The sequence below is a fragment of the Nuphar pumila genome, chromosome 9 (genome assembly GCF_984573655.1).
Source record: "Nuphar pumila chromosome 9, dmNupPumi1.hap1.1, whole genome shotgun sequence".
Classification (NCBI taxonomy): domain Eukaryota; kingdom Viridiplantae; phylum Streptophyta; class Magnoliopsida; order Nymphaeales; family Nymphaeaceae; genus Nuphar; species Nuphar pumila.
The window spans coordinates 109945452-110089630 of NC_143257.1; the positions used below are offsets into that span (position 1 = coordinate 109945452).

General features: G+C 37.3%; 1 protein-coding gene across 1 annotated transcript; it reads right to left on the reverse strand.

Moving 5' to 3' along the window:
* Positions 1–2230: 2230 nt before the first annotated feature.
* On the reverse strand, positions 2231–120010 carry LOC149828849 (Calcineurin-like metallo-phosphoesterase superfamily protein). Its single transcript, XM_090016990.1, has 10 exons — positions 119875–120010; positions 119557–119784; positions 119089–119210; positions 117855–117915; positions 117441–117581; positions 4025–4132; positions 3571–3799; positions 3070–3318; positions 2537–2704; positions 2231–2443 (listed from the first exon to the last, which is right to left on the reverse strand). Exons 1-9 carry the CDS (start codon positions 120004–120006, stop codon positions 2622–2624), a joined length of 1353 nt encoding a protein of 450 aa, XP_089873116.1. The 5' UTR covers positions 120007–120010; the 3' UTR covers positions 2231–2443; positions 2537–2621.
* Between the last annotated feature and the right edge of the window lie 24169 nt (positions 120011–144179).

Below are 144179 nucleotides of genomic sequence, written 5' to 3' on the forward strand. Positions count from 1 at the left end.
GAAAGATCGGCCCGGGACAATGTCAATCTTTTTTTTAAAGTATTTTAGTGGTGCTTGAAAAGCGTCGCTATAGTAAAAAAATGCTGTTTTCAGGGTTTTTTCATGTTTTTTGTGTTCTCGGAATTGAAGACCAACAAACTTGCGCTGGTTGCTGTGCAACCATGCAGCCTAAGAGAGAGAGAGAGAGAGAGAGAGAGAGAGAGAGAGAGAGAGAGAGAGAGTAAAATGATAAGGTGCTTCAGGAGTACCTATTCCCACCTAATAGAAGCTTCAATTTTTCTAAAATTTTGAGCTTTTATGTTGATAAGACCTTATAGATTTACAATTATTATTTAGTGGAAAACAATTTTGGATCACATATAGGTTTCTTAAGATCTTCAAAATGGTCGGCTCACAATGTACCAAAATTTTTTGACTGAAAATTGTTAAATGCCTTTCACTGCATTTCAAAAAGGTTGTGTGACTTTGTCCCATATACTCTCTTGGAAAGTAACAAGTTTTTGAAAATGGCATTTCCAAGGAGATTTTTGGTAACTTTTATTGAAGACTGCTCGTTAGATTATTCAAACAGATTTCTCTCTCTATATAGAGAGAATGCCCTCATTCTGCCCACCTTCTCGTTCTGCCCAGTCCTGCCCCCCTCAAAAATCATCATTTTGGCATTTTTTCTTAGATCTTACACCATGGACGTGACCTGTAGGTTTTGTTTGATGGGAACCAGCCTTTAGATCATCAGAATCTGACCTGTATACAGGTTTTTCCAGTGATCCAAAATCAATAGCTATAAAGGTACCAGTTTTTCCTGGCTCATAAAAACATGTGTTTTCATCGAAAAAACTTGATCCAAGAGTCTATTCCCAATAAATCAAGCATGCTAAACACATCTAACGGTTCAGATCTATCATAAAACCTTTCAAAACTATGGGGCAGAACAAGAAATGAAACCTAATATGTTCAGTTATATATATATATATATATATATAGTGACATTCAACTTATGAAAATTACCAAAACACTTCCACAAAGTTGTGGCGTTTTCAAAAACAAAATTTACAGTTACTTCCTAAGATAAAAAGAATAGAATTCAATTTTAATGTAAAATTGTGAAATGCCTTTCACTGCATTTCAAAAATGTTGTTTGACTTTGTCCAAAGTAAACTACAAGTTTTTGAAAATGGCACTTTCAAGGAGATATTGGTACTTTTATCTGTTGAAGACTGCTCGTAAGATTATTAAAACCGATTCCTATTACTATCAGGAATCATGTTGGGTACCATGTGTGTATCTATTAATCCATTATGCCACTTTAGCTACAAGCCCTTCAATTGGCCATGAAACTTTAAACGGCAAACAATTGTTTTTATTTTTTGATAAAAAGCAGACCCTAGCAGTGTATTCCTCAAAAAAACATTGTACAAAATTATCAATGATTCACATTTCCTTTACGAAAGGCCACCCGTCTGGTGGTTTGTCCTTCCAGTTAGCGTCTAGTGAGATTGATGTCGATTTGGCAAATTCACAGGCAAGTATGTTACAAAACTAGGGAATGTGACTAATTACAAAATATCGGAATTTGAATATCACCTCTATAATCTGGTTGGGCACTGCTCCTGGTCGACCCAAATAGGAAACAACTAAAGCATTGTACAGGGAGCGATAACATTGTTGGACTCAAATGCAACAACTAGATTAACAACATTTCCTTGAATGAAAGGGGTTCATAGCAGACAACAAAGAACAACTTGCATTTACTTCCCCCACCAGGATTCCAATTTTTAATCATCATTTATCCTTAACTTAAAGATTATATCTGTAGCGTAGTCAAAATCTTGCTTTTTGGGATCTTCTTAGAAAGAAAAATCATGCAAGATCTTTAAAAAAAAATTCTTTGTAAAATATTTCAGAATATTCTAAGTAAATTCAGAATAACAAGAATAATACGCATATAAATAATAAAAAATATCAAAATAAACGATAAAATTGAAAATTTTTACTAAAATATGTTGAAATTAGACAAATTTTGTCATGATGTGAACCATTGAATATAACAAATAGTAATCGTTACTGGAGACATGCTTTAACAGCATTTTTTCAACATCTTACACCATAGATGTGATCATTCACTAACAAAATTCATTGTTGGTGTAACAATTTTTTCGACAGATTTTTATTCAACAAACTAATAGAGATCATCTCTTCCTTTTCAAATAACAATCTCTCTCTCTCTCTCTCTCTCTCTCTCTCTCTGGCATATAGTGGCAATGATTTCTTAACATGCACATTGTGTATAAAGTCATTCGCAAATGCATATGCACGCATGCAAATGTACAAGACCATAACTGGAATCTGCAACAGAAAGGCTTTGCTCAGCTGCCAAGGAAATAACTCAAAAGACATACAGAAGAACCTCTCTAGCTCTGCTGCTCTAATATAACAACTTTAACTGCAAAGGGGAAATAAAGATACTCAATTATTGAAGAGGAAGATCTGAAAACAAAAGATGTCCCTTCAGCTTAGCTTTCAAGTTCACATATACCTTCACTCTGCTGACACTCATTTTATGAGGGTCCACCTGGTTCAGGACGACTTCCTACCCCATTTTCATTAACAGAATGACACACTTAGTCTCGCTTGACCTTGACACAGATTAGTTTGCTTATTGATACTGTCATATGGATGAGTAATCCAAACAAGAGAGAAAGTCCTGAAAAACATGTAGGATAAAAAGAGAAAAGGAAAATATTAAGGTACAGTTGAATAGTGGATGCATAAACTTGTGCGAATTTCTGTGCATAGATGGGGTTTCTCGGGTTTTTGCAGCAGAGAGAGAGAGAGAGAAGCAACAAAAGCCACAAAGAGGAAGATTAAATGTTGGTTACTTTGAACTTTCTTTTCACACATCAGTTTTTTTTTTCTGCCTTGTAATATCTTTTTAAAAGGAGAAGAAAAGTTTGTTTTATTGCATTCTATAGCATTATGTTCAATGTGTTCATAAAAATTCAGTCATAACAGGAAAATGCAATTCAGTTAAGAAATTTGAAACCAAATCATCTAAGAAAAGCTGATTACCTAATAAAGATCCATAGAACGCAATAGCTAACTGATGTCTAGCAATCCAAGGAAGATCAACTTCAAGAGAACAGTGGTGCTTGTAACCTCCTGATCTGGCTTGAATTTGGTACCTTCCTTCAGTTTGCAACTCTGAGAGCAGTACCTTTACATTGTTAACAGGATCTCCATTCACATCTCTCAGCTCAAATTTTAAAGATACAGGAGCAGCATTCCAATATATTTCAATGGCACCAAAGTTGGGTTTGGCTGCACAAAGTAAATCAAAATGACAATAATTTCAGCTAGCCTCTTAGAACCTAAAATGGTAAGAACGCTCAAATAAAGATATTAATCAGAATGAGAGTCAATGTGTATATAACCAAAGTTTTATACAACATTTACTCAGAGCTTCACGTACATCAATAATGCACTCAATATGTTGCACTAGAGAAACGAATGAATAGTCAGAATGGGCAAAACATCCACAAAGAATTCGAGTCTTTATTAGAAATTACATACCATATGTGCATGATCTATAACGACAATTTTCTCCATAAACCCTCATGGTACTAGGCACTAACCATGCTGCAATTCTCACCAGAAATGAAAGTGACTGAGGGATTGCCTGCTCAACGGATTGTGTAAGCCCACTTGAAGTTATATCATAAAGCGGGTATCCAGTACCACAGTCATATCGTGTAATTTCTCCAAAATGAACATCCCCACTAATGAAGAAGACTCCACTTCTCTGTTCAAGCACAGGACCTTAGTCATACAGAAGAGTAAGACTTTACAAATCAAAACTATTTGAGAAACAAAGCTGAAAATCATCAATAACTTTTTAAATTTTTTTCATGGGGTGAAATCATAAAGAGAACCCAAGAAAAGAGGTAGAGAGCACAATCTGATAGAAATTTCAGTTTATTAAAAATTAGCATGCCCTCTTCAAAGAAAAATGTTCAGTATAACTTACATTGCTATCTGTAATAAGCTTCATAAGTCTTGCTCTCTCCTTGGGGAAACGTGCCCATGCTTCCAGATCAAATAAGGGACTTGCAACAGCAGTCATGTTTGATATAACCTTGTGTTACACAAGTGAGATAAGAAACTGAACCCACAAATCAAGTGAAGCAATAAAAGCCAAGGTTGTAAGTAGTGTATCGTTACCTGTATTCGTCGGGCCCAAAGTTAGATTCGTAACGTAAAAAATCATAACTTTTTTAATAAAAAAATTCAAAAATTCTAAAAAAATCAGGAAAATCAGAAAAAATTAGAAAAAAAAACAAAAAAAAAACTGTAACACATGAAACAATGATGAATAGCACAAAATACAACCATAAAATCACATATGAAGCATTTATGTCTCCATGAGCCGCATAAGACATCATCAAACATCAACTAATATAGATAATATTGCATGCATATCTCACAAGAACAATGCAAAATATTAAATATCTTGCAATTAAGAACATGCCACAAGACTCATACTTTCATATTATATAAACAAAAACAAAATAACCAAGTTTATGAATATGTAAGTGTTAAATAACCAAGTTTTTTGAAAATATAACCTTAATCATCATCATCATCATTACTTTTTCTCCTTCTCCTTCAACATCCACATCGTCTCCAATATACGTGAGCTCTCCATCATCTACCTCTTGTGCTCCTTTTACGTTGATCCACTGAATGTCTTATTGATTCAAAATGCATGTTTCTTCTTCAACCCATTCAACTCTTACGTGACAAATCCGAAAAAGCCCTCTTAAATTGCTCACGCCTCTTAGGGTGTGTGGGTTCTCATCTAAAGGCCTCTACACAAATGAGAGAATCGGACCTAGGGAGGTCTTTGAAATCCAAAATTAAAAAAAGTTGAATTTCAGACCTTTTAAAGTGCATCAGACAGGTATCGTATGATACACTGTGTATCATAAAATACAGGGTTGTACCGTATCGAATTAGGCCAAACTTATGATATGTATCGTACCATACGGTACGATGCAACATTGATAAAAGCCACATGAGTTCAACATATGAAATCTTGTCTACGTGCACACACACACACACACACACACATATATATATATATATATATATATATGTGTGTGTGTGTGTGTGTGTGTGTGTTTGCTACACATGTGGGTACCAAACCGCCAATTGAAAAAACTCTTTATTTATTTATTTATTTTTTACATCTGACCCACCAGATGTGATCAACATGTTTGGCTTAGTACAAACTGGCTCTTGGATCATGTTTTCCCTACATGTATGTCATATTTTCTAAGGGTTGAAACATCAACAGCTTGCAATGTACCGACATTTCAGCCCTCAGAAAATTGCATTTCGATGTTGCAAAATATGATCCAAGTGTCCATTCCAACCATTTCGCCCATGTTGAATACATCCATGGGGTCAGATTCGGTCAAAATGACCTCCTCCTATGAGTTTCAACTAGGTGGTTTGGAACCCATGAGGGTAGACAATACTTTCCCATATATATTTGTGTGTGCACGTGAATGCACCTCCACATAGGGGCAGAACCACATTGTGGGAAGGGTGGGCCACCCTGACCCACAAAAATTCCCCAAGGGGATATGGGTCAAGGTGGGGAGTGCCCTCCCTGAGCCGCATGACACGTGGGTAGTGCCCGACCCAAAGGGAGCCGACGGGCGACAACCCTGACCCTCCCCTTTCATTCCCAAATTCCAATCCCCCCTTGATACTCTCTCTCTCTCTCTCTCTCTCTCTCTCTCTCTCTCTTCGACCCTCCGACCTCCCCGCGACCCCACATGTGGCCCCCTCCCTCTCTCGCCCTCTACGGGTCCGCCCATGCTAGTGAACCTACAGGCCACAGCAGCAAGCCAACAACACCTTGAGCCTCTGTGTGTGTGTGTGTGTGTGTGTGTGTGTGCCCCTCCCCCTGACATCCCCGACCCCACAGTAGTACAATCACCCATCACCATCAACCACCGTCCGGAGGCACCGAGACAGCCTCAGCCCGTCCAGCACACCGTGCATGCCACTGGCACTGTGCGCACGGGAAGAGGTTCACTCTCTCTCTCTTGTGTTTAGGGCATAAATGCATAATTGATTATATAAGAATTAGGGTTTTGATTAACATTTAGGTTTAGAGCTTTTGTGTTTTTTTCACAATTAGCATTTAGGTTTTTAATGAGATGGATATTAATTAGTTATTTCTATACTTTTTTAATCAACATTATACATTATCCACATGCTTGATTTTAGTTAGAAATTTGGTGGGTTTTGTTAGTTTTTGTTTCAATTAACTTATGTATAAAAACTATGAACGATGTTTGCTAGGATTGAGGTATTCATTTAGTTTTTTTTAATATATGAATATTTAATTAGGTTTTAGAGTTTTTTTATGTTTTTTTCGAATAGCATTTAGATTTTTTTAAAATAAAATAAATATTTAATTTAGGTATTTTTGTGTTTTTTAATTAACATTAAACATGATTCTACATGCTTGAATAACATAAATGCATAATTGATGATATAAGAATTAGGGTTTTGACTTTGTATTTGTTTAAATGACAAGAAATTTGGATTATGCCTTTAAGGTGTCATGTATTTTTCCTTTTTAATACTTACTTTGGTTAGAACTTAGAATTTAGGGTTTTTTTTTCAACTAGCATAGATGAGAATTTTAAGTTTTTTTTCCAATTAGCATGTATTTGTTTGTTTGTTTCAATTAGCATGTATTTGTTTCAATTAGTTCAGTTCTTATTCACTTATTAAATATTTGTAATTTGTTAGTAATCATTAGTATACGATTATTTTAGAAGTTATTTGAAAAACTTTGGTTGGTTAGTGATTTGATTAGAGAAATAATTAAATAGGTTTCATTTAATTATGTTAATATAAAAATGCACATTAGTATTTTTTTATCAGAAAGTGAGTGTGTAATAAATGATAAATGATAAATGATTCTTACTTTTATTCTTATGTAAAAGGTATTCCTTAGAGTAACTATTTGATTTTTTTTAAACATGTTAGTATATTCCAGTTTCTTATTAGTTTTATTATCTTTTGTTCATTGTATTGGTGCTTTCATTTATTGACCTTATGATAAAGATAAATTGGTGAAAGACAATTTATTAAATATGTTTGATGTTCCTCTTTGTTTTGAGTGACTTGTAGTTTTTCTAATTATTTATAAAACATTTGCGATGTCCTTTATAAATTTTTTGAAAGATTAACTAATTAATTGGTTATTTATTTGTAGAATGTTTGTGTTCATTTGTCACGTCTTGCTGAATGCATTTCAAGATCGAACCTTAAGCTTAGTCACATTGCATTATTCATGGAGGGTACTTTCTTTGGTCTTTATATCAAACAAAACTAAATTTTAGAGTATACAGACATGTTATTATGGTACTTTGCAGTTCTTAAATAATTTTCTTTATTATTGAAAACATGTTTAGTTTCAACCATTTTGTTTTGCACTTCCTAGTATAGTTTATTGTCATAGATTTTTTTTTTCTTTTTACTGTGCATTTGTGCCCACCCTAGCTTAAATTCCTGGCTCTGCCCCTGCCTCCACACCCTTTTTTTGAAAAGTGTACATGTCGTAACAGCCATATCACACCTATACCCATATGACAAGACATGATTGCTCTCACAATCAAAAATCTTATATAACTACTGACAGAAACACCAGATGAAATTAACAGGAGTCTCATTTTGGAAAAGGTGGACCATTTTTTTGTGTCATGCAGTGTGAACTACTTTGTCATATCCTCTGTTTGCAAGATAATCTGTTGTAGCGAACCTTATTAAAATTCTCTGGTTATGACAATTCAAATGCATAGAGCACCTGAGGTATTATGTATTATGAACAATTTTTGCCATATTTCATGTCTGTGAGATTACTTTATTTTTAATTTGAGTGACAAGAAATTTACTAAGAGAGAAAGAGGGTGATAAGCAGTCACCCAAGGGGAATGAAATAAATTACAAAGAACCAAGGAAAAAAGGTGGGCCATGAGTGAGGTAAGAAACCACTTCTAGCAAGAGCGAAACCAATTTGTGTCTGGTCTGGGCCATTTCATCTCAGCCCAGGTCATCATTTCATGTCAGAGGAGTGGGCAGAATTTATCTTCCGAAGAAATTACTTTCTAAATCAAACTCTATTAAGTAAAGTCTAATTATGGCACTTCACAAGCACAGTAGCAACTGTGAAAAACATCATGTCATAAAAGGATACCTATTTGACCTAGCAAATCTAATACCTTGTTTCAATCCATAGCATACTGTTCTCAACAAATAGATATTTTTGGCTCATAAGCAGATTTGTGAAAACTCACAGATAAATGCAAATACCCAAACAACATAGGTTCTGCTTAGGATTGCAAAACATCAGGTATGTGTCTATCATATTTGACCAACTACTTTTTGTAAGAAAACGAGTTCCTCTTAAGATGTTCACCAAATCATCAAAGTGGACACTCAAGAGAACACACAAAAGCCTCAAAATGGGCTCGCACACTAAATCCATCAAAGGTGGCCAAGTCAAGATTAAAAAAATAATATTTTATTGAGATTAAACATATACAAGAACCATTACAAGAGGGAGGGGGTCTCACCCCTTTATATATACAAGAAGGGCCTCCAAAGAGACGTTGGGAGAGACCCCAACAGCTCTAAATAGAGCCGTTGGGCCTTCCCAACATCTCTTTGACTAGTCAACTCTTGTTGACTTCTAACCAAAAAGAAAAAGAAAAAATAAACTAACCTAGTTAAGAACTAACCGAGTTACTAATTCTAGTTATATATATATATATATATATATATATATATATAACACTTCCCATCAAACTTACGGTTGGATAACCGAAAGTTTGTCTAAGAGAAAGTGAAATCCAAGAGCAGCGAGAGGTTTGGTGAAGAAATCCGCCAATTGATATTTCTAAGTGACAAATGAAAGATCGATGGTCATATAGATACTTCTCTCATACATAGTGACAATCCATCTCTATATGCTTGGTACGTTCATGAAAGGTCTAGTTGGCAATGTAAATGAAACTTTTGTTATCATAGTACATCTGTGATGCTACGGTAATCTGGACTCCCATGTCAACCAACAATTTGTCAGACCACTTTCATAGTGGTTGTATCCATGACTCAATATTCTTCTTCAATCGAAGAAAGAGAGACTTTTTTGTTGCTTCTTACAACTCCATGAGGTCAATGAGTCACCTAAAAACACATAAAAACTAGTGGTTGAATGTCGGTTATTGAGATCACCTTCCCAATCAGCATCAATATAAGCAGTTAAATCTAATGATGAAGATGCAAAAAAAAAAAGTATTCGAAGAAAAGAAGTTTTAATATATCTAATAACACATAAAACTGCTCCCATATGAACAGATGTGGGAGCATGCTGAAACTGGCTTGTGTGAACTGCTAATTGAGAGATAAAATAGTGCCTCGATAAATTGTCTGTACGGTGTTGGATTTTCAAGTGGTCCTCTATCATCAATCTTTATTTTGGTATTTACAACTTCGAGAGTGTCAACCTTCTTATCATCTGAAATACTTGACTTGACGATAAATTTAGATTCAGTCAGTAAATAACCTCTAGAGGAATAAGCAACTTCTATACCAAAAAAATATTTTAAAAACCCCAAATCAGTCATTTCAAAATGTGTTTTGAGAAGCTTCTTAATGTGTTCAACTCCCTGTTTGTCATCTCCTGTGATGATCATGTCATCCACGTAGAGGAGAATAATAATACCTGCATCAGAAATCTTAACAAACAAAATTGTCTCAGTCAAACAAGATTGAAATTCAGCATCAAGCATAACTTGACTAAACCGATTATAACAAGCCTTTGGTGCATGTTTAAAACCATAGAGGGCTTTATCTAAATGAAAAGCCTTATCTTTAGGAATGGTTATACCAGGTGGTGTTTCCATATAAACTTCTTTAGCCAAATTTCTATTAAGAAATGCATTTTTAACATCCATTTGATATATATAGGTCATCTCTTCGTAGAGGCAAAGGCTACTAAGGTCCTAACTGCGGTCATCCTAGCAACTGGGGCAAATGTTTCTTCATAATCTATTACATACTCTTGGAAATATCACTTGGCAACTAATCTGGTTTTGTATCTTTTAAGAGTTCTATCACTCTGTTTTTACCTTATATACCCATCAACAATTTATAGGTTTTTTTTCTTGGAGAATATCTTGGACAATCCAAATATTTGCTTTTTCTAAGGCATCTAATTCTACCCTCATGGCTTCTACCCATTCAAGATGTTATTTTGCTTCAACATAGTTCGAGGTATCTATATAGGAATGTATTAACGCAATGTAGGCTTGATACTTAGGTGAAAAATACTCATAAGACAATTTTTTCTAGGAGTTTTGATACTCTAGATGACCTTCTAGTTTGTATTTCTATATCGTTTTCATTATTGGTATGTTTTTCAAGGGCACATAGATGCTCAGAATTATTATGCCTGGAATATTGGATACAACTTTGATCCTTACGAGGTTGTTCTTCACTCAGCTCATTATCATGAGATTCCTCTTCACTTACTATATCATTCATGTCTTCCTGATCTTCATCAAGGTCAATATCACAATCACCAAACTTTAGAATTAGATCCAACAAGAAATAATACTCAATTATTTTCTTAAGATTTTCAAATTAAAAAAACCTTTCTTTTTCTAAGAAAGACATTTCTTGAAACATACAACTCTTTATTTTTAAAATCAAAGCATCTATAGCCTTTTTTATTATTTGCATATCCCAAAAAGACACAAGGAATAGCACGGGGAGAAACTTTATCATTTTCTCAGTGAAAACAAAATATTTACACCCAAAAGCTCTTAATATAGATTAATCAAGGATAAGTTTAAAAAGTTTTTCAACTGGTGATACATTTTTCAAGGAGGTGGATGGCATTCTGTTGATGAGATAAACGACAGTTAATGTAGCTTCAACTCAAAAATCTTTAGGTAGTTGGTTTGCAATAAGCAAAATTTCTTGTGGTTTCCATGATATGCCTATGTTTTCTTTGAGCTAAACCATTTTGTTATGAAGTACAAGGACAAAATTTTTGATGTATGATATCATTTAATCTTTATATTCTTTTGATAAAAATTCTCCCCTTGATTCAGTGTGAAAGATAGAGATATCATTTTTAAACTTATTTTTGACAAAATTGTGAAATATATGAAAATGTGAAAAAAAAACTCCAGATTCGTATTTAAGAAAATAAATCCATGTCTAGTAAAATCATCAACAAAGATTACATAATATGCAAACCCACCCTTAGATACCACCGAAGTGGTATCGCATGTGGTAAGCAGGGTCCTGTGTCAAGCTGAAAGCCCAGGATCAAATCCCTCTGCCACATGGGGTGGCCGTTGTTTTGATAGGGGTCTGCCTAAACCCAGCTTGCCCTTAAAAAAAAACTCACCCTTAGATATAATAGGTCTTGGGACCCAAACATCTAAATGTATTATTAGCAAGGTTGCCAAACTAGGAAGCGAAAGCGGGAAACGATATGGAAAGCGGAAGCGAGACATTTTAAAATGTATACGAAGTGGGAAGCGAATTTTCAATTTAAAACCGAAATATGAATAGAAAATGAAGCAATATGGAATCAAACAAGAAACAAATACAAACTAAAATAAAATTGATCATTCTTATATTTCATGATTTTTCTATAAAAGAGTTAAATTTTTGTTAAAATCTAACAATGATGGTTACCAATTTAAAGAAAGTACGTGGAAAGTGAGTGAAAGCATGAGAGAAAATACATGAAAAAGATGAAAAGAAACATGAGAAAAGCATATAGTATGCATAGACCATGTGTATGGAAAGCATAGAAGAAGCGTGGGGGAATCAAGCATCCCATGAAGTTTCGGAAGCGAGTATCGCGCTTCTGAAGCGAGTTTCCGGGAAGCGAGCTTCCCACCTACCTAAGAAGCTTCTGGTAACTCTGATTATTAGAGTGTGAGGTTTGAGGTGGTCGGATCTGGATCTTGTTTATGATGTTACTGTTCATGCCACTATTCACGTCATTGTTCACGACGTTATTGTTCACATCACTGCTCACATCTCCTAGTTTCCTATTGTATTTTATTATATAGTGTTCCTAAAATAGCCTTTATTAATCTTCTTGTATTTTGTGTTAATGTGAATATAAATAGTTATAATACGGCATGATTTTTCCATATGGGGAATCGTGAGAGTTCAGCCCAAACCTTTCTCTTGTCTTCTTTCTCCCTACAAGAACCTTAGAAAATCTAAATCTAACATGGTATCAGAGCCATGATCCTGAGTGGGGCTAGAAAATCTTGGTGAGCTTCAAGATTCGATCTTTCTTTCTCCAGGTAACAGTTGAGTCTTCTATTTTTTTCTCTCTTCCTCTCTTTTCTTTCATTTTCTCTCAAATTTGTGTTTCTTCTCTTGGTTCTTGATTCCTTAATCTCTCTTATCTTTGTTTTCTCGTTATTTCTTTTCCTTCAAATCAGATCTGCGTATTTCTTGACCCTTTCTTTTCTCCTTAAGATCTTGGATTTGAAATCTCTTTTATAAATTTTGGCTCGTTTGTGTTTTGGGTCACATCGGCCAAACCAGATTTATCAGATTTGAAAAACATATTGACGTCACCTAAGGCCAGCGATTCCTGTTTTGTGTCATTCAACGAAAAAAAGAGATTCCAAGTTGACTTTGACGCGTGATTTCATTAAGATATTCTATTTGCAACGACATATCTAATTTATTGTTCACGTTCCTTTCTGCAAAAAAAAAAGGATGTGACTGTTATTGCTGCCAATTACTGTTGCTAATTTTCTGCATCTTGGTTACTAATTATCTCATTTTCTTCTTTAATTATTTGTTGCCTTGTTTTGTTCCTTTTGCATTGATTCTTTATTCACATATCATGGATTCAAGTTTCTCTTCAAGATCCATCTCTGCTAACTTTCTTGGCCAATTAATTTCTGAAAAACTGAATAACTCCAACTACCTTACCTGAAAAAGACAGATTATTCCTTTTATTAGGAGTCAGGGTCACTTCTAAAAAACTGAATAACTCCAACTATCTTATCAGTTGTTGCTCCATCTGAGTTTCTTATACAGGAAGATAAAGATGACAAAGGGGTTGTAATTGTAACGAGGACTGTTAGGAATCCAGATTTTGTCAATTGGATGAAGAAGGATCAAGCCTTAGTGGCCTACATCACTTTGACCCTATCTCAAGAGGTATTGGTGGGAATTCCAGATGATTGCACTGCGATGACATTATGGAATATATTATAGTAGACCTACTCACAGATTTCAAAGGCCAAGATCATTTATTTGAAAAGAGAATTTCAAATGTTGAAGAAGGCAGTCATGTCTATTATGGAATATTTCAATAAGATCAAGTCCATTACAAATCAGCTAGCATTAATTGGATGTCAAGTGTCAGAGAGGACAAAATTCAGCAAGCTCTAGTTGGCTTGGGACCTGAATTTCATGTGTTGTCTACTACTTTGCAGTATACTGGGATCATTTGTACTTTTAATGATCTGAAAGTCAAACTACTCAATTATGAGATATCGTTGAAAGAGATTTGAGATACAGAAAAGACTGAAGCAAATTCTCATGATGTGTTGTTTACGGGATCCTTTTCAGATCGTGGACGTAGAGGAGGACATGATAGAGGCAGAAGTTACAATGAAGGAGGCCGAGGAATTCTTTCTACTCCCAATATCCCTCCAGGAGGAAGAGGTGCATTCAATAATAGCATTCCTACATGCTATATTTGCAAGAAAAAAGGACATGTAAAAGCAAAGTGTTGGTTCAAAGATGATTCGAGGTACAATCCTAAAGCTAAAGGCAAATATTTACCTAAGGATCAAGGGCAAAACAATGGGAAAACTGGCCCTGACAAGGAGCTTTTGTTGGCTGCCCTTTCCGGATTCAGTTTCAAGCAAAACGAACAGGGTGTTTGGTACTGTTAAGACGTTATATCTATTTATTGCATTATCCTGGGTTTGGGTTTGGGTCTGATGTGGATCTGAGATCCAAACATGCTGAGTCAAGGGTTGTTTAGACCTTTGTATGATAGCCTTAATTAGAGGCCGCAATATATATTGAACAGATTCACTCTTGGGCAGTGGCTGCAGCCTTGGAGATTAGAGCCACTCAGCGTGTCGTCCTCCGTCATCACCACTTCTGTAGATCAAACCAGACTCGATTCAGGTACGCACACACACCTTGCTGTTCTAACATGGTATTAGAGCAAGGTTCGTGATTGGGCATTGTTGAGAATAGGTGGTTTTAAGTTAAGTCTTTTTATATTAGAGGCTATTTGAAATTATTTTTTCATAAAGGGCTTAGATGTAATTAGTCTTTTTAGCCTCTCTCTATTTAACATAGAGAGAAGGCCTAATGAAAGTAAGAAGTGTTTTCTCTGTGCAGCCGTCTCTCCCTCTCACTCTCTCTCTCTCTTCTATCTTTCCCTCTATCTCTCTCTCTACCTAGGGTTTGGTGCTTCTTTCAACATGGTATCAGAGCCACGTGCGATCTTGGGTGCCTGAGCTCCAATCTTAGTTTCCTTCAAGCAATATCAGCATCTGCATAAAACCTCTTGGTAGATATCGCTCCTCTGTTGATCATCAATCAGCGGCTCTTGGTGAAGATCAGATCTGGCGACAGATTTGTAGTCAGACCTAGTCACGACAATGAAGATCTGACTGGAGGTCATGACTCACATCTGAAGCCAGATCTAGAAGGTGGATGAAGACCCAATGGTCGTGGGTGCTAGAACTCGTCGTGTATAGGGTGAAGATTAAAAAAAAAACAGGGGGAGGAATCAGATCTTACTCAAATCTGGGTATGTTTGTTGTGATCAAGGAAGGCTTGGGAAAGAAAATCAAGTCTTCGATTTTCTGTCATGGTTGAAGTCGCCAGTTGCTACCCATCAAGTGGAGATCGGGTCTGCTGAAGATTGACGTGGAAGTTGACTGTGGCGTGTGGATAGTGGTTTTCTGCCCTGATTTTTTGTTGTGATGCCGTGAGTCCTTGCTGTGTTTATCTCTGTCGTGATGTTGTAATTTCCTGCACTGTATTGTTGCCGAGTTCTTTGAAGGCCTATGTTTCTGCGTGCTCAAGTTATTGCTAGTTGTGAATCTGGATGGTGAGTTTATCTCAGATTCTATTTTGTTGTTAGATTTCAGAAGATGAATATTAGCAGCCGTGTTCCCTGTTGTGTCGTGATCTGTTTGGCTGGAAAGTGTGCGGTGAAAGCAGCATGTTAACTTATTGCAGATTTTTTTTTAAGCAGCAGGCGTGATTCCCTGCAGTGTGGGAAAATATTTTGTTTGTGGGAATTGTTTTTTGTCGAGGGATTCTGTGTTGAGTTCTGCTACTGGTTGTCTTAGTGGCTGATGCGTGATGATAACATACGCTATTCCTTGTGTCACTTGAAGCCTGTCCAGATTTTATCTCTGGTGGGGAAAACTGTGTAGTCGTGGAAAACTGATGTGTGATAGTCTGAAAACCAGACACATCTTTATCGTGTTGGATGTGTGATCTTGATTTGCAACCAATAGCCATCCGCGGTTGAGGTGGAAGGTGTTGGTCAAGTTTCTTTAAAAAAAAATTTAAGTTTGGATCTGAATAGTAGCAAGTCGCTTTTCTCAGATTTCATTGGTGAAATCAAAACTTGATATAGTCGGGTTCGTAGTTGATAGTGGGTGTGCGCGTGTGGTTGCTCCTTGATTTTTTGAATCTAGCCAATTAGTTTATATTATGGCTCAAGTGGTTAAATCAGATGCAGATTCCTCCAATGATTATGTAACACTTAGCAGGGCTGAATATGACGAGCTCCTTGCTTTACGATCATCCACTTCGAAGTCTTCTGTTGCGGAGGTTGTGTGCTCAAGGTGATAGGTGGATCATTGATTCTGGAGCCTCTGGTCACTTGTGCGAAAATTCGAGTAATTTTTTGGGTTTAAAACCTGTGACTAGTCAAAAAGGGGTACGTCTTGCTGATGGTAGTTCTTCCCCAATTGTAGGGCAGGGAAGCATGTCTATTACTCCTACTCTTCAATTGTCGCATGTTCTTCATGCTCCTTCGTTTCCACAGAATTTACTATCCGTCAGTCGAATGACAAAAGATTTGAATTGTAGAGTGATTTTTGATCCTATGGGGTGCACCTTTCAGGACTTGCTGACGGGGAGAAAGATTGGTGGCGGCTATGAGGAAGGTGGTCTGTATTACCTACACCAACCCGAAGTTTCAGCCTATTCAGCTGGTACATCATCCTCAAGTCCTCTATTGTGGCATCATCGTTTGGGTCACCTTCCAGTGACAAAACTTCGTCGTGTCATTCCTCATATACCTCCCTCAGTTTCTTTTCAGTGTGAAACATGTCAATTGGGAAAACATTGTCGAAGCTCTTTCCCCACTAGTCAGAGTCCGTCAAGTCAAGGATTGTTTGATCTTCTTCATGTCGATGTGTGGGGTCCGAGTAGGATTCCGAATAGGTCTCAGTGTCGTTATTATCTAGTTATTGTTGATGACTTCTCAAGGTTATCGTGGGTGTTCCTGTTAAAAGACCGGTCTCAAGGTCCTGTCATTCTTAAATCTTTAATTGCCGAGATAAAAACTCAATTTGATGTATGTGTTAAAATTGTTCGCACTGATAATGCTCTTGAGTTCAAATCCAAAGACTTACTTCAATTCTATTCTGGTAATGGGATTCAACCTCAATTTACATGCCCCCATACCTCCCAGCAAAATGGAGTAGCTGAGAGGAAACATAGACAAATCCTTAATGTTGCTCGGTGCCTTATGATTCAATCCAATATGCCTGCTTCATACTGGGGCGATGCGGTTCTGACAACTGGTTTTCTGATAAATCGCATGCTGTCAAGCTCTGTAGAAGACCAAATCCCTATTCAAATTCTCCATCCAGAGGCTCCTCTCTTCCCTATCCCCCCTAAAGTTTTTGGATGTGTGTGTTTTGTGCATAAGCTAGGTCCGGATCGAGATAAACTTGTTGCGAAGTCTATTAAATGTGTTTTCCTTGGGTATCCTAAGAACCAAAAAGGATATCGTTGCTACGACCCTATATCTCATAAAGAGTATGTTAGTGCGGACGTTACCTTCTTTGAGTCTATTCCTTATTTTTCAAGTACTACTCCCAGACTACAGGAGAGCCTTGGTGATATCCTTCCTCTGTCGATTCCTCCCTTTCCGTTAGAGTCGCTTCCTCCTCAGTCCTTGGTTCCAGTGTCAGGTGTGTCTCGCTTCCGAAACCCTCCCATAGTATACACGCTCAGGGTGCCTCCTACCTCCATGCCGCCATCACCTCCTTCTCCTCAGGTAAGTATTTCTGAGCAAATTGTTGCCCTTACATCTGATGTTGATCTTCCCATTGCTCTGCGCAAGGAAAAGAGACAGTGCACTCTTTATCCCATCACGCAATTTGTATCAGAAGCTAATCTTGGGGCATCTATGAAGAATTTTATTTCTGCTCTGTCTGCCTCTTTTGTTCCACTTCATCAAAGTCAAGCTCTAGTAGACTCCAACTGAATACAGGCTATGCGTGATGAGATGGATGCCTATGGTCTCGAGACACTTGGGACTTGGTTGATCCTCCCACAAATGCAGATATTGTAGGCTGCAAATGGGTATATAGCATTAAGTATAACTCGGATGGGTCGATTGAATGATACAAAGCCCGGTTGGTTGCAAAAGGCTACACTCAGACTTATGGGGTTGACTTTTTTGAAACTTTCTCCCCAGTTGCTCGTCTTGACACTATTCGTCTCGTTCTTTCTGTTGTTGTGCACCATGAATGGCCCTTGTTTCAGTTGGATGTCAAGAATGTCTTTTTGTATGGGGATTTGCATGAAACTGTCTACATGCAACAACCTCCAGGGTTCGAGGTTCAGGGGGAGTGTCAGAAGGTGTGCAAGTTGAAGAAGGCTATTTATGGCCTAAAGCAGAGTCCGCGGGCATGGTTTCACAAATTATTTGAGGTAATGTCGAGCTTTGGATTTGTCAGGTCAGCTTCAAATCGTTCCTTATTTATCAAAAAAACCAGTACTGGAATTATTGTTATGGTGGTATACGTCGATGACATCATATTAACAGGGAGCAGTGCCCAAGATATTTCTGCAACAAAAGATCATCTTCAGAAGCACTTTGTTACTAAAGATCTTGGTCACCTTCGATATTTTCTGGGTATCGAGGTTGCAAGAAACAAAGAGGGCTTAGTGTTGTCTCAAAGAAAGTATGTGTTGGACTTATTAAAAGAGACTGGAATGCTAGGAGCTAAGCCAGCTAATATTCCAATGGATCCCAAAACTCACATGTTCGATGAGAAGTCTGACTATGTGGATAGTGCCAGCTTTAGATCCTTGGTGGGTAAGTTGCTATATGTCACTGTTACTAGACTTGACATTTCATTAGCTGTGAGTAAAATCAGTCAGTTCATGGACAAACCTACAAAAGTTCACTGGGATGCAGCTATGATGGTTCTTCGGTATTTAAAGTCATCTCCTGGTAAAGGTCTGTTGTTTAAACGAAATCCATCGTTGGATGTGGTTGCCTACACTGACGCAGATTACGCAGGAGCTGTCGAAGATAGGAAGTCAACATCTGGATTTTGTGTGTTTGTGGGAGGAAATCTTGTTACCTGGAGGAGTAAGAAACAAACCGTTGTAGCCAGGTCGAGTGCTGAATCTGAATACCGGGCAATGGCCCAGACTGCAGCTGAGATTATGTGGGTAAAATCAGTCTTGACCGAGCTTCAGGAGAAAGTATCCCTTCCTATGTTGATGATGTGTGACAATAGGGCTGCTACATATATTGCCAACAATCCAGTGTTTCATGAAAGGACTAAACATATTGAATTTGTCTGTCACTATGTTCGTGACCTGGTTCAAGTTGAGTTTATCTGCACCGATCATGTATCTTCCGAAGATCAAGTAGCGGATGTTTTTACCAAAGCCCTGGCGAGACCTAATTTCTCAAAATGTTGTGACAAGCTGAGCATGATTGATATCTATGCTCCAGCTTGAGGGGGAGTGTTGAGAATAGGTGGTTTTAAGTTAAGTCTTTTTATATTAGAGGCTATTTGAAATTATTTTTTCATAAAGGGCTTAGATGTAATTAGTCTTTTTAGCCTCTCTCTATTTAACATAGAGAGAAGCCCTAATGAAAGTAAGAAGTGTTTTCTCTGTGCAGCCGTCTCTCCCTCTCACTCTCACTCTCTCTCTCTCTTCTATCTTTCCCTCTATCTCTCTCTCTACCTAGGGTTTGGTGCTTCTTTCAACAGACATAATCAGTCTATGTGATCAAATCTGTCAATTTGTGATTAGATCTTATTGGGCGTGATCTGTCTGCGTCTCTAGAACTGCAACGATCAGTAATCAGATCTACAACGAGGTCCCATTTTATTGGGTTGTTATTTTTTGTCTAATTTTCAGTCGTTGTTATCTGTATCATGCTTCTGATCAGAATCGTTATATTCTGATCACAAATCTGATTATTCTCTAGATCGTGAATATTATTTTTGTTAAAATGTAAAACTGTACATATATATATAATATTATATTATATATATATATATATATTTCATTTTTTTCTTTTTTGTAATTTTTTTCCTTTATTTTTATTTTTTGTCTTTATGTCATCTAGTTCAATTTGAACTAGAATGACGGTTGCTAGTCAAGTCCTGTCCAGACTTGACTAGCAATAGAGTTGTTGGACTGTCCAATAGCTCTATTGAGTCCTCTTTCAACTGTATATATAAAAGGGTGCAGCCCCTCTTGTATTTTATTCCAATGCTTCTTAAGCAATTGGTTTTTCATATCAATAAAGAATACATTTTTATTTTTATTTTTATTTTGTTTTCAGTTATACCCTTTTTAAGGGTTATGCTTTAGTGTCATTCTTCACACTTGCCCTTGTGAATCTAAGCTCGTGTTTCGAAGATCCCCATTTCATTTCATGGTATCAGAGCCGCGGAAGTACTAAATCTTGAGGAAAAGCTGCACCGGTTTCCGTGCCCGTTTGCAAAAGTGTTTGCCACCTGAAGAGAAGTGTTTTATCACTTCATTGAGGAAGATTTCACATCTTGTTGTATTGTTTTTTCTTCTTTCTTTTTCATTTTCCTTCTTGTTTCTCTTCTATCCCTATTCTTTCTCTCCTTGTAATCGATGGATGACAATGATAAAGTCACCATCATGCCTATGAAACTAAGTGATACGAACTATGTAACATAGGCTTCAATCATGAAGCACCATATATGGGGAAAAGGCCTATGAGAGATTGTTGATAGTTCCGATTCGGAACCTAAGATATCTCTTACTAAAAAGAAGGGAGATAAAGAGGTCCCTCTATCGGAAGAAGAGAAAATCAAGGCTATTGCTTCATACGAGAAGAAATGGAAAGAATGAAGAATATCTCATGCGAAGATAATGTCATGGCTTATCAATAGCGTTGACATTAAAAAATGCTCAAGTCTTGCTAAATTTGAGCATGCCGATAAGGCATGAGAATACCTTAAGAATATGTATTCCCTTAAAGATATTGCACACATGTGCAACCTCCAAGAAAAAGTTTGAATGATGAGACAATGAGACAAAACTATTCATGAATATTACAATGGGTTGTCCGAACTTTGGGAAGAACTTTCCCTTTTAGAACCAAAATGGCATTGTGCCGAACACATCGAGCTTCGTCAGAAACAACTCGATGCTGAACATTTTTACCAGTTTATCACTAGATTAAGGCCGGAATTTGAAACCACTAAATCGACCCTACTTCACCAGGAAAAAATTTCTTCTATTGTTGAAACTATTGAAGAGTTAACAATGGAAGAAAATTGTCTCCGGAAAGGTTCTTTAAAAATTGAAGATGATTCCGTTTTAACCGTGTCTAGACCAGGGAATCATGTTCGATCATATAGGCCTCCTCACTTTAACCGACAAAATGGTGACTATGATAAGAAGAAAGTTATTTGTCATCACTGTCATGAACCGAGACACTACAGGCCACAATGTCCCAAACTTAAGGAGCTGAGAGAAAAAAGAGTTGCAATTGCTGGATCGGAGCCTAAAGATTAGGATGCACCAGTTTTCCTAGCCCAACTAATGGAGATTCTTCAGCCTCTCATCAAAGGTGCCTCTTCCTCATCTGAAGCTTCAACCAGCGCAGCAACCTCATCTTTTTCTGATCCAGGTAAAATTTCTTGGCTCCTTGACTCTGATGCATCTTTTCATATAACCCTAAATAATCAAAGTCTATCCAAATGTGTTAAAAATAAAACAAGTGTGTCAAAGGTCTTTACTGTTGATGGGACTTCTCTTGAAATAGAAGGAATAGGAAATTTTGAAAAAATTTATAAAACAAAGAAATTTTCTATTTCAGAAATTAGACATGTTCCCAAATTAAATTTAAATCTTTTATCTGTATCTCAAATTTATGATTATGGGTGTAATATTTCCTTTTCTTCTCATGGTTGTTGGGTATAGGATCGTCAGTCAGGCAAGCTGATTGGGGAAGGCCATAGAAAAGAAGGACTTTATTACATGAATTTTTTGGAAATGACGAAGAAAGCTTTTTGTTATAATATTCAAAAAATAGAGTTGGAACTGTGGCATAAGAGACTTGGTCACCCAGACAACAACAACAACAACAACTACGCCTTCATCCCAAAACAATTGGGGTCAGCGATATAAACCAAAAAAGAAATTCATTTTGGGTCTTCCACATGAATCCTTTTCCTCCAATCATTTCTATCCATATCCTTTCCTATCATCTCCATCCAAGTCTTCCTAGGCCTACCCCGACCTCTTTTAACTAATATATTTTCCCATTTCTCCAACCTTCTAACGGGAGCATCATTAGGCCTTCGCCGAATATGTCCAAACCACCGTAAACGATTCTCTCGCATCTTATTTTCAATGGGTGCAACACCTACCTTCTTACGTACCTCCTCGTTCTGAATCTTATCTTTTATAGTGTTTCCACACATCCATCTAAGCATCCGCATCTCAGCTACACTCATTTTTTGAATATGATGTCTCTTGGCAGCCCAACATTCCGTACCATATAGTAAAGCGGGTCTAATAGTCGTCCTATAAAACTTTCCCTTCAACCGCAATGGCATTCTACGATCGCACAACACTCCAGTTGCACTTTTCCATTTCATCCACCCAACCTTTATCCTATGATTTACATCTCCATCAATTTCTCCATACTTTTGAATGATGGATCCCAAATATTTGAAATAATCATTCACCGGTATTTCTTGCTCACCAAGCTTCACTACACTCCCATCACTACTTCGTTGCTTACTAAACCGACATTCTATATATTCAGTCTTACTCTTACTCAACTTAAAACCTCTAGCTTCCAATGTCTGTCTCCATAATTCTAACTTAGCATTAAACCCAGCTCTAGACTCATCAATCAAAACAATATCATAAGCAAACAACATACACCACGGTACATTTTCTTGAATTGATCTCGTAAGCTCATCCATCACTATCGCAAATAGGAAAGGGCTTAAAGCAGATCCTTGATGTAACCCAACCGTTATAGGAAAATTGGTTGTCACCCCTCCATAAGTGCGGACATTGGTTACTACTCCTTCATACATATCTTTAATTATACTAATGTACTTGAGAGAAACACCTTTCTTCATCATTGTCCACCAGAGAACGTCCCTAGGTACTCTATCGTATGCCTTCTCTAAATCAATAAAAACCATATGTAAATCTTTGTTCCTCTCTCTATATCTTTCAATAAGTTGTCTAAGAAGATGTATACCTTCCATAGTTGATCTTCCAGGCATAAAACCAAATTGATTCTCCGATATCATGACAACCTTCCTCAACCTAGACTCAATCACCCTCTCCCAAAGTTTCATAGTATGACTCATGAGTTTTATACCACGATAGTTTGTGCAATCTTGTATATCACCCTTATTCTTATATAAAGGCACCAAAGTACTCTTCCTCCACTCATTAGGCATCTTATTTGTTCGCCAAATCAAGTTAAAAATATTTGTCAATCATTCCAAACCTTTCTCTCCCAAGCATTTCCAAGCCTCGATAGGTATACCATCTGGGCCAACTGCCCTTCTTGATTTCATTTTCTTCAAAGCCTCTGCAATTTCTTTCTTTTGAATCTTGCGCATGAAGTCACGATTTATCTCATGAAAAGGAATGGATAAGTCTCCAAGATCTTGAGCATGACTATCATTAAATAGCTTATCAAAATAATCTTTCCATCTCTCCTTAATCGCCTCATCTTTGACTAAAACCCTTTGCGTTTCATCTTTGATACATCTAACCATACCCAAATCCCTCGATTTCCTATCTCTCATCTTTGCAAGCCTATAAATATCCTTCTCGCCTTCTTTGGTATCCAGCTTGTCATAAACCTCCTTATATACCTTAGTCCTCGCGTTTCGAACTACTTGGTCACCCACATATAGCCAAAATCCAACATTTTTCAAATCTAGGGAAATTTTGTAACTTTGAATCATTTTATTGTAAAGATTGTATTATCGGTAAAATGAAAAGATTACCATTTCATAACAGAACCTTTTTCTCTTCAAGACCACTTGAATTAATACACTCGGATGTTTGGGGTCATGCACCAGTAATTTCTAAAGGAGGATTTGTTTACTATGTTATTTTTGTCGGTGATTTGTCCCGACATACGTGGATGTACTTTCTCAAACATAAGTCTGAAGTATTTTCATACTTTCAAAGTTTTCATAATATGGTTAAAAACAAGTTTCAAAATGATATTACTATTTTTCGCACAGATTCAGGGGGAGAGTTTTTATCCACATATTTTCAAAATTATCTTAAATTGCATGGCATCACACATCAAAGATCTTGTCCTTATACACCTCAACAAAATAGACTGGCAGAACGAAAACATCACCATATTATAGAAACCACTAAGGACTTTATTAATAACAAATCAAGTCCCGAAAGACTTTTGGGCAGAAGCTGCCTTAACTGCCACCTATCTCATTAATAGGATGCCATCTTCTTCGTTACAAAATATCAATCCCATTGAAAAACTTATGAACATTTCTCCAGACTAAGAATATTTGGGTGCAAATGTTTCATATTTACTGACAAAAATGATAAACTTTCCCCTCGTGCGATTCCCTGTGCCTTTTCAGGATATGCTGAAAAACAGAAAGGTTATAAATGTTTTGACTTCAAAAATAATAGACTATATGTGTCTAGAAATGTTTCCTTTCTTGAAAAGGAGAGCTTCTTTGATTTTAGAAAATTAAAAGGCGTCACTGAGTACTCCTTTTTGCTAGATCTAACATCAACATCTGATGAATATGACCTTGACTATAACTTTGATGATGATCAAAGAATTATTGATCTTAATGTTGAAAATGAAGTTCATAGAGATACTAGCATTCAATATTCCAGGCGACAAGAGTCTAATCCTCCATGTGCACTTGAAAAATATTCTAACATTCCAACTAGACAATCATCCCGAGTCTCGAGGCCTCTAGAAAAGTTTGTATCATACGAGTCTTTCTCACCCACATATAGGGCAGTTATTGCATTAATTCACTCATATGAAGAACCATCCACATATTTTCAAGCAAAAAATGTTATCAAATGGATAGAAGCCATGAAAGCTAGATTAGATGCACTTGAAAAGGCTTCTACATGGAATATTCAAGATCTTCCTCCAGGAAAGAAAACTATAGGATGTCGATGGGTTTATAAAATTAAAGCCAAGAGTGATGGTACTCTTGAAAGATATAAAGCCCGTTTATTAACCAAAGGTTATGCCCAAGAATATGGGATTGATTACGAAGAAACCTTTGCTCCGGTGGCTCGTATGACAACTGTCTGAACCTTAATTGCCTTAGCTTCTATCAAAAAATAGTTTATTTTTCAAATGAATGTCAAAAATGCTTTTTTAAATGGAAAGTTAGTTGAAGAAGTATACATGGGACCCCCTCCTGCTCTAAGTATTCCTAAGGGTAAAGTCCTTCGCTTAGAAAAAACTCTTTATGGACTTAAACAAGCACCAAAAGCTTGGTATGATAGGTTTAGTCGTGTTATGATTGATATTGGTTTTCAATTCTGTTTAACTGACACTGCTTTGTTTATTAAGATTTTTGATGCAGGGATTATTGTGCTTCTTCTCTATGTGGATGATATGATCATCACCAGAAGCGATAAACAGGGAGTTAAAACAATCAAAACACTTCTTAAATCTCATTTTGAAATGACTGATTTGGGCTTGTTGAGATATTTTTTAGGCATTAAAGTTGCTTATTCTCCTAGAGGATATTTATTATCTCAAACTAAATTTGCTTTTGATATTGTTTTCAGGTCTGGTATTACTGATGATAAGAAAATTGACACTCCAGAAGTTGTTAATGTTAAAATGAAGATTGATGATAGAGAACTTCTTGCAGACCCTACTCCTTACAGACAGCTTGTCGGGGCACTTTCCTATCTATCCATTATCAGACCAGATATAGCACATGTTGTTCACACAGCAAGTCAATTTCAACATGCTCCTACTTCTGTTCATATGGGAGTAGTCATGCGTATTATCAGATACATCAAGTCCTCTCTTTCATGAGGACTTTTCTTATCTTCCTCCTCTTCTCTTGATTTAATTGCATATACTGATGCTGATTGAGGAGGAGATCCCAATAACAGCCACTCAACCACTGACTTTTGTGTCTTTTTAGGGGAATCATTGATCTCGTGGAAGTGTAAAAAGCAGCAAAATGTATCTCTCTCATCCACCGAAGCTGAATACAGAGCCATGGCAACCACGACCATGGAAGTAGTTTGGCTCCGACGACTGCTTGTTGACATGGGAGCTGAAGCAACAAAGGCTTCACAAATGTGTCGTGACAACAAAAGTATGATCTATATTGCAGTAACAGAACATTCCACGAACGTACCAAACACATCAAAATGGATTGTCACTACGTCAGAGAGGAATAACTACACAGGATAATTGATCTGTCATATGTCACTTCAGAATATCAGTTAGCAGACTTCTTTACAAAGCCTCTCGCTGCTCCCCGATTTCACTTTCTCTTAGACAAACTTTCGCTCATTGCACCGTAAGTTTGAGGGGGAGTGTTAAAATGTAAACTGTACATATATATAATAATAATATTATATTATTATATATATAAATATATTTTTCGTTTCTTTCTTTTTTGTAATTTTGTCCTTTATTTTTATTTTTTATCTTTATGTCATCTAGTTCAGTTTGAACTAGAATGACTGTTGCTAGTCAAGTCCTGTCCAGACTTGACTAGCAATAGAGTTGTTGGATCTATTGAGTCCTCTTTCAACTGTGTATATAAAGGGGTGCAGCCCCTCTTGTATTTTATTCCAATGCTTCTTAAGCAATTGGTAACTCCGCCTGTGTATAACTGTTTAGTTATACACTGCCGGTCCCAAGCTCGGATAAAGGAGGAGGGTTGCGGTAGGCCAGTGACAGCCAGCATAAAAACTTAGTCATACCCTAATAATATGAACCAATATGAGAATTTCGTTGGGGCGTTCTCTACTGAGCGACGCGCTGTACTCTATAGGCCCGAAGGCAGTGATAAATGAGCAAGGGTTGCTAGGTCGTCGCCGAAAAGCGACGCGTCACATCGGCACCCGGGTGTGGTGTCAAATAGGCAAGGGTTCTCTCACTTTGTTGGACGGGTGGGGGTAAAGAAGTTAGTCCAAGACCATAAAATTAAGTTAGCCACTTGGAACATAGGGTCTTTAACTGATAAGTTGGTAGAGTTAGTAGATGTTATGTGTAGGAGAAAGATTGATATTTTATGTCTACAAGAGACCAAATGGGTAGGTAAGAAGGCAAAAGTGATAGAACCTCCAGGAATAAATAGAAATAGGAATGGAGTAGGGATTGTTATGAGTCGTGAGTTTATAGATAATGTAGTTGAGGTCCGTAAGAAGGGTGATAGGATTTTACTTATTAAATTAGTATTAGGTACGAATATTATTAATATTATTAGTGTTTATGCACCTCAAGTATGTAACGACCCCAATCCTTACCCTTTAAAAATGCGGAATTTTTTTTTTCTAAGAGTTGCGGAAACCTTCCCAGAGATCTGGGGTCCTCACAGTTCCACTTTCCATTGGATAGCCCATCCACCACAAACGAAGTTGCAATTATCATCCATATCAACCAACTAAAACTCTTTTATTAATGAGTAAGAAAATTTCAAAGACAAGGTTTTCTTCAACTGAAAGTAAAGTACCACTTGCAGAAATTAAAAGAACTGAAAGACAAAAGAAAGAGTCATTATGTCCTCTACTGAAGCTGACAAGCCCAAGTATAACTCATCCATCCCCAGATGCATGTCCAACTTCACTGTTCACCAATTCCTGTGAAAAACCAACAAAGTAGGGTGTCAGAACCGAAATTCTGAGCACAACTACTTCTAAAGAAAATAGGTGAGAGAAGGAACATGGATAAGATTTCATGCAGTGATTGAGTGAGTGTAGATATAAAATTTTCAACATTCAAATTATCCATAACTACCAATAATTGCATATACTCATCAGTCAATAACAGTAAACAGTGTCATATATCAACAACTAAATGATCAAACCTTTTAGCATGATTTCACAAAGTAAGTCATATGCTACCACCAAATGATGTCATGATATCAAGAATGATTCAAACATGCATGATCTAATGCATAACAGAAAAATGCATGATTATGTGCAATGCATGATTTCTTCTGTTATCTTTCATTTAAGTTCCATCTTTCCATATGCATGCCCTATTAAATGCACACATCTTTAAGTTCCTCTTTTTAATTACCGTGGCCCGCGGATACACCAAACGGGTACAAACCCCGAGGTCAAGTAGGTTCCCAGGGTAGCTTAACACTCAATTTGTATTTTATTACTGGGTTCCAACTTAGCCTCGACCGATATCAGGAAACAGCACCATCCATCGGAACATTAGACCTCCACATCTAATGTCGGGGACACAAGGAACACCCCACGCCCACAAGTGCCACTTCCTTGGTACCATAAACTCACAGCTGTGACTAACACACCACTCCCGGGTAAAGTGGCGGGTTCTCCCTAAAACCGTGGCCAGGAGAAGAACCTCAATGTCGGGTTCAGGGGCAACAACGCACACGGAGTTTTTGTATACTCACAGTCTCCCCAAGACCGGATATCTAAGATTCTCATACTCCAGATGAGATATCCCAGAATGTATATTACACTGTTCTTATTCATTATTGTTATTTAAAGTTCATTCTTTAAGTTTGCATCACCATATGCAAAAGAAAAGTGAAAACCCGCATCCTCCCTTGCGGGGACCCATTCGGGACTCCAGCCCGTATAAACCACTAGAACAGTGTAGTAAAGTGCCGAACCATCTTATGTGGTTCAAGTGATGCAGTTAAAAACATAAATAAAAGAAAACCAAACCCACGGCTCTCCAGGCCGATGATGGTCCAATTTGGCCATCGGTGCATCACATAATAAAACCAAATTAGTGATAAATTTACAACACTAGGCCAAAATGCCAAAAGCATATGTATTCATGCAAATATAACCCCAAACATATGCACGTCATAATTCATTCATATGCATTTTCAATATGTGTGTGTTACCTACATCACATATGGGTCTTAACCAATCCATGGTTTCTTTAAGTGTGTGAGTGTAGATGTACCATTTCACATATAAATCAAGTGTACATGTTCAAGAAAACTTACTAATAATTGAATCATGTTCACCCTCATGCGTACCATAGTCATAACAGTCGAGTGAAAGCATAAATCTCCACGACAAGTGTTTCCAATTGCAAGTCCATATATGCCAATATAACCATGGACATAACACAACAACATTCACAAGCACGGTTTCAAAGATTGATGCGCAAGGATTCACATATTTATACCAAATGTACGTTGTCATTTCTTGATTAAATTTTATTATATCATGTGAATACTCATGCATGTAGATTCAAGCAATAAAGCATTAGTTTCATGATTTCTCATGCCCATGAAAACAACTAGACATCGATATTCAAATCAAGCATAACAAATCCAGCCCAAGCATATTAGCATTTTCATTCACCTGCATGCAAAGAGCCAAGTCTAACACGATTAGCTAATATTCTGAAAAATTTAAGTGCTAAGCTAAGCTTCCATATGAGTCATACTATTCATGAACAAAGATTCAATCGTCCTGTCATTTGTCCACAGGCATGGACAGTTAAGGAAATGACACTTATCATACTTGCCTTTGTAAAAATATAGTCCAGCACCATTCGGCTGGGCTTGGCAGGGTACCACCCAAATTTTAATATCATGCAATACTTTTCATGCATGAGCATTTCTATCAACCTATCATGATGAGTATGATTAACCAAGAACCAACCATTATGAGTGCCAATACATGCCTACCCAAAAGGAAGTGTTACGTATATAAGTTAAGAGAACCCGTGACAAAAATTTTAAAACAGCATATGTGCATATCTTGTAAAAATGGAAAGGAAATATACTTATATATATATATATATTGCTCCATCCCACTCCATAACCAACCGATCCATGTATTTTAGAACTTCATGAAGACTTAAATTAATGATGCATCTGTGTATAGGCAGATACCCACTGCATACTCACTTCATGTAACTACTAGATTATTTATATAAAGTCTCCAACCTCTGTCTCAAAAATCTCAAAAGAAGGCCTAGGTTGACTGTTCAAAGGACACCCATTAAATGCATGCAATGCCTAATACAATTTCTGCAAATTAAACATCTCATTATAACCTACCTTACCAAACACTTACAACTCAAAATACTTTCATGATCCACAGTATGCATGTTTGTAATACAGAATATTATGAGGCAGTACGTCTAACTTCTATCACAAACTTTTAGTTAGCACATTTCTGGAAACACGAATTGTACCACAGATTGTATTCAAGGAAACACTACACAAAACCACCTATGTTCTACAGTGATTACCCAGTTCAATATACTACAGATAAACAAGCCCTAGACTGGATATTTAAGCTGAAAAGCAAAATACACATGGCCCATATGTTTCATTGCACAGACTGATTTCACATATTATTTTGCATTACCATTACCGAACCCCCCCCCCCCCACCAAAACCATTATGGCATAAAGTACCCCTATTTACCTATTCACGGTAAATAGGGGTTCAAGGTGGAATTTATGAAAAACAATACATGAGAAATCCGTTACTCGGTGTTCACACAATGAAAACCCATACAAATGGGTTGTGCAGCTCGTGTCTCAACACGTTGGAGTTTGCTAAACATAATCAACCTAATGAGTCAAGGAATAGAATTTATGCACATACTGTAGTTATAACGACTCAATCCACCAGACTCCCTACACATCCATCACATCTATGGTTAACAAAACAGCATTCATAACAAATTTAAAAATCGAACAGGCCATTATTACCAATAGAAATCCAAAGGGTTGCATAAACAAGAAACCCCCTTTATATAAGAAAAAAACGAAATCGTACATCCCCTTCATAAGGGAAATCCGAACCCTGAGAATCCCCAAATCTAAAAACCCTTAACCGAAACATATTAAACCCCCAACAAAATCAACTAGGGTTCCGAAATCCCCAACTCTAAGGGGTTAGGGATTTCCGACAGCATGAACCCCTCCTCTCCAATCCCTACCCGAAATCGAACTTAGGTTCGATCCCTCACTTAAATTCCAAGAAGCACCGTACCTTTTTTGGAGTTTTTCCGGCGATCCTTCCGGCGATCGGAGGCTGGGGACGCGAAGACACGGTCGGCTGGGGTTGCTCCTTGCTGCTGCCGTGACAGGGAGCTCGTTGGAGGGCTTTTGATGGCTGTCGCAGCTTTCCGGCAACCTCCTTTCCTCCGGCGTGTGCGCACCGAGCGAGCGAGAGGAACGGGGAGAGATGGGGAAGAGAGAGAGCCCGAGTGAAGAGGGCATAACCCTCTCTTCACTCCCCTTTTATCGGCCCCAGGCCCCCTCCTTCCTTGCTGAGATGGGAGGGGGAGGTCGGTTACGCCCTGCGTAACCCCCCTTCCCCCCCTTTCCTTTTTCCTGTTAGGGTTTATCGGGCAACCCTTATCGGGTTGCCCCTTTTAAAAAGAACTCGGGTCCGGGTCCGAGCCCGTGACCCGCGATGCTGGGTCCATTTTAATAATGGACCCGGTTCGCCCATGAGTGCCGGATCCTCAGTTGGATTCGTGGATCCAATTGTGGGTCCGACCCTCCATACTAAACTTTATTTATTTTTCTTATTATAAATACTATTAATTGTTTATTTAATTAAAAATTACTATTATAAGTATAATTTGACGCCCCCTTGTGGGTTATTTATGGATTCTTTTATGGATCCGATAACGGATCTGAGGCCCAAAATTAGAAAAACACTTGTTATTTTCAAATAAATAATTATAAAAATTGAGGTTATTACATCCCTACCCCCTTAAAAGAATTTCGTCCGCGAAATTAGAATGTACTAAATATGAGTAGTACGAAAATTAATTATCACACGAGTACAAACGATTGACAACTAAGAAGATACCTTAAACCAGATCAGTCTGATCGTCCTGAGTAGAAGTCGTAACGGCATAAACTCTCCCATTAGTCTTCCGCTGACCCTGTTGCGGTTGAGGTATCTGTTGTTGTTGTTGCAGTGGTTGTTGTCCTACCTGAGCCGCTGGCTTGTTCGGACAAAAAGGAGCAATGTGCCCTGGCTGTTGACAGTGATAGCAATTTCCCTTGAACAACGGGCAAAAACCTAGTGGATGGTTCTTGCCGTACCTACGACATGTTGGCGGGGCCTTTTCTTGCTGTTGCCCATTATAGGTTCGCTGCTTCTTGCCACCCTGAGTCTTTCCGCTTGTAGGTGGATCCATCCTCTTTCCGCCCGAAGCATCACCCCCATTTGTGCCTCCCTTTTGCGATACATTCCTAGACCTCTCCCAGTCCTTGGTCAGAACAGTGGCTGACTCGATCGCATCGGCCAAGGTAGGAGGCCGACCTGACAGTACGCGAGCTCGTAATCCATCCTTTAGCCTGTGCACGAACTTCGACGCTCTTGCCTTCTCATTTCTGAAGAGGTTCGGACAGTACCTCTCGAGGTTCCGGAACTTGGTAGTGTAATCTACCAGACTCATGGTTCCCTGAGTCAGATCAAAAAACTCCCGTTGCATCTGTTCCTCGGCGTACGCGGGGAAATACGTGTCTAGAAACTCTTCCCTGAACGTCTCCCAGGGGATCTCGTCCCAATCAGCGAACTTCACTCTCCGCAGGGTGTCCCACCACTTCTTGGCATCGCCCTTCAGACGGTACGTGCCAAAAGATGTCTTTCTGTCCTCAGGAACAGACAAGACGTCGAACACCCGCTCCAACTCCTCAACCCAGTGCTCCGCTGCCTCTGGGTTTGCCTCTCCTGAAAAGGAAGGCGGATCTAACTTCAGGAACTTTTCGAAAGAAACTCCACCCGCGTTTGGAACTATGTTGACAGGAGGATCCCGAGCTGCTGCTTGTGCGGCTGCCTGCGCAGCTGCCTGGGCAGCCTGTGCCGCTTGCACCGTTTGTGCAGCCTGTGCTGCCTGAAGGTTCTGGGCCACTTGCAGTGCCTGCGCTGTTTGTGTTGCTTGAGCCGTCATGGTTTCCGTCAAGGTATGAATGGCTTCCATCATGAAATCCCTTTGCTCCTGCCAGTCTGCGGGAGCAGCAGTAGAGGACGAAGCACCTCTGCGGGTATAATGCGACATCTACAATGTACATCCTTTCTACAAATTAGACTCTTACTTATCCTACCCCCTTAGGGTTGATCACGAACCATAATCGTTCACGTAATCATACCAAGACTTATTAAATTCATACCAATAGAATATTAAACTATTCCTTTATCTGATGTTGTTCATGCACCAAATATAAAGAAAAACATTGTCTCTGTATCTAAACTTGTTGATTCTACCAATTCATCTGTGGAATTTACTCCTACTTCTGTCTTTGTCAAGGATCTTCAAACGAAGGAGATGTTCGCTAAAGGAGAGCGACGCGGAAACATGTATGTCTTTAATGAAGATCCAGCCTCCAGTATCTTGAAGCTCAAGTCTGATCATGTCTCTGAAAATGTCCTAAGTTTATCCAAATGTAATAAGCCAGATCTCTGGCATTCTCGTCTTGGTCATTGTAGTCAAGTCTTTATTGAAAAGTTAGTGTCCAATGGTTTTCTTCCAGAGTCTGTTTCATTTTCATTAAAGAATAAAATGTGTCCCAGTTGTCAAGTTTGCAAGAGTCATGTACTTCCTTTTCATCAAATAAATAAAAGAGCTTCTATTCCTTTTGAGATAATATGTTCTGATGTTTGGGGTCCAACTCCCAATCCTTCGTCTTCTGGAAGTAAATATTACGTATCCTTTATTGATAGCTTTTCTCGTTTTACCTGGATATTCTTCATGAAACACAAATCATAGGTCTTTCTTATTTTTCGTCATTTTCATGCCTATGTTAAAAATCAATTCTCCCAAAATATTCAAATTCTCCAATGTGATGGAGGTGGTGAGTACTCCTCTAAAGAGTTTTTAGATTTCCTCCAAGATAATGGGAAACATCGTAGAGTTTCTTGCCCGTATACCCCACAACAAAATGGAATTGTTGAACGTAAACACAGACATATTGTTAAAAGTGCAATGAGTATGATGCATGATTGTAATGTGCCCATTAACCTTTGGACAGAAGCCTTTCACACTGTCACTCATGTGATAAATCGGCTCCCTATGCCTATCCTTGAAAATCAGTCTCCCTATTATGTTCTTTTTGGAATACAGCCTAATTATGATGAGTTACGAGTATTTGGATGCACATGTTATGTCCATGTTGACAAATCCATGAGAAACAAATTTCAAGACAAAGCCTCCATATGCCAATTTGTAGGTTATGCAGATGAACACAAGGGGTACAGGTGTTATGACCCTATCAATAAGAAGATCAAAATTTCCATAAATGTTGTCTTTGATGAAAATAGCTTTCTGGAAGATAAAGCCAGCAATGATCGTGAACATGGTGATATGGCTGATAATTGGTATGATCCATGGCTTAGTGTTGAACTTATTTCACATGCTGCTGAATGTACCACTTTGGCTCCTGAAAACATACATGATGAGACAATTTCAGATAAGGTATCGGAAACAGACTGTCAGAGATACAAAGGGAATGTCTACACTAGAAGGCCCAGAGAGCAAACAGATGCCCCTGTTGGAGAACACATGACATTACCCAGTAATAGTGAGGCACCAAGAAGATCAAGCAGGATAAGGCATCCAATTGAAAAATGGGTAAGCTATGATAATTTCTCTATGGACTTTCAGGTATTTCTATCTAAGATTGAAAAACATGAGGAACCACCTGGTTTTTGTCAAGCTGTTCAATCTCACAAATGGATTGAGGCAATGAATGAGGAGATAGAGGCACTTCATGAGTGTCGAACATGGGAGATAGTTGGTCGCCCCCCAGATAAAAATGTTGTTGGCTCAAAATGGGTGTATAAGATTAAATACAAACGGGATGGGAGCATTGAACGATACAAGGCACGTCTTGTTGCCAAAGGTTTCACCCAAGAATATGGTGAAGACTATGATGAGACCTTCAGCCCAGTAGTGAAAATAGGCACCATTCATATTATCCTTGGCTTGGCCATTGAACATGGGTGGAGCCTTAGTCAGCTTGATGTTAAAAACGCTTTTCTTCATGGGGATTTAAAGGAAGAGATCTATATGGAACAACCTCAAGGTTATGCAGAAGGAGACCCAAGAGAATATGTATGCAAATTAACCAGAGCATTGTATGGTTTAAAGCAAGCCTCCAGGTCATGGTTTGAAAGCTTCTCATCAGAGATTCAGAACCACGGTTTTATTCGTTCCCAACTAGATCATTCTTTGTTTATATACAGGGATAGAACCACTGTGGTTTTCTTACTTATATATGTTGATGATATAGTGGTCACTGGTAATGCTCCAGAGCACATTCAGCAAATCAAAAGTTTGTTGAGTATGCGATTCAAGATGAAAGATCTTGGGAGGCTAAGATATTTTCTTGGTGTCGAGGTAGACAAACAGGATGGAGAAATGTCATTAACTCAGCACAAATACACTCTTGATCTTTTGGCCAAAGCAGGAATGACAGATTGCAAACCTGTGCCTACACCCAGTGTTATCAATCAAAAACTCAGCATTTGTGATGGCGAATTATATCCTGACGCCAGCAAGTATCGCAGCTTAGTGGGCATGTTACAATATCTTACCTTTACTAGACCAGACATTGTATATTCTGTAAATCAAGTATCTCAGTTTACGCATGAACCAAAGATCGGTCATATGGATGCCGTCAAACGTATTCTCTGATATCTAAAAGGCACGGTGGGTGATGGACTCAAGTATGCTCAATCTTCATGGGCAACACCAAAACATGACATATTGGCCTATACAGATGCAAACTGGACAGGGGACCCAGATGAAAGGAGGTTTGTTTCAGGATATTGTGTTTTCATTGGAAGTAATCTTATCTCATGGAGTAGCAGAAAACAGAAAGCTGTGGCAAGATCTAACACAGAGGCAGAATATAGATCTATGGCAGCTACCACAGCAGAAGTAACCTGGATTAGGCATCTCCTTACAGAGATGAGAGAGAGTATCTCAAGTTCAGTCCTCATGTGTGACAATAGAAGTGCAATACAAATTGCGTTTAATCCTGTTCATCACGGTCGGACCAAACATATTGAGATTGACCAACACTTCATCAGACAAAAGGTAGCAGATAAAGAGATTGAACCGGTTTATGTGCCTTCAGAAGACCAAGTTGCTGATATGTTCACCAAAGGTCTCACAAGTAACCGCTTTTGGTATCTGAAGAACAAGTTGCACATGGTCCAATCCCATGCACAACTTGAGGGAGGGTATTAGATTCCAGATCGGATATAGATCCAGTAAAGGATCCATATCCATATAGGCCACGTGTATGCTATGTTATAATGTAATGTTCATTACTAACTAGGGGTAATCCCGTCATTGTAAAAAGGATCTGTAACCTATTTACCCTAATGATGATTAGTGTAGACACACAGAAAAAGAGAGTGTGGCTGTCGATTCCAAGAATTCCCTCTCCTCTCTCCTCCCTTCCTGCGCTCCTTCTCGATATTCACATTGACTGAGCACTTTTAAGAGAAGGTTGTCATGATATCGGAAAATCAATTTGGTTTTATGCCTGGAAGATCAACTATGAAAGCTATACATCTTCTTAGACAACTTATTGAGAGATATAGAGAGAGGAACAAAGATTTACATATGGTTTTTATTGATTTGGAAAAGGCATACGATAGAGTACCTAGGGATGTTCTCTGGTGGACAATGATGAAGAAAGGTGTTTCTCTAAAGTACACCAGTATAATTAAAGATATGTACGAAGGAGTAGTAACCAATGTCCGCACTTGTGGAGGGGTGACAACCAATTTTCCTACAACGGTTAGGTTACATCAAGGATCTACATTAAGCCCTTTCCTATTTGCGATAGTGATGGATGAGCTTACGAGATCAATTCAAGAAAATGTACCGTGGTGTATGTTGTTTGCTGATGATATTGTTTTGATTGATGAGTCTAGAGCTGGGGTTAATGCTAAGTTAGAATTATGGAGACAAACATCGGAAGCAAGAGGTTTTAAGTTGAGTAAGAGTGAGACAATATATAGAATGTCGGTTTAGTAAGCAACGAAGTAGTGATGGGAGTGTAGTGAAGCTTGGTGAGCAAGAAATACCGGTGGATGACTGTTTCAAATATTTGTGATCTATCATTCAAAAGTATGGAGAAATTGATGGAGATATAAATCATAGGATAAAGGTTGGGTGGATGAAATGGAAAAGTGCAACTGGAGTGTTGTGCGATCGGAGAATGCCATTGCGGTTCAAGGGAAAGTTTTATAGGATGACAATTAGGTCCGCTTTACTATATGGTACGGAATGTTGGGCTGCCAAGAGACATCATATTCAAAAAATGAGTATAGTTGAGATGTGTATGCTTAGATGGATGTATGGAAATACAATAAAAGATAAGATTCAGAACGAGGAGATACGTAAGAAGGTAGGCGTTGCACCCATTGAAAATAAGATGAGAGAGAATCGTTTACGCTGGTTTGGACATATTCGGCGAAGGCCTAATGATGCTCCAATTAGAGGGACGGAGAAATGGAAAAATATATTAGTTAAAAGAGGTCGGGGTAGGCCTAGGAAGACTTGGATGGAGATGATAGGAAAGCATATGAATGCTTTGAACCTCACCGAGGACATGGCATTGGATAGAAATGATTGGAGGAGGATTCATGTGGAAGACCCAGAATGATTTTCTTTGTTGGTTCATATCGCTGACCCCAATTGTTTTGGGATGAAGGCGTAGTTGTTGTTGTTGCTTCTTAAGCAATTGGTTTTTCATATCAATAAAAGATACATTTTTATTTTTATTTTGTTTCCAGTTATACCCTTTTTAAGGGTTATGCTTTAGTGTCATTCTTCACACTTGCCCTTGTGAATCTAAGCTCGTGTTTCGAAGATCCCCATTTCATTTCAATTTCCTGCCTGTTTATTTTTTTGGGTCGCTATTCTATGTGTCACACATCTGGCTAGAACTGTCATTTTCTGTATAACGAGCCTCATTTCCTTTCGTCTGGTCATTATTGAATTTTCTGTGTCGTGAATATTATTCCTGTGTTGTTAATTTATTTTGTTTCTGTTTTCGTTCTGCCTATACTGGTACCGTGAATTTGATTCCTTAATCTCTGTGTCATGGATCTGTTTCAAACCGTTGTGTCGTGAAAATCCTGATTCTCACCTTTTATGTCTTTATTGTGTCATATTCTTTGGCTATTTCAGTAGCCTTCTCCATTCTTGAGTTTACTTTCCATCAGAAAGAATCATTTTTTTTACACAACATTTTCTGTCATCATATTTTTTTTCTATTTCTTTTCTTCACACATTTCTCATGGACACTAATGTTCCACAACCCATGTTGTCTTCTAGTTTCCTACCTCAACTTGTCTCAGAGAAACTGAATAACAGTAATTTTCTAACTTGGAAAAGGCAAATTATCCCTTTCATCAAAAGTCACGATCTATCTGGCCATCTTGATGGATCAATTAAAATACCATCAGAGTTTATCATGCAGGAGCAGAGAGACGACAAAGGGGCAGTGGATGTGGTCTACATCAGAAATCCTGAATATGTGTCATGAGTAAAAAGGGATTAAGCAGTTGTAGCCTACCTCACTTCTACCCTGTCACAAGAAGTTCGCATTGGTATCTCGGACGACTGTACAACCAAAGAGTTATGGGACAGCATGGTCAAGACATATTCTCAAATTTCAGAATCCAGAGTTATGCATTTGAAGAAAGAGTTTCAAAGACTCAAGAAGGGATCCTCAAGTATTATGGAATATTTGAATAAAGTGAAAGAAATCACTGAATAGTTAGCCTTGGTCGGAGAGACTGTTTCTGATCGTGACAAAGTCCAATAGACACTAACTGGCCTGGGAGATGAGTATCATGTTATCTCCACTACGTTACAGTGCTTTCCTATTCTCTCATCCTTTGAAGATTTTAGGCCACAATTACTTCTGTTTGAGATGAACCTCAAGCATGCCACAGGAAACTTTGGGCTGTCACATGACTCATGAGGTGTTGTTTATGTTAAAATATGCTATATATATATATTTATATATATTATGACACATACACATATATACTTTACATATATATGACTATCTACGTATATAAATATATGTATTCCCTTTGTAATACCCACTAGGGGTAAAATAGTCATTTTACTATTTCACGCCACATGTATATTTTTACACTTTCTTATTCTTTTTCCTTTTTTCCTTATTTTTCTTTTCCTTTTTCCTTTTACCTTTTTCCTTTTACCATTTTCTTTTTTCCTTTTTCCTTTTTCCTTTTACCTTGGAAATGCCCCCCCTTAAGGGACGTTGGAGCCTCCAACGGTCACATTTGTGACCGTTGGAAAGGCTCCAACATCCCTTAGGAGCCCTTTCAAGGGTCCTCTTCTTGTGCCTATAAATAAAGGGGTTTTCCCCCATTGTATGTATGCTTCTTTGAAGCCATCTTAAGTGGAATATATTTTTTCCTCTTCTTTTGGGTGTTTTGCCACTTTTGTGGTTTTGTTGTAATCTTGCCCATTAGTGGCTATTTGTGTATGTGCGTGCTCTCTTGTTTGCTCTTGAAGATATCGCTGCTCTTATTCGGCGCTTCATTACATGGTATCAAAGCAAGGTTGTGAAAGCTTCATTGGATCCTCTCTTAACAAGTAATATCTCTTCTCTCCCTTGCTTTCAAAACTCTTTTTCTATAAATGGCCAACAAAGATGCAAAAATCGATCTCTCATTAAAATTGAATGGGACCAACTATCGTATGTGGGCAACCGCCATGGAAAATAACCTCAAAGGTAAAAAACTTTGGGGTTATGTGTGTGGAACCATTCCGAAACCACAATTGAAATTAACCAAGTTTGAAGGCAATGAAGATGAAGAAGAAAAGGAGAAAGCTATTCTTGACTTCTCTTCAAAAATGGAAGATTGGGAAAGTGAGCATGCTAAAATTTTAGCATGGTTCATGAATAATGTTGGATTAAAATTTGTGCAAATCTAGCAAAGTTCAAGAAGGTCAATGAAGCTTGGTTCTTTATGAAAGGCATGTACTATTAGGGACTATTATAGTACCCTATCTTCTTTATGGGATAAACTTGTCCTTCTCGAACCACAATGGGAAGGTAGTGCTATTGCCATGAGGCAAGACCAAATGGAGAAAGAGATATTTTTCCAATTTATTCATGAGCTTCATCCCGAATTTGAGCAATTAAAAAGATCCCTCCTTCATAGGGCTTCTATTCCTCTAAGTGACATTTTGGCCGATTTATGTCAAGAAGAGACTCATTTGGCCTTAAAGAAGGATGTTGATGAAGTTCATGTTGTGTCTAGACCTGGCAACAGAGTAAGACCATACAAACCACTCCATTTTTTGAAAAATAATGGTGGTGGAGGAAGAAAAATTATTTGCCATAATTGTAATGAATTGGGCCATATTCGCCCGAATTGCCCCAAGTTCAAGAAGAAGGTAACTTCCGTTGGGGAAATTCCTCCAAATGAAGATTCAAAGAAAGATGGAGACAGAAAAGAGTCTATTGCTCATCTTACCGAAACTCTACAACAATTCATGAAGATGAACTCCACTCCATCATCCTCTACACCATCCACTTTCGGTGCCGCCATCTCTTCTTTTCCAGGTATGACCTCTTGGATTCTTGACTTGGGTGCCTCCTTTCATATGACTCTGAATGCATCACTTTTGTCAAAACCAAATCTCAATAAATTCAAATCATACGTTTTCACTGCCGATGGAACATCCTTAGATGTTGAAGGCATTGGAAACCTTAAGAAAACTTATGATCAAAACAAAGAATTTTTTGTTCCCAAAATACGAATTATCCAAAAACTTAATCTAAATCTTTTTTTTCAGTTTCTCAAATTACCGATTTTGAATGTAATGTCTCTTTTTCACTAACCCATTGCTATGTGCAGGATCTTCGATCCGGGAAGCGGATTGGGCAAGGCCATAGGAGAGGGGATCTTTATCATATGAATTTTTTGTCTTTGCCATCCAAATCCTTTTGTAATCATGTTCAATCTAAAGATATTGAGACTTGACATAAGAGGCTTGGACATCCTAGTATTTTCAAGTTGTATCTCTTTCCTTTTTTTAAAAAAATTTTGTAATACAAATACATTTACATACAATGATTGTATTCTTGGAAAGATTCACTCGTTTCCGTATTCACATAGTAATTTTGTGTCAAAAAGACCTTTTTTGAACTTGTGCATTCCGATGTATGGGGCTCGGCACCCGCCATGTCCAAAGGGGGTTATTCTTACTATGTTACTTTTATTGATGACTTTACTAGATATACATGAGTATATATTATTAAAAACAAATCCGATGTCTTCATTAACTTTAAAGAATTTCATGTTCTTATTCAAAATCAATTTCAAAACAATATAGCTATATTTAGATCCGATTCTCGAGGTGAGTACATGTCTAAAGATTTTCAAAATTACCTCAAATCAAATGGAATTTTACACCAACGATCTTGTCCTAAAACTTCGCAACAAAATGGTTTTGCGGAAATGAAACATAGATATTTAATTGAAATTACAATAACACTTCTTATTTCTAAAAATGCTTCTAAAAACTTTTGGGCTGAAGCTCTCCTTACTGCAACATATCTTATAAATCGTATGCCTTCTCTTCTTTAAAAAATGTATCACCTTTTGAAAAATTATTCAAAATTACTCCAGATTTTAATAGACTAAGGATCTTTGGATGTAAATGCTTTGTGCTTGTTCAAGGACAAGACAAATTATCACCAGAAGCTCTTGAATGTGTGTTTATTGGCTATGGTAAAAATCAAAAGAGCTATAGATGTTATGATATATGAAACAATAAACTCTATGTATCAAGAAATGTAAACTTTCTTTAAGAACCAAATAGTTTTCATATCCACACATCTAAAGAATACATTGATTATTCATTCATGTTTGACTTAGCTCCTAGAACTGAGTCCCAAGATGCAATTATTTGCGATAATTCTTGTGATGATATTGTACATCATAATGATATACCACAACATGGTGATATTCCTCCAAATGAAAACCTTAATAATATCAATATATATACCCGGCGATTAGGAAATGAACATCAATCTCAGTTGGTTGCAAAAGGCTACGCCCAAGAATATGGGATTGATTACGAAGAAACATTTACCCTAGTAGCTAGAATGACTAGTGTGCGAACTTTAATTACCTTAGCTTCTATTAAACAATGGCCGATATATCAACTTGATGTTAAAAATGCGTTTTTAAATGAAACTCTATGTGAAGAAGTTCTTATGGATCCTCCGGCAGGTCTTGAAATTGATTAAGGAAATATCCTAAAGTTAAACAAAGCTCTCTATGGTCTTAAACAAGCACCAAAAGCTTGGTATGACCTTTTTAGCAGAGTAGTTCTCGATAATGACTTTTCTTCTTGTTATACTGATACTGCTTTGTTTGTTAAAACCACTGATGGATACATAACAATTTTGTTGCTATATGTTGATGACATGATTATCACAGGTAATGATAAAAAGGGTATTGATCTTATTAAAAATATTTTCAAGGAAATTTTTGATATATCTAACCTTGGTTTTCTAAGGTATTTTTTAGGAATTGAAGTTGCATACTCCCCAAAGAGGTATGTTCTCTCTCAAATGAAGCTTGCCTCCGACATTATTGCTCGGTCTGGGCTAACAGATGACAAGAAGGTGGAGACTCTAGAAGTGATCAACACCAAGATGAGAGACAGTGATGGCACTCCTTTAGCAGATCTCACGCCTTATCGTCAGTTAGTTGGGTCACTAACATACTTATCTATCACCAGGCCCGATATCTCTCACGTGGTTCATAGTGCAAGCCAATTTCAGACTGCTCCTACCATTCATATGATCGCAGTCATGAGGATTATCAGATATTTGAAAAGCACCATAACTAAAGGATTATTCTTACCCTCTTCTTCACCTCTTACTTTACTTGCTTATACTGACTCTGATGGGGAGGCAACCCCGATGATCGTATTTCTACCACAGGTTATTGTGTGTTTCTTGGAGAATCACCTATCTCATAGAGGTATAAGAAGCAACAGAAAGTATCTCTCTCTTCTACAGAAGCGGAGTATCGTGCGATGGCCACCACCACCACCACCACCACTGAGATTGTATGGTTAAGAAGTTTGCTTAAAGATATGGGCGCCTCATTCTCAACTCCTTCGAAGCTGTGTTGTGACAACAAGAGTTCTATTTACATTGTCAGCAACCACACCTTCCATGAACGAACAAAGCACATAGAGACGGACTGCCATTATGTTCGTGATGAGTTCCTACAGGGCACCATTCAACTTCCATATGTTCCTACTGTTAAAATGTAAATTGTAATATATATATATATATATTATTTAATATTATTATATTTTCTTTTATTATTTTCTTTTTCTATTTTTATTTATTTTTTTTTTAGCATCTAGTTCAATAGAAACTAGATATTTGATTCAGTCAAGTTCCTGTTGGAACTTGATTGTGCAAATAGTTGTTGGACTGTAGTCCAACAACTATAATAAATGTTGTTGGACTATAGTCCAACAGCTATAATAATAAATGTTGTTGGACTGTAGTCCAACAGCTATATTAAGAGACGTTGGAATCCAACGTCTCTTTTGGAGAGCTCAAAATGAGCTCTCCTCTCTCCCACTTTTTTGTATATATAGGGGTGAACCCCTTCAATGTAAATGACCATGCTTCTTAAGCATTTTGTTCATGAATAAAGTAGTGTTTATTTTTCAAGTGTTCTTCCTTTTATACCCTTTCAAGGGTCATGCTTGTAGTGTCTCCAATAGACACTTGTTTGTGAGTTATTTGTGCATTTGTTGAAGACCACCATTTCATTACATGGTATTAGAGCTACGAAATCCTTAGATCTTGAAGTGTTTCCGCCTCGATTTCCGTGCCACATTTACAAAAGGTGTTTCATCACCTTGTTCTTGGCTCAAGAAGATTTGTTTGAAGAAAGGCGAACTTGTGCTACAAAAAAAATTGGTTTTGTATCCTCTCTTATTCCTTTGTCTACTCTTTTTCTTTTCTTTTTATTTTTTTCTCTCTCCTCCTATTTATTCCTCTCTTACCCTTGTAAAAGATGGATGGCAATGATAAGATCACCATCATTCCTATGAAGCTAAATGATACTAACTATGTAATGTGGGCTTCGATTATGAAGCACCACATTTGGGGAAAAGGTTTATGGGGTATAGTGGATGGTTCCGATTTGGAACCTAAACTATCTCTTACCAAGAAAGAGGGTGATAAAGAGGTTCCTCTAACGGAAGAAGAGAAGAGTAAGGCGTTAGCCACTTATGAAAAGAAATGGAAAGAATGGAGGATAGGGCATGCAAAAATTATGTCATGGCTCATCAATAGCATAGACATTAAAAAATGCTCTAGTCTAGCTAAGTTTGAGCATGCCGATAAGGCTTGGGAATACCTCAAAAACATGTATTCCCTTAAAGATATTGCACATGTATGCAATTTACAAGATAAAGTTCGGACAATGACTCAAAAAGATAAAACTATTCGAGAATATTATAATGAGTTGTCCGAACTTTGGGAAGAGTTGGCTCTTCTTGAGCCCAAATGGCATTGTGCCGAAGACATCGAGCTTCGCCAAAAGCAACTCGATATGGAACATTTCTATCAATTTGTGAATGGTCTAAGGCCGGAGTTTGAATCCACCAAATCGGCCCTTTTACATCGTGGAAAAAATTCTACTATTGTTGATACTATAGAAGAGCTCACTATGGAGGAAAATAGACTTAGAAAAAATACTCCAAAAGTTGATGATGACTCCGTTTTAGTTGTATCTAGACTGGGGAATCATACTCGTACTTACAAGCCGCCTCATTTTGGAAGGCAGAACAGCGACTTTGATAAAAGAAAAGTTATTTGTCATCATTGTCATGAACCGGGGCACTATAGGCCTCAATGTCCAAAGTTAAAAAGAAGAGAAGAAAAAAAAGTTGCATCTGTTCAATCTGAGTCAAAAGATCAAGATGCACCTGTGTCTATGGCTCAACTGATGGAAATCCTTCAACCTCTTCTCAAAGGGGTATCCTCCTCAACCGAAGCCTCAATTGGAGCAGCAGTTGCATCTTTCTCGGGTCCAGGTAACTTTCCTTGGCTTTTAGATTCTGGAGCTTCTTTTCATATGACCCCAAATGTTAATAGTCTATCCGAATGTCTTAAAAATAACTCAAGTGTGTCAAAGGTTTTTACAGCCGCTGGCACATCTCTCGAAGTAAAAGGAATAGGATGTTTTGAAAATCTTCAAAAATCCAAAAGATTTTTTATCCCAGAAGTTAGATATATCCCTAAACTTAATTTGAATCTCTTATCTGTCTCACAAATATCTGATTATGGATGTAATATCTCCTTCTCTTCTCATGGTTGTTGGGTACAGGATCGTCAGTCAGGGAAGCTGATTGGGGAAGGCCATAGAGAATGAGGACTTTATTACATGGACTTTTTGAAATTACCCAAGAATGCATTTTGTTATAATATTCAGAAATTAGAATTGGATTTATGGCACAAAAGGCTTGGCCATCCTCATATGTCTAAAATTCAATATTTTCCAAGTTTGGAAAAATTTTGTAATTCTGAAAATTTTTCTTGTAAAGACTGCATTCTTGGCAAAATGAAAAGCTTATCATTTCTTAGTAGAACTTTTGTTTCCTCACGACCACTTGAGTTAATACATTCGGATGTTTGGGGCCCCGCACCAATTATTTCCAAAGGTGGTTATACATATTATGTCATTTTTGTTGATGACTTTTCTAGACATACTTGGATTTATTTTCTTAAACATAAATCTGATGTCTTTGCTAACTTCCAAATATTTCATAAAATGGTTAAAAATAAGTTTCAAAATGATATTTCTGTTTTTCGCACTGATTCAGGGGGAGAATTTATGTCCAACAAATTCAAAGACTATCTCAATTTACATGGTATTACACATCAAAGATCATGTCCACACACTCCACAACAGAATGGCCTAGCCGAACGCAAACATCGGCACATTATGGAAACTACTAGGACATTGCTAATTGCAAATCAAGTTCCAAAAAGTTTTTGGGCTGAAGCGGTCCTAACTGCCACCTACCTCATTAATAGGATGCCATCTTCCTCATTAAAGAATACAACTCCAATAGAAAAGCTTGTTAATTTAACTCCAGATTATTCTAGATTAAGAGTCTTTGGATGCAAATGTTTTGTTTTCACCAACAGAAATGACAAACTCTCTCCTCGTGCAATCCCATGTGCCTTTTTAGGATATGCTGATAATCAAAAAGGCTACAGGTGTTTCGATTTTCAAAATGACAAATTATATGTGTCAAGAAATGTATCTTTTTTGGAAAAAGAAAGCTTCTTTGAATTTGAAAAATCCAAGGATGTCACTGAATACTCGTTTTTAATTGATCCAACTTCAAAATCCAATGAATGTGATGTTGGATGTGACCTTGACAATGATCAAAGTCCTATTGTTGTTGAAAATGATGATAATGAAGAGCAAATCCATAAGGATGTTAGTCTACAATATTCAAGATGTAGAGAGCAAAATCTTCCATGTGCATTACAAAAATACTCTGAAGTCTCACCTAGAAGAACGCCTAGAATCTCTAAACCTCCAGAAAAATTTGTGTCTTATGAATCTTTTTCACCCACGTATAGGGCCGCCATTACATTAATACAATCATATGTTGAACCATCATCCTATTCTCAAGCAAAAAATCATATAGAATGGATAGAATCCATGAAAATAGAATTGGATGCACTAGAAAAGGCCAATACTTGGACGATACAAGATATTCCTTCGGGTAAGAAACCTATAGGTTGTAGGTGGGTATACAAAGTCAAAACCAAAAGTGATGGTACCCTGGAAAGATATAAGGCCCGTTTAGTAGCAAAAGGATATGCCCAAGAGTATGACATCGATTATGAAGAAACATTTGCAACTGTGGCCCGTATGACCATTGTTAGAACTTGGCCTCCATTAGAACATGGCCTATCTTTCAATTAGATGTCAAAAATGCTTTCCTGAATGAGAATCTCGTTGAAGAAGTATACATGGAAGCCCCACCTGGTATTAGTATCCCTAAGGGTAAAGCTCTTCGTCTAGAAAAAGCTCTTTATGGTCTTAAACAGGCTCCAAAAGCCTGGTATGACCGATTTAGTCATGTTATGCTTGATATTGGTTTTCAACCTTGTTTAACTGACACTGCTTTGTTTGTTAAGAAATCTGATGCAGGCATCATTATTCTTCTTCTCTATGTGGACGATATGATCATCACCGGAGGCGACAAACAGGGAGTTGCAAATATCAAATCTCTTCTTAAAACTCACTTTGAAATGACTGACTTAGGTTTATTAAGATATTTTTTAGGCATTGAAGTTGCTTATTCCCCTCGGGGGTATTTGATATCTCAATCTAAATTTGCTCTTGATATCGTTTCCAGGTCTGGAATTACAGATGATAAGAAAGTAGACACTCCAGAACTTGTCAATGTTAAAATGAAAATTGACGATGGAGAACTTCTTGATGATCCTACTCCTTATAGACAGCTTGTTGGAGCTCTTTCTTATCTTTCCATTACTAGGCCAGATATAACTCATGCGGTTCATACAGTCAGTCAGTTTCAGCATGCTCCCACCTCCGTGCACATGGGAGCGATTTTGCGTATTATTAGATACTTAAAATCCTCTCTTTCACGAGGACTCTTCTTGTCTGCTTCATCTTCATTACATTTAATTACATATACTGATGCTGACTGGAGAGGTGATCCCAATAATAGACACTCAACTACTGGGTTTTTTGTGTTCCTAGGTGAAACCTTAATTTCGTGGAGGTGCAAGAAGCAGCAGAATGTCTCTCTTTCCTCCACCGAAGCTGAATACAGAGCCATGGCAACTATCACTATGGAGGTTGTTTGGCTCAGACGATTGCTAGTGGATATGGGAGCTAAAGCAACGCAAGCTTCAAAGATATGCTGTGACAACAAAAGTGCGATCTACATTGCAAGCAACCAGACATTCCATGAGCGCACTAAACACATTGAGATGGACTGTCACTATGTCAGAGAGGAATACTTACATGGAACCATTGATTTGCCATATGTTACATCAGAATATCAATTAGTAGACTTCTTCACCAAGCCTCTCGCTGCTCCCAGATTTCACTTCCTCTTAGACAAACTTTCGCTCATTGTACCGTAAGTTTGAGGGGGAGTGTTAAAATGTAAACTGTAATATATATATATATATTATTTAATATTATTATATTTTCTTTTATTATTTTCTTTTTCTATTTTTATTTATTTTCTTTTTTAGCATCTAGTTCAATAGAAACTAGATATTTGATCCAGTCAAGTTCCTGTTGGAACTTGATTGTGCAAATAGTTGTTGGACTGTAGTCCAACAACTATAATAAATGCTGTTGGACTATAGTCCAACAGCTATAATAATAAATGTTGTTGGACTGTAGTCCAACAACTATATTAAGAGACGTTGGAATCCAACGTCTCTTTTGGAGAGCTCAAAATGAGCTCTCCTCTCTCCCACTTTTTTGTATATATAGGGGTGAACCCCTTCAATGTAAATGACCATGCTTCTTAAGCATTTTGTTCATGAATAAAGTATTGTTTATTTTTCAAGTGTTCTTCCTTTTATACCCTTTCAAGGGTCATGCTTGTAGTGTCTCCAATAGACACTTGTTTGTGAGTTATTTGTGCATTTGTTGAAGACCACCATTTCATTACACCTACCAAATACCAATTGGAGGACTTCTTCACCAAAACATTGCCATCGCCTCGTTTTTACTTTCTTCTTAGCAAACTCTCGGTGATCTCCCCGTGTGTTTGAGGGGGGTTGTTAATATATATATAGATAGATAGATTATGACACATACACATATATACTTTATGTATATATGTCTGTGTCTATCTACATATATAAATATATGTATTCCCTTTGTAATACCCACTAGGGGTAAAATAGTCATTTTACTATTTCATGCCAGATGTATATTTTTACACTTTCTTATTCTTTTTCCTTTTTCCCTTCTTTTTCTTTTTCCTTTTTCCTTTTTCCTTTTTCCTTTTACCTTGGAAATGCCCCCCTAAAGGGACGTTGGAGCCTCCAACGATCACATTTATGACCGTTGGAAGGGCTCCAACATCCCTTAGGAGCCCTTCCAAGGGTCCTCTCCTTGTGCCTATAAATAAAGGGGTTTTCCCCCATTGCATGTATGCTTCTTTGAAGCCTTTTTGAGTGAAATATATTTTTTCCTCTTCTTTTGGGTGTTTTGCCACTTTTGTGGTTTTCTTGTAATCTTGTCCATTAGTGGCTATTTGTGTATGTGTGTGCTCTCTTGTTTGCTCTTGAAGATATCGCTCCTCTTATTTGGCATTTCATTACAGTTTACAAGGACAAATAGGGGAAGAGGATGAGGAGGTTACCGAGGAGGCCGTGGAAGAGCTGGAATTCAACAAGGTAGAGGTATTTTACATTTTCCTAATGCTTCAAACATCAACAGTGTTAATATTGGGGGCAGAAGAGTCCTGATTTGTTTTATATGCAGAAAGTCTAGGCATGTGAAAGCTAATTGTTATCATAAAGATGATCCCAACTATAATGCAAAGGACAAGTCCCCTTATCATAAAGGGAACCCAGTTAGACCAACTATGAACCAGTCACTTGTTGTGGGTGATCTGAATGCATTGTCTGCTATCCTAAACTCTTTAAATCTAAAGCAGGATGATCAAGGAATTTGGTATGTTGATTCCGGAGCAGCTAGTCACATTACTGGAGATGCAAGTAAACTTTCTAGTCCCATTAGATATTCTGGAAAGGGCAGTGTTGTCATGGGAGACGGTGCCAAACATCCCATCACATATGTTGGAAATGTCTTTATTCCTTCTTCTGAGTCTAAGTTTTCATCAAATATTCTAAATCTCTAGTGTGATGGTGGTGGTGAATACTCGTCAAAGGAATTTATTGAATTTTTACAAAATAATGGAATTAGTCGAAGAGTTTCATGCCCGCAAACACCTCAAAAAAATGTCATTGCGGAAAGAAAGTATCGCCATATTATAGAGTGCAACATCCATGATTCATAAGAATAAAGTTCACAAAAGTTATGGACCGAGGCATTTCATAAAGTTGTATATGTCATAAACAGATTGACCATGAAACTTTTGCAGAACAAGCCTCCCTATTTTATGCTATACAGGAAGCACCCAAATTATAATGAGTTAAAGGCATTTGGATGTGTGTGTTATGATCATGTGGACAGCCAACTGAGAAATAAATTTCAGGATAAAACCTATGTTTGTTTTGTTGGATATGATGATGATTATAAAGGTTATAGGTGTTATGATTCCAAGTCAGGCAGAATTAAAATATCTAAAAATGTTGTGTTTGATGAGTGCAACTATTATGTTTTGCAGGACAAGAATAATATTGAAGTATATCAACCTTGGCTAGATAATAACATATTTTCAGCCATGAATGATAGGGTACAACAGCCAAATCTTTTTCCTTATCAAAGTTAAGATGTCTTAAAAGATCCACCAGCCAAATTGGATTGTGACACAAAAAACGATTCAAGCAACGTAGAAAGCACATTAGGAAGATTCAAAGAGGCATGCATTTATACACGGCGTAATCAAAGATAGTCGGTTATGCAAGAACAACAACAATCGTCAGATCAAGAAAGATAACTTTAGTCAATAAGAAGATCAAGGTGAGACATTTGATTGAAAGATGGGTGAGTTATGAAAATTTTAACATAGATTTTCAGTGCTTCCTTAATCAAATCGGACAGCAGCAAGAACCCAAAATATTTCAGCACGCAGTGCAGTCGAATGTAATGAAATATGCGGAAAAGAAATATATGTCCTACAATGGACGTTCACACATAGGAAGCAAAGGACAAGTCCAAAAGAGGACATACACAAAAGCCAACAATGGCTTGAAAGCATAAAATCTTATAAAAGCAGAAGAGGGCTTCAAGAAGCCATGTATTACAAAGGGAGAGACCCCACTTATTTATAGGCAAGAGAGGAGTGAGAGAGAGATAGAAAAGGGAGAGAGAGAGGCACCATTGGGAGTCCCAACAAGGTGTCGTTGGGCTCCCAACGGTCACAATTGTGACCGTTGGGGGCTCAACGACTCTGTTGGGGCCCCCAACGTGGGTGCATTTAATGCACAAAAAACAAATAAAAAATAAAAAATAAGAAAAAGGAAAAAGGTAAAAAAGACTACAATGCCCCTATTGGGCGAATTTATAGAAATACCCCTTATCAGGTATGGATGAATATACCTATATATATATATTGATTACATTTAACGACCCCAATCCAGACCCTTTTAAAAATGCGGAATAAATTTTTTTTTTCTTCTAAGAGTTGCGGAAACCTTCCCAGAGATCTGGGGTCCTCATAGTTCCACTTTCCATTGGATAGCCCATCCACCACAAACGAAGTTGCAATTATCATCCATATCAACCAACTAAAACTCTTTTATTAATGAGTAAGCAAATTTCAAAGACAAGGTTTTCTTCAACTGAAAGTAAAGTAACAATTTCAGAAATTAAAAGAACTAAAAGACAAAAGATAGAGCCACTAAGTCCTCTACTGAAGCCGACAAGCCCAAGTATAACTCATCCATCCCCAGATGCATGTCCAACTTCACTGTTCACCATTTCCTGTGAAAAACCAACAAAGTAGGGTGTCAGAACCGAAATTCTGAGCACAGCTACTTCTAAAGAAACCAGGTAAGAGAAAGAACATGGATAAGATTTCATGCAGTGATTTGAGGGAGTACAAATATAAATTTTGCAACATTCAAATATCTATAACTACCAATAGTTGCATATACTTACCAGTCACGAACAGTAAAGCTATGTCACATATCAATAACTAAATAACCAACCTTTCAGCATGATTTCACAAAGTAAAGCGTATGCTACCACCAAATGATGTCATGATATCAAGAATGATTCAAACATGCATGATCTAATGCATAACAGAAAAATGCATGATGATGTGCAATGCATGATTTCTTCTGTTATCTTTCATTTATGTTCCATCTTTCCATATGCATGCCCTATTAGATGCACACATCTTTAAGTTTCTCTTTTTAATTACCGTGGCCCGCGGATACACCAAACGGGTACAAACCCCGAGGTCAAGTAGGTTCCCAGGGTAGCTTAACACACAATTTGTATTTTATTATTGGGTTCCAACTTAGCCCTCGACCGATATCAGGAAACAGCACCATCCATCAGAACATTAGACCTCCACATCTAATGTCGGGGACACAAGGGACACCCCACGCCCACAAGTGCCACTTCCTTGGTACCATAAACTCACAGCTGTGACTAACACACCACTCCCGGGTAAAGTGGCGGGCTCTCCCTAAAACCGTGGCCAGGAGAAGAACCTCAATATCGGGTTCAGGGGCAACAACGCACACGGAGTTTTTGTATCCTTACAGTCTCCCCAAGACCGGATATCCAGGATTCTCATACTCCAGATGAGATATCCCAGAATGTAAATTACACTGTTCTTATTCATTATTTTTATTTAAAGTTCATTCTTTAAGTTTGCAACACCATATGCAAAAGAAAAATGAAAACCCGCATCCTCCCTTGCGGGGACCCATTCGGGACTCCAGCCCGTATAAACCACTAGAACAGTGTAGGAAAGTGCCAAACCATCTTATGTGGTTCAAGTGATGTATTTAAAACCTATGTGAAAGCAAACCAAACCCACGGCTCTCCAGGCCGATGATGGTCCAACCAGGCCATCAATGCATCACATCACAAAACAAAAGTAGTGTTTTATTTATAACACTAAGCCAAAGTGCCAAAAGCATATGCACATATGAAATAATAAACTCAAACATATGCATGTCATAATTCATTCATATGAAATTTCAATATGTGTGTGTTACATACATCACATATGGGTGTTCACCAATGCACACCTCTTTTGAGTGTGTCAGTATGCACATACATTACACATTCTCATCAAGCATACGTGCTCATAAAAATATCAACAACCGATCTATGATCACATTCATGATTTGCACAAACAGTACAATAAGATGCTAATATAACATTTTACATATTCACCGGGCAAAATGTAAATTTCTGCACATGCTAGGGAAGGTGGTCGGGCTTACTAATCCCGGACCCCTATCCTCCTAACTAAATAGTCAATTCAGTCAAATCGACTGAGCCTGTCAACCATCTCAGCCGACTGGGTCAGCTGGAGTGGGTCGTCCAACCAAATCCACTGATTATGCTGACACAACATAAGCTTTCATCAAAATTTTGTTCGCATACCGCTGAGGATCTATACCAAAAGGAAAGCATGTGGGAAACACATAAGAACCGACTATCATGAGCAAATTTGATTTTTCAGAATCCATGATTACAGGTACATTCATAGGGACTCACTCAAAATTTAAATGATAAATCTGATTAACCAAACCAGCTATGTACATATGCTGCAGGAACATAAGAAAAATCTCAAGCACAAGCAATGTCTTCAGCTATTATGCATGAATGAAATCAGTATTATGGATAACGCTAACTTTAACCACCATATTTAGCTTAATGCCTGTATACCAACACGTATTCAAGCTGATTACCCTCACCAATTCTGCGTCAAAACAACCCACGCACACACATACAGTTTTATAACAGGGATTTTATTTTCTGTTCAGCACTAGAATAGCCCCTGGAAGGTGGGCACCTAACAGGTACTTTTCCCAGTCAGAGTTCCAGTTACACTAAAGGACATCTGGTTCAGGATATACTGGTGTCAAAACCCAAGAAGGCAACCTAAGTTGGACTTCTTCAGGACAGTCTACCATAATAAGTAAATTATTACAAGAAAGTTAATCCTGCTAAGTTTTAAAAAGCACAGAGAACTATTTAAAACACATCGACTTCATACTGTCAAACACAAACTTCATTTGCATAGTAGATTCAGCCTTTAAAATGAATGTAATAGCCAAAAAGCAATTGTTCCAGGACACCACTAGGGAACAGTTACTTAAACTACGCAATATAAGAAAAAGAATAAGCTTGTGAAATACAGAAAACACACTTTGATCTAATCAATAGGATGCATAAACCATGTACTACTGTTGAAACTCCATCATGTTCATAGAACAACATGCACAATGCACCCCTAACAAATCTTGCATAAGAGCTCGTGATGCCCAATTTTTTTTTTATGCAGCAACTTAATCTAAGCCTTCCACCCAAATTAAAAATAAACTCAGCCCCTATGGATTTAACGTACACAGCATACATATTATTATTATTTTTTTTTTTTGAATCATACGAGTCACAGGCCAGCTATGGCCCGGATCCAAAAGAAGTAGAGCACCCAGCCGACTGGTTCGGCTGGGACCCTGCTAACACAGTACCCATGGGCCTGTCGCCTCCAACCCATGCACTAGTGGCCTGCAACATGAAACAACACATTTTTTTCAAGCATATACGATTACTGTTTTCCTAAACATATACGATTTCTGTTTTCCGATTTCAATATTTAAGGCATATTAAGAAAACCCCCAAATCAATTTGATTTGGTATTTAGGGTTTATCAAGAAAACCCCCAAATCAACGTATGGAATCGAACCCCTGTTCGATTCCTCACCCAGGTTCGAAGAAGAACCGTACTTTATTGAAGATTTCCGGCGATCGGAGGCTCGGAACGTGCAGGCACAGACGGCTGGTGTCGCTCCCCGCGGCTGCCGTGAAGAAGGGAGCTTGCTGGAAGACTTTGGTGGCTGTTGGTGGCTACTGGTGGCTGCGGTTTGCCGCAGCACTTTCCGGCGACCTCTTCTTCCTCTGGTGTGCGCACGCAGACAGGGAGAGGGAGATTGAGGGACTGAGTGGAGAGAGATGCGAGGGATAGAGATGAGGCTGAGTGAAGAGGGTCCCCTCTCCACTCCCTCTTATCGGGCAAGACCCCTTGTAATGCCCCGAAAATTTTAACCCAAATTTAAGAGGATTTTTTTTTTTTAACAGCGAAAACAAAAAATAAAATAGGGTTAAGCAGTTCGAGACATTACGGTGGAGAGAAAACCCAACACATTTATTTCATTTCAATATCAATGAAAATCATCAGAGTTTTAAATGATATGAATAATTAAAATTACATTAAACCCAAGCAATCTCTGGAACAATAAATCCAAAATTCTCGATCTGATGCCTCATCCCGCAGCCGCTCATAAACCCTATTCTTCACCTGAAAAATAGTAAATTGATTGGAATTAGACTACCACGTCTAAGTAGGAAAAACTGTAATTTTTCTTGCAGGTATATCATGTGTCAAGTAGGTGATGTGGGTGTCGTGGTGATTTTCAGCCAATACAAAAGCACATATAGAAGTCGATGCAATAGCAATAACAGACATATAACTAAGTAGAGAAGTGGGTTATGCAACAATTATAAATAACCCAAAAACATGTTATGCAACTACAACAATTAAGCAAGGTATTAAGCAATTAAAGCAGAACTTACACTAACATGAATAACATCTATATAACATCCATAATATGAATTCAATTAACTAATATATGCACAGTTTAGGATGTTGTTTCATCATAAGCACCGAATATAAAGCATGATGAAAAAGTATGCAAATGTCTCTTTAATGACTCCACACAGTGATACCTAACTGTTCTAGCTGATGTTTATCTTTTCTTATCCCGCGGGTACACACGGGCCAAGGCAACCATCACAGAAGAGAACGTTCGAGGGTATATTATTCAAGGTTGTTTTATTAACCCGAACATTCTAACTGTGACTGAAAAATCCCAAGGGAGCGGCCAGTGACCGAGAGAATCTCCCAAAGGCCAAAACCAAAACAGGATGCATCCCTAACTTCTGCAGAAGAGCAAAGAGCTACCACCTAGGACATATTGGTAGTCCGGGTCCCCCAACTCCGAGGACTGGGGACCAACGAGTCACTTTAGCTCGAAACAAAGAAACATGTCCCCGGAGTTTTGTACCACCTACCCTCTCCAAGGTAAGCCCGAATCTGAGTGAGTTAATCTTTTCATTTAATTATTTTCCCAAAGTATGGGGTTTTTCCCCAACTTCCTTCTACTATCATAGCAGTAGAATTCCCAACCTTAGTCATTTTACCAAGGTGTATGAATCATCCAAATCTTTTCTCCCTATTGATTGCTTAAACCCACTCAGAGTGCTCTGGTGCCTTTAAACCAGTCAAGCACACAAGCCTCGGTACCTTTAAACCAGTCAGGCCATAGAAATTAAATTTAAGTTTCTCATCAATGTTATGGTAATTACCCAAAGTGCTTTGGTACTTTTAAACCAATCGGACACAAATGCCCTGATATCTTTAAACCAGTCAGGCTCACAGAAATAAACCTTGAATTTTCTCACTAATGTTATTAACATTGAGTGCAAGCTCATTAACCAAAGTACCTGCATCAGATACCCAATTCATATTGCCCAATTAGGCAAGATTCTCAAACTCCCTATCATTCATTTTGACTTCACAGTGGACAAGGAAAAACAATTCACATAACTTGACTGCATGCAACAAACATTGACATTTCTTTAATATGTCTCACAACTCTCTTCCAGAAAACAGTCAAACTCAAACATTTCCAGATTTGAATATCAGCAGCTTACAAGCCATAATTTCATATATAAACAAATTTCACATCATACCATTTGTATATCAAGTTACAAATAAAACATAGTGTTTCACAAATAGGTAGCATCATATATTTCCAACTACTAGTAGAATGCTCATATGCCATTTTCACAGTGAATCACAATTCTTAATGGCAGTAAAGATCTAGACACAATTTTTCACTGATGTATAATATCACTCGATTTTTGCTATAAGTATAATGCCCGAACACGGCAACCAAGGACTGACTCATGTTATGCCAGGGTCGACTCTCTGGTCTTCCAGGTATGACATGATGCACTAGGGGTCAATTTCCTGAGAAAGGGTCCGGCTCCCATGTGTAGGGTATGGGCACATGTATAGTCATGACAGCAATGGGAATCACACATTAAATTTTCTATGTGGGTGCAGCAGAACATATCCAAGGCGGAGTTCATTCTTCACTAATGTCACAACAGTAAATGTATACATATTTATGTGGGTGCACAGTAATGTGTGCAGCAACATGCATACCAACTGAGAGTGTTCTGCAGCAATACAATATGGATACAAATGAAGATTGGACACAAATTTTTTTTTTTGATGCATTCTAGAGCAAGTAACCATTGTTATCAACCTTCTACTTTCTACCATCCAATTGGATACAATGTCAATTGCTAACCAGATTAATAAATAGAATACAACGGTTTCTAGTGCACATCAAATAATAGCAAAACATTTTACAAGTTGTAAACAGATTCCTGACTTCAGTGTAAGACCACCAGGGTTAACAGAACAGAACGACTGCTATAATTCTAAAGGAAATTAAATGAGATTTAACCACCGTATTACAAGCGGTGTTAACACCAATATCATTAAGACTAATCGTCATTCAAATTTGGTTGCAACTGAAGCCCTAGAGGCTCTGCTAGGTAGGATTAGCTCACCCAACCCCCCTTTTTTTTGTAAAAGATACCATCAGTAGTTCACGACATCCAAGAGATCCGTTAAATAAATGCCATAGACAGTAAATGCAAGTGGGGTATCTTTGCAGACACAACTCATGAAACATACTTGGAAAACAATCTCCACAGATCTTGTCAAAAAGTTGGTCAGCAACATAAAATTTCATGTTATTGAAGAAAACATCTGGCACGTGGACATGGAGATACACACCAGTATGAGTTATGCATGGAAACTTTGTTCAACTAGAGCATGTTAACATAACTGAACGTGTACATGTAAAAGAGCAGTGTAAAGAAATATTTATGAATAAAGTTCATATCTCAAAGCTCATAAATATAATCCTGTATTGCCACCTGAAAAGTATGAACTAGTGATTGACAATCCTATGATATTAATATACATAAGTAGTTGATTTGCACTCTGCACCCTATGTGCATGTATCCATTTGGTTGCTGTCTTTAAAAAAAATTCTCCATGGTACCACCCAGATCTGTACCCATGTCAACATGGGAGGCAATATGGTTCTCTGTGTATCCAGGCATAAAAGCTATGAGAAAATCTATTTCACAAATGCCTACCAGGTGCCTCGTATTTTGCCCTGCCATTTCTGACACAATAAGTGTCTGGTAAGCTTTTTCACAAGCTAACCCTAACATACATATATTTTTTTTTCAGTTTTCAGAATTGACACATTAAGTAGCTGCATTACCACAGCCCTCGGCAAGGTCAATTTATTTTCGGAATGGAATAGAACTGCTACGTCCAATAACAACGCAAAACTTAATTGGGTCTATATTTTGGATACCCAGGCTAAACCTGAATAGTATGGTTGTGTCCTAGATGGGCCAGTTCAGCTGATTTGCCCTCCCTACATCCAAGTAAACAACATAAGCAACGAACACCCGAATCCCAGATCAATCAAAAAGGGAGAAGGAAAAGTTGGACAGAGAGCATACTGTAAGCTTCACACAAGGTATCCTGCAACTGTAAAAACCCTACTAATCGAAGTCTGAAATCCCCAAATTGAAGGTCTGGGATTTCGGCAAACCCACATCGACTGCTCGAACACACCCAATACCCAAAACAAGGAAAAATAGCAGTAAGACCTACCTTTTTCCAGCGTGATGGTGGTTGATGCTGTAAGAGGGAGGTTTCGCCGGCGTTCATGGCTCCACTAACGAGCACGATCGAGAGGAACATGGAGACGAGAGGAGAGGCAGGTTCGGCTATCGTGCAAGGTCGCCGGCAGCATTGACCGACGTCGGCGATGGTCGAGGTTGCTGCACGCAGGTAGACAGAGAGAAAGAGAGAGAGAGAGAGAGGGAGAGAAAACCGCCGATCTCGACTGCTCCACTGCTATGCAGGGCTTCGGGAGGGAGATCGAGAAGACGAGGGTTGAGACCTGTGTCCATCCCCTTTTAACGATAGGCGACCCCCGGCGGTTACGCTCCTCCCCTTCCATCGTTATCAATTCCTGCTAGGGTTCTGAAAGAACCCTAGCAAGATCTTATCGGGCAGGTATAGTGCCCCCAATACACATAGTGGGGTGCGGTTCGGGTCTGGATCCGAGACTCGGGATCCAACTGAGTGTTGGATCCGTGTGTCTCAGACGATATGGATCCTTAACAGTTTTGCAGAGTGGATCCGAAGGTCGGATCCAAATAGATCCAACAACGAATCCACACATTAAATTTATTTTATATTATATATATATATATATATATATATATATTTTGTACAGTTATATATATATATACATACTATTATACATATATATATATGTGATTCCTTTGTGGATCCTTACTTGACTTATCCGGATCCGTTCATGGATCCGAATCTCTTTCTTAGGGGTTAAAGTATTATATTTTTAATTTTTTTGAATGTAACCCCAAATAAAAATTTTTATCTGGGTGCAATGACGTTGTTATGGATCGCCCATAAACTACTATGGATCCAAGATCCATCTTGCGCATGCAACCCTTTATGAAATCCAGAGTTTTCTTCACACCATGGATCCGAATTAAGATACTTGGATCCAGACAAAGCTAGTATGGATCCACCCATAATTTTGATTGGATTCTACGCTATTTACCTCTTTGATGTCCAGTATCCAAATGTGGATCCAACCATCACCAGTGCTACTTCAAATCCCTCTAAAATGCTATATGTCTGATATAGAAATTCTTCTTATTAAGAATCTGATTTACACTTCGTTGATTCTCTTCATTCATCCCGAATCCGATATCAAATTTGATCCTGATAATGAGGATCCAATACCAGAGATCCAATCCATTTGACCGAAATCCATTATTAAATATCAAATTTAGTGATCCAACATCTAAGATCCAAATGTAATATCGAAAATCCAAACATGATATTATGAATCTGATATTGAATATCCAAACAAAATATTCGATATCCAATTACGAATAACCAATTAAAACAATAAAATATTCGTGTATCACCTTAATGACTTAAAAATCTAAATTTATTTATCTGATAAAAATCGTGGGTATTACATCCTTTCCCCCTAAAAAGAATTTCGTCCTCGAAATTTCATTGCAGGATTCCCGTAGAGATCGTAGTCTGAGGAAATCGGTATCGACAAGGTTGCACGTATGTGTGTGAGCTCCTAACATATATCCCAACGTATAAAAATCGGGACAATACACCATGATTTTCTAAGAGAAGTTTGGAGCTAAAATTTGGTCTTGACAAAATTCATATATGATTCCTTTAATGGCAAAAATTGTACTAAATCACGAGAAAGTCTTAACCTAAGACAGTTGGAGTGTATGTTCACTGCTTCCTACTGGTTTAGTCACGAATGATAGACACAACCTGATATTCTTTTAGCTTGCTCTTGTTTATTGGATATAGTTTTTCCTTTATTTTATCATAACCACGTCGATGTTTTTGTCTTCGCTATTTCTAACAGATTTTTTTTTATTTTTTTATCCTGAATAACCTCCACTTATTCCTATTTCTCAAGGTTTTGCGTGGCTAATTGTCGCATGTCGTAACCTCTCTCAAGATGTTATTCTAAAAATGGTACCATCTTCTCACAGAAAACCCAAACATATCCTCAAATCAAGGTCTAGAATCTCTCAAAGAGTGGCTCTTCTATTCTCAAAAGACACAAACATGTCATTATATCAATATTTAAAATCAATACTGATCCAGTTCTGCTATAACTAAAGCCAAATCTATTGATCTATAATAGGATATATCAATCAATCCCTGCAAATTCTCCCAATTTGACATGACTCTTTATTAATTAAAGATTAACAAAATCCACATCGGATCATCTGGTCTAGGAAATGCACAACCTCACACGGAATTACCGCCCTATATGGTATACCCGGTCTTGGACAATACACTTCCTCACAGGAATTTACCATCTTTGCGGCCACCCGTTCTTGGACAATGTATTACCTCACGGAGATTTACCGCTCTAGCCGGATTACCTGATATTGGTCAAACATACCCTCACAGTTAATCCTTAATGGAAAAGGTCCTCAATAGGTGCCAAAATAGGGATACTACAAATTATCGCTCTCAAGGTCGGTAATCACCAATATGGGCACAAGCATATGTATCATCAATATGCATCATTAGTTCATCTGGTACATAAATCATAAAATCACACCTTTCGCCAATAAGGTTCCATGAATCATAGTTCACTATTGAACTTTAAGCATATATCGCATGCTTTCAAAACCTCCGATCACGTGGCATTTCAATCATATCATACTAAAGCATATTATCCTATGCATCATATCATTGCCACCAGGAATATGGCATTTTCCAAGTTAACTTCGAAGCATGCGTAATCCAAGCATGAGTCACAATGAGATCTTGTATATATCAAGAATCAACTAAACCTCAAGATACGTAACTTCTACGTAGTTCGAGTTATGCAAATAGGATTTCAATCATATATGTATCTGAGACATTCAGATCATTTTACGTGCATTGATAATTCTTACATCATATCACATTCGATTATTTTGACGTGAAACGCACGCACATATCTACTAAGAAATTTAGTCAAACCTCCATAATACACACATCAATCAAGCTATGTAACTATGTAGGCGTGATACATCATTCACCTAGTAGGTGGATACTAATGATTTATAGGCGTGATATGTCATTCATCTAATAGGTCAAAATTAATCAATTGTAGGCGTGAATTCACCTATATGCTAATATTAGAATCACAATAAAAGAACAAGTAATATAACCAATAACAAAACAAAATAAATTACACTCACAGAGCGCTTGCAGGGTGTGGCACGACCGTGATCTTTGATTTATTGTTCCCAAGCTCTGATACCATTTGTAATGCCCCGAAAATTTTAACCCAAATTTAAGAGGATTTTTTTTTTTTTAACAGCGAAAACAAAAAATAAAATAGGGTTAAGCAGTTCGAGACATTACGGTGGAGAGAAAACCCAACACATTTATTTCATTTCAATATCAATGAAAATCATCAGAGTTTTAAATGATATGAATAATTAAAATTACATTAAACCCAAGCAATCTCTAGAACAATAAATCCAAAATTCTCGATCTGATGCCTCATCCCGCAGCCGCTCATAAACCCTATTCTTCACTTGAAAAATAGTAAATTGATTGGAATTAGACTACCACGTCTAAGTAGGAAAAACTGTAATTTTTCTTGCAGGTATATCATGTGTCAAGTAGGTGATGTGGGTGTCGTGGTGATTTTCAGCCAATACAAAAGCACATATAGAAGTCGATGCAATAGCAATAACAGACATATAACTAAGTAGAGAAGTGGGTTATGCAACAATTATAAATAACCCAAAAACATGTTATGCAACTACAACAATTAAGCAAGGTATTAAGCAATTAAAGCAGAACTTACACTAACATGAATAACATCTATATAACATCCATAATATGAATTCAATTAACTAATATATGCACAGTTTAGGATGTTGTTTCATCATAAGCACCGAATATAAAGCATGATGAAAAAGTATGCAAATGTCTCTTTAATGACTCCACACAGTGATACCTAACTGTTCTAGCTGATGTTTATCTTTTCTTATCCCGCGGGTACACACGGGCCAAGGCAACCATCACAGAAGAGAACGTTCGAGGGTATATTATTCAAGGTTGTTTTATTAACCCGAACATTCTAACTGTGACTGAAAAATCCCAAGGGAGCGGCCAGTGACCGAGAGAATCTCCCAAAGGCCAAAACCAAAACAGGATGCATCCCTAACTTCTGCAGAAGAGCAAAGAGCTACCACCTAGGACATATTGGTAGTCCGGGTCCCCCAACTCCGAGGACTGGGGACCAACGAGTCACTTTAGCTCGAAACAAAGAAACATGTCCCCGGAGTTTTGTACCACCTACCCTCTCCAAGGTAAGCCCGAATCTGAGTGAGTTAATCTTTTCATTTAATTATTTTCCCAAAGTATGGGGTTTTTCCCCAACTTCCTTCTACTATCATAGCAGTAGAATTCCCAACCTTAGTCATTTTACCAAGGTGTATGAATCATCCAAATCTTTTCTCCCTATTGATTGCTTAAACCCACTCAGAGTGCTCTGGTGCCTTTAAACCAGTCAAGCACACAAGCCTCGGTACCTTTAAACCAGTCAGGCCATAGAAATTAAATTTAAGTTTCTCATCAATGTTATGGTAATTACCCAAAGTGCTTTGGTACTTTTAAACCAATCGGACACAAATGCCCTGATATCTTTAAACCAGTCAGGCTCACAGAAATAAACCTTGAATTTTCTCACTAATGTTATTAACATTGAGTGCAAGCTCATTAACCAAAGTACCTGCATCAGATACCCAATTCATATTGCCCAATTAGGCAAGATTCTCAAACTCCCTATCATTCATTTTGACTTCACAGTGGACAAGGAAAAACAATTCACATAACTTGACTGCATGCAACAAACATTGACATTTCTTTAATATGTCTCACAACTCTCTTCCAGAAAACAGTCAAACTCAAACATTTCCAGATTTGAATATCAGCAGCTTACAAGCCATAATTTCATATATAAACAAATTTCACATCATACCATTTGTATATCAAGTTACAAATAAAACATAGTGTTTCACAAATAGGTAGCATCATATATTTCCAACTACTAGTAGAATGCTCATATGCCATTTTCACAGTGAATCACAATTCTTAATGGCAGTAAAGATCTAGACACAATTTTTCACTGATGTATAATATCACTCGATTTTTGCTATAAGTATAATGCCCGAACACGGCAACCAAGGACTGACTCATGTTATGCCAGGGTCGACTCTCTGGTCTTCCAGGTATGACATGATGCACTAGGGGTCAATTTCCTGAGAAAGGGTCCGGCTCCCATGTGTAGGGTATGGGCACATGTATAGTCATGACAGCAATGGGAATCACACATTAAATTTTCTATGTGGGTGCAGCAGAACATATCCAAGGCGGAGTTCATTCTTCACTAATGTCACAACAGTAAATGTATACATATTTATGTGGGTGCACAGTAATGTGTGCAGCAACATGCATACCAACTGAGAGTGTTCTGCAGCAATACAATATGGATACAAATGAAGATTGGACACAAATTTTTTTTTTTGATGCATTCTAGAGCAAGTAACCATTGTTATCAACCTTCTACTTTCTACCATCCAATTGGATACAATGTCAATTGCTAACCAGATTAATAAATAGAATACAACGGTTTCTAGTGCACATCAAATAATAGCAAAACATTTTACAAGTTGTAAACAGATTCCTGACTTCAGTGTAAGACCACCAGGGTTAACAGAACAGAACGACTGCTATAATTCTAAAGGAAATTAAATGAGATTTAACCACCGTATTACAAGCGGTGTTAACACCAATATCATTAAGACTAATCGTCATTCAAATTTGGTTGCAACTGAAGCCCTAGAGGCTCTGCTAGGTAGGATTAGCTCACCCAACCCCCCTTTTTTTTGTAAAAGATACCATCAGTAGTTCACGACATCCAAGAGATCCGTTAAATAAATGCCATAGACAGTAAATGCAAGTGGGGTATCTTTGCAGACACAACTCATGAAACATACTTGGAAAACAATCTCCACAGATCTTGTCAAAAAGTTGGTCAGCAACATAAAATTTCATGTTATTGAAGAAAACATCTGGCACGTGGACATGGAGATACACACCAGTATGAGTTATGCATGGAAACTTTGTTCAACTAGAGCATGTTAACATAACTGAACGTGTACATGTAAAAGAGCAGTGTAAAGAAATATTTATGAATAAAGTTCATATCTCAAAGCTCATAAATATAATCCTGTATTGCCACCTGAAAAGTATGAACTAGTGATTGACAATCCTATGATATTAATATACATAAGTAGTTGATTTGCACTCTGCACCCTATGTGCATGTATCCATTTGGTTGCTGTCTTTAAAAAAAATTCTCCATGGTACCACCCAGATCTGTACCCATGTCAACATGGGAGGCAATATGGTTCTCTGTGTATCCAGGCATAAAAGCTATGAGAAAATCTATTTCACAAATGCCTACCAGGTGCCTCGTATTTTGCCCTGCCATTTCTGACACAATAAGTGTCTGGTAAGCTTTTTCACAAGCTAACCCTAACATACATATATTTTTTTTTCAGTTTTCAGAATTGACACATTAAGTAGCTGCATTACCACAGCCCTCGGCAAGGTCAATTTATTTTCGGAATGGAATAGAACTGCTACGTCCAATAACAACGCAAAACTTAATTGGGTCTATATTTTGGATACCCAGGCTAAACCTGAATAGTATGGTTGTGTCCTAGATGGGCCAGTTCAGCTGATTTGCCCTCCCTACATCCAAGTAAACAACATAAGCAACGAACACCCGAATCCCAGATCAATCAAAAAGGGAGAAGGAAAAGTTGGACAGAGAGCATACTGTAAGCTTCACACAAGGTATCCTGCAACTGTAAAAACCCTACTAATCGAAGTCTGAAATCCCCAAATTGAAGGTCTGGGATTTCGGCAAACCCACATCGACTGCTCGAACACACCCAATACCCAAAACAAGGAAAAATAGCAGTAAGACCTACCTTTTTCCAGCGTGATGGTGGTTGATGCTGTAAGAGGGAGGTTTCGCCGGCGTTCATGGCTCCACTAACGAGCACGATCGAGAGGAACATGGAGACGAGAGGAGAGGCAGGTTCGGCTATCGTGCAAGGTCGCCGGCAGCATTGACCGACGTCGGCGATGGTCGAGGTTGCTGCACGCAGGTAGACAGAGAGAAAGAGAGAGAGAGAGAGAGGGAGAGAAAACCGCCGATCTCGACTGCTCCACTGCTATGCAGGGCTTCGGGAGGGAGATCGAGAAGACGAGGGTTGAGACCTGTGTCCATCCCCTTTTAACGATAGGCGACCCCCGGCGGTTACGCTCCTCCCCTTCCATCGTTATCAATTCCTGCTAGGGTTCTGAAAGAACCCTAGCAAGATCTTATCGGGCAGGTATAGTGCCCCCAATACACATAGTGGGGTGCGGTTCGGGTCTGGATCCGAGACTCGGGATCCAACTGAGTGTTGGATCCGTGTGTCTCAGACGATATGGATCCTTAACAGTTTTGCAGAGTGGATCCGAAGGTCGGATCCAAATAGATCCAACAACGAATCCACACATTAAATTTATTTTATATTATATATATATATATATATATATATATATTTTGTACAGTTATATATATATATACATACTATTATACATATATATATATGTGATTCCTTTGTGGATCCTTACTTGACTTATCCGGATCCGTTCATGGATCCGAATCTCTTTCTTAGGGGTTAAAGTATTATATTTTTAATTTTTTTGAATGTAACCCCAAATAAAAATTTTTATCTGGGTGCAATGACGTTGTTATGGATCGCCCATAAACTACTATGGATCCAAGATCCATCTTGCGCATGCAACCCTTTATGAAATCCAGAGTTTTCTTCACACCATGGATCCGAATTAAGATACTTGGATCCAGACAAAGCTAGTATGGATCCACCCATAATTTTGATTGGATTCTACGCTATTTACCTCTTTGATGTCCAGTATCCAAATGTGGATCCAACCATCACCAGTGCTACTTCAAATCCCTCTAAAATGCTATATGTCTGATATAGAAATTCTTCTTATTAAGAATCTGATTTACACTTCGTTGATTCTCTTCATTCATCCCGAATCCGATATCAAATTTGATCCTGATAATGAGGATCCAATACCAGAGATCCAATCCATTTGACCGAAATCCATTATTAAATATCAAATTTAGTGATCCAACATCTAAGATCCAAATGTAATATCGAAAATCCAAACATGATATTATGAATCTGATATTGAATATCCAAACAAAATATTCGATATCCAATTACGAATAACCAATTAAAACAATAAAATATTCGTGTATCACCTTAATGACTTAAAAATCTAAATTTATTTATCTGATAAAAATCGTGGGTATTACATCCTTTCTCCCTAAAAAGAATTTCGTCCTCGAAATTTCATTGCAGGATTCCCGTAGAGATCGTAGTCTGAGGAAATCGGTATCGACAAGGTTGCACGTATGTGTGTGAGCTCCTAACATATATCCCAACGTATAAAAATCGGGACAATACACCATGATTTTCTAAGAGAAGTTTGGAGCTAAAATTTGGTCTTGACAAAATTCATATATGATTCCTTTAATGGCAAAAATTGTACTAAATCACGAGAAAGTCTTAACCTAAGACAGTTGGAGTGTATGTTCACTGCTTCCTACTGGTTTAGTCACGAATGATAGACACAACCTGATATTCTTTTAGCTTGCTCTTGTTTATTGGATATAGTTTTTCCTTTATTTTATCATAACCACGTCGATGTTTTTGTCTTCGCTATTTCTAACAGATTTTTTTTTATTTTTTTATCCTGAATAACCTCCACTTATTCCTATTTCTCAAGGTTTTGCGTGGCTAATTGTCGCATGTCGTAACCTCTCTCAAGATGTTATTCTAAAAATGGTACCATCTTCTCACAGAAAACCCAAACATATCCTCAAATCAAGGTCTAGAATCTCTCAAAGAGTGGCTCTTCTATTCTCAAAAGACACAAACATGTCATTATATCAATATTTAAAATCAATACTGATCCAGTTCTGCTATAACTAAAGCCAAATCTATTGATCTATAATAGGATATATCAATCAATCCCTGCAAATTCTCCCAATTTGACATGACTCTTTATTAATTAAAGATTAACAAAATCCACATCGGATCATCTGGTCTAGGAAATGCACAACCTCACACGGAATTACCGCCCTATATGGTATACCCGGTCTTGGACAATACACTTCCTCACAGGAATTTACCATCTTTGCGGCCACCCGTTCTTGGACAATGTATTACCTCACGGAGATTTACCGCTCTAGCCGGATTACCTGATATTGGTCAAACATACCCTCACAGTTAATCCTTAATGGAAAAGGTCCTCAATAGGTGCCAAAATAGGGATACTACAAATTATCGCTCTCAAGGTCGGTAATCACCAATATGGGCACAAGCATATGTATCATCAATATGCATCATTAGTTCATCTGGTACATAAATCATAAAATCACACCTTTCGCCAATAAGGTTCCATGAATCATAGTTCACTATTGAACTTTAAGCATATATCGCATGCTTTCAAAACCTCCGATCACGTGGCATTTCAATCATATCATACTAAAGCATATTATCCTATGCATCATATCATTGCCACCAGGAATATGGCATTTTCCAAGTTAACTTCGAAGCATGCGTAATCCAAGCATGAGTCACAATGAGATCTTGTATATATCAAGAATCAACTAAACCTCAAGATACGTAACTTCTACGTAGTTCGAGTTATGCAAATAGGATTTCAATCATATATGTATCTGAGACATTCAGATCATTTTACGTGCATTGATAATTCTTACATCATATCACATTCGATTATTTTGACGTGAAACGCACGCACATATCTACTAAGAAATTTAGTCAAACCTCCATAATACACACATCAATCAAGCTATGTAACTATGTAGGCGTGATACATCATTCACCTAGTAGGTGGATACTAATGATTTATAGGCGTGATATGTCATTCATCTAATAGGTCAAAATTAATCAATTGTAGGCGTGAATTCACCTATATGCTAATATTAGAATCACAATAAAAGAACAAGTAATATAACCAATAACAAAACAAAATAAATTACACTCACAGAGCGCTTGCAGGGTGTGGCACGACCGTGATCTTTGATTTATTGTTCCCAAGCTCTGATACCATTTGTAATGCCCCGAAAATTTTAACCCAAATTTAAGAGGATTTTTTTTTTTTTAACAGCGAAAACAAAAAATAAAATAGGGTTAAGCAGTTCGAGACATTACGGTGGAGAGAAAACCCAACACATTTATTTCATTTCAATATCAATGAAAATCATCAGAGTTTTAAATGATATGAATAATTAAAATTACATTAAACCCAAGCAATCTCTAGAACAATAAATCCAAAATTCTCGATCTGATGCCTCATCCCGCAGCCGCTCATAAACCCTATTCTTCACTTGAAAAATAGTAAATTGATTGGAATTAGACTACCACGTCTAAGTAGGAAAAACTGTAATTTTTCTTGCAGGTATATCATGTGTCAAGTAGGTGATGTGGGTGTCGTGGTGATTTTCAGCCAATACAAAAGCACATATAGAAGTCGATGCAATAGCAATAACAGACATATAACTAAGTAGAGAAGTGGGTTATGCAACAATTATAAATAACCCAAAAACATGTTATGCAACTACAACAATTAAGCAAGGTATTAAGCAATTAAAGCAGAACTTACACTAACATGAATAACATCTATATAACATCCATAATATGAATTCAATTAACTAATATATGCACAGTTTAGGATGTTGTTTCATCATAAGCACCGAATATAAAGCATGATGAAAAAGTATGCAAATGTCTCTTTAATGACTCCACACAGTGATACCTAACTGTTCTAGCTGATGTTTATCTTTTCTTATCCCGCGGGTACACACGGGCCAAGGCAACCATCACAGAAGAGAACGTTCGAGGGTATATTATTCAAGGTTGTTTTATTAACCCGAACATTCTAACTGTGACTGAAAAATCCCAAGGGAGCGGCCAGTGACCGAGAGAATCTCCCAAAGGCCAAAACCAAAACAGGATGCATCCCTAACTTCTGCAGAAGAGCAAAGAGCTACCACCTAGGACATATTGGTAGTCCGGGTCCCCCAACTCCGAGGACTGGGGACCAACGAGTCACTTTAGCTCGAAACAAAGAAACATGTCCCCGGAGTTTTGTACCACCTACCCTCTCCAAGGTAAGCCCGAATCTGAGTGAGTTAATCTTTTCATTTAATTATTTTCCCAAAGTATGGGGTTTTTCCCCAACTTCCTTCTACTATCATAGCAGTAGAATTCCCAACCTTAGTCATTTTACCAAGGTGTATGAATCATCCAAATCTTTTCTCCCTATTGATTGCTTAAACCCACTCAGAGTGCTCTGGTGCCTTTAAACCAGTCAAGCACACAAGCCTCGGTACCTTTAAACCAGTCAGGCCATAGAAATTAAATTTAAGTTTCTCATCAATGTTATGGTAATTACCCAAAGTGCTTTGGTACTTTTAAACCAATCGGACACAAATGCCCTGATATCTTTAAACCAGTCAGGCTCACAGAAATAAACCTTGAATTTTCTCACTAATGTTATTAACATTGAGTGCAAGCTCATTAACCAAAGTACCTGCATCAGATACCCAATTCATATTGCCCAATTAGGCAAGATTCTCAAACTCCCTATCATTCATTTTGACTTCACAGTGGACAAGGAAAAACAATTCACATAACTTGACTGCATGCAACAAACATTGACATTTCTTTAATATGTCTCACAACTCTCTTCCAGAAAACAGTCAAACTCAAACATTTCCAGATTTGAATATCAGCAGCTTACAAGCCATAATTTCATATATAAACAAATTTCACATCATACCATTTGTATATCAAGTTACAAATAAAACATAGTGTTTCACAAATAGGTAGCATCATATATTTCCAACTACTAGTAGAATGCTCATATGCCATTTTCACAGTGAATCACAATTCTTAATGGCAGTAAAGATCTAGACACAATTTTTCACTGATGTATAATATCACTCGATTTTTGCTATAAGTATAATGCCCGAACACGGCAACCAAGGACTGACTCATGTTATGCCAGGGTCGACTCTCTGGTCTTCCAGGTATGACATGATGCACTAGGGGTCAATTTCCTGAGAAAGGGTCCGGCTCCCATGTGTAGGGTATGGGCACATGTATAGTCATGACAGCAATGGGAATCACACATTAAATTTTCTATGTGGGTGCAGCAGAACATATCCAAGGCGGAGTTCATTCTTCACTAATGTCACAACAGTAAATGTATACATATTTATGTGGGTGCACAGTAATGTGTGCAGCAACATGCATACCAACTGAGAGTGTTCTGCAGCAATACAATATGGATACAAATGAAGATTGGACACAAATTTTTTTTTTTGATGCATTCTAGAGCAAGTAACCATTGTTATCAACCTTCTACTTTCTACCATCCAATTGGATACAATGTCAATTGCTAACCAGATTAATAAATAGAATACAACGGTTTCTAGTGCACATCAAATAATAGCAAAACATTTTACAAGTTGTAAACAGATTCCTGACTTCAGTGTAAGACCACCAGGGTTAACAGAACAGAACGACTGCTATAATTCTAAAGGAAATTAAATGAGATTTAACCACCGTATTACAAGCGGTGTTAACACCAATATCATTAAGACTAATCGTCATTCAAATTTGGTTGCAACTGAAGCCCTAGAGGCTCTGCTAGGTAGGATTAGCTCACCCAACCCCCCTTTTTTTTGTAAAAGATACCATCAGTAGTTCACGACATCCAAGAGATCCGTTAAATAAATGCCATAGACAGTAAATGCAAGTGGGGTATCTTTGCAGACACAACTCATGAAACATACTTGGAAAACAATCTCCACAGATCTTGTCAAAAAGTTGGTCAGCAACATAAAATTTCATGTTATTGAAGAAAACATCTGGCACGTGGACATGGAGATACACACCAGTATGAGTTATGCATGGAAACTTTGTTCAACTAGAGCATGTTAACATAACTGAACGTGTACATGTAAAAGAGCAGTGTAAAGAAATATTTATGAATAAAGTTCATATCTCAAAGCTCATAAATATAATCCTGTATTGCCACCTGAAAAGTATGAACTAGTGATTGACAATCCTATGATATTAATATACATAAGTAGTTGATTTGCACTCTGCACCCTATGTGCATGTATCCATTTGGTTGCTGTCTTTAAAAAAAATTCTCCATGGTACCACCCAGATCTGTACCCATGTCAACATGGGAGGCAATATGGTTCTCTGTGTATCCAGGCATAAAAGCTATGAGAAAATCTATTTCACAAATGCCTACCAGGTGCCTCGTATTTTGCCCTGCCATTTCTGACACAATAAGTGTCTGGTAAGCTTTTTCACAAGCTAACCCTAACATACATATATTTTTTTTTCAGTTTTCAGAATTGACACATTAAGTAGCTGCATTACCACAGCCCTCGGCAAGGTCAATTTATTTTCGGAATGGAATAGAACTGCTACGTCCAATAACAACGCAAAACTTAATTGGGTCTATATTTTGGATACCCAGGCTAAACCTGAATAGTATGGTTGTGTCCTAGATGGGCCAGTTCAGCTGATTTGCCCTCCCTACATCCAAGTAAACAACATAAGCAACGAACACCCGAATCCCAGATCAATCAAAAAGGGAGAAGGAAAAGTTGGACAGAGAGCATACTGTAAGCTTCACACAAGGTATCCTGCAACTGTAAAAACCCTACTAATCGAAGTCTGAAATCCCCAAATTGAAGGTCTGGGATTTCGGCAAACCCACATCGACTGCTCGAACACACCCAATACCCAAAACAAGGAAAAATAGCAGTAAGACCTACCTTTTTCCAGCGTGATGGTGGTTGATGCTGTAAGAGGGAGGTTTCGCCGGCGTTCATGGCTCCACTAACGAGCACGATCGAGAGGAACATGGAGACGAGAGGAGAGGCAGGTTCGGCTATCGTGCAAGGTCGCCGGCAGCATTGACCGACGTCGGCGATGGTCGAGGTTGTTGCACGCAGGTAGACAGAGAGAAAGAGAGAGAGAGAGAGAGGGAGAGAAAACCGCCGATCTCGACTGCTCCACTGCTATGCAGGGCTTCGGGAGGGAGATCGAGAAGACGAGGGTTGAGACCTGTGTCCATCCCCTTTTAACGATAGGCGACCCCCGGCGGTTACGCTCCTCCCCTTCCATCGTTATCGATTCCCGCTAGGGTTCTGAAAGAACCCTAGCAAGATCTTATCGGGCAAGTATAGTGCCCCCAATACACATAGTGGGGTGCGGTTCGGGTCTGGATCCGAGACCCGGGATCCAACTGAGTGTTGGATCCGTGTGTCTCAGACGATATGGATCCTTAACAGTTTTGCAGAGTGGATCCGAAGGTCGGATCCAAATAGATCCAACAACGAATCCACACATTAAATTTATTTTATATTATATATATATATATATATATATTTTTTTGTACAGTTATATATATACATACTATTATACATATATATATGTGATTCCTTTGTGGATCCTTACTTGACTTATCCGGATCCGTTCATGGATCCGAATCTCTTTCTTAGGGGTTAAAGTATTATATTTTTAATTTTTTTGAATGTAACCCCAAATAAAAATTTTTATCTGGGTGCAATGACGTTGTTATGGATCTCCCATAAACTACTATGGATCCAAGATCCATCTTGCGCATGCAACCCTTTATGAAATCCAGAGTTTTCTTCACACCATGGATCCGAATTAAGATACTTGGATCCAGACAAAGCTAGTATGGATCCACCCATAATTTTGATTGGATTCTACGCTATTTACCTCTTCGATGTCCAGTATCCAAATGTGGATCCAACCATCACCAGTGCTACTTCAAATCCCTCTAAAATGCTATATGTCTGATATAGAAATTCTTCTTATTAAGAATCTGATTTACACTTCGTTGATTCTCTTCATTCATCCTGAATCCGATATCAAATTTGATCCTGATAATGAGGATCCAATACCAGAGATCCAATCCATTTGACCGAAATCCATTATTAAATATCAAATTTAGTGATCCAACATCTAAGATCCAAATGTAATATCGAAAATTCAAACATGATATTATGAATCTGATATTGAATATCCAAACAAAATATGCGATATCCAATTACGAATAACCAATTAAAACAATAAAATATTCGTGTATCACCTTAATGACTTAAAAATCTAAATTTATTTATCTGATAAAAATCGTGGGTATTACACCCCTCCCCCCCTTCACGCCGAGATGGGGGGGGAGGTCGGTTACGCCCTGCATAACCCCCCCCCCCCCTTTCCCCCTTTCCTTTTTTGTTACGGGAGTTTCGGGCAACCCTTATCGGGTAGCCCTTTTCTCTTAAAAGGGTTGACATGGGGTGGGGCTCGGGTCCGAACCCGGGACCCGTAACCCGGCCCCCAACATAATATGGATCCACAAGTGGATCCAAATGGATCCACTGTGGATCCTCGGATAAATTTTAAAAACTTAAAAAAAAATTTATTTATTTAGTGTTATTATTCTTATTAATTCAAGATTTAAACCAAATAACCCTAATTACCCCCTTTATGGGTCCTAGATCCGAAATATGGATCTAGGCCCAACTTGAAAAATTTGAAATATTTTCTAATCAAAATCTCGGGTTTTACATTACATGTATTTTAACACCCTCCCTCAAGCTTTACGGGGATATAACCGAAAGCTTGTTAAGAAGAAACATAAAACGAGGAGCAGCAAGGGCTTTAGTGAAGAGGTCCGCCAACTGGTACTCGGATGTGATGTAAGGCAATGATATGGTTCCTTTTAGGTATTCATCTCGAACATAGTGGCAGTCCATCTCTACGTGTTTAGTACGCTCATGGAAGGTGTGATTGCTTGCAATATAAATGGCGTTCGTGTTATCACAACACATCTTCGAAGGAGTAGAGATGATTATGCCCATATCACTGAGGAGACTTCTAAGCCACATAAGCTCCATGGTTATAGTAGTCATTGCACGATACTCCGCTTCTATTGAGGACAATGACACTTTGTGTTGCTTCTCGCATCTTCAAGAAATCATAGAGTCACCTAATAAAACACAAAAACCAGTAGTTGACACTCTATTATTGGGATTTCCTCCCCAATTAGCATCAGTATAAGCAATTAAATCAAGAGATGATGAAGAGGAAATAAAGACTCCCTTAGTTATGGTGTTTTTAATGTATCTGACTATCCTTAAGACTGCACTCATATGCACAGTTGTAGGTGCATGTTGAAACTGACTGACGGAGTGAACTGCATGAGCTATGTCTGGCCGAGTGATGGATAAGTATGTCAGAGACCCAACAAGTTGGCGGTAGGGAGTAGGATCCTCGAGAAGTGTTTCAACTTTCAACCTTAACTTTGCATTGATAACCTCAGGGGTTTCTGTTTTCTTATCATCTGAAATGCCAGACTTGGAACAAATGTCAGCAACAAGTTTCATCTGAGAGAGAATGTACCCTCGGAGAGAGTACGCTACTTCAATACCTAAAAAATATCTTAAAAAACCAAGGTCAGACATGTCAAAATTTTCTTTTAAAACTTTCTTAATATCATTGATTACTTACTCATCACTTCCAGTGATGATCATATCATCAACATAAAGTAGTAGAATAACTACGGAAGACCCTGCACTTTTCACAAACAACGCAGTGTCAGTATAACATGAACGAAAATTTAAGCTTGTCATTACATTGCTAAATCTGTCATGCCAAGCCTTTGGAGCTTGCTTTAAACCATATAGTGCCTTTTTAAGTTTGAAAATTTTATTTTCACCAATACATACTCCTGGTGGAGGATCCATATAGACCTCTTCATTTAACTCACCATTAAGAAATACATTCTTAACATCTAATTGATAGATAGGTCAGTTTTTAACGGATGCAACCGCAATAAGAGTCCTAACACTAGTCATTCTAGCTACGGGAGCGAAGGTTTCTTCATAGTCTATACCGTATTCTTGAGCATATCCTTTGACTACCAACCTAGCTTTATAACGTTCTAATGACCCATCACTTTTAGTTTTAGTTTTGAAGACCCATCTACATCCAATAGATTTCTTTCCAGTGGGTAATGAAGTTATTTCCCAAGTTTTAGCCTTTTCAAGGGCACTAAGTTCCAGTTTCATGGTTTCAACCCAATGAGGAATGTTTTTGGCTTCATTATAACGTGATGGTTCATGATAAGAGTGTAATGCAATTAGACATGCCCTATACTTAGGTGTTAGAGACTCATAGAAAACAAACCTATTAGGAGGATTGGAGATTCGATCGGATCTCTTTAAAGAGGTTTCTTCTATGTTGGAACCTTGAGAGTATTTTTCTAAAGCACTTATGGGAACTTGCTAACCACGCCTAACATAGGTTTGAATTGATCTATTTTCAAAATCATTACTTTCATTTTCAACATTATTAAGAGGAATATCCTCTAAATCATTAGAAACTTCCTCTGCGTGAGGAGTCGCATCTTCTTGAGAGAGAAGATCAAATAAGAAAGCATATTCGCTTTCATCAATATCTTTATTTTTCTCAAAATCGTTTTCATTTTTTAGGAATGTAACATCTTTAGATACATATAGTTTATTGTTTTTAAGGTCGAAGCATCTAAAACCTTTTTTATTTTCTCTGTATCCCAAGAACATACATTCAATAGCTTTAGGAGATAACTTATCTCTTTTATGTGTAAGGACAAAACATTTACACCCAAAAATTCTTAATCTATTAAAATCGGGTGTTCTTTCAAATAGTTTTTCATATGGAGATGTATTTTGTAGGGATGAGAATATCATTCTATTTATCAAATAGGTTGAAGTTAAGGCGGCTTCGGCCCAATAGCACTTTGGAATTTCTTTGGAAATGAGAAAAATCCTAGTGGTTTCCAAAATGTGTCTATGCTTTCTTTCGGCTAGACCGTTTTGTTGAGGAGTCCTAGGACATGACATTTGATGACAAATGTCATTTGTTTCCAAGTATTCTTGAAATTCATTTGATAGATATTCTCCACCAGAATCGGATCGAAGAGTGGAGATATTACTTGAAAATTGATTTTTGACTATCATATGAAATTTCCTGAAGAAATTAAAGACTTCGGATTTTAGATTGAGAAAATAGATCCACACATATCGAGTGTAGCTATCAATTAAAGTAACATAATAGGAGTATCCTCCTTTTGATATGACCAGAGAAGGACCTCAAACATCCGAATGGACTAATTCAAAAGGTCTTTTGGACACATGTTCTATTTGGAAAAATGAGTGAATTTCATTTTTCCAAAAATACAATTCTTGCAAACAAAATGTTTCTCATTACAAAATTTCTTTCCAAAAGGAAAGGAGTACATTTTTTAGAAACTTGGATGTCCAAGTCTTTGATGCCAAGTTTCAATATTTTTATCTTGGATATGATTACAAAATGAGTTAGTGGGAAGTTTCAAGTTGTTCATGTAGTAGAGATTTCTCCTCCTATGGCCTTGTCCAATCCGCTTCCCGGACCGGAGATCCTGTATAGAGCAATCCTTAGTTGAGAAGGAGATTTCACATCCATGATCACATATTTGAGAGACAGACAAGAGGTTTAAATTAAGTTGAGGTACCACCCTTATGTTTGGCACAAAGAAATCCTTTGAAAAATCTAAAGTTCCAAAACTTTTAACTTGTAAAGATGTACCATCGGTGGTGGAAATAAAAGAATTTTTGGAGTTGTTACATAAATTGGATAGGCCATTTTCAAGAGGGGTCATATGAAAGGAAGCTCTAGAATCAAGAATCCAAGAAGACATACCTGGAGGAGAAGAAGAGGCTATGGCGGCTCCCGAAGTTGATGGCAATTTGAGTAGAATTTGAAGCGCTTCGGATAGTTGAGCAAGAGAAAATGACTCCTTCCCTTTTATTGGCTCCTCCTTCTTTTGTGTGGTTTCTTCAATAGAGGCAACCTTACCTTTTGGAGGTTCATTTAACTTAGGGCAATTAGGTCTTATATGACCCGGTTCTTGGCAAATGGTTTTTCTATAATTGCCATTATAGTGATTTTGTCTCCCAAAGTGTGGAGGCTTATATGTTTTCACATGATTGTCGGGTTTAAACACGGCTAGAACTTCACCTCCTCCCTTAATCATGCCAAGACGAGTTTCTTCTTGGCATATTTCGGCTATGGCATCTTCCCATGGAAGAGGTTTAGATCTATGAAGAAGAGAGGATCTAACTTGTTCATATTCGGGCCTAAGCCCATGTAAAAATTGGAAAAAATGTTGGTTTTCCATTTGTTCTCTTCTTAGTTCCACATCTTCACTAGACACCCATTTTGGTTCTAGTAGGGATAACTCATCCCATAAAGGTCCAAGAGTGCTATTTTCACCTTACTTAATGGTACAAATTTTTTCTTGGAGAAAGAATTGACGAGCAAGGTCCTTTTAAGTATACATACCTTTCATAAAGAACCATGCTTCATTTGCTAGGCAAAATTTAGCAATGTTGGCGCAAATTTTGAGCTCCATGTTGTTCATGAACCATGCAAGAATTTTTGCATGCTTACTTTCCCAATCTTCAACCTTAGATTGGTGATCTTCAATAGCCTTCATGCGAGCATTTCCTTCTAGAGCTTTTTTTTTTATCACCATCCATCTTTGTAAGTTGAAGTTGAGGTTCCCTAATGGTGCCCATAACATATCCCCACAACTTTTTACCCTTAAGGTTGTTCTCCATGACGGTGGCTCACATCATGTAGTTGGTACCATTAAGCTTGAAGGAGAGATCAATCTTTTGTTCTCCTTCCATTTTAGACTCAAGAATGGAGGACAAACCAAGAGAGAGAGAAAAAAAAGGAGTATAACTAGTCAACTAGCTATAAGAATCAAGAGCATAACCTTGCTCTGATACCATGTAATGAAATATGCGAAAAAGAAATATATGTCCTACAATGGACGTTCACACATAGGAAGCAAATGACAAGTCCAAAAGACGACATACACAAAAGCCAACAATGGTTTGAAAGCATAAAATCTTATAAAAGCACAAGAGGGCTTCAAGAAGCCATGTATTACAAAGGGGGAGACCCCACTTATTTATAGGCAAGAAAGGAGTATGAGAGAGATAGAAAAAGGAAAGAGAGAGGCACCATTGGGAGTCCCAACAAGGTGTCATTGGGCTCCCAATGGTCACAATTGTGACCGTTGGGGGCCCAACGGCTCTTTGTTGGGCCCCCCAATGTGGGTGCATTTAATGCATAAAAAACAAAAAGAAAATAAAAAATAAGAAAAAGGAAAAAAGGAAAAAGGTGAAAAAGACTACAATGCCCCTATTGGGCGAATTTACAGAAATACCCCTTATCGGGTATGGATGAATATACCTATATATATATATATATATATATATATATATATATATATATATATATATATATATATATTTATATATATATAAATATATTGATTACATGTATTTTAACATCAAATAGGTGGATAAAAGCTATGAATGAAGAAATGCAGGCCTTGCATGAATGCCAGACATGGGAGATATAGTGAAACACCTGATAAAAATGTAGTTGGTTCGAAATGGGATGTATAAAACAAAATATAAACCCGATGGAACTATCGAGAGATATAAAGCTCGCCTAGTAGCAAAATGATTCAATCAGGAGTATGGGCATGATTATGATGAGACCTTTAGTCCTATTGTCGGCACTATACAGATCATCCTTTCTCTAGCAGTTGATCATGGGTGGCAATTAAGTCAGTTGGATGTAAAGAATGTGTTCTTACATGGGCATCTTAAGGAGAAAGTTTATATAGTGCAGCCATGTAGGTATAGTAAAAAGGATCCAAAAACTCATGTTTGCAAGTTAAAAAGAGTTATTTATGGACTGAAGCAAGCTTTAAGGTCTTGGTTTGAGAGTTTTTTGGTTGCAATTCAAGGCTAGGGTTTTACTCGGTCCCCATTAGATCATTCACTTTTCATTTACAAACGTAACAATTTTATCATTGTATTACTAATTTTATGTTGATGATATAATTGTTAGTGGCAGTTGTAGTGAACATATTGAAGTGAAGAGGTTCTTTGCATAAAATTTTTAAGAAGAAAGATCTTGGTCTGTTATGGTATTTTCTTGGGATAGAGGTAGATTGGCAAGTTGATTCTCTTATTTTAACTCAACACAAATACACGATGGATCTCGTAAATAAAACGAGCATGAAATATTGTAAATCTACTGCAACCCCAGTTCCCATTCATCAGAGATAGGGCGCAAACAATGGAGAATTGTTTTATGACCCAATACAGTTCAGAAGCATAGTTGAAATGCTGCAATATCTCACTTTCACTCATCCAGATATTGTTTTTGTTGTTAATCAAGTGTCACAATTCATGCATCAGCCTAAAACATCATATATGGAGGGTGTGAAAAGAACTTTGAGATATTTAAAGGGAACTGTTGGAGATGACTTACTCTAGCGAAATAGGGCACCACATGTAGATATGTTAATGGTTATAGCTTATTCAGATGCCGATTAGGCAGGAGATCCTGACGAGAGAAGGTTCGTTTATGTATAGTGTGTTTTCCTGGGAAGAAATTTGGTCTCATGGAGTAATAAGAAAAACTGTTGCAAGGTCCAGTACAAAGGCTGAATATAGTTCTATGGTTGCAGTTACAGCTGAGATGGCATGGATTAGACACATGTATGATTTGGGAAAAGTCATCCCCAAGTCACTCTTGTTGTGTGATAATCAAGGAGCTATCAAGATTTTAGTAATCCCATTCAACATGGAAAAGACAAAACATCGAAATTGATCAACATTTTATTCGTCAGAAAGTGGAGGATCAAGATATTGAGACCAGCTATGCTTGGACTGAAGACCAAGTGGCTAACTTGTTCACTAAAAGCCTTACAAAGAACAAGTTTTGGTATTTTAGAAGCAAGTTGTCCATGGTTGTTAACCATGTACAACTTGAGGGAGGCTATTAGATCGTGAGGTTTGAGGTGGTCAGATCTAGATCTTGATCCAGATCCATATCACTCACGTCATTGTTCATGACGTTACTGTTCACGACATTACTATTCATGTCTCCTAGTTTCCTATTGTATTTTGTTATATATTGTGTTCCTAAAATACCCTTTATTAATCTTCTTGTATTTTCTGTTAATAAGAGTGTTTTAGTAAAGATGTATTTTAGTGTAAAGTGTATAAATAGTCACAATGAGGCACGATTTTTCCATATTGGGAATCATGAGAGTTCAGCCCAAACCCTTTTCTTGCCTTCTTTCTCTCTGTAGGAACCTCAGAAAACTTAAATCTAACATATATTAACTCAAGCAATCGTGAAGAGACAAAGGTTCTTTCTTGAAATGAAAATCTCTTCATTTTGCCAAGAATACAATCTTCACATGTAAAATTCTCATGATTACAAAATATTTTCATATTTGGAAAATGCTAAATTTTGGATATATTAGGATGATGCCTTTTATGCCATAAATCTAAATCTAATTTCTGAACATTATAACAAAAGGTATTCTTGGGTATTTTCAAAAAAATCATGTAGTATAAACCTCCTTCTCTACAGTCTTCCCTAATCAGCTTCCCTGACTAGTGATCCTGCACCCGACAACCAATAGAGGAGAAGGAAACATTATACCCATAGTCAAATAAATGAGAGACAGATAAAATATTTAAATTTAATTTAATAATATATTTAATTGTTGGAATAGAAAATCTTTTGGAGTTTTGAGAGATATTTTTAAAATTTTGTATTCCCTTTTATCTCAAAAGATATCCCATCAGCAGTAAATATATTTGACCTGCTTGAGTTATGACATTCGGATAAAATATCACCATTTGGTGTCATATGAAATGAAGCATATGAGTCAAGAAGTCAAAGAGATTTATCAGGATCAGAGATGCCAACAGAAAAGACTGTGGCTTTGGTTGATGAAGCTCCTTTGAGTACAGGTTGAAGAGCATCTACAAGTTGAGTCAAGGACATGTTCCCAATGTTTGACTCTTGTGTAGTTTTGAATTCACTTGACTCTTGTGCAACCGAGGCAACCTTCTTTTCATAAGGTCTCTTCAACCTAGGGCAATAAGTTTTGATGTGTCCCGATTTGCAACAATAATAGCAAATAAGTTTTGTCTTCTCAAAGTCGTTGCCTTATTTTCCATAGTGATTATTGTTTGGTGTTCTATAGTATGGTGGTTTGTCAGTATGGACATGGTTTTCTGACCTTGATACGGTTAGAACCGAGTCATCATCACTCTTAGAAGTCTTCTTTTTAAGCATATTTTTCTTCATAATTAGTTCTTCAATCGTATCTTCAATAGAAGGAACTTTCTCTCTATGCAGAAGAGATGATTTTGTAAACTCAAACTCCGATCTTAGGCTATTGATGAATTGATAGAAATGCTTCTAATCAATTTGTCTTTGGGAGAGTTCTATATCTTCAAGACAATGCCATCTAGGCCCAAGAAGAGCCAACTCATTCCAAAGATCGGATAATTCGCTAAAGTATTCTCTAACACTTCTTCTCTTTAAGTCATAGTACGAATTTTGTCTTGTAAATTGCGCATAAGTGCAATATCTTTAAGAAAATACATTCTCTTAAGATAATCTCATGCCTTATTTATATGTTCAAATTTGGCAAGACTAGAGCACTTCTTGATATCGACACTACTAATGAGCCAAGCCATAGTCTTTGCATGCCCCATTCTCTATTCTTTTCATTTTTTCTCATAGGTGACCATAGCATTGGTCTTTTCAACCGCCGTAAGAGGTACTTCTTTTTCACCTTCTATTTTAGTAAGAATTAGTTTGGGTTCCGGATCAGACCCATCCACTAATCCCCATAATCGTTTTTCCCATATGAGGTGCTTCATGATTGAAACCCATGTTACATAATTTGTGTCATTGGGCTTGATGGGTTTTATAGTGACATTTTCATTGTCATCCATTTTTACAATAGCTAAAGACTATAAAAAAAATGCAAAGGAGGGAGAGAAAGAAGAAGAAAACAAAGAGAAGATCACGAGCACTCTACCACCAAGCAAGCATCACTAACAAAGATTACGAACACTCCACAAAGTGAGCACCACCAATCTTTTTCTTGAAACACAATCACGATCTCACAAGCACTTGAATAGGTTTGCAAAAGAGGCTTTAATTGTAATGCCTGTGATTTTTATCGAATAAATAAACTCGAATCATTATTTTAATTTCGATTCCAATTGGATCTGGCATGCATCATATTGCGGATCCTTGCATTGAAGATGTATGGGTCAAGGTATATTTGGGTGGATCCATAGTAATTTTGGATCCAAAGTTTCACCTCCTGGTAACAAAGAGAATAGATTTGGATCGTTGGATCCAGATGGGCGTATTTGAGCCCATGGAGCTAATGGATCGAGGATCTGTTAAAATGTAATCTGTAATATATATATATATATATATATATATATATATATATATATATATATATATATATATATATATATATTATTTAATATTATTATATTTTCTTTTATTATTTTCTTTTTTTATTTTTCTTTATTCTCTTTTTTAGCATCTAGTTCAATAGAAACTAGATATTTGATCCAGTCAAGTTCCTGTTGGAACTTGACTGTGCAAATAGCTGTTGGACTGTAGTCCAACAGCTATAATAAATGTTGTTGGACTACAGTCCAACAGCTATAATAATAAATGTTGTTGGACTGTAGTCCAACAGCTATATTAAGAGACGTTGGAATCCAACGTCTCTTTTGGAGAGCTCAAAATGAGCTCTCCTCTCTCCCACTTTTTTGTATATATAGGGGTGAACCCCTTCAATGTAAATGACCATGCTTCTTAAGCATTTTGTTCATGAATAAAGTAGTGTTTATTTTTCAAGTGTTCTTCCTTTTATACCCTTTCAAGGGTCATGCTTGTAGTGTCTCCAATAGACACTTGTTTGTGAGTTATTTGTGCATTTGTTGAAGACCACCATTTCATTATATGGTATCAGAGCTACGAAATCCTTAGATCTTGAAGTGCTTCCGCCTCGATTTCCGTGCCACATTTACAAAAGGTGTTTCATCACCTTGTTCTTGGCTCAAGAAGATTTGTTTGAAGAAAGGCGAACTTGTGCTACAAAAAAAAAATGGTTTTGTATCCTCTCTTATTCTTTTGTCTACTCTTTTTCTTTTCTTTTTATTTTTCTCTCTCTCCTCCTATTTATTCCTCTCTTACCCTTGTAAAAGATGGATGACAATGATAAGATCACCATCATTCCTATGAAGCTAAATGATACTAACTATGTAATGTGGGCTTCGATTATGAAGCACCACATTTGGGGAAAAGGTTTATGGGGTATAGTGGATGGTTCCGATTTGGAACCTAAACTATCTCTTACCAAGAAAGAGGGTGATAAAGAGGTTCCTCTAACGGAAGAAGAGAAGAGTAAGGCGTTAGCCACTTATGAAAAGAAATGGAAAGAATGGAGGATAGGGCATGCAAAAATTATGTCATGGCTCAACTGATGGAAATCCTTCAACCTCTTCTCAAAGGGGTATCCTCCTCAACCGAAGCCTCAACTGGAGCGGCAGTTGCATCTTTCTCCGGTCCAGGTAACTTTCCTTGGCTTTTAGATTCTGGTGCTTCTTTTCATATGACCCCAAATGTTAATAGTCTATCCGAATGTCTTAAAAATAACTCAAGTGTGTCAAAGGTTTTTACAGCCGATGGCACATCTCTCGAAGTAAAAGGAATAGGATGTTTTGAAAATCTTCAAAAATCCAAAAGATTTTTTATCCCAGAAGTTAGATATATCCCTAAACTTAATTTGAATCTCTTATCTGTCTCGCAAATATCGGATTATGGATGTAATATCTCCTTCTCTTCTCATGGTTGTTGGGTACAGGATCGCCAGTCAGGGAAGCTGATTGGGGAAGGCCATAGAGAAGGAGGACTTTATTACATGGACTTTTTGGAATTACCCAAGAATGCATTTTGTTATAATATTCAGAAATTAGAATTGGATTTATGGCACAAAAGGCTTGGTCATCCTCATATGTCTAAAATTCAATATTTTCCAAGTTTGGAAAAATTTTGTAATTCTGAAAATTTTTCTTGTAAAAACTGCATTCTTGGCAAAATGAAAAGGTTACCATTTCTTAGTAGAACTTTTGTTTCCTCACTACCACTTGAGTTAATACATTCGGATGTTTGGGGCCCCGCACCAATTATTTCCAAAGGTGGTTATACATATTATGTCATTTTTGTTGATGACTTTTCTAGACATACTTGGATTTATTTTCTTAAACATAAATCTGATGTCTTTGCTAACTTCCAAATATTTCATAAAATGGTTAAAAATAAGTTTCAAAATGATATTTCTATTTTTCGCACTGATTCAGGGGGAGAATTTATGTCCAATGAATTCAAAGACTATCTCAATTTACATGGTATTACATATCAAAGATCATGTCCACACACTCCACAACAGAATGGCCTAGCCGAACGCAAACATCGGCACATTATGGAAACTAGTAGGACATTGTTAATTGCAAATCAAGTTCCAAAAAGTTTTTGGGCTGAAGCGGTCCTAACTGCCACCTACCTCATTAATAGGATGCCATCTTCCTCATTAAAGAATACAACTCCAATAGAAAAGCTTGTTAACTTAACTCCAGATTATTCTAGATTAAGAGTCTTTGGATGCAAATGTTTTGTTTTCACCAACAGAAATGACAAACTCTCTCCTCGTGCAATCCCATGTGCCTTTTTAGGATATGCTGATAATCAAAAAGGCTACAGGTGTTTCGATTTTCAAAATGACAAATTATATGTGTCAAGAAATGTATCTTTTTTGGAAAAAGAAAGCTTCTTTGAATTTGAAAAATCCAAGGATGTCACTGAATACTCGTTTTTAATTGATCCAATTTCAAAATCCAATGAATGTGATGTTGGATGTGACCTTGACAATGATCAAAGTCCTATTGCTGTTGAAAATGATGATAATGAAGAGCAAATCCATAGGGATGTTAGTCTACAATATTCAAGACGTAGAGAGCAAAATCTTCCATGTGCATTACAAAAATACTCTGAAGTCTCACCTAGAAGAACGTCTAGAATCTCTAAACCTCCAGAAAAATTTATGTCTTATGAATCTTTTTCACCCACGTATAGGGCCGCCATTACATTAATACAATCATATGTTGAACCATCATCTTATTCTCAAGCAAAAAATCATATAGAATGGATAGAAGCCATGAAAATAGAATTGGATGCACTAGAAAAGGCCAATACTTAGACGATACAAGATATTCCTCCGGGTAAGAAACCTATAGGTTGTAGGTGGGTATACAAAGTAAAAACCAAAAGTGATGGGACCCTGGAAAGATATAAGGCCCGTTTAGTAGCAAAAGGATATGCCCAAGAGTATGGCATCGATTATGAAGAAACATTTGCTCCTGTGGCCCGTATGACCACTGTTAGAACTTTAATAGCCTTGGCCTCCATTAGAACATGGCCTATCTTTCAATTAGATGTCAAAAATGCTTTCCTGAATGGGAATCTCGTTGAAGAAGTATACATGGAAGCCCCACCTGGTATTAGTATCCCTAAGGGTAAAGCTCTTCCTCTAGAAAAAGCTCTTTATGGTCTTAAACAGGCTCCAAAAGCCTGGTATGACCGATTTAGTCATGTTATGCTTGATATTGGTTTTCAACCTTGTTTAACTGACACTGCTTTGTTTGTTAAGAAATCTGATGCAGGCATCATTATTCTTCTTCTCTATGTGGACGATATGATCATCACCGGAGGCGACAAACAGGGAGTTGCAAATATCAAATCTCTTCTTAAAACTCACTTTGAAATGACTGACTTAGGTTTATTAAGATATTTTTTAGGCATTGAAGTTGCTTATTCCCCTCGGGGGTATTTGATATCTCAATCTAAATTTGCTCTTGATATCGTTTCCAGGTCTGGAATTACAGATGATAAGAAAGTAGACACTCCAGAACTTGTCAATGTTAAAATGAAAATTGACGATGGAGAACTTCTTGATGATCCTACTCCTTATAGACAGCTTGTTGGAGCTCTTTCTTATCTTTCCATTACTAGGCCAGATATAACTCATGCGGTTCATACAGTCAGTCAGTTTCAGCATGCTCCCACCTCCGTGCACATGGCAGCGATTTTGCGTATTATTAGATACTTAAAATCCTCTCTTTCACGAGGACTCTTCTTGTCTGCTTCATCTTCATTAAATTTAATTGCATATACTGATGCTGACTGGAGAGGTGATCCCAATAATAGACACTCAACTACTGGTTTTTGTGTGTTCCTAGGTGAAACCTTAATTTCGTGGAGGTGCAAGAAGCTGCAGAATGTCTCTCTTTCCTCCACCGAAGCTGAATACAGAGCCATGGCAACTATCACTATGGAGGTTGTTTGGCTCAGACGATTGCTAGCGGATATGGGCGCTAAAGCAACGCAAGCTTCAAAGATGTGCTGTGACAACAAAAGTGCGATCTACATTGCAAGCAACCGGACATTCCATGAGCGCACTAAACACATTGAGATGGACTGTCACTATGTCAGAAAGGAATACTTACATGGAACCATTGATCTGCCATATGTTACATCAGAATATCAATTAGCAGACTTCTTCACCAAGCCTCTCGCTGCTCCCAGATTTCACTTCCTCTTAGACAAACTTTCGCTCATTGTACCGTAAGTTTGAGGGGGAGTGTTAAAATGTAATCTGTAATATATATATATATATATATATATATATATATATATATATATATTATTTAATATTATTATATTTTCTTTTTTTATTTTCTTTTTTTTATTTTTCTTTATTTTCTTTTTTAGCATCTAGTTCAATAGAAACTAGATATTTGATCCAGTCAAGTTCCTGTTGGAACTTGACTGTGCAAATAGTTGTTGGACTGTAGTCCAACAGCTATATTAAGAGACATTGGAATCCAACGTCTCTTTTGGAGAGCTCGCCTCTCTCCCACTTTTTTGTATATATAGGGGTGAACCCCTTCAATGTAAATAACCATGCTTCTTAAGCATTTTGTTCATGAATAAAGTATTATTTATTTTTCAAGTGTTCTTCCTTTTATACCCTTTCAAGGGTCATGCTTGTAGTGTCTCCAATAGACACTTGTTTGTGAGTTATTTGTGCATTTGTTGAAGACCACCATTTCATTACAGGATCCATACCACATCAAGGCCCATTAGGGGTATTTTAAAGCTCGTAATAATTCAAATCCTCAGATGGATCCAAATTGCCTAACTGGGTGGATCCATTAAGGTTTTGGGTCGCGGGTCCCGGTGGTAGCCAAACCGAAACCATACCCAATTGGGGTGTAAATAAAAAAATTAAAAAAAAAAAAGATAATAATAATAAAAATGTAATAATAATAATAATTATAAATAAATATATATGGATCCACAGTTGGATCCGTATGGGTCCAAACAGCGAACCCAAATCACAGAAGGATCGCGGGTCAAGGACCCGGTCGAACCAAGCCTGCACCCACTGGTGCGTTATAAGGTAAGTTATAAGAAAAAAGGTGAAACCCCCGTAAAAGGGGGAGGGTTCACGATTGAACCCTAGTTTTCTTTTTAAAAACCGACCCCCCCCCCTCATTCACGACTGAGGAGGGGGAGGTTACGCAGCCGCTGTGAAGAGAGGGTAAACCGACCCACCTCTCCCACAACCCCCATCTCCCTTCTGTTTCGCCCCTCTCTCTCATGCTCCTCCTCAAAACCCATCCCCACTCTCCATTTCGTTATCTCCCTCATTCTCTCTTTCGTTATGTCCCATTTCCCTCTTTCTCTTCATCACGTTATCTCCTTTCCTCTCGCTGTCGCACGAGTTGGAGAAGGGTGCACGACTGCATACCATCTCTGCAAAGAAAAGAAGGGGAAAAAGCTTCCAAAGGTAGGATTTTACTGTGTTTTTGCAAGTGTACTACGTTTCAAGCATGCAATGTGGGTTTTCATGGTGATTTTAGTGGATGCCCTAAATTCTGAGCATGCAGTGGGCTTGCCGTGAGCTCCAAATCAAGAAAAAAATTGGGGTTAGGTTTGCCGAAAATCCTAGATCTTCAATTTGGGGATTTCGGATTTCTGATAGTAGGGTTTTTATGATTTTCGTAGGAGTATCCTATTTTCAAGCATGAAATGTGTTACTGTTAAAGCTATCGAAATTTATTTTGGGGATTTTCGATTAGAAGGTAGGGTTTTTGTGTTGTTGCCGATGTATTGGTTTCAAGTATGCCTTGGGTTGTTGTTGGAAATTATTATTATTATTTTTTTTTTTTTTTTTTTTGGGGGGGGGGGGGGGGGGTGGGGGTGGGGGGGCGATTCTAATGTAGGAGCTGCGGGGATTTCGTAGCCTACATGCTTGAACAGGTGAAATCGTTGAGCACGACCCCTATGAGGGGGTTTAAGATGTGCAAAAACCTAGAATCACGATTCTGTGTTTGAGTTACACATGCGAGAACCCTTCGTTTGGTCCCCTGTTTACCATATCAGTAAACAATGAGTGCGTACTCACAAAAAATACTAAATCCGAGGTGAGAAATCAAGGAGAGATTAGATTCCAACTAAAAGGGGGGGGGGGTCCCCAAGTTGAGAGATTGTCGTGTATTTGGGTGTGAGGTCTGTGGACCGAATCCCTAGCTTGTAGTTTTTCTTAACCTAAACCTGAAAATGTCCTTGTTTTGCAGCAATGAATCTGTATGTTTTGTTCTACTCAATCTATTCTGCATATGACTGCTTAATTTTGGAAAACGATATGTTGTTTTATGAATAAAACCTGTGGTGCATGTGATATTTCCTGAAATAGCTAACTGAAAATTTTGGAGTGGCACTAGATGTAATGCCATGTGATACTCTGCGTTAAACTAAATGATCAATATACACAACTTAGACTGATCCAGAACTCTCATATAGGTATCCTGAGTTTTGGAGCTATATGTGATAAAAAGAATGTGCATTCACATTGTCCACATTATGCTATGTTAAATGGATTACAAAAATAGAGGTCGGACATTCTGTTTTCTTTTGGTTCCATGATGGAAAGTCGATAGTTATAGGTTTCAATTGACATCTCATTGTTAATTTTAATGCCAATATGTGTGAACATGGACTATTCAATATTTCTCATCAGCATGTTCTGAGTTTTTAGAAATATTCCTGAGTTGTGTCATAAAACCTTTTGACATACATGCTTCTATTAGATAAATAATTAGTAATACATATATACTTCTGACTGTGTAGGAATTAATATTAAAGTCTCTTAGTTGAGGTAGCACAACCACAACGTTGATTGTCTGTGATATGGGTTGACAGAAATTGATATAGGTTAATTTTAATGATAGTATTTTGTTGTTTTAATCTTAATAATGGTTTTAAACTTCGGTGTTAAACTGCAGTGACATAAATGGATCTTGGTGTTAAGTTCCATATTAGCTTTGTTTTTTCTGTGTTGGTTTTAGAGGCAAGTTTATCTTCAGGAATTCATTTCTTTGCCGTTAGCTCATTTACAATTTTAATTTGACGGGCTAAGGGTATGGGCAAGAACATATTGGTGTAAATTTTTGTTTTGACAGCATTATGTTACATCAAGTTCAATGACAGTTTGGAATCTCTAAGTTAAAGGCATTGACTGTATTCAATTTCTGTTATATACTTAAGGTTACAGTGTTCCTCTGTGTTAAGTACATAACAGAAGTTTTGGACTGCGTGTATGTCTTACCACTAAACCACCTAATTTAAGCCTCATAACCAACTGATTGCATGCAATCTGCTCATATAAGGTGTTAAATCCAAGACTGGGTGATAACAGGATTTTGTCTGATGAAATGAATCTAGGGATGAAACTTTACAATTACATTCATATGATTGACTTGAAAGTGTATCTTACCTGGAAATGAACTCATAACCGAGCCTGCGGGTCGGCTGATGCTAGCATCTATGTTGCCAAGCCAGGGAATCAGGGTTTCAACATTGGCACCCCAAGTTGATAAAGTTAATACACAAGTCAATGTAAATTTAACATTCCTGCCTGACTGGTTTAAAGGTATCGGGGCTTTTGTGCTTGACGGTTTAAAGGTACTGGAGCACTCTGAGTGGGTCTGCACAATTAAATGAATAAAGTTTTGGTTAATATACCTTTTGAAGGTATGAATGGTTGGGGACCTACTAATCTGGTAGTAGGAATCAAAGATTGAGAAACTCCAGTGTCTTTGAGCGACTGGGTTCAGTACAGAGAATACCCTGATACATAAGAAAATATAAATTAATAAGAAGAGCAACCCACTCAGATTCAGGCTTATCTTGGAGAGGGTAGGTGATACACAACTCTAGGACATGTTTTTTGCTTCGAGCGGCAATGGCTCGTTGGTCCCCAGTTCTCGGAGTTAGGAGACCCGGACTACCAAATTTTATCCTAGCCGGTAGCTCCACGTTCTTCTGCAGAAGTTAGGGATGCATCATGTTTGTTTTGGGCCTTTGGGAGGTTCTCTTGGTTATTCAATCGTTCTCTTAGAATTTTAGTTTCAGTTAAAACATTCGAGTTAATAAAACACCAATGCATAATAAACCCTCGAATGTTCTCTTCTGTTACGATTGCCTTGGCCCGTGTGTACCCGCGAAATAATTAAAGAAAAACACTAACTAAAAACATCTTGTGTACATCAGTTGGGCAGGGAGTTGACAGGTTTGTATAGTTACTTTTAGCATGTGACTATTTAAATTAGCATAAAATAAATTCAGTATATCTGTGAGTTTGATTGGAGCCTGCTATTGTTCATATATGATAGTTAGATTCTTAGAATTTGTTGTTGTCGTAATTCAATCCATGTTATTTACTTTGCGTTTCACTTGTCATCAGTTAATTAGCATGAAATAAATTCTTTATTCCTGAGATTGTTGATTCGATCATGTTAGTGTTCATATATACTAGTTAGAAACTTAAATTGGCAATGTGCAGTAGTTTAGACATGTTCATATTCTCATGTTATGCTTAGTGTTGTATCTTATTGTCTGTAATTAAAAAAATCCCTTGCATGCTTATTACTTAATATATTTGTCAAAATTATAGTATTTCCTACTTAGACTGGTTGTAGTCTAATTCCAATTAACTTACCATTTTTCAGGTGAAGAATAGAACATCATGAGCGACTGCGGGATAGAGTGTTGATCGAGATACTTGATTTATTGTGTTCTCGGAATATTTTTTATTACATCTCAATCTATTAGTATTCATGTTATTTGAAACTTTGATGTCATTATTTATTTAGAATAAAGTAAATGTTGTTGCTTGATCACTCCTGTAATGTTCTTGAATGCTTAACCTAATAATGTTAATTGTTTCTGCTGTTGTGAAAAAAAATTCCTCTAAAATTGGGTTAAAATTTTGGAACGTTACATTAATTCCTTTAAATTTTGGGTAACACGCTTCCCAATACACCAAAAATAAAATCTTCTTGATCACCAAGCTCTAATACCATATAAGAAAACGAGTTTCTCCGAAGATGTTTACCAAATCACCAAAGTGGACACTCAAAAGAGTTCCACCAAAGCACCAAGAGAACACACAAAGCCTTTAAATGGGCTCACATATCAAATCCACTAAAGGTGGCCAAGACAAGATTAAAAAATAATATTTTATTGAGAATAAACATATGCAAAAAGCATTACAATAGGGAGGGGGTCTCACCCCTTTATATACACAAAAAGGGCCTCTAAAGAGATGTTGGAAAAGACCCCAACTGCTCTATTTAAAGCCTTGGCCTTCCCAACATCTCTTTGACTAGTCAACTCTTGTTGACATTTTTAGAGCCGTTGGGCCTTCCCAACATCTCTTTGACTAGTTAACTCTTGTTGACTTCTAACCAAAAAGAAAAAGAAAAAATAAACTGCCTTCAATCCTATAATCAAAATGGGAACAATTTGACTTGTATTATCTTTAGCCATGATACATGATTGACGATTATTTCATATGGATGTGGAATGAATTTTTGCATGGTGATCTTAAGGAGGAAGTCTATATAGAACAACCATCAGGCTATGCAGAAGCTCATCCTACAAAAAGGTGTGCAGGTTGAAAAGATATTTATATGGTTTAAAACAAGCTTCAAAGGCTTGGTTTCAAAGATTTTCTGATGAAATTAGAGCCTACGGGTTCCAGAGAAGCCAAGTTGATTATTCTCCTTTTATTTGTGTTGGTGATATAATCATATTGCTCATATATGTTGATGATATTGTGGTACATGCTTGAGCCATATAAATCAGTTGAAGAAATATACGCAGGAAAATTTTAGATGAAGAACTTAGGTGAATTAAAATTCTTCCTAGGAGTATAAGCAGACAAGAATGAGCAAAAAATGTTTTTATCTCAGCAGAAATATGCAATGGATCTGTTAAACAAGGCCAAAATGAAGGATTGTTGTCCGATGTCTACACCTGTGTCAATAAGTCAGAGGATAAAAGCAGATGAAGGAAAGAATTATAAAGATTCAAGGACTTACAGAAGCATAGTGGGTGCATTGCAATACCTGACTTTCACTCGTCCAGATATTTCATATGCAATTAACCAGATATCACAGTTTATGTATGATCCAAGGGAAGGACATATGAAAGTTGTGAAGCGCATTCTGAGGTATCTCAAAGAAACACTAAATGATGGGCTCAAGTATGACAAAAGGCACGATAATCCTTTAATTATAGTTGGCTTCGGTGATGCTGGTTGGGAAGGAACCCCAGATATGAGATCTATATCTGGCTTCTGCGTTTTTCTTGGAAGAAACTTAATATCCTGGAGCAGCCAAAAACAACAAAATATAACAAGATCAAGTATGAAAGCAGAGTAGAAGTGACTTGGATAAGGCATTTGCTTTTTGTGTTGAATCAAAGTATTGGTCAATCTATATTTACTATGATAACCACAATGCCATCAAGATTTCGTTGAATCCTGTTCATTATGGAAAGCCGAAGCATATTTAGATACATCAGCACTTTGTTAGGGAAAAGATAGAAGATAAAGAAATAGAGGCCCAGTTTGTAGGTTTAGAAAATCAGGTTGTAGATATCTTTACCTAGCAGGTCTATGCCCTCTTTGCCCAAAGCTCGGTTTTGGTTTTTTAAAGGCAAGTTGTTCATGATTAGAAAGACATATATAGCTTGAGGGAGGCTGTTAGGAATACGTTGATTAGAGAGGGTTATGTTTGTAATTTTTCCATTGTATTTGTATTATATTATAAAAGGTATTTGGTATAATACCGAAACCCTATGTAACCTCAGTACCTATACATTTTCACAAGAATGTGCAGCCGACCCTATTGGGAACTCTAGAGAGGTCGGCAGGACTGATTTCCTCTTCATCTTCTTTCTTTCTCTCCTGCACATAGGAAAACTTACAGTTATCGTGCCCTAACCCTTTTTCTTTTTTTCTTTAATCCTTCTGAAATCGGACAAAACTACACTCAAACAGCATTGACTGAGTCCAGCTTTTGGACATATTTAACCTCAAGTGCTGGTTGACTGCACCGAGTGCCACACCTGAATTACATTGCGTCGACGCGGGTGCATTAGGCTTTATAACGAATCTATGTTACATAGTATTCAACTTGATCCTCTAAATTGATAAGTTCTATTTGAATATGCTCTATTTTTTCTCTGACAAAATGATAGTCAATTAAATAACTATAATTATATATATATATATATATATATATATATATACAACAACAACAACTACGCCTTCATCCCAAAACAATTGGGGTCAGCGATATGAACCAAAAAAGAAAATCATTCTAGGTCTTCCACATGAATCCTTCTCCTCCAATCATTTCTATCCAATGCCATGTCCTCGATGAGGTTCAAAGCATTCATATCCTTTCCTATCACCTCCATCCATGTCTTCCTAAGCCTACCCCGACCTCTTTTAACTAATATATTTTCCCATTTCTCCATCTTTCTAACTGGAGCATCATTAGGCCTTCGCCGAATATGTCCAAACCACCGTAAACGATTTTCTCTCATCTTATTTTCAATGGGTGCAACGCCTACTTTCTTACGTATCTCCTTGTTCCGAATCTTATCTATTATTGTATTTCCACACATCCATCTCAGCATACGCATCTCAGCTACACTCATTTTTTGAATATGATGTCTCTTGGCAGCCCAACATTCCGTACCATATAGTAAAGCGGGCCTAATAGTCGTCCTATAAAACTTTCCCTTCAACCGCAATGGCATTCTACGATCGCACAACACTCCAGTTGCACTTTTTCATTTCATCCACCCAACCTTTATCCTATGATTTACATCTCCATCAATTTCTCCATACTTTTGAATGATAGGTTCCAAATATTTGAAACAATCATCCACCGGTATTTCTTGCTCACCAAGCTTCACTACACTCCCATCACTACTTCGTTGCTTACTAAACCGACATTCCATGTATTCTGTCTTACTCTTACTCAACTTAAAACCTCTTGCTTCTAATGTTTGTCTCCATAATTCTAACTTAGCATTAACCCCAGCTCTAGACGCATCAATCAAAACAATATCATCAGCAAACAACATACACCACGACACATTTATATATATATATATATACATATATATATTATGGAGAGAGGATGGTCAAGCACACCAAAAGCGCAATATATATAAAATATTTAATATGTCAATTTAACATTTTTCAAAATCATTTAAAGAAAAAAATTTCAACATTAATTCTTGAAAAAGAATTAATTTTTTAAACATAATAGTCATGGAGAGAGACTCACTTCCATAGATAATTTTTAAGGACTCAAAGTTATTAATTCATAAGAGAACATAATTGCATATTATCAAAAGGAAAGATGCATACATAAAATATCTAAAAAATAAGCTCATAAATCATTAATCACTTTAAACATTTATAAAAACATGCATTATTGGAAGTCAATACACATATCACGAAAAACACATTAATGCATAAAAGACATGAAATATAGATTTTCAAACAATGTCAATACCATGAATAAATAACTCACAAAGGAGTTTAAATCATAAAATCTCACAAAAGGGAGTAAATTAACGATAAATAGATTTTATTGTAAGAACAAATCAATTTTAACCCGCGGAAGATATAAGAAATGATTCAAATCATTCAATAAAGATTAAGAAAAGAAAAATATGACAACCATGGATCAATCAACTATTACTTTTGAAGCAATATTAACTATACAACTAACGCATATATGAATGAATCAAGCAATAGTTTGGAATCAATGAAAAAGTCATTTATGGACCAAATATAAGAAAACCATTCAAGAGAAAACAACTTACGAGAAATATGAAGAGAAAAATCCCACAGATATAAAGAAATGCTTAGACCAAGAACTCTCACAATAGAGATACACACCAACAACTCACATAGAGAACCACAAGTAAAAAATATAAGAGATCTTTCATTAACAAATTAACAAATTAACAAATGCTTAGAAAAACATTAATTAAATTTATGCAAAACACACAAGACAACCAATATGAAAAAAAATTAAAATATCCTTAATCATGCAATTAAAGCATATTCAATGCAAAATGCATGAAAATATTTCAATAACCATTTCTCGTACAAGGGCAAATGAGTAGTAAAAGTTTAAAAATTTTCTAGAGATATTTAAAAATCCCACAAACTCCGCCTGTGTATAACTGTTTAGTTATACACTGTCGGTCCCAAGCCCGGATAAAGGAGGATGGTTGCGGTAGGCCAGTGACAGCCAGCATAAAAACTTAGTCACATCCTATGAATATAAACCAATATGAGAATTTCGTTGGGGCGTTCCCTACTGAGCGACGCGTTGTACTCTATAGGCCCGGAGGCAGTGATAAATGGGCAAGGGTTGCTAGGTCGTTGCCCAGAAGTGACGCGTCACACCGGCGCCCGGATGTGGTGTCAAATAGGCAAGGGTTCCCTCACTTTGTTGGACAGGTGGGGGTAAAGAAGATAGTTCAAGACCATAAAATTAGGTTAGCCACTTGGAACATAGGGTCTTTAACTGGTAAGTTGGTAGAGTTAGTAGATGTTATGTGTAGGAGAAAGATGGATATTTTATGTCTACAAGAGACCAAATGGATAGGTGAGAAAGCAAAAGTGATAGAACCTTGCGGATATAAGATTTGGTATACAGGAATAAATATAAATAGGAATGGAGTAGGGATTGTTATTAGTCGTGAGTTTATAGATAATGTAGTTGAGGTCCGTATAAAGGGTGATAGGATTTTACTCATTAAATTAGTATTAGGTATAGATATTATTAATATTATTAGTGTTTATGCACCTCAAGTAGGTTTAGATGATTCCATTAAGCGTCAATTTTGGGAAGATTTAGATGGAGTAGTACAAGGGATATCTTATGGAGAAAAGCTTTTCATCGGCGGTGACCTTAATGGACATGTAGGCATTAGCAGGGATAGATTTGAGAGTATCCATGAAGGCTATGGTATAGGAGAAAGAAACGAAAGTGGAGAAAGGATTTTAGATTTTGGTTTGTCCTGTGATATGATCTTAGCAAACACTTGGTTTAGGAAGAGGGAGTCTCACCTAGTAACATTTAAAAGTGAGGTTAATACGAGTCAGATAGATTTTTTCCTACTTAGAAAAAGAGATAGGGGTTGTTGCATCGATTGTAAGGTTATACCGGGAGAAAGTATAGCTACACAACATATAGTCTTAATTTTAGATCTTAGAATTAGACAATGCCGCAAAAGGGATAGACATAGGATAGATCCTAGAATTAAGTGGTGGGCATTGAAAGGAGCTAAACAAAGAATGTTTATAGAGCAGGTAGTTAAGAAAGTTGATTGGTGTCTCGAGGAGGATTCAAAATTAATGTGTAATAAGATAGCGGGTGGCATGAGAAAGGTGGCTAAGGAGGTATTGGGTGAGTCTAAAGGCGGTGCACCGCTAGGTAATGATACATCATGGTGGAACGAGGATGTCAAATTAGCTATTAAGGTTAAAAGAGAGTGTTATAGAAATCTAAGTAAGAGTCGTGATAATGAGAATTTGGAGAAGTATATGATAGCAAAGAAGGAAGCTAAAAAAGTAGTTCAAAACGCGAGAGATAAGGTATATAAGGAGATTTATAACAAGTTGGATACTAAAGAGGGCGAGAATGATATTTATAGGCTTGCAAAGATGAGAGATAGGAAATCGAGGGATATGGGTATGATTAGATGTATCAAAGATGAAACACAAAGGGTTTTAGTCAAAGATGAGGAGATTAAGGAGAGATGGAAAGATTATTTTGATAAGCTATTTAATGGAAGTCATGCAAAGGATCTTGAAGACTTCTCCATTCCTTTTCATGAGATGAATCGCGACTTCATGCGCAAGATTCAAAAGAAAGAAATTGCAGAGGCTTTGAAGAAAATGAAATCAAGAAGGGCAGTTGGCCCAGATGGTATACCTATCGAGGCTTGGAAATGCTTGGGTGAGAGGTTTAGAATGGTTGACAAATCTTTTAACAAGATTTGGCAGACAAATAAGAAGCCTAATGAGTGAAGGAAGACTACTTTGGTGCCTCTATATAAGAATAAGGGTGATATACAAGATTGTACAAACTATCGTGGTATAAAACTCATGAGTCATACTATGAAACTTTGGGAGAGGATGATTGAGTATAGGTTGAGGAAGGTTGTCATGATATCGGGAAATCAATTTGGTTTTATGCCTGGAAGATCAACTATGAAAGCTATATATCTTCTTAGACAACTTATTGAGAGATATAGAGAGAGGAACAAAGATTTACATATGGTTTTTATTGATTTGGAAAAGGCATACGATAGAGTACCTAGGGATGTTCTCTGGTGGACAATGATGAAGAAAGGTGTTTCTCTAAAGTACACCAGTATAATTAAAGATATGTACGAAGGAGTAGTGACCAATGTCCGCACTTGTGGAGGGGTGACAACCAATTTTCCTACAACGGTTAGGTTACATCAAGGATCTACATTAAGCCCTTTCCTATTTGCTATAGTGATGGATGAGCTTATAAGATCAATTCAAGAAAATATGTCGTGGTGTATATTGTTTGTTGATGATATTGTTTTGATTGATGAGTCTAAAGTTGCGGTTAATGCTAAGTTAGAATTATGGAGACAGACATTGGAAGCAAGAGGTTTTAAGTTGAGTAAGAGTAAGACAATATATGGAATGTCGGTTTAGTAAGCAACGAAGTAGTGATGTGAGTGTAGTGAAGCTTGGTGAGCAAGAAATACCGGTGGATGACTGTTTCAAATATTTGTGATCTATCATTCAAAAGTATGGAGAAATTGATGAAGATATAAATCATAGGATAAAGGTTGGGTGGATGAAATGGAAAAGTGCAACTGGAGTGTTGTGCGATCATAGAATTTCATTGCAGTTGAAGGGAAAGTTTTATAGGACGACAATTAGGTGTGCTTTACTATATGGCACGGAATGTTGGGCTGCCAAGAGACATCATATTCAAAAAATGAGTGTAGCTGAGATGTGTATGCTTAGATGGATGTGTGAAAATACAATAAAAGATAAGATTCGAAACGAGGAGATACGTAAGAAGGTAGGCATTGCATCCATTGAAAATAAGATGAGAGAGAATCGTTTACGGTGGTTTGGACATATTTGGCGAAGGCCTAATGATGCTCCAGTTAGAAGGATGGAGAAATGAGAAAATATATTAGTTAAAAGAGGTCGGGGTAGCCCTAAGAAGACTTGGATGGAGATGATAGGAAAGGATATGAATGCTTTGAACCTCACCGAGGACATGGCATTGGATAGAAATGATTGGAGGAGAAGGATTCATGTGGAAGACCCAAAATGATTTTCTTTTTTGGTTCATATCGCCGACCCCAATTGTTTTGGGATGAAGGCGTAGTTGTTTGTTGTTGTTTTGTATTTAAAAATCCCACATAACACAATGAATGATATTTGCAAATCTAAACACCAATTTACTTATCACAAGCAACCACCTTTTTTACTTCCATAAAAAAAAACTCAAAAATTCAAGTGTATCAATGCATAGGACAAGAGATCAAACACAAATATCACCAATAATCATTCCAGTGACTATGCACAGGCAATACATGCTCCCTAACAAATATAAGATCAAACACAAATGTCAGCAATAATCATTCCAGTGACCATACACAAGTAATACGGGTTCCCTGACAATACAAATCAACTACAACCACAGGAGGTGCACATAACTCACCTCGCAAATGATTGTAAAACTGTAAAGAACAACATCAGTGTCAATGGGTGCATATAACTCACCACACTAATAAAACAAAATTTCTTATCCAATAAAAATAATACCCAAATAAAAGCTATGAATGGAGAAACCAACGAGGTGAAGAGAGCTTGTAATGAAATCAAACTAATGTCATAAATGAAAGATTTATAAATCAAGGCAGAGATTAAATTTTACAATCTTTTGAAACACTATGGTTTAAAAAATAGATAGTCATCACAGATAAACATAATTATAAGCATTCATAATAACAATGGCCAAATATACAAATGAGTGATACAACACACTCACGAAAACAAAAATCAAACAATCGTCAACTAGAGCCAAACTATAAGCCGACAATCTAAATTGACAAAATTGTGGTGCACACAACTCACCCCAACAAACATCTTTGGTTCAACAAAAGCAACATGGATCCAAATGCCAATCAACTATCAATCAGATCCAAGACAAGTGTCAACACGTCACTCAAACTTTGATAATTATAGACTAATAGGATGACTTGAGGTGTACACATAACTCACCTCAATGACTAACTCCGACCCAACAACAACAAGATCAAAAAGAAATAATGCATCATATAAAATTCTGTGATGGACAAACAAAATGTCATAAGAAGGTAATAAATACTCACGAAAATCAATTTCCAAATAAGGGAGTTCATATATAAGAACCAATTTGAAAAAACAAATTTCAAATCAAATCCAAAAAACTTAGAATAAATATAGTGCAATCAAATGCACAACAAGATGTCAATTGATGCAATCATATGCATGGCCAATATAAGCAAGCTATATAGAGATAACTCAATCTATATTATAAGTCTACTATGAGACAATTAATGGCAAACATATAGTGATTCACAAGGAGAAGTTCAATAACATACATAACTATCACCAACCATGAACCCACATATGTTATACAAGAAATTTTATCACAGTGCAACAAATATAAAATCTCTAAGAAGCAAGTAATGAAATATCAATACACAAGAAAAAACCCACTAAGGGTTACAAAAGTGCACAAGCACTCAAAACAATAAGCCATCAATGGGCAAAAGCACATAAAGCTACTAAGTTCTAAACAACAAGCATACAAGAGTCTAAAAGAATATAAGTTTTATTTATAAAATTCTTAAGAAGAAGCATAAACACAAGTCATTAGTCTTGAGAATAATTTCACTTAATAAAGTATTTTAAAATAGAACAATATCACTCAAACATATATCGAATAACATATTTGCACGATAATAGAAAGACCTTGTGAGAGCATAGAAAACATCTATGTTATAACCAATGACAATACCATACAAAAAAAAATTTAAATTCACAATCTTAATCATGGAGTTCACACAATATATCTTAAAATTCATGCTTTGTCACATAATTAAAATCACCAAAAGAAACATCACGATATATTAAAAATCCCAAAGATAATCCATGTACACACATACATTAAGAGACATACAAAAAATACAACATGAAATTTAATATTTTGCAAAACATGAAACACATATAAGACTTTAAGAAACCACATATTTTTGCAAAATATAATTTTTCAATATACATATCCATAATCTAAAACATATATTTCATATATCAAAAGACAACAATTTCTACATATTCTAATTTTAAAAAAATATTTATTTATAATATAACCATTTTAAAACATCTACCATACATATGAAAATAGAAAAGCCAAAGATATATATCGGAATGTGAAATCCTTGAATTTATACCATTCATTAATACGAATAATTTCCAAGACCACAATGTCTTGCTCTAATACCATGTCATGAAATGGCATAGATCCCGATGCACTCCGAAATGAATACCAAGAACCAAAATATAATGTGTTTGAATACAAGCTCACCATACTATGTAGTCAAAAGCCCCGACTAGGGGCTGACTAGTCTCCTTAGTCGGTCTAGGCGTAAGTAAAACGCCTAGGCTTTGCAATTCCTAGATGGGTACCTTAAAAGGTACCAATTTCGCCGACTAAGGCTCCTAGTCGGCGACTAAGCTGCCTCCGCATAGGCGCGAGAGCAGTTTAGTTATTTATTGTTCATATATATTTTGTTATTTTTTTGTATATATATAATTATATATATGTGAGTGTGTTTGTGTAATTTGTTCAGTGAAATCATGAAAATATGATTAGTTATTATATTTATATATGTGTGTGTGCTACTTTGCTTTTGGGATTTTTTCTATGAAACATTGAAAGCATGCACAATTAATTTTAATTGATTATGTTTTTTATATATGTGTGTGTTACTTTGTTTCTGATGAATTTTTCTATAAAAGCCTGAAAGCATATTTAGCATTATAAATTATGAATTATGTAATATGTTATTTATATATGTATGTGCTATTGTGCTTCTGTGAAAGGTTGAAAGTATATTTTGTTGATTATATTGAATATGTTATGAATAATTGAATTTTTTTTTTTGTGTACAATTATATATATGTATATTCTTGTCATGGGCCTATTTCCTTCAATGGGCCAGCGCGGCGCGACGGTCCTTCCTTACCGCCACAAGCCTACTCGTCAGCTCGCTTGCCGGTCGCGGAAGCTTGTAATCAAAGTGCAAGAGAGAATAGAGGGAGAGAAATTGCAATCACAAGAAGCAATCACAACGAGGGTGAACAAAAGAAAGCTCAACGCATTTAATTCATTCACAATTTTGCCCGCAGGCTATTACAGTTCAAGTATACGGGCTGCCCCTTCGGGGTATTGATTCACCTGAACCGGGCAGCTTACATCAGACTCAACAAAAGCAAAACAGACTCTAAGCGCAACTGTACACTGTAAGTCGCAAGGGAACATGCTCCCCCCTTCAAATCATGCGCCGTCCTCGGCGCCATCTGTTTCGTGGTAAGCCCTGACTTCAGCCGGGTAGCGGTTGTTCATTCGAAATGCAGGCTCCCACGTTGGTTCCGTTGTTTCCTCCCACTACACCAAGTACTTCTTCGCTTGCCCCAAGTAGTTGACCTTGTGGCGAAGGATCTGACTAAGGTGCTTCTCGGCCCGTTGTGCTGCCGGGGCCCTTTGCATGATGGGAGCGCGTTGCGGCACATTGCGTTCCGGGTCTCCATCATCTGGATGGAACTGCTTGAGGTTGCACACGTGGAACACCGGGTGCACCTTGAAGTCTGGGGGCAACTCCAGCTTGTATGCCAGCTTGCCCACCTTCTTTGTGATGGTGAAGGGTCCCTCAAACTTTCTGAGTAGTCCGCGGTGCCGCCCACGGAAGATGCCTGTGCGCCCAGGATATAACTTCACCAACACTTGGTCCCCAACTTGGAACCCTGCGGGACGACGGTGTTTGTCCGCCCACTTCTTCATTCTCTTTTCCGCTTTGTGTAAGAATGCCTTCGCTAACTCATTTTGCTCGTGCCAGTCGCGAACAAACTGATAGGCGAAGGATGGCCTTCCCTTTTCCTGTGTGGCAAGAGTGTGCGGGGTCAGTGGCTGCTGCCCCGTGGCTATCTTGAACGGACTGTGGCCTGAAGACTCGCTCTTCTGCAGATTATAACAAAACTGTGCCACATCAAGGAGTTTCACCCAATTTTTCTGATTAGCACTGACAAAGTGCCTAAGGTACTGCTCCAGAATCCCGTTGATACGCTCTATCTGCCCATCTGTCTGCGGATGGAAGCTAGTTGAAAATAGCAACTCAGAGCCAAGTAGCCGAAATACTTCACGCCAGAACTTGCCCGTGAAGCGAGCATCACGATCACTCACAATGCTCTTTGGTATGCCCCAGTGCTTCACCACATGCTTTACGAACAACTCTGCAGTCTTCTCTGCAGGGCACTCCTTAGAAGCTTGGATGAAGGTGGCATACTTTGAGAAACGATCTACCACAACCAAAATAGAACTGAGACCCTCTACCTTTGGCAGACTAACAATGAAGTCCATGGAGATGCTATCCCAAGGACGTTCTGGAATTGGTAGAGGCTCAAGGAGACCGGCAGCCTTCTGGTTTGTCCCCTTATCTTGCTGGCAGATGAGGCATGTCCGCACATACCCCTCAACGTCGTCTCTCATCTGCGGCCAATAATAGCCGCGCTCTAGGAGTGCTAAGGTCCGCTCCTGACCAGGATGGCCGGCCCATAGTGTATCATGACACTCCTTGAGTAGCTCTCGGCGAAGGCTTCCCCACCGTGGTACAAAGATGCGTCCCCCTTTTGTTACGAGGAGGCCATCTTGTAGCCAAAATCGTCGAGTCTTCCCTGCCTGCGCCAGAGAAACAAGGTGTTGTGCGGTCGGACCCTGCTGCGTACCCTCGCGGATGCGGCTCAACAATGCACCCTCCAAATGCACTTCAGAAGACTCCGCACGCGCAGCTGCCAGTTCAGCCCTACGGCTCAGGGCATCCGCCACAACATTGGTCTTTCCAACCTTGTACTCCAAGGCAAAGTCGAACTCAGCCAAGAACATCTGCCATCGAGCTTGTTTAGGCGTCAACTTCTTTTGTGTCTGAAAATAGCTCGTGGCCACATTGTCCGTCTTGACGATGAACTCGGCACCCAAAAGGTAGTGCCGCCAGGTCCTGAGGCAATACACAATGGCGGTCATCTCACGTTCGTGCACTGTGTAACGCCTCTCTGCATCCTTCAGCTTGCGACTCTCATATGCGATCGGATGACCATCTTGCATAATAACTCCGCCAATGGCAAAGTCTGAGGCATCAGTGTGGACTTCGAAGGGTCTCGAATGATCAGGCAGTCGCAGCACTGGCTCCCTCACTAAGGCTTTCTTCAAGCCGTCAAAGGCATCTTGGCACGCTCCTGTTCAGAGCCATACCTGATTCTTCTTTAACAAATCCGTGAGGGGCGCAGCAATGAGGGAATAACCTTTGATGAAACGCCGATAATAGTTTGCCAAACCAAGGAATGACCGCAATTCTGGCACTTTGCTTGGCGGAACCCATTCCTGGATGGCCCTTATCTTCTGCCCATCCATACGCAGCACACCACGCCCCACAACGTGGCCAAGGAAGCTGATCTCCTCCTGCCCGAAGAGACACTTCTCTCGTTTGACACAGAGGTCATTATCCTTCAGCACCTGAAACACTGTTCGCAAGTGCCCGACATGTTCCTCCATGTTGCTGCTGTAGATCACGATATCATCCAGGTAGACTACCACAAACTTGTCTAAGTAAGGGTAGAAGATTTGGTTCATTAAAGTCGTGAAAGTGGCTGGAGCATTTGTCAACCCGAATGGCATTACTAGAAATTCGTAAGCACCATAGCGAGTGACGCAAGTTGTTTTCGGCTCATCACCTTCGGCAATCCTCACCTGCCAGTAACCCGATCGCAGATCTAGCTTGGAAAAGATACGGGCACTGCCTAGCTGATCGAACAAGTCTGCTATCAATGGCAATGGGTACTTGTTCTTCACCGTGACCTTGTTCAAGGCCCGGTAATCCACACATAACCGTTTAGAGCCATCATGTTTCATCTGAAAAAGGACCGGGGCACCAAATGGGGCTTTTGATGGACGAACAATGTCTGCGTCCAACATCTCATCTAACTGCCTGCGCAGTTCCTTTAGCTCAGCTGGCCCCATACGGTATGGAACCATAGCAGGAGGCTTCGCTCCCGGGGTCAACTCAATCTTGTGGTCGACCTTGCGTCTTGGCGGAAGACGCTTTGGCAATTCCGGAGGCATCACCCCCCGAAACTCCTTCAACAGTGGGGCTAGGGTCGGTGGCACTGCTGCTTCGACCTTCTCTTCCTCTGCGCGCACTGCCACTAAGAATGTCTGCTCCCCATGCTTGACACCCTTCTTCAGTTGCATTGCTGACAACACTGAAGACTTGCCTTTCTGCGTAAGGCACTGCACTGTATGGGACAGGTCTGACTCCATGATTGTCAGCGTGTTGAATTTTGGCAACATCATGACATTCTGGCTTCACAGAAACTCCATACCCAAAATCATCTTGAAATTGTCCAGGGGCACCACAGAGAAGTTGGCTTTACCGACCCAACTTCCCACTTGAATAGCCACATCCCTTGCTTCACCAAGGATGGGCTTGGCCTCAGAGTTTACCGTTTTAATGGTCCTCTGCTTTGGCCCATGCTTCAAGCCCAACCGCTCTGCCTCTTCCCGCGAGACAAAGTTGTGTGTGGCCCCGGAGTCTATCATTGCTGAAGTAGACTTTTCATTCATAATAACTTCAGCGTACATGAGTTCCTTATTGACCTGCATGTTTTTAGTTGCACAACTTCTAGCTGCATTAATCGATCGCATGGTGCCCATCCTCGGTTGCATGGTCTCAGTGTCGCTGCATTCAGTATCGCTGCATTCTTCCTGTGCAGCATTGGCTTGCCCGTCGTCCTTTACAAGGCGCTTTGGGCATTGTCGGGCGATATGTCTATCACCACAGAACCAACATGTCACAACCGCACCCTTGTTGTTGTTGTTATGCTTTGTGTAGTTCTGTTTCTTTTCGGATTGATGGCATGTCGACGCCTCACCTTTATCGTTGCGCTGCTCATCTTTCTTGCCTCCGTGGTCAGGTTTCTTCCCAACTTTGGTTGATGGGGTGAAAGGTTTGCGCTGAGTATCAACTAAGCGCTCAGCCGCCACATATGCATCTTCCAAAATACGGGGGTTGCTCCTTTCCACTTCAGACTGTGCCCATGGTTGAAGCCCCACAATGAACCAGTTGAGCATGTCGTCTTCTGGCATGTTAGGTATCTCCAGCATAAGCTTCTGGAACATTCTGACGTAGTCTTGCAACGAACCAGTATGTTTGTAATAACCTCAATTTTTATAATTTTTAAATAACAAGTATTTTTCTAATTTTGGACCTCGGATCCGTTATCGGATCCATAAAAGGATCCATAAATAACCCACAAAAGGGCGTCAAATTATACTTATAATAGTAATTTTTAATTAAACAAATAATTAATAGCATTTATAAGAAGAAAAATAAATTAATTTTAGTATATAGGGGTCGGATCCATAGTTGGATCCACCCGGATCCAACTGAGGATCCACAGTGCAGGGGCGAACCAGAACCATTTTTGAAATGGATCTGGTATCGCGGGTCAAGGACCCGGACCCGATGTCACTTATTAAGGGGGGGCGTGAAACAGAAGCCCGATAAACCCTAACAGAAAAAAAAAAGGAAAGGGGGGGGAAGGGGGGGTTACGCTGGGCGTAACCGACCTTCCCCCCATGTCGGCATGAAGGGGGGGGCCTGGGGCCGATAAAGGAGGGGAGTGGAGAGGGGCTCTCGCCCTCTTCACTCAGCCTCATCTCTCTCTCTCCCCGTCTCTCTCTCCCTGTCTGCGTGCTCGCACCGGAGAAAGAAGGGGTCGCCGGAAAAAGGCTGTGGCAACCCGCAGCCACCTGTAGCCGCCAACAGCCACCAAAGTCTTCCAGCAAGCTCCCTTCTTCACGGCAGCCGCGGGGAGCAACACCAGCCGTCTGTGCCTGTGCGTCTCGAGCCTCCGATCGCCGGAAAAGTCTTCTTGAGGTACGGTGCTTCTAACGATTCTAGGCGAGGGATCGAATGTGGTTTCGATTTCGTGTAAATCCTTTGGCGATGAGGGTCCATGGGAACCCTATTGCGTAACACAGGAACTGCCAGTGTTCTGCGTATATTTTTTGTTCTGTGTTTTATTGTTTTCCAACAAAATGAATTCGTGTCAGGTCATTTGGGTTTTGGGGGTCTTGGTTGATGGACCAACCAAGCTTGGTCTGGTTGATTGATCAGACCTCAGCCATGATAGCAGGCCCAGCCGAGCTATCGGCATGGCATGTTGTGTGCTTCACATCTTTTGGGTGTCGGTCGTGACTTGTATGAGAAAAAAAAAAAAGATTTTTGATAGGCTGTGCGTTAAATCCACAGGAGTTTTCTGATTTTTGAGTATCGTGTATCGACAAGAGTTGGGGGTTTTCGACTCTTAGTGTCGGTCATCCCCAGATTTGGGGATTTTTGACTCTGACCCTTGAAATCGAGAGGTCTTCGACTGTAGTATCGGGTAAACCTAGTTTTGAATCCCGATTTTCATGGTTGAATAACCCGATTGGGGTTTTTATTTCGGTTGTTGATTCACCCAGATTGGGTTTCAGATTCTTGTTGATTAAGTAATCCCAGATTGGGAGTTTCCGGTTCTTGGATTCGATAAACTCAGGTTTGGGGGTTTTCTTTACAGAATTGGTGAGCTGATAATGATTGTTTTATTCAGAACAATCATAGTATACATGTGTTAATATATATGTTGGGCCGATTGCATCTATAAAAAAAAAAATGGTGGATTTCGGATTTTTCCTAACAGAAGGGTTTTGTTCACGTTATGAACCTATATATATATATATATGAAAGGGGTATCTCAACTAGGTCGAACTTGTAGTTCTTGTGAAACCATTCACGATTTATCTACCTGTGCATTTATGGCATATTTGCTTACTGTCTCTTTAAACTCGATCTGTTAAAGAAACTGAATCTGTCCTTTCCTTGTGGATATGCCTCTCAGTGTAAACTCTAAGTAGCTATGTTATGATCTTACCTGCCTTATTTTGACTGATGTTCGGAAAATCAAGGTCTCACCTTCTGTAAATCGAATTTCAGAATATAGGAGTAAATGACAAGCAAATACAATACATAATATAGTGAGTCAATGAAACTAAACCGGAATGCTTTACCTGTCATACCTAGTTGTAAACCTGTTCATCTGAAATCAACATCTGTGGCCGTTGAACCAAGTTTTAAATGGATATTTCGTTGTAACCTGTATAATTCTAGTGAAAATTCTCGTTATTTAATGTTAAATGCATGATTTGACTAAGGTATATTCATTTGGTTATTATGTGAATAGCTGATGAGGATGAATGCTTTTTCATATATGTTGTTCAATACGTGGTGGCATCGAGAGTATTGCTGGCTGGACTGAATTGTCTATATTTTTAGCTAGGAGGATGGCGGGTCCGGGATTGGTAAGCCCGACCATCCTCTCTAGCACACACATAAACTTACACTTCTACCTGGTGAATATGTGAAGTATTATCTTAGCATATCATTTTACTGATCTTACAATCATGAATGTGATCATGGATAGGTTATTGACATTTTTGTGAGCACGTATGCTTGATGAGAATCTGTAATGGTACATGTACACTCACACATTCAAAAGAAGACATGGGTTGGTTAATACCCGTAGGTGATGTTAGGTAACACACATATAGTGAAAATGCATATGATTGATAATTGACATGCATATGATTGGGTTATGATTGCATGAGTGTACATGCTTTTGGCATTATTGGCATAGTGTTATGGGTAAACACTACTTGGTTTTATTATGTGATGCACCGATGGACTAAATGGACCATCATCGGCCTGGAGAGCCGTGTGTTTGTTTTCTTTTCACGTATAATTTGACTGCATCACTTACACCACATAAGTTGGTATGGCACACTACTACACTGTTCTTGTGGTCTTTGCGGGCTGGAGTCCCGAAAGAATTCTCGCAGAGGTTGATGCGAGCTTTTTCACTTTACTTTTGCATATTGTGTTGCAAACCTAAAGAAATGGACTTAATTAAAAATATAATGAATAAGAACATTGTAATATACATTCTGGGATATCTCATCTGGAGTATGAGAATCTTGGATATCCGGTCTTGGGGAGACTGTGAGGATACAAAAACTCCGTGTGCATTGTTGCCCCTGAACCCGATATTGAGGTTCTTCTCCTGGCCACGGTTTTAGGGAGAATCCGTCACTTTACCCGGGAGTGGTGTGTTAGTCACAGATGTGAGTTTATGGTACCAAGGAAGTGGCACTTGTGGGCGTGGGGTGTCCCTTGTGTCCCCGACATTAGATGTGGAGGTCTAATGTTCCGATGGATGGTGTTGTTTCCTGATATCGGTCGAGGGCTAAGTTGGAACCCAGTAATAAAATACAAATTGTGTGTTAAGCTATCCTGGGAACCTACTTGACCTCGGGGTTTGTACCCGTTTGGTGTATCCGCGGGCCACGGTAATTAAAAAGAGGAACTTAAAGATGTGTGCATCTAATAGGGCATGCATATGGAAAGATGGAACTTAAATGAAAGATAACAGAAGAAATCATGCATTGCACATAATCATGCATTTTTCTGTTATGCATTAGATCATGCATGTTTCTATCATTCTTGATATCATGACATCATTTGGTGGTAGCATACGCTTTACTTCGTGAAATCATGCTGAAAGGTTGGTTATTTAGTTGTTGATATATGACACTGTTTACTGTTATTGATTGGTGAGTAAATGAAATCATTGGTAGTTATGAAAATTTAGATGTTGAAAATTTTATATCTGCATTCACTCAAATCACTGCATGAAATCTTATCCATGTTCTTTCTCTCATCTGGTTTCTTTAGAAGTAGCTGTGCTCAGAATTTCGGTTCTGACACCCTACTTTGTTGGTTTTTCACAGGAAATGGTGAACAGTGAAGTTGGACATGCATCTGGGGATGGATGAGTTATACTTGGACTTGTCAGCTTCAGTAGAGGATATTGTGGCTCTTTCTTTTGTCTTTCAGTTCTTTTAAATTCTGCAATTGTTACTTTACTTTCAGTTGAAGAAAACTTTGTCTTTGAAATTTTATTACTCATTAATAAAAGAGTTTTAGTTGGTTGATATGGATGATAATTGCAACTTCGTTTGTGGTGTGTGGTTATCCAACTGAAATTGGAACTGTAGGGACCCCAGGTCTCTGGGAAGTTTTCCGCAACTCTTAGAAAAAAAAATCAAAAAAAAAATTCTGCATTTTTCAAAGGTAGGAGTTGGGGTCGTTACAGGTTTGGTATCGAAGCCACCACAAAGACTTGCAATTTTATCATCTTGGAGTATTAAATTTTTATTTTTGGTATATGAGTCCTGTCCTGAAGCATCGACAAGTGTGACTCGTCCTCCAGAGGAGTCTTCTTCACTGGTATGTTGCTTAATACTTTTGCTTACTTTATATAAGTCCTGTGTGATTATGTTACTTAAAAGTTAATGTTCTTTGGTGTGAATTAAAAGTCTGATGTGATTCGGGAACGAATACTGTTCATGATCAACCCTAAAGGGGTAGTGTCCATAATAGTCTAATTTGAAAAGGTGGTGCATTGTAGATGTCGCACTATACCCGTAGAGGCGCTTCGTCTTCTACTGCTGCTCCCACGAACTGGCAGGAGGAAAGAGATTTCATGATGGAGACCATCCATACCCTGACAGAGACTATGGCGGCACAAGCTGCATAAACGGCCCAAGCAGCCCAGGCTGCACAGGCAGCTGCACAGGCAGCCGTGCAGGCAGCGACTCGTGACCCTCCGATCAACATCGTTCCCAACGCAGGTGGCGTTTCGTTCGAGAGGTTTCTGAAGTTGGACCCGCCTTCCTTTTCAAGAAAGGCAGACCCGGAGGCTGCCGAGAGATGGGTCGAGGAGATTGAGCGGGTGTTTGACGTCTTACTTGTCCCTGAGGAGAGAAAGACACCCTTTGGCACGTACCGCTTAAAGGGCGATGCCATGAACTGGTGGGACACCCTGCGAAGGGTGAAATTTGCTGATTGGGATGAGATTCCTTGGGAGACGTTCAGGGAGGAGTTTCTGGACGCCTACTTTCCCCCTTACGCCGAGGAGCAGATGCAACAAAGGTTCCTCGATCTGACTCAGGGGAAGAGTTGGGGGTTTTCGACTCTTAGTGTCGGTCATCCCCAGATTTGGGGATTTTTGACACTGGCCCTTGAAATCGAGAGGTCTTCGACTGTAGTATCGGGTAAACCCAGTTTTGAATCCCGATTTTCATGGTTGAATAACCCGATTGGGGTTTTTATTTCGGTTGTTGATTCACCCAGATTGGGTTTCAGATTCTTGTTGATTAAGTAATCCCAGATTGGGAGTTTCCGGTTCTTGGATTCGATAAACTCAGGTTTGGGGGTTTTCTTTACAGAATTGGTGAGCTGATAATGATTGTTTTATTCAGAACAATCATAGTATACATGTGTTAATATATATGTTGGCCGATTGCATCTATAAAAAAAAAATGGTGGATTTCGGATTTTTCCTAACAGAAGGGTTTTGTTCACGTTATGAACCTATATATATATATATGAAAGGGGTATCTCAACTAGGTCGAACTTGTAGTTCTTGTGAAACCATTCACGATTTATCTACCTGTGCATTTATGGCATATTTGCTTACTGTCTCTTTAAACTCGATCTGTTAAAGAAACTGAATCTGTCCTTTCCTTGTGGATATGCCTCTCAGTGTAAACTCTAAGTAGCTATGTTATGATCTTACCTGCCTTATATTGACTGATGTTCGGAAAATCAAGGTCTCACCTTCTGTAAATCGAATTTCAGAATATAGGAGTAAATGACAAGCAAATACAATACATAATATAGTGAGTCAATGAAACTAAACCGGAATGCTTTACCTGTCATACCTAGTTGTAAACATGTTCATCTGAAATCAACATCTGTGGCCGTTGAACCAAGTTTTAAATGGATATTTCGTTGTAACCTGTATAATTCTAGTGAAAATTCTCGTTATTTAATGTTAAATGCATGATTTGACTAAGGTATATTCATTTGGTTATTATGTGAATAGCTGATGAGGATGTATGCTTTTTCATATATGTTGTTCAATACGTGGTGGCATCGAGAGTATTGATGGCTAGACTGAATTGTCTATATTTTTAGCTAGGAGGATGGCGGGTCCGGGATTGGTAAGCCCGACCATCCTCTCTAGCACACACATAAACTTACACTTCTACCTGGTGAATATGTGAAGTATTATCTTAGCATATCATTTTACTGATCTTACAATCATGAATGTGATCATGGATAGGTTATTGACATTTTTGTGAGCACGTATGCTTGATGAGAATCTGTAATGGTACATGTACACTCACACATTCAAAAGAAGACATGGGTTGGTTAATACCCGTAGGTGATGTTAGGTAACACACATATAGTGAAAATGCATATGATTGATAATTGACATGCATATGATTGGGTTATGATTGCATGAGTGTACATGCTTTTGGCATTATTGGCATAGTGTTATGGGTAAACACTACTTGGTTTTATTATGTGATGCACCGATGGACTAAATGGACCATCATCGGCCTGGAGAGCCGTGTGTTTGTTTTCTTTTCACGTATAATTTGACTGCATCACTTACACCACATAAGTTGGTATGGCACACTACTACACTGTTCTTGTGGTCTTTGCGGGCTGGAGTCCCGAAAGAATTCTCGTAGAGGTTGATGCGAGCTTTTTCACTTTACTTTTGCATATTGTGTTGCAAACCTAAAGAAATGGACTTAATTAAAAATATAATGAATAAGAACAGTGTAATATACATTCTGGGATATCTCATCTGGAGTATGAGAATCTTGGATATCCGGTCTTGGGGAGACTGTGAGGATACAAAAACTCCGTGTGCATTGTTGCCCCTGAACCCGATATTGAGGTTCTTCTCCTGGCCACGGTTTTAGGGAGAATCCGCCACTTTACCCGAGAGTGGTGTGTTAGTCACAGCTGTGAGTTTATGGTACCAAGGAAGTGGCACTTGTGGGCGTGGGGTGTCCCTTGTGTCCCCGACATTAGATGTGGAGGTCTAATGTTCCGATGGATGGTGTTGTTTCCTGATATCGGTCGAGGGCTAAGTTGGAACCCAGTAATAAAATACAAATTGTGTGTTAAGCTATCCTGGGAACCTACTTGACCTCGGGGTTTGTACCCGTTTGGTGTATCCGCGGGCCACGGTAATTAAAAAGAGGAACTTAAAGATGTGTGCATCTAATAGGGCATGCATATGGAAAGATGGAACTTAAATGAAAGATAACAGAAGAAATCATGCATTGCACATAATCATGCATTTTTCTGTTATGCATTAGATCATGCATGTTTCTATCATTCTTGATATCATGACATCATTTGGTGGTAGCATACGCTTTACTTCGTGAAATCATGCTGAAAGGTTGGTTATTTAGTTGTTGATATATGACACTGTTTACTGTTATTGATTGGTGAGTAAATGAAATCATTGGTAGTTATGAAAATTTAGATGTTGAAAATTTTATATCTGCATTCACTCAAATCACTGCATGAAATCTTATCCATGTTCTTTCTCTCATCTGGTTTCTTTAGAAGTAGCTGTGCTCAGAATTTCGGTTCTGACACCCTACTTTGTTGGTTTTTCACAGGAAATGGTGAACAGTGAAGTTGGACATGCATCTGGGGATGGATGAGTTATACTTGGACTTGTCAGCTTCAGTAGAGGATATTGTGGCTCTTTCTTTTGTCTTTCAGTTCTTTTAAATTCTGCAATTGTTACTTTACTTTCAGTTGAAGAAAACTTTGTCTTTGAAATTTTATTACTCATTAATAAAAGAGTTTTAGTTGGTTGATATGGATGATAATTGCAACTTCGTTTGTGGTGTGTGGTTATCCAACTGAAATTGGAACTGTAGGGACCCCAGGTCTCTGGGAAGTTTTCCGCAACTCTTAGAAAAAAAAATCAAAAAAAAAATTCTGCATTTTTCAAAGGTAGGAGTTGGGGTCGTTACAATGTTTGAGTTCACGAACCATCCGGTAAGCCTGTCTCTGCGCATTTCTTGGCATGAAGTAGTTGCGCAACTCTACTTTGAAGTCGTCAAAGGTGTCTATCACACATTGACCCCTCTCCATGTCATTGCGCTTCCGCCTCCACCAAACGATAGCATCACCATCAAGTAAGGCCGCTGCAGCCTTGATCCTCAGATCTTCGAGGGTCACATTCTGGATATCCAAGTAGTCTTCTACTTGGAACAAGAAGTTCTCAATGGCCTTGCTGTCGCGAGAACCATTGAATTTTGCGGGTCTGGGTACATCAATCCTTGATGGTCTCTCACCATTTCCGTCATTCAGGGTCACCGTCCGCTGCAACGTACGGTTCCTCAACTCAAGATCGGTCACTGTAGTCGTCAACGAAGTGACCTGCCCCATTAGTAAGTTCACCTGCTCTTGCAGGCTCGCCACCACATCATTCAATCCATTGAATGATTCACATGCGCGTGAAATTGCTTCATCATGCGAAGTCACATCTTCCACCAACTTGTTAACAGTTGCAGCCAACTCTTCTTGGCCCCGAGGTGAACCCATCTCCTCAGCTTCGGCAACTGCCTTGCCTCTGGTGTTGCGCAAGTGTTGATAAGGCGCCACGATGTCTTGCTCACAAATCGCAGCCTGTCGGCGTGTCTGTCGACACCGACTCCGGAGTCCCTTCCCCAGCACGAGAACGGGCTCTAATACCACTTGTCACGGGCCTATTTCCTTCAATGGGCCAGCGCGGCGCGACGGTCCTTCCTTACCGCCGCAAGCCTACTCGTCAGCTCGCTTGCCGGTCGCGGAAGCTTGTAATCAGAGTGCAAGAGAGCAAGAGAGAATAGAGGGAGAGAAATTGCAATCACATAAAGCAATCACAACGAGGGTGAACAAAAGAAAGCTCAATGCATTTAATTCATTCACAATTTTGCCCGCAGGCTATTACAGTTCAAGTATACGGGCTGCCCCTTCGGGGTATTGATTTACCTGAACCGAGCAGCTTACATCAGACTCAACAAAAGCAAAACAGACTCTAAGCGCAACTGTACACTGTAAGTCGCAAGGGAACAATTCTGGTTATGTATATTAATATATTTTGTGAAAGCATGTGTTTGTACTTGCATAATGAAAACATCTTATTAGTAAAAGAATTAAACATATTTTTATGTATATTTTGTGTTTTTTTTTAATTGGGGTGCTGACTAGTCCTCGACTAGCCTTTTTATGGGTCCACCGACTAGGCACCGCCTAGCACTTTTGACTACATAATCACCATAAGAAATAAAAATGGAACACAAGTATTATGAATGAATAATTTCATTAAGAATAAAATTCAAAAATACATAGAAGAAATTCAAAATACAAAGAACCTCACTATAAAACACTCACAAAGAACCTAAATCTACCCATCACTCTAACACCTTCCCTATGCACACACACTCACATATTTATAAGAGAAGAGGGAGGAAATGACAGATTAGAGAGGGAAAAAGGAGACCATACTAGCCGTTAGAAAAGGTCCAATGGCTAGTTTGACTAGCTGTTGGACCTAGTCCAATGGCTAGTTTGACTAGCTGTTGGACCTAGTCCAATGGCTAGTTTGACTAGCTGTTGGACCTAGTCCAACGGCTAGATTTCTAGCTTTCAACAGCTATTGCAAGTCAACCAAGGTTGACTTAAAGTATATATATAGGTATATATATATATATATATGTTAACAACAATAAGAACCTTCCATTGTTGTAAATGGCATTTTTGCATTTGTGCCCATACTTTTAATATATAAGATCAAGAAGCCAGTCCTAGCATTATTGCTGGAAGTCTGGTTACCCCAAAGCTTTCTTCTCTCTCTCCCTCTCTAACATCTTCGAAATTTATGCTTGTTATTGCAGGGCATGGATCCCTATGCAGTTTTCACAAAAATAACACCATATCTTTAACAAACAAGCATCTTTGGCCTAAATACAGTTAAGAAATAGGTCACTCACAAAGTTGTGACCATGTCAATGGGCCATATTGCTTTTCATGATGATTGCACTAGGAATTCTAAACAACAAAATTAAGAAGTCCTAGTAAATGAAAATACAAACTAAGACATATAAAGAACAAAATAAGAGTGTATATACAAAGATGGACTTCTCTAAGATAGATTTTGTAATGTCAGAAGCACGCTCCCATTTATAAAGTTTTCAAAGGAAAATGCCATATTCAGCATCGTATGGAGGACATTTGTAATAAGATGCATAAATGCATTAGCATAAGAAGCACAAAAGAAGCCTCTATAAACTAAGACATATAAAGAACAAACTTAAAAGCCTATATACAAAGACTTGTCTATGGCAGATTTCAAAATTAGAAGAAACATGCTCCCATTTATCAAGCTCTCAAAGGTAAATCCTATATTCAGCATCATATCAAGGGCATTTATAAAAAGATGCACAAATACATTAGCATAAAAATGCACACTGAAGAGGCAGAAAAGAAGCCCCAGGCTTATCAAATACACATATCATCTAACAGATTATATAATGAAGCAGTTTAATGGACCATAGCCACCAGAGGGAAGCAATATGTCCATACTCCATACTAAAACAAATTTAAATGATACAAGTCCAAGCCACGGACAACACAAACTTGTTACAAACTGGCGACAACTGTTAACAGATTAGCAAATAACTGCAAAGATTGGAAAATCAACACTCTAAATTCCATAAAATGGATTTACAACAAACTGTAAAGAATGGAAATAAACAAACTAGATTCTATAAATTGGATTTCACCTATTTCAGTCTTGATATAAACAAAGTGAATTTAAATTTCTGAATTCTAAGGTACCTGAATAGAAGAGGCAATGATGGTAATCTCTGTTGCCGAAGAAATTAATTCATTTTCTAACCAAATCCACTGGGAGTTCCCCAACATGCTTCCATCACTAGAAATAGGATCTCTATGGTATCTTGTATCCAGAAGAATTACCTGAAGCGGAATAGGTGCCATGTCACTAAATGTACTCACCAATATTCATTGTAGCTCCCAACCGTATGAAACATACAAGCTATTTCCAGGTCACTAGATGACCTTTACAGAACTTATGTGCACAAATACCGCAGACTGCTAAAAAGAGCATAGCCAATGCACACAAATGCTTCACACTCTTGAGGGTAACTCAAGGGTTAACTCAAGATTGTTGTTTCAAACAAGATATATTCCAACAGCAATTGCAAGACTTCATAACATCTATTTCCCAACCTTGATTTGTCTTCCCTCTGGACCAAACACATATGAAGCATATACACCAGCCTGCCTACGCCTACACATGGGAGACATAACAAGCACATCACATTCAGTTTACTATAAAGAAAAAGCTAAAAATATAACAGGAGACTAACTATTGTACCATGAAGAATGAGGTCAAACATAAGTGGGAATCATAAGACTGATTGCATCAGTCGGTATGACATGATTCATAAGCTTCAGCTCAATATAATTCATGAGTAACCACTAGTTAATGTCACGGCATACATCCTCATGCACATGCATGCATACACCAACACTTCAATAAATCTAGCAGTTCTATAAACTTGTAAGGATAAAGAAAGGTAATGTTCTGTGAAAAGATCAATTTCAGTACAAAAGTCTCTTAATAAAGATAAGAAATTTCTACCATAATATGATTAGTCATACAAGCTCTAAAAGAGTTAAAATTGTAACTTAATTATTCTCAGCATGTAGTGGATATCTACATGAACCATGTATGATCAATATGTAAGCAGTGCGGTAGTCATTCTTTCAATGATGAAAACCTGAACTGTCTTCATAGTTTTATGAGTAAACTTGTTAGCAATGAGTATGTCATTTAGATACCTAGCTGGTGACAGAATTAAGAGAACATCAATACAAGCATACAATTTTCTAATTACAAAAAATTCGGTATATCTCCCACCAACCTTTGCTATTTTATATTGAGCCCACTAACCAGGAAAGTACACTTGGAGGAATCTTTCACATTAAACACACACATTAAGGTAAAAACTAACAAAAGTGTCAAGTGAACATTTGGTCATAAGAGAGAACAAGGAAACACCAGATTTAAGTTGTTTGGCCTTTAGCCTACGTCAACAGGTGGAGGAGCAAAAAATCCATTATCAACAGCAAAGGAATACAATCTTGGAGAAAGAACTCTCAATAAAGCTGTAAAACCCCAAATACACCCGAAACATACACTTCTTAGCCTCTCTGAAGGTGGCTCTCCCTCTCCTAAAAGAAAAGAAAACCCTAATCGGGTTATGTGGGAATTGCAAAACAGCCGAAGCCCTCCATTACCACCACAAACCTCAATGCTTCAAATTTTCTCCAAATTTGTCAAATCGGGTAAGAAAGCAAAGCGGGCCAAGAATTTAAGAAACACATAACACTGGCCAACAATGTTAATCTTCAAAGAGAAAAAAAAAACACTTCATGTTCTCCTATAAACGAGAACCACCTTTGGCTGTCTTGTGGTTCATCTAAGAAATCTAGCATCAGCTTCTGGTTGGTATCCTTCCGCAGAAACTCTTTTCCTGCATTGTTCAATCCGTAATCATGATCATCCCATGTGCCGACAACCTGCACAAACCTCAGACACTTGTTTATCTTAGCCAAAGAAAGCATTACAGAGTTTAGACAAAGAATCCACTTTTCAAACATCAAGTAACCTCAACTGCATATAGTTAGCTCGCACATTGCAATCGTCCCAATGGACGTAGACAGCGCGTGTGGTTCTTGAAGAAGATTAATAAATATACATTAATATACCATAGTTTAAACATGATATTAATTATTCTAAATTACTGCCCCGTCTCTGTGATGGTATGAATGGAAACATTAATACAAAAAATGAGATGCACACACGAACGAACAAACAAAATTATAGGATTCGAACCACACTCCGACGAGGTGAGTATGCAATTACCCGCGTTTTGCTTCGAAGAACAGAATACCCGGGATTGCTCTTAGCTTGGCGGTATCTGGATTGCGTTTCCTGCTCCGAGCTCGGGTAAAACCTCTCCGTATTCTTCCACGGACCGATCGTCCTCTCCCTGCCGAAGATTGCAAACGGTCTCCTGTTGTCTCCATAGATGTTGTCCCCCAACCATATGAAGACTTGTGGATCGAATCTATTAATAGCATCCCATATTGGCTGAAAACACACACACACACACAGAGGAAAAACAAAAGGTAAAGAGAGGAAAAATTGAAACCAAGAAGAAGAAAATCATTGATGGTGCACCTGAGGGGCACTTTGATTGGAGCACGAACCGAAGGCGATTCTAGAAACCAAAGCCGGTGATTGATCAGATTTTGAGATGAGCAGTTGGAGGAAGAGGATGTGAAGGATGAGGAGGAAGTCGTTGTGAGCCATTTTCCTTAGGCTTGTTGGCTCCGTGAGAGAGGAGGAGAGCGATGGGAGAGTACAAGTCAATACGACCATCAGGTCGAGAGATTCGAGACAACTTTTTTATCCGAGAAAAAAGAACGGTGGGAGCACAGAGATGCTTTCGCGGTAGTTGAAAACTTGAATGAGGTGTAGTTAATTACCACTGCGGAGGGCAGGAGTTTTAGTTGAACGTGTGGAGCTTCAGATTTTCAAGATCGACCAGGCGCAGTTCAACTTCGAACATTTTGCTCCCGTTTATTGTATTGATCCGAGGGAACAAGTCAGGTGTTTGATTCTTCTTGCCTTGGTCTGCTTCTTCTGGGCGCCTCTCGTAACCAACAAATTAGCCAAGAAGAAGGTGCGTGCATGCACAAACTGACAAACTTCCCTCGTATATCAGAAAGTTATTCTTGTCAATCCTCCTTTTTTTTGACGTTTTTTATCTGAAAAATGACCACTGACTTTGTAGAATGGCCTGATTTCGGAAATGCCCCACAACCGTATCTATTCTTAATTTTTTTATAATATTTTTGTCCTTTCATAATATAGCACCACGTTTGGAAATCATTTTTGTAAATAAACTTCTTATAATTAAACATTCTCTAGTAAATATAGCATGACCTTCACAAATCTTTTTTGTGATTGTTCCCAAAGGTGCAAACCTCCTTTTTATTAATTTCACATAAGGTTTGTGGATCTCATGATCTGCAAATATATCTTGACATTCGCAAATAGGTGTTGTGAATGTTTTTACCTTCGCATGTTAACATATTCAAGCTTGGCAAGTTCGTGATACACATTTGTGAACCTCATGACTTTCGCTTATATAACCATGCAAACCTCAATTAATTAAAATTGCATAAAGTCAAGATGTATATAATGTACGGCTTGAATGTTCTTACATTGCATAATGCCAGGATGACATTTGCAATGCCATTTTGCAAATGTTATTACCTTTACATGTTACTACAGTTCTTTTTCCATTTTTTTTGTTTATCATTAAAACACTAACCCTTTTTCTTCTATAATCCTAACCATTTTCTCTCTAGAATTCTAACTATTTTTCCTTTTCTCTTTGCAGCAATTCTTGTGAAATTCATATTGTAGCATTCTGGCGAGGTTACGACATCTCTTTGTCAGCTTTCCTATCTTCCAATCAACTCTAGTAACTTAAGTTGAAAGGTGAGCTATATATATCTGTATTATTTTCTTGCATTCTAAAGTTTTTTTTATGTAAATGTATATATTTAATAGCCTTTTAGTATTTTTGTTTGGTTATTGTCATGGATGATTTATGTATGTTTATTTGTATTTTATTAAATATTTGTCATCGAATTGTATGTTTAAGGTTTATGGTTGTTTTCATAGATATATATTTATTTATTGGTGTTGCAGTATTTATGTTTGGTTGTGGATGATTTATGTTTGTTTGTTTATCTTTTATTTAATATTTGGTATTTTTTTCTTGAAGTAATGAGGTTAAGGTTGATTGTGCACAAGCATTCAATTAGTTTAATGGGGTTAGGGTTGACTATGGACAAGCATTCAATAGGAGTAATCAGTTATGGTTAAAAAAAATAGCTTTTAGAGTGGTTGTTGTATGTAATGGTGTTAATTGAATGTATGAAGGTTATATAAATGGTCTTTTCCTATATGCTATTTTTATTTCATAAATGATATGTTGTCTAGTTGGTTTAGACAGTTAATTATGGCCTCATAAAGAGTTAAAGTATACTATTGTCTCATTGATTATCCTAATTAGAGATCTATAATGGTGTCAAAAAATAGTAGTTTGAAGAAATTTATGACTTTGATGTCTCATAAAATCAAATATGCAAAAGCGATATTAAGCCTCTAGTATAGTTATTCTCCAAACATAACAATCCAATAAATATGGATAAAAATTTTGGATGCTAATGATGTAGACTCAGTGTTATGTAGTAGTGATGTTTGCTTAATTGCTTTCAAAGTTAAACCGAAAGCCGTTGTAAGTGATGTACAAGAAGCAGTTGAAGCATGAAATATTTACCTAAGAAGTGATTTTGAGAATGATGAGAATCTTGTAGAGAATGTGCATCTATCTCAGGCACTATCTATTAAGCTCAGTCCTGAGACGAACATCTGATTGTCTCAAATAGTTAACAATATTGATGTCCTTAATATGCATGTGAAGGGCATGTAGTTGTCTAAACCAATTAAGGATATAGATGTTATATATGCAAACAATGAACAACATGCATCAATAATTAATGTTGTACATGATCAGAGGATGTGAAGCTACTTCAGCAAACCGATGCTATTGATGTTTACTAATGACATCCAGCCTTTCAGGGTAGGTGACATAACTAAGTATGCTTTTATGAATGTTTTAATATATGTTTGAGATGTAGATGTGATAATGAAGGTGTTATTTTTATGATTAAACATGAAATTTAGAAATGCATGAATGGTGCATACATGGAAGCAAATGAAGAGATAAATATGATGTCTTTTGATTTAGTTTTTATATTCGAACAACCAATTAGTGATAGCAACAATCATGTAGACCGAAGAATCGGATGATGACAATGATAATGATTATACTATGTCGAATAAGGATGACTCTGTAACGATAGGAGATAACCAAGACACTGAAGACATGGAACAATTAACGGTGGATGAAAATGATGGACAAATAACAATTGAAAGTCGAACCCATGGTATATTGTATAAGCTATTTGAACATTTATTGAGTAGTAGAATTATTTTTTATATTAATGAGACATGGTTGAATATGTTTTTGTTCAATAAATTCTCATACAATTAAAAATCATTAAAGTGAAGGCATCTCATATGGTTGACAAGTTGTGTAACAAAAAACTTAATAACCAAGAATCTTTTCAGTCTCTAATAACAAGCTCAAATGATAAAGACATTATTGTTGGTCAAATGTTTAATGTTTTAAAGCATTGTCGTGAGTTTTTTAAAGATCATACGATCAATAAAATTTATAAAATAAAATTTATGATGAGTTGTAGTAATAGAATAATTGTGGTATGCATGAGAAAGGACTTACAGGCTATGATTGATTGTCGTGGGATGATCCATTGAACAAAGGTGTGTAGAGCATTATTCTTTCAAGTAAAGTAGTACAAAAGAGAACATACATGTGGTTTATTGGGCAATATTCAACTGGAAAAAGTGTCTTTCACATGGATTGCAAGTGTTACTCATGCACGCCTGTAAGACAACCCGAACATGACTCCAAGAGAAATCATCAATAACATCAATCATGAAGGTATGGAGATTAGTTACAAACAAGCATGTCATGGGCTAGAATGCATGAAAGAAGAGTTGAAACTGATAAAAGATATCGATTTAAGTACATGTTCTTATCCTTCTGTTCATGCATCAATGGCTTTTTAAAGGAGTGCCTTCTAGTTTTTTTGACAAACGATATATTCCTAAAAGAAAAATATATGAGTATGTTGTTGTCGGCTCATAGTATTGAACCTTGTGGTGAGATATTTTTTATAGCGTTTGTAGTTATAGATAGAAGTCCAAGAAGTCATGGATATAAGTTTTTGAGAGTCTGAAGCAAGAACTCATACATTTCAATGACTTTAGCAAGAGAAGAAGATTGGTAATTATCTCAGATAAACACCCAGAGATCTTGTATAAGGTTCTCTCCCCCCCCCCCTCTTCTCCCCCACACATAGCTTAAATGACATGTTAGATATTATATGAAGTACTTGACAGAGAACTTTACTAAAAAAATTGGTTCACCACTAATGCACTTTGTTGGAGCGTAACTCGAGTAGTCACCAAACTACAATACACATATTTTCTTGTAAAATTTGGCAAGAACAAGTCTCATATGATTATATTGTGACCGACGTGGAACCGCAGTTTTGAGTTATATCTCACTTTTCAAGAAAAATATATGGGTGTTTAACATCTAATATAACAGAGAGTTTCAATTTGATTCTCCTCATATGTGAGAAGCCCCTAGTATCTCTTCTTAAGAGGCTTTATCTCATGCTGATGACATTGTTTGAGAAAAAAAATATTAGGCATTGTTGTGCTTGATGTAAAATAAAAGGTAAAAGCATTGAAGAAAAAAGCACAATAATTGTGTGGTTGTCATACATTGCCATTGACGTCTATACAAGGCCCGCGATCGATCTCACGATTGCAGTGATCTTAAAAGGAGGAAATGTTCTTGTAATGAGTGGTGTTTCATGCAAACATGTGATTACATGAATTTTGTATTAGGGCAAACTACTAGAGGATTACTGCAACATATACTTCAAAGTTGATTCTTATATAGTTGTGCATCATACATTTGCATTCTTTTTCATGATGGATAGTGTTTCACATGATGCTCTATTGACTCTTATTCAGTTTATCCACTGAAGGTGATGCGTAAACCATGGTGACCTAAAATGAAGATACAAAATATAATATTGAAGGATGTTGTCATACAAGTACATTTATGTGGTAAGGTTGACCACAACAGGCAGAAGGTATTTGCATTGCATGTACCGTAACAATAATCTTTCTTCTGCCCCTTGTAGTGATTACGACCGTTATTATTGGCAGAGTAGGTGAAATGAGCTTTTTTTTTTCTGCTCATTCTGGTGGTTGTTCTTGGCAAGGGTGATGCCCTCGTAGATTCCATTTTCTGTGCCTAACTCGAGTCATTCGACTCTCTCTATTAGTTCAATGAAGGTACGAGATGGAGATGTTGATATCAAGCTTCTCAGAGGCTGTGAGAAGTTATTCAGAATAATTTGGAGTTTGTGCTCCTCTGAGATGGGGTTCCTTATTTTGTTGCAGGTATGCCCCTCCATCGACGGATGAAGTCCCTGGCTTTCTCATTATCTCTCTATTTCAGGCCGTAGAGATGATTCAATGTTGGAAGCGCCTCCGTGTTGAACAAAAATCGCTCAATGAATAAATTCACCACCTTGTCAAATTCCTTTAACTCGATGGGGTTGATGTGTTCCGCATACCACTTTACAGTGGTTCCCTCTAGGCTGCGGGGGAAGCAAAGGAATAGAGCCCTATTGTCTCTCTTGAACTTAGAGCACTCAGCAAAGAACATTGTGAGGTGTGCTTTGGGGTCACCGGAACCGTCGAACTTGATGAATTTTCTAGGAAGGATGTTTGAGTACCTCTTATTGTGAAATGTGTGTGTTTGTGTGTGTATTTATCAAGAATTATTGAATGAACTGCTTCTATATAGTTATAGAGAGTTTTTTATTGACTGCTCCAATGTCTTATGTCTTCTATGTATATTTTAGGTCTTTCGCGATATGGATAAACCAATTAAAAAAAATATGGTAGAAGAAAGGTCGTAGTTAAACAACCACCTATAGAAAAGCAACTAATTTTAATAAGATGTATAAGAAAATAAGTTTTGTGTTTATATATTTATTTGTAGTACATGCACATGTTTATATTCAATTGCAATCAACCATGAAAACAGGTAGATGTGAACTAGACATATGAGCAACAACTAGTATAAGAGCTACCCAAGTGTCATTTTTTTATGAACACTTTATTGAGTAGTGATGTAAGTATTAGGCTTGCATGTTTATTTGTTTGTATATTGGAGAGTCATTCATGTTAGGTTTACATGTTTGTTAGGTTTATATGCAGATTCATTTAAATTTAATATGAATATATCGCATATGTTGATTATGTAGCACCTGGAAAGATTTATAGGCAAAATTGAACTCAAATACAAATGGGATGTGGCATAAGGAATAGAACTATGAAAGACCATTTACCTTAATATGTGGTTCTTGGTTAGTTCTGAAAGAGATAGCCCATTTTCTCTATTGACTAACATAAACTAACTGCTTAACATTAGTTGTTCACAGTAATAGGTTGTCTCTCCCGATTCATGATTTGGGGCTCGTTCTTTCTTTGAGAACTTGATGTTTCTTTTTGAAAAATATGCCAAGGTGTCCGCTTAACAATATTGCATACTTACATTTACATTTACACTATATACAATGTGTGCTTATGTCTTCAACTGAATTTATATTGTAGATCTTAATTCCTCTCAACTAGGGCAATAAACACTAGGTTCTGTGGGAGATGGTCATAAAAGAAAGTTTAGGTTGTATAATTCTACAGAGATCACAACTCACGCAGATGAGGACATCAAAAATCTAGTACGAACTCATTACTTATTCAATAATATCTTTAGTTTTCTTTCTTATTAGGTAGGATTAATGTTGAGTTTCAGTCTTTTTTTTTGCAGATATGTTTGGCTACTACACCTACTCTCACAAGCCTTTCCCGTGAGTGAGATTTCTTAACAAAATAATGGGTAATTACTTTATATATGATTATTAACTCAATATGTACATGTACATGCTTTTTACTCTTCAATTGTTACAAATATGATTGTGGTGTATTTGTGCTATTGTACACAAAGTTTTTTGATAGAGAAATGAAACTCACTTTTATACAGGTACTCTATCATATGTCATGTTTTATTGGGTGTTTGTGATGTAAGCTAATTAGTGGTTTGCTAATAACCTTTTTTCAGGATAAAACAATACACATAATGACATACATGGTTAGATACTATGAGAAAGGGAAGCAAAATAAAGAGAAGCAAAACAACAAGTTTGCAACCCAAAATAAAGGCTAGGGAAGCCAAGCCAACAATGACAAAGAGATTCGTAGGCCAAAAAGAAAGAAGAGGTAGACAAGGCGAAGGCTTGTGTTGAGAAAGCTGATATTAATGAGATTTAAAATTTTCTGAATTGAATTATCTGAATTGTCGTTGATATGTATGAATTTGTAATTAGATGTTTTACATATTTTACATTGTCATTGATATGTATGAATTTATACATTACATTGTTTATAATGTGATTAATATATATGAATTTATTAAAAGATATTGTAATTTTACACAAACATGAGATTGCATATAAAATAACAAGTGTTTGTGACTGTGCGGATTTATTATAGATACTATATGGATGATAATAACAGAGAAATGATATTAGCAGGTTTTCAATGAATTTCATACCATAAATTTCTGTGAACTCATGACATTCATAAACTCATGACATTATGTGAAGGAACATCATCCAATTGGAAGGTCTGCATATATGGGTTAAGTTCACAAATGTGTGTTGTGAAACTCTCTAATGATTGTGAGCTTCGCACGTTCGAAGTCACACATTTGCAAAACTAAGGACCTTTGCGTGTTCATTGCATGTGAACCTTCTTTAAATAAAAACTTGCTTAGTTAAATACTAGTGTCTGCAAATATGGGCTGTAAATATGTGTTGCGAACATCCCGACCTTCACAACTTTATGATAATTGTGAGCTTCGAAAGTTCGCATCACATATTTGCAAAATTGAGGACATTCACGTGTTTATTGCATGTGAAACCTCCTTTAAGTAAAGACTCACTTAAGTTGAAGACTGTCATCTGCAAATATGGATTCGAGTTCACAGATATGTGTTGATTGAATGAGAACCTCCTTTAGATTTAAGACGGATGTTCACAAATCTGTGTTCGAACTTTGCAAACATATATTGCGTGTAACACCCCAAAATTTTAACCCAAAAATCATGTTTTTTTTTTAAATCACAACAAAAATCACTTGCTAATAAGATTGATTAAAGAGATTGGGCGGGTTACAGAATAATCAAACTTAAGAACTGAATTAAAATGAATTTACCATTTGCATAAAAATAAATTCAGACACATTTATTCAAAGATAATATCAGAGTTCTTTAAAGTCCATAATAACAAAACGTAGTTCATTCAAACAAAAGTGCCCGAAAAAGGAAAAAGATTTGGTTCTCAACTTGTGGCAGCATCCCGTCATTACAAGGCTTTTCAATCAATACCTACATGTAATATTTGGGGTCAGACTCACTGAGTCTCAAAAGAGAGTATTAAAATACAATACATGTAAATTGAATAAATATACACAATACATGCTTCATTCACTTACAAACAATCATTTAAGTAGATATTCATTGAAATACATGTTGTCAATCAAAGTTTCATATCACAAATAGATTCAGAAGCAAGTATCAAAATTTATGCATACGCAGTTAAATAATGCATGTACTTACCAATGTGGAACATGTAGCTCTTTCATGCATGAGTGACTTTAACTTCTTCTATTTAGGTTTTTTTTCTTAAATGATTCATGTAATGTCTAACGAATGTATATACAATTATTGTTTTGCTTCTTAGCCCTATGGGTATTAACACAAACTTTACCTGGATCAGGGCAGCAACTTGGGAGGGGTATATTCAAACAAGTTGTGGCTTAACCCTGGCTGAAAACCAGTCACTAGTCTTGGGTGAGGGATGACCTTGTTGAGAGAGAGTTTTCAATATCTCTATTTTGATATATCAGACCTTACTCATGAGTTCTTTACCTACCACCCAACGGCTACTATGAAGGTTTCTCCTATCTTCGTGGTTGGGGAGACGAAACTTTTTGTGATTTAAACATAGTTCTACGGAGCTGAAAGTATAACTTTCCCTATCATTATAAGCACCAATAGAATTAATGTTCATATTTTGATTTTTTAATTACATTAATCTTATTGTCTTTCATACACACATAGTGAACCTATCTCAAGGTTTCAGGCCTATATTTTGGGCACCTGTTATCATCTCAAAAATTTTGCCTCCCTCTGCGAGAGACAAAGAAACGATTCTGCGAGTCAAACTTGACCAAAGTTTTGAAAATTACTTGCCTCTGTTTTTGAAATTTGCGGAAAAATTTCATAGAATGGGACTCGCCTGTCAGTACGAGGTTCAACCGTTCATGTCGCCTTTACCAAGGGTAATTGAACCAAGGATCAAAAGTGTGCTCAGCTAGGCTCAAATATCTAAATTATGCTCTTTTTCCTAAATGCACAGAGAATTAGGCATATGCTATGAAGTTTTTGAAAAAGGCACATTTTGAAAAATATGATATTTGCTTCTATTGCTTGGAAAATACTTTGGAAAAATGATGATTCTGGGAAAATCGTGAATTGTATTAAGAAAGCATTTCTGAAGAAAAAAAAAGTCGATTTCTAAGGAAATCCTAAGATTTGAAAATTTGATTCCTGATAAAATCCCAATGACTTTGAGAAAATTGATTTCTTAAAGATTTGAACTTTAAAATTGAGGATGTTAGAATATTGGAAAATCATGATTTGAATTGGGAAAATACTTGAAACATCATTGAAAACTCAGAGTTTTGAGAAAATCAATTTCTAAGAAAGACTTAGAAAATTTTGAGAAAATCGATTTTTCTGAAATAATTCACCGAAAAGACCAGAATGCTTACATGATGTGAAATAATTGATATGAATAAATGAATTTAACTTTTGAAAGAATATTTTCTGAGGAAATTAAGAAAATCTTTTGAGAAATGCAGTGCATTTTGAAGTTAGCCTAAGAGTGTAAGCTGAATGTGGCCAATGTGAAGATCACAAATGTAGGTTTCATTCGTATTCTAACTATGGCCATAAATACAAATTCTACCGAGTTTATCAACTCCATAAAAGCTTGTGCACATGCCATTCATGTCAACCATACATCAGGTATTAAAATTACGAAAGCAAACTATATGCAATGCAATCCTATTCTATGCAGAAATGTAACTCTTATTCCAAATTTACATTTGCTTTCTACATTGAATTGAAATAAAAGAAAAATAAATGAAATATTCTTCCTGAATATCTCTGCAAAACTAGAAAATGGGGTTAGCACAGAAATGTAGGTTTTTCTCGATTTATCCGATAATATCGGGAAATTATCAGATTTTACCCAGATATAAATCCTGATTTATACCTCCTTGACATAAACATGAGAAATAAATGATGAAAATGAATTGAAAATTAGAAAATAAAGTTTGGAAATTCGAAATTAGGGTAAAAATGACTAAAATTCCCCTGATAGCAAGACTATAGCCTTGAAATCAGGGTTTTCAAAAATATTTTTTGTAAAAATGAGATTTTCAAAATTCAAATGAATACAAATGAAGTTAAAATTAAACATAATATGATATGACATGATTATATGCATGCTAAAACTTTAAAAATGCAAAAATATCACAAAACACTGAATTTCGCCTTTCTTTTGACAGTTTAACTAACACACATGGAAATTGAATTCAGAATCAATCCAAATTTGGCATGGAAACCTATATTAACCCTAAAAATGGAATGGAATATGAAAACTATTTTTTTTGGTATTATTCAATATGAAAATTCAATAAAAATCCCTAAAAATGGATGATTTTGCCTATATGCCCTAATAACAACATATTTGAAGGCTAATCTTACCATACAAATTTTTAAGATTCTGCATGGTGATAGAGGACAACTAGATAAGAATTTTTGCTTTTTACAGACTTGGGATTCGACTTATGGTCGGAGAGCTATAATTCTGGCAATCTAGGTCAAAATTCGGCAACCTTGAAACCATAGGCAAACTGACATATTTTCACAAAAACTAAGGTAAAAATAGCAAACATCAACCAAAATCTCTAACATTTTAGGAGGATGTTTCAGACATACATAAAAACAACTTCTCCTTTTACAGTTTTGGCATTAGAGCTACGGTTGCAGCAGACACATTGAATTATCAGACCCCTAATTCTGACAAAATTGTAAAAACTAGAAATCACTAGGAAAATTTGTAAAATCTAGGAAAAACAGAAATATAAATCTTGAAATCCTAAAATTCTAGAAAATGACAGAGGATGTTCTGAGAAACAATTCCTCTTTTGACAAACTTTGCATTCGACTTATGGGTCGGAGTGCCACAGTCAATCTAGGTCGATCTGGAACTCTGACAACTTGCAACAGATGTTTCACAGTGATATATAAAACCTGATTTTTTAAATATAGCCGCCTTTATAATAAAAATGCAATAAATTCAGTAAAATATTAGACTTTTCTGTGAATCCATTGCATTTTACAAATCATTAATCGAATCTCCCAGAAGGGAGATCTTCATTAAATAATTCTATTTTTGGGGTATCCAGTGCTTCACAGGGTTTAAAAACTCGATCCGGTATTGGATTTTTAGAATGGGGTTACAAAACCCAAATTGACTCGGGTTTTTGGAAAGACATCACATACAAAAAGATTCATTCACAAATAAAATTTTAAGATTTATTGATAAAATTTTTTGCATAAAATGATGACAGGACTGTGCGCAAAAATCAAAACCTATAGATCCTAAACAAAGTACTAATAAAGCTATACTATACATAATAGAACAATTATTTAAGTAACAAAATTCCCCTAAATATAATATGGAACTATATGGAAAATGATAAAACAAAAATACAGGGAGGCATAATGCATTCTTTGATTTTGGCTGTTGAATGGAGGGATCCGATCCATCCTTTGAATGAATCCCTTCTTTCACATGGCCAAACATACATCTCATAAAACCATTGTAACTTGCTTGAACCCAGTTTGGGTTTCCTACAGCCATCATACAACATGGATTCATGCTAAACCCAAAAGAGAAAAGAATGGAAGGAGCCTTACCTTGGGGAGGAAAACTTTGTTAGATCCGGTTGAAGGGGAAACTGTGGAAGTCGTGGAGGCTATGGTACCGATTGTCACCAAAGGATGGCTAAAGGAGCCGACTGCTATAGTAAAGGGGTTCTTCTTGTTGTTGATTTAAGGTTGAAGGCAACTACTACAGTATAGCGAGAGCAATGGAGGACATCCCCCTTATGTGTGTTGGGCGTTTCTTGGAGGAAGGCTGAAGATGGTGACTGAAGCAAGATGGTGACTGAAGCAAGGTGGTGGTTGTAGCAATGGAAGGTGCTGGAGGTGTGGCTGAACCTGCTGGCCAAGTTGAAGATGTTCCAAGAGTGAGGAAGGTGGAGCTGTAGTTGGGCATCACCAAGGAAGGGCTGGAGATCCTGGAGCTGCTATGCTATTGAAGCAAGGGATGGTGGCTGCAACAAAGGGGAACAAGGAGAGGGGAGAGAAGTAGAATTAGGGCTGAAAGGAGAGATAGGTCCACCATATGGTATCTTTTTGTGATTTAGTAAGAGGAAAAGGTTTTAAGGAAGAAAGAAGGAAAGGAAGGGAAGAAAGAAGGAAAGAAAGGGAGGAAAGGAAAAAGGAAAGAAGGAAGAAAGAAGAAAGAAGAAAGAAGGAGAGGAGTGGCTGGCGACAAGGAGGAAGAGGGAGGAAGGAGAAGGAAGAAAAGAAAGCGAAGAAAGAAAGAAAAGGAAAGAAAGAAGAAAAAAAAAAAAAAGAAAAAAGGAGAAGAAAGGAAGGAAAAAGAGGAGGGAAAGGAAAAGAAAGGAAAGAAAAAATGGGAAAAAAGAAAAGAAAAGAAGCGAGAGGGGGTTGACCACCTTGGTGGGACCCACTTCTCCTCTTTAAATTAAAAATAAAGTGAAATAAAAAAATAAAAGGAAAATAGGAAGAGAATGAAAGAAAGATTTTTTTATTAAAAGGAAATGCAAATGAAATCGATGGTGGTGCCATCTTGGAGTGGGCACAAATTTAATTTTGAAATTCATTTTGAAAGCCAAAGGGGTAGAATGATTTTTCATTTTTTTTGGATTAAATGAAATATTTTTGGAAATTTTGAAATAAAACTCAGAATTTGAAATTCTATAACCCTTTGCAGAGTAGATCCAGTTTGAAAATTTGAAAATCGAGTTTGAAAAGAAATCCAGATTGTTTTCTCGGGAAAATATTTCTAAATTCAGAGTCTTAGGGGTAAAAATGTCAATTTTGAAAACCCAGGGTTTGAAATTGATTTTGAAAAAGCTTTAAAATTCAAATCTGGATTGGAATTTTCAAAGTTGGAGTTCTGGATCTCGAAAATGAAATGAAATATAATGAAATGATATGAAATGGTGGAAAATGATGAGAAATGATATGAAATGCCATGCGAAATGCTAACCCTGGATGAAGAATTTTATGTATTGGATCCCGATTGACAGTTGTACGAGTTTAAACAGTGATAATTTTGACAGAAATGAGCAAAATGGTTCAAGAAATGGTTTTTGTCCCTGCTGATATAAGAGTGACTGAAAATTGAGGTTTTAGCTGGTTTGAACTGGATTGAGCTGGGTTCTATGGTTTGAAAACTCAAATGGACTGACAAGACACTGACTCAACTAAACTCATAGACTGAATTATCAAGAAATATTGTCATTCTTAGAGAAATTGTGAGAAATGATCACTGGAATGAAGTGAACTATGGACAAGAACTGGGTTTGAGGTGAGACAAAGGTCAGTAATACTGAGATGAACTAAAATCAAAGCTCAAACACTAGCTCAACTGACTGGACTTAGCCCAATTTCAGCTGAAATGAGCTAAAATGGACTAAAATGGACTCCTAAACACTGAGAAATGAGTTTGAACTGAAACTAAAGCACTTGAACTCTTGGTGAGCTTAAGCTAGATTCAGAGAAATGGGGTTGACTAGGAATGACAGACTCAGAGACAATTGGCTTGGATCTGAGTTAGAAATGAGCTCATTTCTGAGGAAATGAACCCATTTTGGCAGAAATGATAAAAAATGAACATGACCCGCTCATCGTGAGCTCTGATGAGTTGGAGATGACTGACATTCTAACTGTTCTGAACTTAAGAATGAGCTTGGTCGACTCTGACTGACAGAGATCTAGGATAACCTAGGGGTAAAATGGTACTTTTCCTAATAAAGGGGGTTAAAATGGCACCTGAATTGAGACAAACTTGGGGTTGGACTCTGATACTGACCTACCAGGGTTGGCATCTGCAAGAGCCGGGTGTTTGAGAATGGATGAGAAAAATTTAGGGTGTTTACAACACTTTGATACATGATTTCAATGCCCTTTTCACATTCATGCCATGCATATTAATCATAAAGCATTAGCATTCATTCATACATTCATTTCAGGCATTGAATATAAATAACATCATATATTCACATCATCACATGCCACACACTTCAATAAACATACATTTACATATTATGGTATTAACTTTCAATCATTGGCATGCAATAACAAAATATTCAAATGACATGCTTTATCAAAATTTAGAACATGCATTCAGACAATATCATAGTGTATAATTGCATATTCTACATTAATTATCATGTTAGCATATCCAATTCATTATGATTGGAAGCCTATGCTTCATATAACTAATCAACCTGTTCTCAACTAAGGGTCCAATCAAGCAAGAATTACTCGGTTGTTAAAGCATCCACCCTATTGTGCATGTATTGAATTTGGATCCCATTGTTCTGTTATAGGTGCCCTTGTCTGTCACCTTTCAAACCCTACAAACTATTTCTAAAAACTCCTCATAGTTTGGGAGTAATAAATAATTTACCAGGTAGTGGTCGGTTGCAAACTGCACGGACTAACAACTACTAAGAACAAATAAATGCTCACTATTAAAATCTTTTCTTTCTTTCTTTTTATAAACCGTCATACACTGTCATTTTCATTTTTTTTGGATTACAGCTGAGCTATGGCAAGCCTAGAGCTCGCTACAGTCCAATAGAGTACTGGCACACACTCATGCATTCTGACATGCACTTTTTTATCATATGAAGGCTTATAGGCCCTTTCCATCTTGTGACCCTGATCTGCGGTTGTGGTGACCATCAATTGGGATATGATGGTACCATGATTTTTTTCTATCCAATGAGTACCAATTAGGTGACATAAAGTGGCCCACAAGGTCTCCACTCATCTCGTAGGAGATACTTGTAAATCTCACCAAGTTGATGGGATATCACAAGTTAGAAACCCATGGGTGGCGTCCCTTGCTGCAAACATATTGTTTTTTATATGAACTGATTTGTCTTGAGGAATGTTATGGTTCACATACTGGGGTTTAGGACAATTAGAGTTTAATATACTGTTTTTTTCCCTAATCTTTTTTGGGAAAAAACTCATCTCTATACTGACATCAAGGTTTTTCTCAAAACCAATTTTAGTTACAAAATCGATACCTATATCAGTCCCAACGATATTAGGACTGATATAAGATTCTAATGTCTACCTTTAAAACCCTGAAGTATGCTCGTGCATATAGATCCTAGTCTACAAGCATCGGTTTAGAACCCCTACCTTGAATCGTTGAAATCGTTGGATCAAAACACCGATGCGGTTAGATTGTCGGTTTGAAATGGGTACCTCCTCCAAACTGTACTTGTACCACCTTGATCAGAAACTCCTCCAATGGAGTTCCAAACCTCCAAAACAGTATGGAGGAGAGGCAAGAGGGAGAATAGAGAGAAGAGGGAAAAGAACTGGGAAGGAGAGAGAGAGAGAGAGAGTAGAAGGAAATTAAAAGGGGGGGCGTGAACCCCTCTTCTTATATGACTATTGGGATTTTCAATCTCAATAGTTTTCATTAGCTTCCCCCATTTCCAGCCCACTTTGTTTCCTAGATTTCCCTTTCCAAAACAATCTTTGGTTTCTTGGCTTATTTAATGTTTAATTAAAAATTTTGAATTATTAGTCTATGGTTTTTATTAAGATATTAGAAAAATCTTTTGAGTTTACATTGGCTTGCTTCTTTTTGAGGTTCCATCCATATCCAAGAGGGCCCACTAGGGTGGGACGTCCCACCCTAGGGATGCTTATTACTAAAAAAATAAACTTAGCAAAATATCTAAGTTAGCTCCTTTGGCTAAATAGATCTATTTCTTTTTAGAAAACTTCTCAATCTTCTTTGACTTTAGGTTTAAGGAGATTCTAAATAATTTTTTCTCTTTCTTTATAATGTAGGAGATTCCATTATGCTGGGCCCACATAGGGGGATGTCCAACCTATTAGACTGCTACAATTTTTACTAATTGTAGTTTAGTCCCAAATTTTTTGTTTCATTAAGTTACTAAATTAAATCTCATATGGATTTCTTTTTTAGATTTTAAATCCAATTGGGATCCATTTCAAATTTAGTAAACCATATAACATCCATATCCATGCCCAATTATTAAAACCCATATCCGAATAAAAAAACCAAATTCACTTTAAATTTCTCTCGAATTAACTTAAATTCTATATGTAATTTAAATCTAATTTAACTTTGAATTTAAATTCAATTTCAACCCTTAATTAAATTTTGATTCTTTTTAATATGTAAATTTAATCTCAAATTAGCATTAATTAAATTTCTATTTTTTACCTAATTTAAATACAAATTTACATTTTTAACATTTAATAATCCCCCAAAAATTGCAGGTATTACATTGTGAGTGTCCTTACCTTTGCTCATTTGATTAACCTTATGATTAGATGATATTCACAGGTGAGTGTGCATGAATGTCCTGACGTTTGCACACTTTGATGTGTGAATGTCTTCCAATTGATAATGTTAATGTCAAAGTTTGCGAATAACATGAGAACATGCGAATGTCATCCAATAGATAACCTCGAGTTCCTTATCCCTGGTAGACAACAACTTTATGTGCCTGTAAAAGATCTTTCCAAGCTTTTAGAAGGATCTTCTTATTAGCAAGCTGCTCATAATTTGCTTCAAGCAAATCCTGCAACCTACGAATTTCATCCTTTTCAAGAGCTAACTCGGTCACTACTTCCACTCCACTTAAAGTCTTTTTAAGCTTCAAACTCCTAACCCCAACTTGCTTGGCCTCCTTGCATTTGTAATAAAAGTATATATATATATATATATATATATATATATATATATATATATATAAAGTGTAAAATATAGTTAAAATTGTAATGAAAGTAAATTTGTAAATAAAATAAATTTATAATCAAAGTCTAATCAAATTATGAATATCAAAGTGTATGAGGAAATCAAAGTATATATGTATAAGTGAATTATCATCTAATTGTCCCTCTTGGTGTTGGAATTTCTTGGCAACTGTTGGTTGTGAGCATCTGCGTTCTCCTTGCAGACACATACAATGGAATAATATTTGACGCCATTGTCATTGTTGTGCTAGTTTTGCAGTTCGGTAAAGAACATGGTGGGTAATCGTTCGATCGATCCTTCAAACAACATGAAACACTTCTACTCACACATGGAGAGTAACAGGGTTGTAGCTGAGTATATCCAAACTGTCGGACCACTCAATTGGCCATTTGGCGTTTAACTTCATTTATGTTGTGCAACTAAATATCCTTCATGATCTCTATGGCATGGACAACCACATCCTCGTTATCATCTATATCTTTTTCATAGAGGCACCACGTTATCTACATAATGAAGTTTCATTCATTAATAAGTCCTATATTGTGTTATTTATAAAAATATATAATCATTTGTTTCACGTATACTTACATATTCTTCATAAAACATGCATAACTTTACACTCCAAAGGGTTGTTCCTCTGTCTTTTTTTGATCCCTTGTGTGACATACTCTATATAGCAATACGTGAAAACCTAGGAACTTGGTCACGTGTAAGGGGCCTTAGAATAGATATGTGCTCTCACATCCAAACTGACAAGAGTCAATACACAAATTAGTACATAAAGATAACAAATTCATGTTTTCATATGAATCAAATCAAATCAATGAAATAATTTTTGTACCTTTAATAAAACCAGTATGCCAACCAAGTTTTTTGTTCCACGCTTCACTTAACTCAAACTTGCATACAAGTGTGCATATTCATTGACATAATTCAGTTCTTTCACTAGTTGCACATAGGATGCATGGATCGACTTTCCACCAATGTCGATGAATACACAAGTGTTAAAGAAGTAGAGCAAGAATGCCCTCAACTCCTTCTCTATCCAATGTCGGTCTTCCCTCCCGCATAGGGTATCTTTTCCTTTAGTCTCCTTGCCTTTCTATTGTCATGTGTCCTCATCAACCATGACAACTTCAACCTTTTACCTTCTAATGCATCTTCGGTTTTACCTAATAAAACTTCACATTGGTACTTGAAATTTCTAAATTGATGTGCATTTATTGGCTCCCCATGGCACTTACATCTTTTGATGTGTGTCACGTCTTCCAAGGTGATAATTATCTCAAAATCGAAGAACTGAAACATGTTCATTGTGGGATTCTAAAACTACATCATAGAATCTACAAGACTATAATCAATGTTTCATGGTGAAACCTCCAAGAATCATCGAAAGTGCATTTAATCTAGTCAGTCATTTGCATCCTCCGATAGTGTTAAGAACCACTTGTATGCTTGGAACCATTAGAACTGATGCATATAGCTTATTGGATCATCTCCTCTTTGTGGTTATAAATCCTGCAATCACAATAAAATTTACATGGAATCAATCACATATCATAATTTAATTATTGAATATAATACTCAAATTTATTCACTTTAGTAGCTTAGTTGCAATTGCAGACATTAACAAGCGACCCCAGTTCATTCCTTTTTCTCAGTCTCAAGGCCTGCAGGTCATACCAGCCTAGTGGTCAGTCTGACCGGCTGGACCTGGGTAGGCTAGACTACCCCGAGTGCAATTGCGCAGTAGGGTGCACTACACCCTTGCCTGGCACCGCTACCTCCTGCAGCCCTGGTGCCTGCACATGGGCAGATGTTTGACCAGTTGGGCCTGTTCACGCCTAGCTGATTGCCCTATGTGGTAGCTCGGTGTATACCGCACCCTACGGAACACAACGGGCTGAGTCTGCTGCATTGAGCAGGGTGACAGTCGTTGCTATACCTACTGAGAAAAAAAGAATATATATATATATATATATATATATATATATATATATATATATATATATATATATATATATATATATGCTGAAAATGAAAGGATGATACGTTCTTTTGCATAACGGTTATTAAATTCATAAAACCTTAATTTAATATATATTGGAAATACTTGTTGTGTGACAATCCAAAGAACAATAGTTTTAGATAGTTTTTGGCCGTCATTTCATGTGAATTAGAGTATACAAGCACATTTTTTTGCAAAGAGTGAACATTTCCTATTTTATGTCTAAAATGAATGTTTCATCCCTTTTGCAAAGATTTGCGAAATGCATATAAATGACAACTATATTTATTATTCCTTGTGCAAATGAAATATACTATACAATGGAATGACATGACCGAGTATCATTCCCGTACCACGTCTTAATAAATACATGATTTTAATGTATTGTATTGCATTGAATGATTACAAACTCATGTTAATGCACGGGTTCAAAAATAAGCATGAGGTTCTGGAGAATCTTTGTGGTGCCACACAAGCACTTATGATAGTATATGTGTAACATGCGAACTCTGTACTGTTATTTAGTGGTGTATTGGATACACCTGTGTGATTGGCTCAAGACTGGGCTTGTGGTCGAAACTGACCTCTGAGGTACCATGTGTACACCCACGATACTATTTTGCTAAGTTGCATGTATACAAATTAATAAAATGCTCGGCTGGTTTAAAAGTTCCAGGGCTTGTTTCTTGCACTCGTTGGTTGAAATACACCATGAGGACAATGGGGGTGATCTGAATGTACCAAATAAAAGTTTAATATTCTTGACTACCCCTTTTGTGTAGTCTACAATATTTCCTTATAGGATGATATATGATATACCCCAAAGTGATACTTGGGTTCTCAAAACCCTGGTTTGCTCAAGAGAGACAAGTTTAGATAATTTGGATAAATTAAATTAAAAAGATGGATACCCATCCAATGCCAGGCTATCTTAGAGAGAGTAGATGGTACAAACTTTGTTGCACTATTGTTGTTGAAACATATAATGTTGAAACATATAATGTTGAAACTATACTATGAGCGTCAATAACTCGATAATCCTCCACCTACAGAGTTAGAGAATCCGAACTACCCAATTTTGTCATAGGTAGGTAGGTCCTATAACTTTTGTAAAAATTGGATGCATCCTGTTTATCTCTACCTTTAGAAGTTTTCTCTCAGTCATTATATCACCCCTTTGAGAATCCAATTTAGATAGTCAACCGGGGTATTAAATTACTCAAGAATAATAGACCACCGATTGATCTCATTTGTCTCGACGTATTTGAACTGTGCGTACCTGAAAGGGGTTGAACAAGTGAAACATAATTTTATTTGTACAACTTTATTTGTTGTAATTAGGTGTACATACATGCTTGAATATGGTTTCTGTTATAACTGTGCTAGATATTACTTGTCTGAAATTAAATATGTTACTTGGATTATTAAACTTCAACATGCTCTTGTACGCTGACACTTTACTTGCGTGCTTTGGGAAGAGATTCTCTACTGAGACTTGTGAAGTCTGACCCTTGATATTAACATTTTATAGGTCAGGATGATTGAGCGGGAGTTATTGCGAGATGCTTGGACTGGAATTGTGAGGATCACGTTTTCCCTTGCCGAACTCAAATTTTCTTTTAGTTAAATATTTTCATGAAAGTTTAGATTTATTTGATGTAATAACTCTTTAAACTTGGATGATTGATCTTCATTTTTGATAATCTTTATCAAAGGTGAAATCATATGTAATTGCCCAAGATTTTTCAACTTCATTTCATTTATTTTCGTTGTGCATTGATTTAAAAGAAAATTGCTTGAAAAATTGAATAAATTTTGGAGCGTTACAAATACTCTTTCAAAATTTCACAAATTATGAACTTCTACAACACTTGAAGGTATTTTCGCAACACGGTGTGCGATACTCGTCACAATTTTGCAATATCGGACTTTCATAAATATTTCAAAATTTCACAATACTTCATGTGATACTCGTTCATAATTTCATAATTATCAAACTTTCATAAATTTTATGATTTTCACAAGTGGCCATGCAATACTCGTCTTCAATTTCATAATTTTTTTAGAATTTCATAATCTTTTTTGGAATATCGCAACTTTCAATGCAATTTTGTTAACGAGTTTCTTGGATGTATTATTTAGCATCATGATGCGTGAAAATAAAAAATTTGCATCTGCGATGGATAAAAGTGCCCAAAAAAATTGGAAACCTGCGATATTGTACATTAGACGGATTTGGTAAATTATGGAGCATTTTTTGAATGTGTCATTTTTTGACATACAATATGATTATTTTCTGAAAAAATTTCCATCCATATTAAAAATGTTTTTTGGCAAATCTGACAGTAAAGATGTGATCTCAATGGTTGAAAACATATGATTAGACTCTTTAATCAAAGTTTTTTGATGTGTAGGTATGGTTTTATAATGTAGAATATTTCACAATTTTCAAACCAATGTTTTTTGGATCCTTGTAAATTCCTATCTATGCAACAAAAATTTTTGATTCAAGAGTCCATTCATAAGTTTTCAGCTATAGAGATCACATCCATACAGTCAGATTTGCCAAAACACACACCAAACATGCACGTTTAGAAGGTGAGCATAGGGGGTGGACCATTTTGTTGGTGGACCATAGCCCTTCTAACATACAAATTTTGGAGAGGACAGGGTAAACCATTTAGTGGGTGGACCATCCCTCTTTATATATATGGCTCAGATTATATTTTGATCCAATCCAAACTTAATGGATGGATTTAGCATGTTCAAAATGTTGGGAAACCACTTTTGGATAATATTTTTTTGACGGAAAACATGATTTTATGACCTAGGAAAATATCACACATTTCAAGCTGTTGATTATTGAAGCCTTATAAAAACCTACCTACGTGTTATAATCGGACAATCTAAGCGCCTATTTCTACTAAGAAAAGCATGCTGATCATATTTGTAAGGTTAGTTTCATGAAAAATAACAAAAAAAATTTAAAAAATGACATTTGTAGCAGGTGCATCACCACTGCCAAATGTTACATATATATATATAGGAAACTGAAAACCTACAAAATGGGCACAGTGATAAATGAAACATGCTATTAGATTTTCGGATTGAAGTGATCTATATCCTTGTTTTTATATGAATCACTTAGAGCATTTGATTAAGATGCAATCATGCATGGATATGTTTTTGTAAGGTTTCAAAAATCAATGACCTACAATTTTGGTAATTCAATCATGTTGAACACATTTATGAGGTTGAAATTTCATAAAAAACACCAAAAATACAATATCACATTTCATTTAGCACCATGCCCATTTTGTAGGTTTTCATTTTCCTTACACACACATGAGGATTGTGCTGCCCTCTTTCTCGTTAGCTCACCATTAGCACCTTTCAAAAATTATAGTTTTAGATGTTTTATGCTAGATCTAAACCATTACTTGTGTTTATCATTGCTTATTTATTAAGAAGCAAACTTTCTTTCGAATTTATTTGATGTAAAAAGTTGAATATTTTATCATCAAATTTTAGTACAATATCAACAATGATTATTTTTAACTCTTTAAAATACACATATGAGCATAAAAACACTTAATCAAAAACATATTCTCGATTAAATAAACAAAAATAAACACATCTAATGGTTCAAATTTAGCATAAAACACCTAAAACAATGATTTTTAGAGGGTTTTAATGGTGACCTAATGAAAAGGGGGCAGCACAAATCCTCCCCCCCCCCCCCCCCCCCCACACACACACACACACACACATATATATATATATATATATATATATATATATATATATAGAGAGAGAGAGAGAGAGAGAGAGAGAGAGAGAGAGTAACCCTTATCTTCAAACACATAAAGTGTTTGAAGATATGTTGGATGAACCACCGCCATTGATCACGCACGATCAAATGGCGACAATGTCTTTTTTTTTGGGAAAAAACGATATTTAGCGGCGATTCAAAACTGCTAAATATCCTTTTTTGAAAAAAACAATGCGCAACATTACACCACACGATTAGAACGACTTCGAAGAAAAACCTGTTCGAAGAAAAGGTTTTCCTCTATATATATACACACACATTTGGTAATGGTGAAGTACTGCTACGTTTACTGCCTCATTTTCATCAACACTAGAATTCCAATCCTAGTTATTTAATGACGAATGGATAGTTTACTTAAGGTGTAGGTCTGGTGATGTTATTTGCTTCATGGAAACCAAGTTAATGCTTGTGCTTGTCATACTCACACAATAGCACAATAAACGAGTCACAATTTAAACGACATAAGGCATTTACTTTTGTCTTTTTACACATCAAAAGAATTACCTTCCATCCTTTTCCATAAAAAAGGAAAATAAAATGTTGTTGCATGCTTAAAGTATTCGCATGAAAACATCATGATTTGACTATATCATGATAGGCATACTTACTATTTGAATTTTCAGGGAAAGGAATGAACTAGGCCAAAAGAACTCGAGCAGCAACCAATTGATCTCTTGTGTTTGTTTAATTATTGTTTCTTTTACATTTGCTCATCTTTTTTACTTCAGAGTAGTGAAAATATAGTACCTTACATGTCCAAAGACAGCTCATGAAACAAGATAATCTTATAAGGAAAAGCAACACAAAATTAAGAGACCTTTTTGGTTGCATTTTTTAGGGAGATGGGAAGACAAGGAAAAAAAAGATTTAGATGTTACTTTAAAAAAACCCCAAATTTTGTTTGTTATTTTTTAGTTTTCCTTTTGTTTTTAAACTTCTATGGATAAAACATATACAAAATTTAGAGTGAGAATGGAAATGAAGGCCGTGATTGGGTATCTAGGGATGAATTTTCATTTATGATAACTAGCAGGGGTGGGCTTTACCCTGGAAGTCCCGCCTCACCCTTTGACCATTTGTCCAATCTGATATTTCAATGGCTAACCTTTTTGCCTTATCCATCATTCTTTTCCCTATAGCTACAACCCCTTAGGCATAATCGTGTGTGATTTTCAAAATTTGAAGTCAAACTCATTTAACATTCAATTAGTTGGATATGGTATTGTATACATTATACCCTAATTCAAACCATTTACATCCTTAGTACTAGATTAAGTTTTACTCATCATGTCTGATCAAAGTGTGTTTGCATATTTTTACTTATCATGTTTGAATTTTGTGTGGGTGCGTATGTATATGTGTCCCATTAGTAAGGAGATGCCGTTTTCTATTGCATATATATATATATATATATACATTGAGTAACTAGAATATGATAACTGAAATGTGAGAACTAGAATATGAGAACTAGAAATATGGGCATTTCCAACACTTTTGCAAATCCTACCATGTGGATGTGCTTGACATGGTGAATTTGCTAGGAATCAACCATTGGATCATGTATTTTCGATGAAACAATGTGATTTTTGAATGCTTGAAAATTTATGAAGATTATGAGCCATTGATT

Coding starts and splice junctions, on each gene's coding strand:
- LOC149828849 (XM_090016990.1), bottom strand. CDS start 120,006: ATGGCTCACAACGACTTCCTCCTCATCCTTCACATCCTCTTCCTCCAA. Junction 119,785..119,874: donor CCAATCAAAGTGCCCCTCAG/GTGCACCATCAA, acceptor GTGTGTTTTCAG/CCAATATGGGATGCTATTAA. Junction 4,133..117,440: donor TCATTGCCTCTTCTATTCAG/GTACCTTAGAAT, acceptor GTGTAACACAAG/GTTATATCAAACATGACTGC.